Genomic DNA, 144,179 nt, shown 5'->3' on the forward strand with positions numbered 1-144,179 from the left:
GTTTTTTTGTTAAAAAAAAATCTCTGCCTCCTTAGCGACAGTTGTAGCAGTAACAAATTTATAGTTTTAGTGGCACAAAGGAATTTCTCAGGTAACAGAGGCTGTATTATTTTCAAGGCCCCCCCCCTTAGAAAATGGCAGAGCTATCAATGCCATTACAGTTCGATAAGTGCTGTAGAGAGAACTTCCCAACAGTATGAACACTGCAGTTTCTTAATCTGTGTCACTTTTGTGATTGATTTTAAAGACTGATTAGTTACAAACCATTAACACCCGTAGCTATATAACAGTAATGCCTTACATAAAAATCCTACATGCTGCAAGTTTATTTAATCTCTCTTATCAACAGGGGACTTTGAGCTGATATTGAAAATGACCACAGAGACAATGGGCTTTATATGCTAAAATGTCTTGTAGAAAATCCTAAGTGGGAATTTGAGTTCAGGTTAAGAGCTCTTTTAAGTACCGTGGTGAACTATATTTGAGAATGATGCTTACTTGGCAGTTATATCTAGGGCGCACTTCCACGCATTTTCATTGTAAATTAAAGGAGTATAATACTCAGTTCTGGTTTAACTGAGGAAATGAACCAATGGCAGGAGGGAAAGTACACATCTCAGTTGCCCTCAGTAGCCCTGATCTTGTGTTGTAGTGAGCACACATAGAATCTGTGTGCAGTGCAAGTTTCTTAAATATTATATTTCTCCTTGTACTGTTCTCCCCTTTCATTTGTAAACTGAATGCATGTTGGCTCTTTCTTACAAACAAATATATGTGTGTTCACTGTAACATGTGACATAGGCTACTGTGAAATGACTTACCCCCTTTCATTACTTTTGAACATTTATGGCAATATACTATGGTGGACACTGGACAGAAGTAGTTCTACAAATCCATGCTCGTTGCACTGGCCTTATACTTAGAAAAGAGTTGCAAGCATTGAATTCACAGGCTTCTGCACAAGACACACATGAACAAACATGAAGCTGCTTTATAATGAGTCTGACCATAGATTTATCAAGATCAGAACTGATAGTCTACTCTGAGTGGCAGCAGCTCTCCTGGGTGTCAGGTAGAGACACCTTTCACACCACCTATTGCCTAATCCTTTTTAGTTGAACATACCAGTGACTGATCCTGGGACCTTCTGGCAAAACAGATACTCCCCCACCGAGCCATGCTTTTTGGGTGGGGGAGTCACCAAATCCTTGCAAGCCTCCAAATAATGATGACCTACAACAACACGAGACACCTCCAGATAATCTATAACCTACTAGATTATAAATATAGCATAGATTCTAGAAGAAAAGCCAAATGTTTGGCATTTGGCATGCAAAACTTGGGTCCACCCAACATGCATCATAGCGAAAGGGCATGGTTCCAACTATGTCTAAATGGAGGAGCAAGAGAGCCAGGGCTGAAATTGTTGGAATAAATATCCAATTCATTCATTTATCTTGAAACAGTTGGCCTACTTCACTATTATAATGCCCCTGCCATTCACTGGGCATGTTTCCCTCCCCCACTTTCTTCATGGCAATTGCCATGTTTTGGCAAGTTCTCTGTAGGAGATTACAGACTGTTCTTCTATGCATGTTGGTCAAGCCAGCAAAAACCCACCAGACTCTGACAGGAAATTACAACAAATGTGGGAATCGTAGCTCAGAACACATGATTTGCATGAAGAAGAACCCAGTTTCAATCCTGTGTACTTCAAATTAAGAGAACGTGAGCAAGCTTGGAAAGACCTCTGGCAGTCCAAGTAGCTTAGATGGACCACTGATCTGACTCCAGCTGACATCACAGATTGCTAAGTACGTATACATCAACCTGTTAAGAGCCTGCCACTGCAAAGCAGTATGCCATGTGAAGCCTTACATTACCAAAATTACATAGATAATTTCTCTCATTAAACAGGAAGTGGTCGCTGCTCTGGCAGTTTGCTGGCTGGCTGGCAGCTTTTGCTACAAAGCAGTGCTGCATAGGCTGGAGGGTGACCCAATTACTTTATTGTAGACCATCAGGAAACCTGAGGCTGCTGCTTCCAATCCAATGCAGCTACTGAGTAGTAGCAGGTTTTGGTGAAAGCTGGTTGCCCATCCCAGATGGCTATGTAAGCTGGCCCTGGAGCAAGAAAGCCAGGCTCTGCAGGCAGAAGTCCTCCACCAAATTCAAGGAAGTATTTCTTCACACAACACATAGCTAAATTGTGGAACTCTCTGCCCCAGGATGTGGTGATGGCTTCCAATTTGAAAGGCTTTAAGAGGGGAGTGGACATGTTCATGGAGGAGAGGGCTATTCATGACTATTAGTAAAAATGGATACTAGTTATGATGTATACCTGTTCTCCCCAGGATCAGATGGGCATACCTATTATATCAGGTGCTCTGGAACATAGGCAGGACAATGCTGCTGCAGTTGTCTTGTTTGTGGGCTTCCTAGAGACACCTGGTTGGCCACTGCATGAACAGACTGCTGGACTTGATGGACCTTGGTCTGATCCAGCATGGCCTTTCTTATGTTCACTCATGGAAATATACCATTGTATCCCAACCAATGCTCAATTATTAGAAGTTTTGGTGTGGTTCATACAAGTCTTATTTTTCTGGGTTTTTTATAAAAATAAAAGTTGTATCCATACTACACCTTGGTATTTCATAAGAGCTTTAAAGAGAGCCATTGGTTTGTTTAAGGCTCATCTTTGTAGCTGTATTGATTCTGTTTAACTCCATTATGTTTCCTGCATTTTTTCCTACCTGGCACAAAAGGTTTCATACAAAGATGAGAACAGTGTCTTCCAGTACCATTTCCAGCATTTTAGCCGAGTTAATTACAGACCATTCTTTTTGTAAATATTTGGTTGCATTTTGCACAGTAACGCACAATGCCAGTTTAAAGTTGAGATACGAATATTATTTCAATGGATGTAACCTAGTCCTAACGCTGAAATCTACTCCAGTTACAAGGGCCCGCCTCATCGCAGTACTGGGTGGAGTGTTCACTGTTATCAAAGGATCGTAATAGTGGCTCCTCTCTGTCTTGTGTTAATACATCAACCGTAGCCTCCATGTCTCTGTGCCATAATCAATCCATTCAATAACTGGGCCATTTTTTTTCAGCTCGCACTTTCCCTTGGAAGGGCATTTGAGGCAGCTAGTTATGCAAACCATAAAATATTCTGGGATTGTTGCCTTAAGTGCCAGCAGCGGACATGTTGTTCTACTTAATTTTTCAGCAAGGGATGCTTCGGTAACAGGAACAGGAACAGAGTGGCGTCTCTGGAAGAGGCATCCAAAGCAGAGCTGGGAGAACAATTGCCTAGAGGTGCTGTACAGTTATTCTGGCCCTGGGAGAACTGCGGATGGTATCTATAATATATCTCAGGCCCAGGTGTCCAGTGAACTGTGTAGGGAGACCTTTGAAACTTGCTTTGTATTCACACAGCCATGCCTGTATTGCCTGTGGTCAATTTTACCTTTAATGATTCTGCTCAAATGACCAATAGGTCTTAAGCAAGACCGCACTTAAAGCACAACGACCAAAATATTTAGTATTTAATATATTCCCCTTATCCAGAGAGAGCCAGCGTGGTGTAGTGGTTAAGAGTGGTTGTGTGGAGAGGTGGACTCTGATTTGCAGAACCGGGTTTGATTCCCCACTCCTCCACATGAGCGGTGGAGGCTGATCTGGTGAACTGGGTTGGTTTTCCCACTCCTACACATGAAGCCAGCTGGGTGACCTTGGGCAAGTCACAGTTCTATTAAGACCTCTCGGCCCCACCTACCTCACAGTGTATCTGCTGTGCTGAGGGGGAGGTGATTGTAAGCTGGTTTGAATCTTCCTTAAGTGGTAGAGAAAGTCAGCATATAAAAACCAACTCTTCTTCTTTGTCATCATCCTTTAAAATAGGTAGCCAATATATATATACATTTTGCAATATTTACCATCTCCGATTTGTTTGTTATTAAAAAAATGTCAGGAAGGGTGAGTGCTTTCTTTCCATTATCAAATGACTCAACCAGTCTCTGCCTATCAACCTCAAATAACAGAATGAAAAAAACAAAACAAATGCCTTATTGTACCTATACTGTCAGACTCACAGATCTTATGGGAAAATGGAACTTTACTAAATCTGTCCTTCAACTCAGGTGAAGGCAGAGAGAAAGTTGGCATATAAAAAACAACTCTTCTTCTTCTATATTGCCAAAGAAGAAGAAGAGGAGTTGGTTTTTATATGCCGACTTTCTCTACCACTTAAGAAAGAATCAAACCAGTTTACAATCACCTTCCCTTCCCCTCAACAGACACCCTGTGAGGTAGATGGGGCTGAGAGAGCTGTGAGTAGCCCAAGGTCACCCAGCTGACTTCAGTGTAGGAGTGGGAAACAAGTCATGTGGAGGAGTGGGTAATCAAACCCGGTTCTCCAGATCAGAGTCCACCGCTCCAAACCACCACTCTTAACTACTACACCAGGGGAAAAAAAATCTAATGTGTCTTTAGTACCTGAGAGGCTGAAGTCGGAGAGATAAAAGTGGAAGGCCTAAAAAGATTGCGTATTTATCAGATTCGGGGTTTTGTTGGGTCCTTTTCCAGTGTGGTGTAGTGGTTAAGAGTGGTGGTTTGGAGCGGTGAGCTCTGACCTGGAGAACCGGGTTTGATTCCCCACTCCAGATGAGCGGTGGATGCTAATCTGGTGAACCAGGTTGGTTTCTCCACTCCTCCACACGAAGCCTGCTGCGTGACCTTGGGCTAGTCACACCTGTCTTAGAGCTCTCTCAGCCCCCACTTACCATATAGGGTGTCTGTTGTGGGGAGGGGAAGGTGATTGTAAGCCAGTTTGATTCTTCCTTAAGTGGCAGAGAAAGTCAGCATATAAAAACCAACTCTTCTTCTTCCTCCTCTTCTTCCTCCTCCTCCTCTACAGAATCAGCAAAAGCTGGGCAATTCTTTAACCCTTATACAGAAGTTGACCGTGATAATACATACATACATAAGTGTGAAAATTTATTAGGAATATATTCCTAGCCCCAAACCAAATGCCAGTAGGTCTTATGGTAGTAGAATGCCCCCAAGCAAAATCTAGGTTTGAGCTGTCAGAAGTCAATGCTACAAACTGCAAAAGGAGGCTTTTTTAACCACATCTGGCAGCAGTACCATCTTTCTCTCCCCTCCCTCCCCTTTAGTATCTACCATAAAGAAGAGTTCTGGTTAACCTGAAAGCTTGTTCACTGCTTTGTTGACACATTGCATGATATTACCCCCTGTTATCTTTGGGGGAGGGAAGGCAGCATGGTATAGCCCAAAGCTGAGCAGGGTCAGTACTTCAGAGACCACCAAAGAAGACTCTGCAGAGAAAGGCAATGGCAAACTACCTCTGCTTCTCGCTTGCCTTGAAAGCCCTCACTGGAGTCACCATAAGTCAGCTGTGACTTGACAGTATTTTACACACACACATTGCCTTTGGATTTTTTTCCCTAACAGACCAACATGGCTACTTTGAAGTTTTGTTTTTGTGTGTGTGTGCGCTAAGTTAGGGTAACCACAAAAGTACACAGCTGATGTAGCTGAGTTATACTTATATGAAGGCATTATGAAATATTCCACATTTTCATTGACCTATCCATAACCCCAAGATTTTTTTCTGGGTTAGTCTCAGGGAATTCAGACTCCATCACGGTATATATGAAATGTGTGTGTGGGGTGGGGGAGAGAATTTGAACTAATGTGGATTACTTTATACCTATTTATAGAAAGTCACTTTTACGGTTTATTGCCCTTTCATGAAGTATGGAGATATTCTGTGGAGTTTAAGAGTCTGTTTGGCCTTTCACTATCCTGAATTTTTTAATGGCAGCCATAAATTTGATTAATTCACTGCTCACTGATTATTTATGAATGTTAAATAGCAACATCCCTACAGAGATCTTGGTGGAAAGATATTACTTACTTCGTTTACTTACTTCCGTATGTTTACCCAGGAGCCCTTCGGTAGGGACCTGCCATTTTTAGAAGTCCAGGAATAGGGTCTGCTGGATTAGCCCTATTTGCAGGCTTATTGAGACCGTGAAAGAATTCTAAATGGTGAGGCAGGCCTTTCATTTGCAAAAGCCACAAGGCTTATTCTTCTGAATGTTTAATAACTCTAGCTCTGTAAATATTTTGCAGTAGTTTATCTGAAATTGGGCGAATGGACCTGTAATTTCTCAGATCACTTTTAAAAATTTGGTGTTATCTTATTGGCTGCCTTTTCCTATCCACCATTAAGGAGGCTGATTTCAACAACACTGCTTATTTTTAATAATCTGATTTCATATTTAAGCTCTTTAAGAATTTTCAGGTGTATGTCCTCTAAACATTGCAGCTTGTTTATTTTTCCTTTGGCACTTAGCCCTCAACCATATGTGCAGCCATAATCGAGTGCAGTCACAAAAATGTTATGGGAGGTAAGCTTCAATGAATAAACTTGAGTAGGATTCTGCTTAGGATGGCACGATTCATCTCTTATCATTCTTACTTGACTCAGTTCTTCAAACACCATCCTTAAAAGAAGTGGGGGTTTCAGGTACAGGTTCATTCATCTGCCTTCACAGTGAAGACTGATATAAATAATTAATATCGCTTCTCTGCAGTCTCCCTATCCTCCTTTAGTATTCCTTTACCTAACATTCCAACCATTTCCTAGGCTGGTTTCTTTTTGTCTGTATTTTATTTTTGTTAATGTGCTCCACATTGTTTGTTTTGCCATATTGTTACTTTAAATTTGTTTTGTCAGAGTTTGTGCTGCATTTGATTCTCTTCCTTTGGGGAAGACTTCAACTTTTTAAAGGAAATACTCTTATCCTGTATAGATTCCTTGACTCTGCTTGTTAACCTTGCTAGTGTCATCTGGGACTTGATGGGCCCTTCCTTTCCAAATTTGTAGCATTGTTATGGCTAAGTTCTTTTCCTGAAATTCACTTTTTACAAATATAGCCATTGATTCCTCTTATTCTCTCTTAAAAGAGGGATTTCTCTTTCCTTTCTCTTTGAAGAGAAGTCAGTGCACCCTTTTGTAACTTCAGCCCTTGGAGTTGTTTTATGTTACACATCACAGGGTGGTGCTCTAGCAGAGGAGGATAGGAAGGTTTGGGAACACACTGCCTGCCTCTGAGCATCTATAGAGTGAAATTTTGCAGAACCTCTCTGCCTGCTCTCCTCTGTTCAATTTTTTCTTTGAACAAAATGGATTTGATTTGAAACAAACTCCAAATCCCTAAAAAGAGGAAATGAAATTGATTCTTGTAATTCTTCTTTACCTGGTTTCTCCATGAAATTGGGTAAAGAATTAAGAGAATTTCTCCTAACAACACTTCTGATTTGCATTCTCTTGGACTCTCTAGCATAACCTTCATGCATCCTGAAGATATTTGAGAGTTCTGGTTCTCCCTTTCAATTTTAAAGATGTATCCTCTTTTGAAATTAACTGTGACTGTTTTGGACTTCCTAGGCAACTTTCTACTTAGATATATATTGAATTTGATATCACTGAGGTCAAGTCTCATTTTTGATCCTGGGCCTCTCTAAGGATTATGTGAAGGGTTATTTGGCCTTTAGTAAGTTCCTTAACTAACTTGACTAAGGCACAGTCATTTTGTTGCACTTAGAAATTTAGTCTCATCAGTACAATCTGAACATACATCAAATGTTGGGTCTTCCTCTTTTCCTGCTGCCTTCAATGTTTCCTAGTATTATTATTTTCTTATAATGTGATCAAAGTATAAAAGCCTCAGTTTGGTTACTTTAGCTTCTAGGAGAAATTCAGGCTTGATTTGAACCAGAACACATTTATTTGTCTTTTTGGCAGTACATTGTATTTATAAAACTCTCCTCCAACACCACATTCCAAGGGAATCAACTTTCTTCTTGTCAGTTTCCATAATTGTTTAACTTTTACATCTCTACATAGTAATGGAGAATACTATGGTATGAACTATCTTGATCTTGGTTGCCAGCAACACATCTTTAAACTTACAGATCTTTTCTAGCTCCTTCATAGCTGCCCTTTCCAGTCCCAATCTCCTTTGGATTGCTTGGTTGCAATCTCCCTTTTGGTTGATAATTGAGCCAAGGAACAGCATATCTTTAAAAATTTCAATTTCTTAATTGTCAACCTTGAAGTTGGGTAATTCCTCAGTAGTTATTACTTTTGTCTTCTTGTTCAGCTGTAATCCTGCATTGGCACTTTCTGCCTAACCTTAATCAGTAGTTGTTTCAAGTCTTCACTATTTTCTGCTAGTAATCTGCTGTCCTCTACATATCTCAAATTGTCAATGTTCCTTCCACCAATTTTTTTTTCACTCCACCTTCATCTAGATCTGGTCCAGCTTTCCTTATGATGTGTTCGGCATATAGATTGAACAGATAGGGAGATAAAATACATTGTCTGATACCTTTGCCAATGGGAAACCATTCTGTTTCTCCATATTCTGTCCTAACAGTAGCCTCTTGACCCCAGAGTACAGGTTGCACGTCAAAACAATCAGACGTTGTGGCATACCCATTTCCTGTAAAACCAACCACAGCTTTTCATGATCCACACAATCAAAAGCTTAGCTGTAATCTATGCAGCACAAGCTGATTTTCTTCTGAAATTCTTTTGTACGCTCTTGTATATGTGTGTGTGTATATATATGTGTGTGTGTGTGTGTGTGTGTGTGTGTGAAGTACTGTCACATCACAGCTGACCTATGGCAATTCCAGCAAGGAGCTTTCAAGGCAAGTGCCATTGCCTTCTTCTGCAGAGTCTTCCTTGAAGGTCTCCTGTCTAAGTGCTGACCCTGCTTAGCTTCCGAAATCTGACAACAAGACTGAGCTACACCCACACCGCCTTTCCTCCCTGCTCTTGTAACCAATGCAAATTTGCAATATGATCTCTAGTGCTTCTTCCTTTTCTAAATCCATCTTGAACATCTGGCATCTCTTGTTCCATAAATGGTAACAGTTTGTTGTAAGATTTTGCACATAAAATACATACATAGGCATGAAGCCAACAGTTAAAACACTGGACAGGAAGGGCCTGTTCCTTCAAGGGAAGTGCCACCCCATCCAGAACGGATGGCACCTTAAATCAGCTGTACAAAATCTGAAGAGGTTTACTTAGAAGTAAACTTCCTGCTGAATTAAATGTGTTTTAAGAGACTGCAGCCTGAATCCAAACAGTTGTCACTGAAAGGTTCATAAAAATATATTCAGAATGTAAGAAAAGAGAATTCATATATAGGAAACAATTATCTTTTATTTATTTACTTCGTTTACACTCCACCTTTATCTCCAATGGGGGCCCAAAGCAGCTTCTGTTCTTCTCCCCGCCCCCACCTTCCATTTTATCCTTTCAGCAACCCCCTGAAGTAGTTTAGGCTGAGAGAGAACAACTGGCACAAGGTCACCCCGTGAGTTTCCATGGCAGAATGAGGATTTGAATTTGGAGATCTAAATTTGCCAGTGTCTAATATAATTTATATCAGGATGACTATCCTTACATAAATGCTTCCCCCCCTCCCAAAGGAGCCCTGGTTTGTAGCGACCAGAAAGTTTCACTTCTGTTAATCTCTGCGAAGGCCAGGGGAGAGCTTAGGGAAGAGGCAAGCGGTCCTTTCCACATCAGGACAGCCCCTCCCTCCTTTTCAAAGTAAAAACACCTTGGGAGTCCACAGTCTGTTGGCATTCCATGCTCAAGCGCACCATATGCGTCGCTGCCAGCAAGCCCCAGTTAGAACATAAGAAAGGCCACGCTGGATCAGACGAAAGCCCATCAAGTCCAGCAGTCTGTTCACACAGTGACCAACCGGGTGCCTCTAGGAAGCCCACAAACAAGACAACTGCAGCAGCATTGTCCTGCCTGTGTTCCAAAGCACCTAGTATAGTAGACATGCTCCTCTGATCGTGGAGAGAATAGGTATCCATTTTAACTAGTAGCCATGGATGGCCCTCTCCTCTCCTCCATGAACATATCCACTCCCCTCTTAAAGCCTTCCAATTTGGCAGCCACCTCCAGCTTCAGCAGATGACCCTGTGTTAGCTGCGGCAGCAGCTCTTCAGGGTCGCAGGCAGGGGTCTTTCGCATCACCTACCTGCCTGGTCCCTTTAACTGGAGATACCGGGGATTGAACTTGGGACCTTCTGCATGAACACATGAAGCTGCCTTATGCTGAACCAGACCATTGGTCCATCAAAGTCAGTATTGTCTACTCAGCAGAGGGAGATGCTGGGGATTGAACCAGAGACCTTCTGCATGCCAAGCAGAAGCTCTACCGCTGAGCCACGGCCCCTCCCCATAGTGCTCCCTGGTTCAGGCAGAGGTCTTTCCCATACACTGCTTGCCTGGTCCCTTTAACTGGAGATACTGGGGACGGAACCTGGGACCTTCTGGGACCACATGAAGCTGCCTTATGCTGAACCAGACCCTTGGTCCATCAAAGTCAGTATTGTCTACTCAGACCAGCAGCGGCTCTCCAGGGTCTCAGGTAGAGGACCAGCAGCGGCTCTCCCGCAGAGGGAGATGCTGGGGATTGAACCGGGGACCTTCTGCATGGCAAGCAGAAGCTCTACCGCTGAGCCACGGCCCCTCCTCATAGCGCTCCAGGGTCTCAGGCAGAGGTCTTTCCCATCACCTGCTTGCCTGGTCCGTTTAACTGGAGATGCCGGGGATTGAGCCGGGGGCCTTCTCAGGCATGCCAAGCCGAGGCTCTGCCCCTGAGCCCCGGCCCCTCCACCACGAGCGAAACGGCTCGATGAAGCACCGGCTCCCACCGCCCCCTCGGCCTCAACCCCCCGCTTCTTCCTTCGGCTCTCCAGCAGCTGGCCCCGAGGAGGCGGCGGTGGCGCCACTGCCGCGGGCGCGGAAAGCCACGAGCCGCCCTCCCCGCCCGGGCAAACTTCTCGGGAGCCCACCTGGTGGTGGTGGTGGTGGTGGTGGGCGTCTCCCCCCCCCCCCAGATTGCTTCCCGGTTGCTAAGGCAGCCCTCCCCGGGCGCTAGGACCCGCCGGAGCCGAGCTGACCCCGGCCCTGCCCGCCCCTCCCTCCTCCTCCCCGGAACCCCTGGGGCGCGTGCCAGCTGCAGCTGCCGCCTGCGCGCGCGCGTGTGTGCGCGCGCGCGTTCTGACACACATCGGCATACCCAGGGAACGGACTGCCCGCCGCCCGGCTACCCCCGCCTCGCGCTGCTGCTCGCCGGCTTGCGCGCGCGCGCAGGCGCACGCACAGACACACACACACACCACCACCACTCTGGACCAGCTTCGGTTCGCAGGGCTGCTGTTACCGCAGTCGCCTTTAAGCTCCCCCCCACAGCCCCCCCCCGGGTCCTGGTGCTTCCTTCGCTATCCCGAGATTCGCGAGGGGAGACTTCCTTCCTCACCCAGTCTTAATTTTTTTACATCCATTTATTTATTCTGCTGCTGCTGCTGCTGCTCCTTCGAGCGCCTCCTGGTGCTCCCAAGGTAGGCACCCCAGTTATCCCACCTCTGTCTCCTCCTCACGTGTGAGCGGCTTGCCCTGGGGTGTCAGACCCAGGAGGATGGTGTGGCGGGCTCGTCTGCGTGCGGGGGCGTCGAGGGGGACATCTTTGCTTGGCCCCCGTCAGCAGCCTGCTTTTTGCCTTGAAAGAAACACAATTCTGCAACTTTGCACGGCACCTCCGCTGTTATCTTGTTGTGGCTGGGACTGTGTGGCGGTCCTTGTGCCTATAAACCGCCAAGCATGCTCAGCAGTTGGGGGGAAAACCACCCTCCCTTCCAAAACTGAATTTTTGAGGATAGAGCAAACAAAGCAAGGAATAATCAACAAATGGGGGTGTTTTTTATTTTTTAAGGGTGGGGAGGTCTTGGGTTTTGTAATATTACAGTGGGAAGGAGGGAAAGGAAACATTTGATGCATCTGCTCATATGTCACTTTTGATTATGCATTGCATGTAGAGCCCAAGGTGGGGAGGGGGGATGGAGACCTAATAAGTTGCTGGTTGGAGGAAAAGTGCTTCAGGAACCCATGGATTTAAAATAATTCAAGTAGCATTTTTCGTTGGGTTACATTGAAAGCGTAGCTTGGTGGAAAACGACTCACTGAATGATGTTCTTTTTTTTCATCTCTTGCATCACTAGGTTTCGCAAGGAAGCAGCTATGAAGAGGAAACCGATGCTCAACATGATGCAGTTGGTTCTTGTTTTCTTGGGGTGCTTGCCTGCAAGGTGAGAGAAGGTGCTGCCTTTTTTGATCAACACCACCAGAGATTGAATCTTGTTTGCTGGTAGTTAGTTTCTGCAATAGGCTTATATGCATTCTGTATATTCCCTGTTCTTTAAATATTGCGGTGCTCAGAACAAGCAAAGTAAAGGAAGAAGCCTTGAGGTTGGTGAAATGTTCATAATTTATCCTAAACAACTCTTTCCCAAACAGGATCATGCTTACCCCTAAAAGAGGGGGGAAAGTATTTTAATTCTTTCTGCATAATCATGGAACTGTAACTATTTTGTTGTTGTTGTTGTTCGGGGTGAATGACATCTTTGCCTATTCACATTGTGCTGTTCACTTGGAGAATAAGAAATAGGTACTTCTGAACTCCAGAAGCAAGGCAAAACAATGGGATATTTTGCATTTGGGCTTCCGTGTTGGGCTGGGGGAGGGAGTATTTTCGGCCAACATCATAGAACCTTGATACACTTAATCTTTAAACCTCTAGGTGGAGATAGTATACAATTCCAGAATGCTGTAAAATAAAACAATAACCTGATTTATTAATCAACTTTTTAATGTTGTTTGAAGGATTGGGTTTATAAAATGACAACATCATAGAAAGTAACTGAAGATGTATAATTGGATTGTGTTACCTGGTCTCTGTCTTTCTGCATCCAATTAATGGTGATCTGTAACATCATTTCACTGGTAGCCCAGCGGTTTGGGCCCCGTGGATAACATCTTCCAGTATCTTCTTTCACTCAAAATGATCTGAGTCCCAAGACTAAACCATAAAAAAGAAAGCAACTGAATTTTGGGACCAGGTAACTGGCTATATACTGTGGAATGGCCAGAGTTAAATACTGAATACGGAATGTATATTCAGTTTTATCTAACCCTGCAAATACTGCAGTAGTAGTTGAGTCACTGTGGGCCTGGTCTGTTACTCTTACTTAAGTGAGTAACAATGCAATCCTAAAACTGCTTTCCTGAGAATAAGCTCCACTGACTAGATCTGAGTAGGATTCTGCTTAGTATTGCTCTCAGAAAGCAATCCAAAGCAAATCTACTCTGAGGTATGTCAATTTTTTCAGTGGTTCTTACTCAGAGGAAAGTGCTCTTAGGATGGCAGCCTTCCTGTTATCAAGAAGATGAGTTATGTAACTAAATACTATTTCTATTAATACGATTTTTGTGATGAGACTCAAAGTGATTGGATCATCAACATTAGGCTTTGACTATCATTTTGGGCAAATAATATTTTTGGCTTTCTTTAATATTTGTGTAAATATCTTCTGTTGTGTATCATGCAAGTATTGAAAAATACTCTTTGAAACCTGAGTGACAAGTTGCCTGTGAAATTCCCAATAAAATGATTATAGATTGTGGAAGAACTATCTTCAGAACCACAGACTGCAATAATTTACATTTAAATGCGTTGTCCATACCGCTGAGACAGAAGCAACATTTTGGTTTTGTTAATTGCTTGAGGCTTTTTTGCCTACATAAAAACATTATCTTACACAATGATTTGTTTTGGGTTAGTTCAAACTGTGCCCACGTTACAATAATTAATCTCTCAAAAGGACAGCATTAATTGTTCATTCAGAGCGCAGATCAAAAATGTTATAAATATCTGCAGATTGTTTGAGAAAAGCAACATTCAGAGCAATATGCTTTTATTGTAATGTTTGTATAAAAGGTGTTTACTGTCATAACCATCATATGGATTTCTGCACAAAATTTGGTTGCACATGCTAGGTAAGATGAGAAAGGTTTGTGCAGCAGAAGTAATTCCCCAAAGAAATACCTGAAGACCTTGCTTGGATTTCTGTAGCTAGGTGTAATAGCTATTCAGCACCATCTGTAGCTGGACAGCAGCAAGCTGATGCTTTCTGTCAAAAGGGTGGAGGGGTGGAGTATGGTTAAGTTACTTTTTTCCCTCAGACCTCTTCTGAACTAAATTTTAGATGTCTACAGTGTCATTCCCGTCTTAATAAATGTCTACCCCAACCTATCTTGATATCATATTTCTTATTCTGGGAAATGTGTTGAAACAGTTGCTTGCATGACTGTTATCGTTGCAAGATATTTAAGAGAATTGCTAGATATTTAAGTCTGTGAGTTTTTGAACAAATAAAGAGTTAAGAGTGACCATGACACTCTGAAAGTCTACTTCTCGCCTGCCTTGTTTTACCCAGCAGACTGTTTACAGATATGTTGATGGTAACAGTTTTCCTTTGTGGCTTGTAAGCCACAATGTCCATGTAGAAGAAGGTGGCCCAGGATGACAGTGTTGAAAATTTTATTTCCTGATACTCTTCTCCACGCAGAAGTTAATTTCTAAAGCAATGATTACCCATGTTGTATATCATAATAATGATGACCACCAGAATTTGACTGTGCTTTCAGAATTTCAGTATTTTGTACACAGCCTGAAAATCCTCTGCAAATCCCGCTCCTGGTTACCCAGACAAGTGAAATATACTGTATGCCCAAATATCATTGCAATTTTGTCTTATGACAGGGCATATATTTGTCACCAGCTGTGTAAATAGGTAAATTTAATAGCACATCCCATTTATGCAAGGCTATTATCTAAATGGCAGGTCACTGGTTTAGGTGAGTCTGTAATTCATAAAACTAATGGTGGGCAACTTTCCTCTAGCTCGTCTTGTAATTAGCTTATTTGAGCTTTCATACAGAACTCTTGGAAAAATTCAGGTTCTTGCTGGGAGTTATCCTAGAGAGCTTGGATTATTGGCAACCCTGCAGAGGTCCCTGCCAAACCCTTTCTGCTCATCCTCCCTTTCCCAAACAAACATAACCTTGTGAAAAGGAGAGAGACCTAACAGCCAAAAAGATGGCTGGTATCAAAACCTTGGGAACACCTGTTGCTGCTGGGATACTTGAGAATTGTAGTTTCTTGTACCTCCCAATCCAGTTCATTGAACCACTGGAAACTATATGCAGCTTCCATACATCCTTACAGCAATGGATGTGTCTGCTAGTCAGTTCTTCCTGCTATTTATTCCTTCCCCCCATCACAAGGATGTTTCTTTTGGAAAGCAGGGGGAGGGGGACTAACACAGAGTGCAGGCTTGTAATGAGCCCATTCTGAACTGAGTCTGAATTTTGATGAGGCTGTAGGCTCCACTTATGATGGGTTTGGAAGGCAGAGGGAAACCGCCATTATGAACCCTCTCTTTACAAACTTCAGATGCAGCACTGCAAAAACTGAATAAAACTCTGGTTTCCTTCATTTGTTTTCAGTGAGTGAATTGCAGTCTGGGCAAGATGAAGAGAATTTCAGCGGTGCTCCTGCCACCATTCTTTTTCAATTTTTTTTTTTTTAAAGAACTTAAGAATTGACTTGCTATTCTGTCTGCTCTAGTATTTTTTCTCCAGCAGTAGCAATCCACATTATTTCCTTCTGATTGCCATACAGGATCCATGGGTGGAAAGGAAAATAAAAGTGTGCACAGGTGGAACATGGGATCTAAAATAGCTGTTTGCAGAGGCCTTGTTTAGCAACATCTGGTGAGAATCTCTTAGCTAGGCAGGAAGCAGCAGAAATTCAGAGCGGAAAATAAATGGGGAAAAATTAATGCATAAAGGTGAAGTTAAGAGGTAGGTCCCAATCTGAAAAGCTGAACACAGTTTATTCAGTAAAGGTGACATCTTTTGGTAGTGTGTTCATATTGCCATCCAAAGAAGGTCTACTTGGAATCCTACTCACATCTATTCAATGGGGCTCACTCTCAGGAAAGCAGCCTTAGTATCACTCTGTAAATGTTTACAGAATACTCAAGGGTAAGAAATAGTATTAACTGCTTATTAAAAATATACACAACATAGTTTTCTGATTTTTTAAAACTGTTTAGATCAGTATTGGCTGACCCCAGTGAAGATGAAGCGAAAAATATCACCATCTTTACAAGAATTTTAGACAGACTTCTGGATGGTTACGACAATCGTCTGAGACCTGGATTAGGAGGTAATGAATCAAATATAATTGTGTAAAGAAAGAAAACTCCAGAATGTTTGAATCTCAGATAATTACAGATTGATAACTCTGTGGGCCTTTCCTCAACTCAACTCTGTACAGGAATGTTGCTTAAAATTTTGTTCCTAGGTCTAGGAAATGTGATTCCATGATCTCAAATGTTGAAGTATTTTCCTCGTCCTGATAATGTGAACTTAATTTTGTTTTTTTATTCTCATTTTGTTCATAGTCTGCATTATTTTGATTGGTTCATTTGGAATGGGTTCAATGGTACGTGTGAGGCAATCAAAGCTGAGTCATCCTATAAAAATAGTGAGTTCGTGTATTCACTGGAAGTGTCAGCATCGTTTATTTTATAGCTAGCATTTGCAGGGTCAAATATAGCACCACTTCCATGAATTACCTTTTCTGGACCCCAGGACTTGGAGATAAACACACAAAAGCTTCACCCAGGCCTTCCAAGATGGCAATTTTTGCTTGTTTGTTTTTGCTTATGTTAAACTTGCATTATTGCTGATCTATCTCTGGTTTTGCAATAACCTGCCCCATGGAAAATAATGGGCTGAAGTAGCCATGCTGCTAGGTCGGGAAACATAAAAATTATCTTTTTAGCTGCATTTTATGGGGTAGCTGTCCTTCCTGTGGAGACCCGGATTTCCCAGAAACAAAGTAAATACAATTGGAAGCGCACATGTACACATACAGAGGGAGAAACAATATGGCATGGCATTATGGCTGGAAGTTTCCACTGTGGTTTTGCTGTTGTATTAAGGACTATATGACTATGTAAGGACTTTGTTAAGTGCTTCAGCAAAGAAGTGGTCAGCTGCTAAAAAGTTTAAAACATTAAATGATATAACTAAGAAAAAAATCGCAAAGTGTTTTGACATCACTGGCAACCAGTCCTCACAGTCTTCGTCTAGTGGGTGCCCGTGACTCTCATGCTGTCACGTTCCACGAGGTGCTCCCTAGTGTAATAACTCAGTAAGTCAGGAGACGTGGGAGAAGCCACAGTGTTGTAGTGTTAGCCAAGTTCGGGGTGAATGGGAGAAGAATTCCTTTAAAAAAAATTTTTTTTTTACAAGAACAGAATATAGCATTTGAGCCTCTGGAAAATGTCCGACCATCTGGGGAGGGACCTTGGCTCAGTGACAGAGCATCCGCTTTGCATGCAGAAGGTTGTAAATTCAATCTCTGGCATTTACAGTAAGAATCAGGCTATAAGTGATGCGAAAGAGCTCAGCCTGAGACCCTGGTCAGCCTCTGCCAATATTGTCTGAACAGACAGTATTGATGGTGATAGACCAATGGTTTGCATCTTCATGTGTTCATGTGAGAAGAAAAAGAAGAGTTGGGTTTTATACCTTGCTTTTTCTCTACTTTTAGGGAGTCTCAAAGCAGTTGACAATCACATCCCCTTCCCCTCCCCACAACAGATGCCTTGTGAGATAGGTGGGGCTGAGACAGTTCTGAGAGAACTGTGACTGGCCCAAGGTCACCCAGCCGGCTTCATGTGGAAGAGAGGGGAAACAAACCTGGTTCACCAGATTAGAGTCTGCTGCTCCTGTGGAGGAGGGGGGAATCAATCAAACCCGGTTCTCCATATAAATAACAACTATACAATTATCTTTGGTGGGGGGAGGAGAATGATGGTACAGAAAGTACTTGTTTATATCTGGCACGCTCCTAAACTTCTTAATTTATGCCAGAAATAGACAAAATATTAATCTTCTTTGCTAAAAGTCTTCACTGTATCCCAAAATACTTCTGAAATGTGAAGGTAAGGGATAGTGAAAGCTTGTCTGCTCATGTGTAACTGCTGGCGTAGGAGGACAGTATGGACCCTTGAAAAAACACCAGATGTGGGGGCAATTCCATGACTAGGAAAAAGAAAAAGAATGGGATAGAGACTTGTGGAGCCCAGATTGCCATCTCTTCCTGTGGAGGCCTTACAGGCATTCACTTCTTACCAGCTTTCTCTACTGTTTCTACATGTTGGGGGAGGGGCTGTGGCTCAGTGGTAGAGCATCTGCTTGGCATGCAGAAGGTCCCAGGTTCAATCCCCAGCATCTCCAGTCAGGAACTAGGCAAGTAGATGATGTGAAAGACCCCTGCCTGAGACCCTGGAGAGCCGTTGCCTGTCTGAGTATACAATACTGACTTTGATGGACCAAGGGTCTGATTCAGTATAAGGCAGCTTCATGTGTGTATTTCCAAGCAATTCAAACAAACAAACAAAAAACCACTGTGTGTCTTTGTTACATGTTCATGATAGGAGTTTGGCATTTGGTTTGTTTCAAGTTTCCGGAGCCATGTTTGCTGGAGGTTGGGTTTCTTGGTTTGAGCAATTAGCACTGCAAATTCATTGCACATGAACATGTGAAGAGAGAGTTCCTTTGTAAACTGCTTAATATGCTATTTAGACTTTCACCGATTTGTTGATGATTTTAAGAAACAAATTTTCATCAAGTCTCCTTTCTTCACTGCAAAAAATATGGAGAACAATAGAAAATGTCACTTATGGTCAACACCCCACAACTCCAAGGGGCATTTTCTGTTTTACAGAGAAGCAGGATGGTCTTCCACTTCTCTTTTTTTGCCTGCTTGCCAGAAATGTATGACCTTGTCTGTAAGATTGGCTTATGGTTACTGATGTTTTGGCCCAACAGATTTTTAAAAGACTGTTTAATTTCTCATTGTTTGGAATTATATATATTGTTTAACATATTTTGGGGGGCAATGTAAAATTAATATAGTAGGAGAGCTTGAGATACCATTTAGTATACCCAGTGCATGGAATCGTCTAATGCAGAATGTGGGGGATGAAAATGTTCCATGCGTATACCCAAATAATGATTCATAACACGTAACGGTCTTTAGGAATGCTGCATTAGGGGAAGAGCTTTTCCCTTCAAATTATATTTTTGACTTCTTGGTTTTTACTTATGCATAGCTTAATAAAAAAAAAAAACCTCTCTTTTAACATGACATTGAATTGCATAGTATAAATGTCTGTAGTTCCTATATGGTTGGCTCCAGAGAGTGGCCAGGCCTGGCATTTTCAAAGGCTCCACTGCCCAACACTGCTGAGGTTCTGCTTTTCTTAGGGAAGATTATTAGAACACTAGATACAGTATAGGAGAATTTTGGGTTTATTCATCTGCCTCTTTCAGATCAAGGGATTCTCTGAGGGTGCCTTGCCCAAGATCCTCCAAAATCCAGCTGAATTTTTAGCAGATGAATGATATATATCTTTATGGATATATGTACTGATGAATATTATGAGTAATGCTTCTAAGTAATGCATTTAGGGATACTGTATAAATGTATATTCTAGCACATGGCTTGTAGGAGGGGCTGTGGCTCAGTGGTAGAGCCTCTGCTTTGCATGCAGAAAATCCCAGGTTCAATCCCTAGCATCTCCAGTTAAAGGACTAGGCAAGTAGGTGATGTGAAAGAACCTCTGCCTGAGACCCTGGAGAGCCACTGCTGGTCTGAGTAGACAATACTGACTTTGATGGACCAAGGGTGTGATTCAATATAAGGCAGCTTCATGTGTTCATGTGTAGAGAACAAAGTTGATTTAGGGCAACCTTGAATTCTAATTCCTTCATTGCACACAACATTCCAGGCAGCTCAGTACTTTTTCATCTTCATATCCCTAGTTTTCAGAGAACCCTTGAGTTCCTTAGAAGCTTATCAGGAGCATCTAAGAAAAGCTGTAATGGTGTACAAGCTTCCTTGAAAGACAACATCCTCCAATACTGATACTGCCAGAAGGGTAGCATTGGCCTATTTGGGTGTGTTATGGGATGTATCTCAGTTCTCAAGAAGCAGCAGTTAGGCAACAAGGTATTTGGCCAGCGCTCCCACTGAGCAGAATGTGAGTATGCTCCTGACCCCCACAATCCTAATCCTCTGTGATATTCAAGGTCGATGTGCATATGTTCCTTAACGAGCAAAGTGAATTGGAAACTATTCCCTCAAAACTGAAAGTTAGGAAATTATGCATATTTTAACAGCACAAGCAGCTGCAAAGCAGAATAGGACAATTGTTGCCTCTAAAATTAGGGGGGTGCATCAATATGGATTTTGGGTTCCTTTAATTTTTGTACATGTCTGGGAAGATTATTCTGCTCCTACCTATCTTCTTTGGCAAATTCCCCATTTTCATTTGTTTTTTTTAAATAGTTTTTAATGCATTTTGTTTACATTATTCACCATTTATGTCATTTTGGATTATATCCCATTTTGTGCCATTAATATGCAAGTGATGCCTCCCCAAAAAGGCCATAAGTTTCAACAGTAATATTTGTATCAAATTCTGTGAATATTATAGGTGGTTGTCCTGAGGATGGAGAAGCCAGAAAGAAAACTTGGACATCTTAATCAGTCTGTGTGAACAGACTGCTGGGCTTGATGGACTTTGGTCTGATCCAGCATGGCCTTTCTTATGTTCTTTATCAAGGTTGTTACAAAATTTTGTAACATTCGTATTTAAAAACAAAGCAAAATCCCTCTTGTACAATTATCAATCAACACAAATTAAGTTGGCATGAGGGGCTGTAGGCTCTCATTGCAGGATGAGATCATGTAAGGAGGCTGTTGAGTAATCCTCCTCCTTTCCCCTTTCCCCATGCAAAGGCTTCGTGATGTTCTTGAAACAGAAGGCAGTACTAGGAAGCAACAAGGCTCGTTTTCCTTATGATGCATTCCTTTTCCTCGAACCTCACAAACAGAGAAGATGATATGAACAAAACAGGAGATTAACAGACAGTACAATAATTTCATCTCTGGTTTAGTAGGCAGTTTGAACCTTTTAAAAGATATAGATAACTGTTCCATTAATACCTTTTATATGTTTTTTTTTAAAAGCAGTCTCTCTGTGATATTTAGCAGTGAATAGAGCTTACCACCTTTCTTCTGCAGGTGTCTTTCTCTTGTCTGCTGTTCTGTTTTGTTGCTTATACAGCTGCATTTCTGCACAGAACCAAACCACACTGGAAGAAATGCTAGTTCATCCAATAAAAGACGTTAGGCTTTGGAAGTTTAAATTAACAGTGAATTTACATAAATTTACAGGTAGAGAGAGGTAATTGAAGGCTTTGTGTTGTGAAGAAGGACCAAATCATTACCCTAGAGAAATACTGCTTTACTGTAGGGAGGCAGTCCAGTTCCTTACCGGTGTTCCAGGATTCCCAGATAATCTCATTTAATACAGGAATAGAAATGTGATGTGATGCAACACCACACAGAGACAGACTCCAGTCGACAAAGGGTAAACTGCTCTTAGCGTAAACCCCTGCTGCTGCATCTGCTGCAAGAAGCTGGTGAGGGGTGGGGGCAGCTGAGTTGGATGTAGAATAACTTTACAGTTCTGAGCCAGGACTCTTGTCACACAGATGAGTAAGTGGGAATTGGACAGAAAAGAGGAATCAGAGGATGTGGGTGATCATGGAGTGTTGGGGCTACATACATACAGGGGTGCCTTTGGGGCCATGTGGCAGTTGTTTCCTCTTTTTTAAAATTTCATTAAAAAAATTCATTTTTTGTATTCCCTTATATAAAAAATAAAAATTATATTTAAAACATTTCATTTACTGCGCTTATAATCTGCCTTTCTTACCGAGATTAAAAGTGCATTACAAAATTAGAAAAACAATGGAATAAAGAAAACCATTTAAGATATGTCATTAACAATGCGGCAGCAACAGGGTTATAAAAATTAGAAAACAACATAATGTATTCAGCAAAGAGTGCTGTAAAACTGCACTCTATACAGGATATGAAATGCCCCGCTGTCCAATTCCGTTTACTATAACCCTCTTGTTTTTCTTGAAACTGTGTGAATGTTTTTCAGGCGCACCTTTGTTTCTGGCCATGTTGCTTTTTTCTGTTGAGTGAATATGAACCAGGAATATATGCCAAAGGCAAAAACCCTTTGTTTTTAAAAACGTTGGTGATTTGTCTGTGTTGATGAAAAAGTTGAAGTTGTTTTGAACTACCCAACAGTAATCAATATAAAAGTTCTTTAAAATACTTTTAAAATTTGCAGATATGTTGTCGCTGAGAGCTTTGCCTTGCTGTTCCCTTGAAGTCTGAAATGTTCTAGTTGTGCACTGGTGTTTCACCAAATGCTGGATGAAGTGTAACACGCTTAAAAAAAGAACCACAAAGCTCACTGGGCGATCTTGGCCAGACACTTCCTCTAGCCTCTATCATACAGCCAGGATATACTGTGAGGATGTATTTATTTATTTACGTCATTTTTACCCCACTTTTCTTCCAGTGGGGATGCAAAATGGCTTACATCATTCAGCTCTCGTCAATTTTATCCTCACAACAACCCTGTGAGGTAGGTTAGGCCAAGAGTGCATGACAAGCCCAAGGGCACCCAGCAATCTTTCATCCCAGGGTTGGGATTCAAACCAGATCCTAGTCCGACACTCTATACACTGTGCTCAGTTTCTTTCAGGACAGGGAGTGTAATAAACTGCCAGAAAATAAAATAAGATCACTGGTTAGAATGAAATAACAGAAGGAATCTCTTATAATGTGAAGGTCCGGAGGTTTGTTCAACCTGCCTCAGATTAATAGAACATGGACTTGTTTTAGAGAAAAATGCTAGATGTTTGGTGGCCCATCGTTTGGAAGACCAGTTAATCTGCCTCCCTTGATAAGGGAAAACATTTACAACTAAGCTCATAAAGAAGCAAACCCATTTGGTTTCCTGCCAAAAGCAAGTCCCCCTTCAGATCTCAGTCCTGGCTCCAAAGTCAGCTCATAGTTATTCCTATGACTTCTCCAATTTGCTGGGTTATTACCGTATATACCCATGTATAAGCCGACCCGCGTATAAGCCGAGGTGCCTAATTTCTCCCCAAAAATGGGAAAAAATTAGGCACCCGAGTATAAGCCGAGGGTCGGCTTATAACCCCTCCCCCCCCGCAGGCTTACCTGACAGGGCTCTCCAGCGGCGAGGGTCCGGCGGCGGCGCGGCCCGGGGGGGGCCTGGGCAGCCTTCCTGCGGCTGCAGGAGGCTGCCCCAGGCCGCTCCCGGCGGGAGGAAGCAGCGGCGAGGCCCAGGGGGACCTGGAGCAGCCTTCCTGCGGCTGCAGGAGGCTGCCCAAGGCCCCTCCCGCCCGGGAAAAATGGCAGCGGGGGCGGGGGGGCCTTGGGCAGCCATCCTGCGGCTGCAGGAGGCTTCCCATGGCCCCTCCTGCCCGGGAAAAATGGCGGCGGGGGCCGGGGGGGCCGGGGCAGCCTTCCTGCGGCTGCAGGAGGCTGCCCCAGGCCGCTCCCGGCGGCAGGAAGCGGCACGGGCCCGGCGGCGGCGGCGACGGCGGTAAGTTTCCCCCCTCCCTCCTCCCTACCTCCCCCCGTATTGACCCGCGTATAAGCCGAGGCCGGCTTTTTCAGCCCATTTTTGGGGCTGAAAAACTCGGCTTATATGCGAGTATATACGGTAGATGATTTTTTTGGTAATGGGCCATTCCTTGCACTTCCCGAGAAATAAGCTATTATAATATTTCATTCTAACCAGATTAAAGAATAAAATCACTTATTCTGTACCAACACATAAAATAAATTCATTCTGCATACAGGTGATTTCTATCCCAGTAACATTTAACACTCATTTGGAATTGTCCGCAAAGTTTGTTAGTGCATATGAACTTTAATCTATTTTGAAATATTGTAGGGGGGAAAGCCTTGCTGTAAATCCTCAACAGAAAAAGGTGGTCTTTTTTAACCCTTAATGAAATAAGCAGCTGTAGAACAATTCACCTACATTCATTCTCTGATGCAGTTGTGGAGAACCTTTGAAACCAACAAGTGGTTGACTTATGCTGAGGAGGGAAGCCTGTTAACCGATATTAGAAATACATTGTGCTTCTAGCCCAGAAGGGAAATAAAGTAGACATGTAGGTGTACATTGTAAAAATGGTTGATTGTTTTATTGTTAGATGGTGTAACAAAATTGGAGTCCACTGGCATCTTAGAGGCTAACCTTAGACTAACCGTCGAATGAGAGAGCGAGCGAGAGAAAGAGAGAAAGAGAGGAAAATGTATACATTGGGGTTTAAAAACTCCTGCAAATGATAAACGGCATGCCTGATGCTTTAAGCAATGAATTCCCTCAGTGGCTGTTGCTAGGCAACCACAGATACCAAGCTTGGTTCTGGCAGTAAAAGGCAGGAAGAGGGGGCCCTTTAAGGCCTATTTTCCAGGCCTTTGAGGGAGGACTCATTGGGGCCATGCCTGGCTAGGGTTGCCAGCTCCAAGTTGGGAAATTCCTGTAGATTTTGTGGTGGAGTCTGAGGAGGGCAGTGGCCTCAGCTGGATATAATGCCATAGAGTCCTCCAGAGAAGCTGTTTTCTCCAGGGGGACTGATCTCTGTGTCTGGAGTTCAGTTGTAATTCTGGCAAACCTAGGCCTGGCAGCAACCTCTGGGTGGCTCAATAGCACCCAATTTGCATGATGCAACTAGGCTTGGCTGCTTGCTACTGTTCAACAGCAGCCATCTTATGAAAGCCATTGTGGTATAGCGAATAGAGCTTCTGAGTAGGGTCTGGGAGATCCAAGTTCAAATCAGCATCTTGCTGTGGAAGCTCACTGGGTGATTTTGGACCAATCACATATTTTCAGGCTAACCTATCTCACAGGGTTGTTATGAAGAGAAAAAGGAGAGGAGAATAATGTAAGCTGCTGTGGAGGGGTGTGTGTGTGTGTGTGTAAAGTACTGTCAAGTCGCAGCCGACTTATGGCGACCCCTTTTTGGGGTTTTCATGGCAAGAGACTAACAGAGGTGGTTTGATAGTGCCTTCCTCTGCACAGCAACCCTGGTACTCCTTGGTGTTCTCCCATCCAAATACCAGGGCTGACCCTGCTTAGCTTCGGAGATCTGACGAGATCAGGCTAGCCTGGGCCATCCAGGTCAGGGCCACTATGGAGATAGGTGGGGTATAAATGGAGTAAATAATAAATATAGCTGAAGATGGAAGGCAGATAAAAGGTAGGTTGATGACTGGCTGAGAAGAAGAGAAGGAGGCAGAGGAAGGGGGAGGATATGGGGTTTGCCAGAGAGAGGGAAAGGTGAAATAGTGTGGGGAGGGGGATAGAGGGGAAAGTGTGGTGCCTTCCCACAAGTTCTTGAGGATTCTCTACCATGCAAGTGGGCCTGGCTAGGTGGCCAGCACCTCAAAACTGGGCCACAATTTTCCTATGTAGTGGCTTCCGGGTAGGGGTGGGATGGAAAGCTTAAGATAGAGGGGCAGATAAAGGTGTGTTGGATGGGAAGGAGATAGGGTGGCCAACTCCAGGTTAGGAAATGCCTGGAGATTTGGGGGTGGAGCCTAGAGAAGGTGGGGTTTGAGGAGGGGAGGAACTTCAGAAGGGTTTTACACCAAAGACGCCACCCTCCAAAGCAGCCATTTCCTCCATGGGTAATAGGGTAGCCAACCTCCAGGTGGGGGCTGGAGATTACCTGGAATTACAGATGACAGAGATCAGTTCCCCAGGAGAAAATGGCTGGTTTGGAGGGTGGACTCTGTGGCATTATACCCTGCTGAAGTCCCTTGTGGGTCCTTGAGCAAGACACTGTCATCAGTGCCCCCCTTTAGGTTGATGTTGCCCCTTATTCTTTTTACACCACAGACAGTGCAGTCCTATGCAAAGTTACTCTATTCTAAGATCACTGATTCCAGTGGATTTAGATTAATGAATAGGACTGCACAGTGACTTGCATTATCTCAGTAAGCAGTGTAGAAAAGCATTTAAAGGTAGTTAATATTTTCATATTGCGAGTAAGAAATTGAGACAAAGAGTAATTGACCTGAGGCTGTTCAGTAAATTCATAGCCAAGATACTCTGTGAACCAATAACTTTACAGATCACGTTCTTAGGCTGTAATCCTATGCACACTTACTGCTCGGTGCAAACTGAGGGGCATTTAAATCCATTCCCTTTGGTGGATTTAAGCATGCCCATCTTTGAATAAGATCAGGCTGCTCCTTGGGACAAAGCCCCATTGAACTGGAAGGGGCTTCTGAGTATATATAGAATTGAGCTGTTAGGCAGCTACTACATGACACCAGCTCCGCATAATCTTCCAAATGGCACAGCGAGGGAAAAATATAAAACCACAACACTATTCTCTACCACCACCATCGCCAGCACCATGTCAGTTTGTTCTGAGGCTAGAAAGGAAGGGTTTTGTAGATGAAGCCCCTGCAAAGGCACCAGATTTGAGTAGCAGCAGTTACTGCTTCACGCAGACCTTAGGGGATGAAAGGGAGTGAAATGAGAACAGTGCTTTGCATGGATAGTATTGTAGATTTTCGAAAAGATAGCTGATATGTCATCAGATAAACAATTCATATGATATTGACCAAGTCTGTGATATGCCAGACCTCATACCAGTGGAATAACTTATGTGTTGCGATACTTGCATTTTTCTTCCCTTGGGTTGTCACTATGGGCATTTAAAGCAGAGAGGCAGGTTTGATGTTGTCTGATTAGCTCCTAGCCAGTATATGGGAAATAAATGCTGGCTTCAAAAAAACAGTGATATAGAAAATACATGAAAATTGGTTTCATAAGAAGTATGTGTGGAGAGTTACTGAAAATGGGAAGGTATCGTGGTGGGGAGAAGAAATGAGTGGCTGATATGAAGCTTTACGAGGCCACATTTTCAGAATTACAAACAACCTAATAGGGCTTGATAATAGTAGCATTTGCCCAGGTACTACTAAAAATGTATCACTAATATTTTCAGTAGCTTTGATATTTTCCAAATAATAAAAAATATGGTCCTATTAAAGGGCTGATGAGTTTTAATATCAGTGTATCTAGAAATGCACACATTGGATCTTCATGTGGGAGGTAAATATTTTTAACTTTTCCACTGAGGAACATGTTCCGAGAACAGAAATGCACACTTCTTAGCACAAATGATTAATTCCTGCTCGTTTAGAGGTTGAACATTTTAACAGATTTGAGCTCTTCCTACCTTTTCGGGATATATAAAGATACTTGCTTATTTATGTATAGCTATTACACGATCACTGTTATTTTATACAGTTATAGATATTTACGGATTGCAATCAACATACATGGTGTGTTACAAAGTAACACAAATAAAAAGGCTGTCTTGAGCCATTTAAAATTCAATAGTAGAGAAGATGGAAAAGAAAAGAGAGGAACAGGGGAGGCAAGACACAAATGGATTAATATGGGCAAATGCAGTTTAATTAATGTATTTAGACTTTTGTTTTGGTAGGGAATGAAGACTAAAGGGTTGGACTGGGTGGGACCATGGCTCAGTGGTAGAGCATCTGCTTTGCGTGCAGAAGGTCACAGGTTCAATCCCTATCATTTCCAGATAAAAATCATAAGGTGATGTGAGAGATCCTGGAGAGCCACTGCCAGTCAGAGTAGACAATACTGACCTTGATAGTCCAATGGTCTAACTTAGTATAAGGCTTGTGTTCATGTGGCCACAGTCTTCATGGAAAAGGTAGGCTTTGAGGACAGACTGGAACAGAAGAGAAAAAGAGATGGCACTTGTGAAATTGCCTTATGGGGAGTTAAACCATTGGTCTATCAAGATCAGAATTGTCTGACTGGCAATGGCTTTCCAGGTTCTATCTCAGGGTCTTTCACATTATCTTCTACCTGACCCTTTTATTTAGAGATGCTAGGGATTGCACTTGGGATGTTCTACATACAAAGCAGATCATGAACACATGAAGATGCCTTTACTGAATCAGACCCTTGGTCCATCGAAGTCAGTATTGTCTACTCAGACTGGCAGCGGCTCTCCAGGGTCTCAGGCAGAGGACTTTCACCTCACCTACTTGCCTAGTCCCCTTAACTGGAGATGCTGGGTATTCAACCTGGGACCTTCTGCATGCGAAGCAGATGCTCTACCACTGAGCCCCAGCCCCTCCTACCAATGAGTCATGACACAACACAGGTAACCTAGGCAGCAGATGGAAATATGTGTTAGCATGTGCTTTACATTAATCTAGCTTGTCTTAAATAAAAGCAGCATATTAATCTGCTTTGATAGTTAATTATCTTGCCCTGAGACCTTTGACGTCAGTGAGAGCCCTTCAGATAGCTATTATTGTATTTGTGTATCACCCTAATGTATAATTTAGCAAGCACATAGACAGGCTCTACTTCTTTTAGTACTGAATAACAGTTTTAGTACCCAGTTCACCCCATTTCAGCACAGTTTGTGTGATTCAGGGATTGGCAAAAATAAGGGAAGCGTCTGGCTGGGTTTTTTAAAATGTAAATTGTAACTTGTGACAAACATAAGCATAAGGAACTTGACAGCATCAAGCCTTTGGCAGTAACCACTAATGAAGTCTGTGGCTTCAATCCCCCCAAATCTGTTTCCACGGAAATCAACTGAACTAGAACAAACACTTCAAGATCAGTCAATTTACATTAAAATGCAACTACATAATGGAGAACAAATCAGGGAAGTGGTGGTGAGATAAGATGACATTTTGTGGGTGAGTGAGGTTATTTAACTATTATTATTTTAAGTAATTATATCCCACATTCCTCAGTCAGACTCAAGGTTGTCGAGGTGGCTTAGCTGGAGCAAATTAATGCCCCCTCCTATTTTTAATTAATGTTACATAGGTACCTGTATTGTTATTTTATGCTGGCCAATGGCTGTAACAATAAATTACAAATTACAATGCTAAGTAATTTTTACACTGGTAGACTTGCAGTGCAATCCTGTGCAGAGTTACTCCCATCTAAGCCCATTGAAATGAATGGTCTTAGACTGGAGTAGCTCTCCTTAGGATTGCACTGTTATTCACACATTGCTTTTTGCGTGTCTGTTCTTCCAAACTCTATACTCGGTATTGCGTGAACCATGTTGATTCATTATCACAAAGTAACAGAAATTTTTTGAAGGAAGATGAATGCTATCACATGAACACATGAAGCTGCCTTTTACTGAATCAGACCCTTGGTCCATCAAAGTCAGTATTGTCTACTCAGACCGGCAGCAGCTCTCCAGGGTTTCAGGCAGGGGTCTTTCACATCATCTACTTGCCTGGTCCCTTTAACTGGAGATGCCAGGGATTGAACCTGGGACCTTCTGCACGGCCAAGCAGATACTTTACCATTGAGCCACTGCCCCTCCCGAAGACAAGTTACACACCCATTGTATACTTAATAGCAACAACAAAAAGGAGCCTTACGGACCTTTAAAGACTAGCTGCAGCCATGTTCTGTGGACTAGGGGGCACTCCATCAGATGTGTGAAACTTACCCTTTATTAGCAGACATATTAGAGACACACAGCAACAGAATAAAGCATACAGGCATGCATCTGCATGCTTGTACGTGTAACTTATTCAGTATTTATACTTTATATTACACTGCTATTTTGTGCAGTCTATATTCTTCCAAAGTAGTGCTCTAAGCATGAAAAGTGGCTAGTGAAATTTTGTCAAGAGAAATACTTTTGCTGAAACTATGGCATTTGAGTATAGAGAACATTTAAGGGAGTCCCCCCCCCATTTAAACTGGGTTGTCCTAAAACTAAGACACTTCCCATAGATATCGTACAGTCAGCTGTCTTTCTGATGGGACTTCAGGAAAAATATGTATGCAATCTGCCTATTGAATAGAAATAATTTAAATTTCTTTTGATCAGACCCCTGACTAGTCATCTGATTCTACTGACTCTTACTTTAGGCTGACAGCTTAATTTCACATTGAGTATAGAAAACATTCTGACTTCTGTGGGCTGGATCTACTAACATGGGAGTGGAAAAGAAAATATACTTGGTGCTGTTGCACTAAGGCAAGCATAATGAGTGCCTAATATAGTTCAGGGATTCCCAGCTTTGTTGAGCCTGTGGGCACTTTTGTGGTTTGAAAGCAAGCAGAGGGTACCACCACTGCCGTGGGGCCAATCACAGAGTGTTCTGAGGTTCCAAGCCAAATGTTCTCTCATAATGGAGTAACTGTTTCTGAATGGGTGCTCCCTGCTGACATAACTGATTCCTTCTGGAGTCTTCTGAAGCCCATCCTGTTCCAATGAGATGGAAGAAAGTCAGGATTAGCTGTTTGGTTGGGAAAACAGATGCTTTGGGGAAGAAGGAAGATGGCACCAGGAAATACACTTGTGGGTGCAGTGGTGCCTGTAGTTCCCACATTGGCACTCACTGATCTACTGCAATCCATAGTGCTTTGTTGTTACATTGATTCGATCAAAAAATGCCTTGTGCTACATCTTGCATTTATGGAAATCAGAGTTTGGAACCAGTCATTTTAACTTAGCATGAGCAGCCTGCAAGGTTTATTTTTAGTGCTTCCACTTGCAACAAGGCTGTTGAACATGTACAAATGCTCTATGGGATCTAACCCTATTCCAGTAATGTAGAAGTACTCTGTCTGTTGTACTAAATGTATACTTGAGATGGCACGATGAGGAAGGGTTTTGTTGGCTTTTTAAAGTTCTTCCTATGTTCCTGTGATTTTGGAAGAATTGTGCTTTTTGTGTTGTGGTATATACAACTGACTTTGCCCGTAGTCACTAGAAGGTGGAAGTTGGTGTGTGAGATGGCTCCTAATTGTAATGCTTCTTGTTAACTTAATGCTTATGGCCTATATTTAAATAATTGTGCCAAGGAAAAATCACTTCTTTTTATGGTACTTTCGTGAGTAGATATTGAAGGGGCACTTCTTAAAGGAGGCAATCACCATCTTGAATTTGTTTTTTATCCAGTCTTAATGCTTCAGAAGAAAAGCTCAATGTCTTCTCTTCTGTAGATGGCTAATAATTATCAGTCGCTCTTTATATCTGTACATTGCTCCTGTTCTTTGCCTGTAGTTGGCTACATAAATAATTTTGTCTTCAGCAGATGGCACATGATCACGCTTCAAAGTGAGCAGCTGAAAATGTCAAATTGGAGCAGTTTAAAGAATCTGTATCATAATTACTGAATATAAATTTATTTAGATGTTTTTACTATTAACTATTTTTGCTGAAGACTCATAAGTCCCTAAGCAGTTGGGTAAAATACATATTGACCTATCCTCTGGTTTGTTCAACAACTCATTGACTTGGCATTTTGGAATAAAACTACTAAATATATTATTTGTGATGATAGGAATTCTTTATAATGCTGGACTCTTGGTGTGGTCCAGGGTGGTTATTTGTTATATGTTCCCCAAACCCTGGCAAGCAGTAGCCAGTTGTGCACATGGCACTGTGCATGAGGATTTACTTGTTCAACATGTAGTTGGTGTTTCCAGTTCCAACAGGGATAGTTGCTTGCAAGAGGAATTGGATGTCTAAATTCAGAACTTGTAATTCCCAAACAATTTACCAAGTCTTGATCCAGGATCAGGCAGTTCATATACGGTAGCAGGTGTTGGAGGTAATAAAACAAAAAACCAACCCTGCAGCTTGGATCCACCAGAGAATCTTCTTGTGTAAGGGGGGACTGTTTCTGCCCCCCCCCCATGGCAGATCTCTCCCTCCCCCCATCATGTTCCTGGGAGTCCCTGTCCAGCAGCAGCATGGAGGAGGGGGAACATTTTGGGTTGCAGCAGCAGGAGGAGATGGGGAAGTTGCACTCAGTGGGTAGAAATCTCTTCCATATGTGGAAATCTTATGATGGATCCAAGCCTGGATCTAGCAACCTTTTCATACATATGAATCACACCTCAGCATTCCATCAGCACTAAACACAGTACTGGTGGGTTTTTTGTTTTTGTTTTTTGGCGTTGACACAAAAGCCCTCACTTTCTTTTATTGGTTTCTGCAGAGAGAGGGGTGTAGTGTTCTTAATAAAGCATACCATAAAAGACGGTCTCCCCCTTCTAACTGGTGAGATTTACGAAGGTTCTTTGCCAATATTCCCAGCTGCCTTTGGGCTGTTAAATGCATTCTACCTTGAACTTGCATAATGCAGTTCGGGGACCGTTATTATTTAGAGAAAGACTATAATGGCCAGATCATTACAATGGATGAGCTGTGTGTTAGTACTTATTACAGCTGGTTGCTCCTACAGTTTTCTCAGTACATGCCTCACTTCTAGCAAGCCAGTTGTCTCTCATATCTATTCCTGTGTTCTAGCATACCTGTTTTCTCTGAGATGGTAGGTTCTTCAGACTACTGGTGCATTTGACTGAGAGCGTGGATGAAGAAATCCAGCCATTTCCATCACCTCTAACATGTAAGCAATGAGAAATAAAGTGGAATTAAAAATAAAATAAAAACAAGCATACATTTATCTTTCAGACAGCAGGAAGCATTCCAAGGGAAACTCTTCTGTGACCACCTAGTGTTCTTGGCAGCCTGTGTAGGTAACCTTTCAGTGTTCCAGAGAAGGATAGAATGTGGAACAAAATAATATAACCACATTTTTTAAAAGAAAAAAAATCCTGAGATGACTGGTATTGTTGCAGGGGGTGGGTGTAGCATGGTGGAGCCAATCGCTTTTAAATTTTACTTTGAAAAACTAGATGGATTATCACATTGCCATTCCAAAGAGATGCAGTTGTTTGAAGTAAGAGCTCTCTATAACAAGGCTCAGTTATCGGGACCATTTCTACTTAAACCTCAAATGCAAAAAGTGTAGCTTTTCCCAACTGAATGTTTGTTTTGCCATTAAGAAGAAGAGTTGGTTTTTACATGGTGACTTTCTCTGCCACTTAAGGAAGAATCAAACTGGCTTATGATCGCCTTCCCTTCCCCTCTTCACAATAGACACCCTGTAAAGTAAATGGGGCTGAGAGAGTGTGACTAGCCCAAGGTCACCCAGCTGGCTTCATGTGTAGGAGTGGGGAAATAAATCCAGTTCTCAAGATCAGAGTCCACCGTTCCAAACCACTGCTCTTAACCACTACACCATGCTGGGTTTGAAAAAATCAAGTTTTGGAATATTTATTTATAAAATATATATGTATTCAACCTTTTCCTTTCTCTCCTTAGCCATTATTCTTTTAAATAGTCCAGGGTTTTTCTGCCTTCACTCTTCAGATGCCACTTCGTAAATGGTCTTTACTTACCTCAGTTGTTTTCCCCCCAGTGGCATGACATAACAATCATACGCTTCTAGCCTGGGCTCTCCGCAGAAAATCCGTAGTCCAAATAAAAGGCTTGGTGCCATACAGCGATGAAAATAAAACCCCAGAAGTTGCTGAGTTGGATCCAGCCAGCTTTTCTACTGGTGAAATATATAAATGAAAAGTGCTAATAATAATAGATGCCAAAAATAAGAGGTTGGCTCTTCTTTTACATTGTTTTGTCCTTACATTTAAAATATAACTGTTAGGCACAGAATGTTAATCTTTATTACAAACACTTTCAAGTGGATTAACAAGTCATTTTAGTAAGGACAGCTGCAAATATTTTGTGTTCTCCGTCTTTTGCTAAAATGCTGTACATGTCATTTTTTCCCTGGTATTGCCAGTATTCTAACAAAAATGAAGCTAGCTATAAAGGCAAATGTGTAAAAGAGCTATCAAAATATCCTTGCATAATGATAATATTAAGTACTGTGTTTAAAACATTGACCTACAGCTAGGCATCTCTCTCTGAGTTTTGATACACTGATAAGTACAGCATCCATTTTCAATATGTACCAATTAAAATTCAAGAGGACCTGTATTATCCCCCCCACAAATCACTGGGGCTACTTTCTTCAAGTAGGACTTTTCATCTTACCTCTGTCATCGGCTTTGCAAGCCTTTCTAAATATGGTTTTATGGCTGGAAGGGCTGTGCAAAGTGATGTAATGCTGTGCTGACCTCTAGTGACAGAAACCCCTACACATGAATAGTTATGACAAGGCAGTGTGGGGTTATTGTAACTAGCCTGGACCCAAAATGGCACATTGTATAAGCTAGGGGTCCACTAACAGCTACTAGATGGCATTTGTCATTAGCCCCGTGAAAGTCCATTGCTGAATCGGGCACCTTGTAATCACTGGTTGGTTGGTATATTGCTTCCAAACTAGACTTGATGCTTTTGGAAAAAGTCTGGTCTGGGTTCCCTATACATTGCTCACTTTCTCCAAAGCTACACAGCAGCTATGGAGAATGTCATTTTAAAATCTGCAGGAGAGGGCTGTGGCTCTATGGAAACAGCTCTCCTTTGCATGCAAAAGGTCCTAGGCTCAATCCCCAGCATCTCCAGTTAAAAGGACCAGGCAGTGGGTGATAAGAAAGACCTCCGCCTGAGATCCTGGAGAGCCACTGCCAGTCTGAGTAGACAGTACTGACCCTGATGGACCATTGGTCTAAGGCAGCTTCAGGTGTGCGGGAGCCTATTTCTTCTCAGAACAGCAGCATAGGGTGGAAGAGGGGCCTCTACTTTCCCCCTACAATGTCATTTCCCTGATCTAGTACTGTGTGAGGGGAATTATTTCTCCCCTTTTGTAGATGCACTTTTCAGTATAAAAACATGAGACTGACAGCCCATTCCTGACCTCAAAGGACAAAACTCTTTTGAGGGCCAAAAAGGGGCTGCGCCGGCATAACTGGGCTGGCCGCCTTTGGCCATCCCACTTACGGCATCCAGGTAGGCTCGGACGCCGGTGGGGGGACCTGGACACCAGTCTCCCGGCCCAGGGACACCAGCTAGGCCTTCCATTGGCGTCCCACTGGCACAATTCCCCCTCGTCAGTGTATTGGGGGCATGCTGGGGTGGAGCTATCAGTAGGCAGCTTCCTGTCCCCTTTTGGCCCGGTACACCGACAGGGAGAACAGCATTGCTGCAGCAGCTTTTTTGCTGGTGCTGCCTCGCTGTTCTCAGTGGGGCAAAATGCCCCATTAAAAAAATAAAAAGCCTCCAAAAGGCTTTTTAATGCCTTTTGGTGGCCAGGAAATGGCTTTGGAGACGGCGTGGCGGTGCCTCTGCCATGCTGTCCCCAGCCGCCGAAGGGTCAGGAATGGGCTGTTAGTTTGCCCAGCTGAACCAGATCTATTTAGTCCTTGTTCCTAGCCTTGCATGCTTAGCTTCATAATATGACCTTCAGTGTACATTAAGACCAATAACTAGAGGCCCCATGACCACATCTGGTCCCTTGGAATACTGGCTGCTCCTCACAGCTGTCAAATTCAGGTGAGAGAGATATGCAGAAGGAGTGTGGCAGCAGACATGCTGACAGTTTTCTTTGAGGGGTGGACATAATTTAGTACAATAGCTTTATACGAGGGTGGGACACACAAGGACTTGTGGGGGTAGGTAAATATGTAAATAAATTATTTGTGGCTAGTATGCCAGATAAAACAGGTAAAACAGAAACTGATCATACAGAGTAGATGTTTACAACCAAGGCCAACAAAATTAGGAATCACCCAATTTTACAATTCCACAGATTAAGGATGTACATTAAGGCGATGTAACTTCATTGCTACTACACAATATTTTGCAATCTGGGTAGTAATTGGTGAGCTGTCTCCTAGCAGAAACCTTTTGGTCCATTCACCCTCCTCACCAGAGCCCATTTCCCTAATCAAAGGGTCAATAATATTGAAGTAGGCTGACTTGTAGAGGGGACATCTAAAAATACATGCTCAATGGTTTCCAGCTCCCCTGTGTTACACGGGGATAGGGATATCCTATTCTCCCTTCTAGGTCTGAGTTCCTTCTTCCATGTTCCCCCCTTCTCTTTTCTTCCCCTTGCTACCCACCGTGTACCCAGATATAAACATTTGTGGATTTTTTTTACCACCAAACTGAAGTGTTTTTAAACTCACATTTTTCTCCAGATCTGGGGTTTCTAGGTCAGAGATGTTGCTGGCCCCTGTCCTACCAGTACAGGAGCCAGCCATGGCAGTTAGGTATAAGGATGCTGCTTGCCAGCCGTTTAAATTTGCGGGGTGGTATGTAAAATTATTACTCTGTAACTGGAATTCCTAGAAAACGGATTTCTTTGGGTGGTTTTATTTGTTGAAGCAAGCACATAAAACCATCGCTGAAGACTTTCAGACTGTGGACCAAAAAATCTGGTCATCCAAGAATATCTTTTGATCTTAGCGCTTTCACATTTACATCTGTAACCTAAGAGATGGTCCTTGACTAAAACACCCCCGTTAAGCTCCTTTGAAGCATCCCTGTTATTTCTGGCCATTTATGCAGGGCTGTTTCCCTCGAGGTCACCCCACCTGCTTCGGGGCTTCCTTTTGATTGTGCATGCCTTTCCTGACTGTCAGAGGTCGCCTCACTCACACATTTCCTCGAGTTTTTGACCATGTTTTCTGGATGCTGTTATAGCCAGAATCCAGAAAACATGGGCAAAACGTGCAGAAATATGCGGGGTAGTGTGAGGTGACCTCTGACAGTTGGGAAAGGCATGCATAATCAAAAGGAAGCCCCGAAGCAGCCAGAGGGGGGTGACTGCAGGGAAACAGCCCTGCATAATGGCCTCTGAAATTCCAGTGTGTCAAAATGCTGCACATTGAGCCCTAGACAAATATGCTTTCAATCAGATCACTGCATCTTAGATCAGCTGAAGTTCTGATTTCCAAGTCAAATCTGACAAAGGCGACATCAGGAATGATAAACATTTAGTATATGTCTAGCCACCCAGGTACTTTCCAAGAGCAAACACATTCCCATATAATTTGTTTGCAGGTCTGAAGTTCCATTTAAGAAGGATGGTGACATTCTTCATCTTGCCAACAAAGTAGAGACACTGATTTACAAATGTCATGTTTGGTGGAACTTTGATTTATTTCAGATTTGCACCACAATCTTAAATGCATTTACTGGAGTTTAAGAGGATGTTGTCAAAGGCTTTTAATGGTTCCTTAAGGGCGACAGGTTGGTCAAAGAAAAAACCACAAAGTGCTGAGGTGTGAAGCCTCATAACCCCAGGGTAACACTAACACCAGTCCCCTTAACTAACCCACCAGGGAGAGACCAAGGGACAAAGTCTCTAGCCCTCCCAGGTCTAAGATCAAGAAGTCAGCCCTGCAAGGTAGGACACTTTCAAGTTGATTGCCAGAAAACAGTTGTTCTGGTAGCTATAGCTGATAAGGGCTAAAGTACTGGATTCAGATTGAAGCCCCAAACCCATGAGAATCAAAAACCCCTCACCTCTACAGGAGTATATCGTATACCTTGCAGTTGTGGACAAGTTTACATCGGGACCACACAACGCAGCATACAAACAAGGATAAAAGAACATGAAAGATCCTGCAGACTTGGCCAACCTGAGAAATCAGCAGTGGCTGAACATGGACTGACACAAACAGGACACAGGGTCTTATTCCAAGACACCGAAATACTGGACAATTCTACCAACTATTTTGTCAGATTGCACAGAGAAGCCATTGAAATTCATAAACATCAGCACAACTTTAACAGAAAAGAAGAGAGTTTAAGAATGAATAAGGCTTGGCTTCCTGTCCTGAAAACCTCCAGACTAACAAAGACAATAGCTATGCAGATTAGCCTTGGATTCCACATGTTAACAGATCACTTCAGGATACAATGGTTCCACATTAACATACCACACCCTCATTAGCACATTATCTTGATTCTTACAGGACAATGATTTGTACATTACCTTTAATACCTTGCAGGACAATGACTCAGCTCAAACCCAACCACCTTCTGACTATATATTACTCTTCCTACACACTTGACACTGAGAGACACTGTCCTTCAGTGTTACTCCTCTGAAGATGCCTGCCACAGCTGCTGGCAAAATGTCAGGAAAGAAAATACCAAGACCACGGTTACACAGCCCGGATAACCTACAAGAACCAATGAACTCTGACCGTGAAAGCCTTCGACAATATTTTTACAATTAATAATGTTTATTAAAAGAATGTGCAGGAATATACAATATATGTACAGTGAGGTTAAAATAATTAAGCTAAATATTTAACCTAAGCACATTTACAAGCATTGGTTCTCTAGATCCAGATGTTACCTGACAAGATTGTATCCAACAAAGTTTCATAGTCCAAAACAGGGGTCCTGGCCAGCTTGGCCCACCCAGAATCAGGAGGTGTCCCAAAGACAGATGTAATCCAGACAAAGAGCAAAACTAGAATGAAAGTTCTTTCCTTATCCACATTGGTATGATTCTAGTTGGCAAATCAAATGTATAGCAGATTACGTAACTTGACCAATCAGTTGTGTTGCTAACTAGGTGGCCCAGCCAGTCAGGTCAGTTGCCATAATGAGGGCATATGCTCTGCAATCATACAGGGCCTAATGAATCAAGCACCTTCTCCCATCCTTTGTTCCTTGCACTAACAAGGTAGAATGCATAGGCCAAACTCCCCGTTCGTTGGCCTTGAAACCTCTTGGCCTAATGGTCTGACCAGCAGCTATGTCAGCCAGCCCTCTTCCTCATCCCATTCTTTGAAGCCACAGTTTGCTTGACCTTGGGTTCTCAGAGAGAGAAGCTTCCGTGTTTTTTTTTATTAGGACTCAGCCTGAACCAGCGTCTCTGAATAGACAAGAGAGTGTAGGCAAGCCAGTCTCTTGACAGTTGTGTCTGAGCAAATACACTTATTTATTTAAAATATGTACAACCTGCCTTCTTACTTTCAGGAGGGTAGCTGTGTTGGTCTGCAGAAGAAGAGCAGGATTCAAGTCCAGTTGCACTTTAGAGACCAACAAGATTTTTTTTGGGTGGGTATAAGGTTTTGAGAGCCAAAGCTCCCTTCATCAGATACAACTGACAGAGTTTTGAATCTCAAAATCTTATACCCCCCAAAACCTTGTTGGTCTGTAAAGTGGTGCTGGACTTGAATCTAGCTCTACCTTCTTTCTTGTTCAGCTTTGCAGTACAACTGAACATCACTTTAAGAATAATGTTTAAAAAATCCACAAAGAACAGCACAAAGAACAAAAATTGGGGTGGGGGGAATAGTCACAGCAACCAGCAAAGAACCACTAACTCGCAGAAGAGAAGACACAACCACACAAAGCTCTGCAGTGAGGACTCTGTGTAATTAGTTATGTTTGTAGCATTAAACTTATTTCTGGGGTATGAACAGGTTTAGGTTATGTACAATATAGCATTATGCTACCCTAAACACTTTTCAAGAAAATACTTCAGCAGGGGAAGACCATGTTCATGACCATACTATTAACGTTTTTGTTCATATAAAACGGGTGGGGAACCCTTTTTCCACCAAGGGCCATTTGGATATTTATAACATCATTTGCGGGCCATACAAAATTATCAACTTAAAAATTAGCCGACCAAGCGCCAATCAGGCAGCTGCCCCAGATGACAGCCCCCCCCCCCCGGTGCAGGCAAGCAGGCAGGCATCCAACCGGTGGCACACTTGCCCACCTGGTGGCACAGGATGGTCTGTTACACCAGCCGGGCGTAGCCGTCCAGCCTCACGCTGGAGTTGCTCCTGCTCAACATGGTCGGGGCCGGATTCTACAGCCAGCTCCTGTTACCTCCACCTGAAGGGATGGGAAAGGGTTAACACAGTTTCTTGGGCAGTCCTAACAGCTCCATAGCTAATGACTCTTCTGCAATGGGGAAAAAGGGTTCCTTTTCTTGGCAAAACGAACTCACATCTGCCTTAAATAGAGGCTATTCCTGTCCGCGGAAGGGGGCGGATCACCAGCCTTAGATCCTTCTGAGCTAGAGATCTGCCAGGACCCAGGAAGGGCCAGACCAAATGATTTCATGGGCCTTAAACAGCCCCCGGGCCTGACGTTCCCCACCCCTGATATAAAACTCCACATACTGGTTCTTCTCTAATCTCATATTAAAAGATCTCATTGTATAGGTGTAATTTGAGATTTATCCTGGTATTCCTTGATTCTTGACCTCTGCCATGCCATGTTTCTTTAACTGGCTGCATTCACAAGTTGACCAGATCAGAGAATTGTATAGTAATGTGGGAATAGGGTTTGGGGCTTTTTTTTGGATGGATTAAGTTCACAGCAATTTACCTGTGCTGTTTCAGTATCATATTTTGAGCAACAATTTTCATTGCCTTTGGACAACCTTGTGAAGTGGGTCTCTGGAGATCATCTGACAATGCCAGAATAGTGTCACAGCAGCTTAAATAATTTAGTTTTTTTTTTTTTAAATAGATAATTAAAATGGCATGAAAGTTGGCAGTTTCTACAAAAGCTTGGAAGTTATTTGTTCAGGTTCCTCCAGCAGTCATGTTTTTCAGAATTCTTGTTCTGGAAAAAAAAGAATTAATACTGCTGTGAGCTTTAGGAGGCCTTTTACCAAGTTGTAGTTCAGAATTCTATCAAAATAGTGTACATTACGGAAGGGGCCAAAAATATGTAGTCTATAATCTGAAGTCCCGGGGAGGGAAGGCAGCATGGTATAGCCCGATCTTGTCAGATCTCGGAAGGTAAGCAGGGTCAGCCCTGGTTAGTACTTAGATGGGAGACCACCAAGGAATACCAGGGTTGCTATGCAGAGGAAGGCACTGGCAAACCACCTCTGTTAGTCTCTTGCCTTGAAAATCCCATAAGGGGTTGCAGAACCGGAAGTGCCGTGCGCACGGTGTGCGCGCACATATGCACATTTGCCTGCCGAACCTCAGGTGGTCGGCGGGCAGAGGGGCAAATTGCCAAGGGTTTGCCCGCCACCACCGGGCACCTGGCAACCCTACCCCCCAGCTGCCCTTTTGCTATCAATGAGTTGTCTTCCTGTCCCTCAGCTCTGCCAGTATTTGCTTGCCATTTTGGTTTCCTGCTGCAATGCAAAATGCTGCCAATCTCTGGCCTCTTTTTTAGCATGACATCTGCATTATTATTATTATTATTATTGCCATCAAGTTGCAGTAACCCCGTAGGGTTTTCAAGGCAAGAGATGTTCAGAGGTGGTTTGCCACTGCCTGCCTCTGAGTAGTGACCCTGGTATTCCTTGGTGGTCTCCCATCCAAATACTGACCAGGGTGCTGCCAAACTCTGATGTCTTTTTTTAGCATGACATCTGCTCATACATAGATGCAATCATCAACCTTTGGGGGCCTCCATTTAAGTATTTTTTAAAAGTAATATTTTTCTGCAAACCCTGTGCGAACTGCCAGTTTTGCAAAACCCTAAATCATAACATGGGTTGACTTTTTTAAGAAAATGTTTTTATGGTCTGTTTCTAGTCTGGAACTGTTCTATGAGACTCATTTGGGGATACTTAAATGTTTTATGCTGTTTTTATGCTCTGACAGGGCTTTTAATTATTTGATAATTTTAAAAAACAATTGTATGCTGTTTTATGTATGATTTTATGTGTTTTGACTTCATAAGCTACCTTGAGTAGTTTCTTTGATGAGGCACTATATATAATTCATAGATAGATAAACAGACAGACAGACAGACAGATAGATAGAGCTGGCCCTGTGCAGACCTGTCTGTCTCTCTGTATATCAGTCAGTATTGGGGTCAGCCCTTGGCTATTTGCTGAGTGATTTTTGTATAATATATGGTTAAATTTGCAAATTCCTCTGGTTCCATCTTCCTGCTGAAGACCCCCCCCCCCTAAACTAAAACTAAATTGGAAAATTTAGTCTGGATCCATCCCTATGTCTCTTGTAAGGATGCAAGAATATGCAATTTATTTTGCTTCTTTTCATTTTCATACCCCCCTGATGAACATTTTCATCCCACCTATTTTTTTATTTTTTTTGCTAGCTTTCACATTATGGTCATAACTTTTACACTATTTTTATATTATATACTTTTTTTTAACAATATCTGTAGACAAAAAAGAGCTGATTTTAACACCTGCTGAGTATGTTATTTTTGGTCAAGAATAAGATGCCTATTTATTTGTCCTGACTGTTGAGAAACTATAAAAGAAATTCCAACTTTCAAATTCAAAGTAATGAGTTTTGGTAACATCCCTTACTCTGGTAGAATAAGCAGATGCCTGGTGCAGGAATCACCAATATAAGATATAATTTATATCTATGTGGACAAGCAATGCCAATGACATTTTGTGCAGAAGATCTAGAACTGGGCTGTTTATATGGAAAGTTGTGAGTTGTCCTTGAGTTGTGAGTTGTCCTTGGGGGTACAGCTTCAGCTGAAATATGAACACTTTTACTTTATCATTAACTGTTTGTCCTAATCTTTATTCTTGCAATTTGTGTCAACAATCACAGGAGGAGAAAAAGGGCTGCAGGAGCCATTTGGAACAAACTGAGTGGGCTAGGAAATGCTAAGCAATTCCCCAACTTCTCTACAACAACCTGCTCCTGTCTAGAGTGGCCTTTCCTGAAAATAATGGGTCATTCCAGTCTGTTCTTTAACCATTCATGTGTAACAGCTACATAAGACTTCAAATGCCAGAGAGGTTCTCCAACCTCCTGCCAGCATAGACCTGCAATCAGATCAAATTAGCTAATCTGTTTTGTATGTCTTTTTGAGCAGGTTTTCATTCGGTTGTTATGGCACACAGCAATGCCTTCAGCTATGGAGAAGTTTTATGTATGCTATACTAGGATACGTTCTGTTCAGGAGAGAGCCTAGCAGGATAAAACCCTCTAAGAGGAAAATCCAGCAAATCTACTTGATATAGACGTCATACAACTGGAACCATTGGCCATACCAAACAAGATCATCCCAACTGGCGTTTATGTGCACAGTGTTTTGACCTTCTGGCAATCACTGTGCCATCTCACTGCCTTTTTAGTCTAAACACACATCCGCTTTGCATGATTTGTTTCATTCTCTAGGATACTATGCTTTCTTTGTACATATTGCAGGACAATCTAGGGGGAGGGGAGAGGGAGAAGCTAAAGCTTTCTTCCCTACAAGAGGTGAGTATTTTACCTGACCTGCAGAAGACAGAGATACATACCAGTAGGCAGGTAAGCATGGGGGAGTGGGTACAGGCAGAGGCCCAGACCTTGCTTTCTCCCAGCAGTAGGGGATGTATACTCAACAGCCTGAGGGAAGAATTGAGACAGAGTCTTAAGGCTTCCTTCACGCAACAGTAAAGAGCAAATGCACACAGACAGTTACAACGTGTATGATAGAACAGTGGTGACAAAAAATTAGATCATCTCAGTATGCAACACAGAACTGCATAAATCTTTATTTTGCAAAGCAGCCAAGACTCACAAGTTCATATGTTTACATGTAAAACCGGGGAGAAAGAGGTCCTATTTTAGAACAGGACTGGAGCACATGGGCCTGGGGAACTTATTCTGCTGCTTTTGTCTTATCTTGCTGTGCTCTGTTCTTTTAAGCATATTTTTTTACTCAGCCAAGCTTTGATACTAAAAAGTCAGTTGATCTGGGAAATAGATGCAGAAATCAGTGAAGCATGGTGGTGGTTGTAGGGCTTCATTTTACCTGAGTGCTCTAGTATTTTGTAAAAATAAAAATAAAAAAGCCCCCACTGAATCCCATCCCCCTAGGATCCCAGGAAGGGAGGAGAAAATTTCATCTCACATGCTCATTAATACCTCCCACTGGCCTTTCTACAGGTGATACCCAAATTGGTGTTCAGGGTAGTCTGCGTGGTGCTGTTTTGAGACCAATTACAGCACACACTTATTGAAAGGAAAATGAACACATGAAGCTGCCTTATACTGAATCAGACCCTTGGTCCATCCAAGTCAGTATTGTCTACTCAGACTGTCAGTGGCTCTCCGGGGTCTCAGACAGGGGTCTTTCACATCACCTACCTGCCTAGTCCCTTTAACTAGAGATGCCAAGGGTTGAACCTGGGACCTTCTGCATGCCAAGCAGAGGCTGTACCACTGAGCCACAGCCTCTCCCCTAGTAAAGTTTATTCATGGCCACGAACACTGTTGCAAGGGAGTCATCTCCGAAGATTGCATAAGCAGACAATAGATGTGCATTATATTTTATACCTTGATCGGTTTGCCATTTCACGACAATACGCAACGTAACATGTTACATCTCATTTCCAACGCACCTCTTAATCCATAGTTGGTCGTTTCATTTATTTATCTGGTCCCCAACACCTGTATCTTTTCAACTTTGTTATCTGCCTATCTGACACATTCCCTTTGAAGTACCCATTACAGTAACTGGTACACATTTCTTCCTGGCCTCTCTCTCACCTTACCTCATCCTACTCCTTTCCTTTCTGTTCACACAAAGATTCTTCTTTCCTAGCCTGAATATAGTTCTTGGCAATCACTAACCAATTCTAACATATATTGATAAAGCATAACATATATGCATACAGTATTGATGTTTATAATACTTCTTTCCATCTTACTACATAATGCATATTTGCATATTTTCTCATACTATCACAGGCAACGTGAATAATTTTTATTGTCTATAGGACAGATGCTGCCTGTCTCTTGTTTGCTTGAAGTTTGAAAGGGAGAATCCCTTTGATGAGGAATAGAACCCCTGATAATTTCATCACTACTTGGAGGCGTGGGGGGAAGTTATATCAGAACAGAAAACAGAACCTTTATTGGCATTTACAGTAACAAAACGGGAAGTTATATCCAGAAATGTTCTCCCATGCTGCTTTCCACACCAAGGTGATTTTCCATGATAGTCTGGTTTCTGATGTGATTCTGTGTGAAGTTGCCCTTGCAACAGAGATTCCAAACAGACCAGGATAATTCATTTTCTCACAATTTTTAGCAGTAATTTACCTTTCACATTGGATGTGCATTGATTCTCCACCCACCCTATTTTACGTTTTTCAGGAGCATGGGTAGTGCAGTGATGCATAGAAAGAATGCCATACCTTTAAAAACTTAAAAAAAAAAAAAAAAACCTCCATGTATTTGTAGACACATCTGATGATCCCCTCCCCCTCTCTAAAAGGCTGGATTGATGTAACTCCTTTGCTTTAAAAAAACCTCCTGGTATTTGCCAACCTCTGATGATCTCTTCCCCTTTGTCTAAAAGGCGGGTAATTCTCTAGTGTTATGCTAACTTCTGTTGTGCTAATCCCTTGTAGTCATCAACAAATGAAAAGAGTAACTGACAAGTAGTTTGCAGAAGTCCTGCAATTATGCTGTTTCCCCTTCAGACACAAGAAACTATTCCAGCTGATAGCATTCTGCCCAGGAAATACCTTCTTTTTTAAACAGATTTTAAATGAAGCACATTTGTGTGTGTGTGGAAAGAATGGGCTGTTAACAGTCTGTGCACAAATAGAGGACAACGTCATATGAAAACGTGAAAAAAGCCTGCACCGGTTGGGTGGCTGAAACATGGGAAATCTTTGGCATGGAAGCAGTTCTAGCTGAAACAATGGAAACTGCTGTTGGGTTGATTTCCTAGCACAACTAGCTTTATTTCCAGTATTAAAGAATCCAGCTCAAGTGATTCAAATGACAGAACCACCACAGCTGAATATTACTTTTGCACATCCTAGAAAGGACTTCGGTGGTATGAAATCCGATAAGAGGATACTTTTCAAAAGAAGGAGCGGTAATAAATCCAAGAAGATCACATTCCTAGCTTCTGTCTTTTGAGAGCTTTTACAGATATTACCGAGGGCCCAAACATCTGACAGGGACATCTACTCCACTCCTCCAACTGGGATGTTAAGAGAACTACTTCCTAAGCCAGGAAGTAGTTTCCATGCCTCAAAGTCTGACTCTCCAATGGCTCTCCCACATCTGGTCCTCTGCCCAACAATATGTGGTCATTGTGTTAGCTTTCCTCCTTCAACGTCCGATAGTGCCTCTCACACAGGGTGCACAGAGTAAGTGTGGGTACAGCCCTGGGGACCATCAAACTGCAACGTTGTCTAAGGTCCATCTGCAGCACTTATTTGGTGATACTATTTACCTCCATACGGTGCAAGCTTCAGTTGCCCATTTCCACACATTAAGCCTCTATTAAAGGGACAGGACATTTTTCTCCAGGTGTCTCGCCCTTCAATGAAAGGAGTGGCTAGGAAATGGATAATAAGTTTGCTGGGATAGTAAACAAAGGGAGTGCTCCTAAACAGCTCTCCTCAGAAGTAAGTGTCCTGTTGTCCATTGGGGTTTATTCCCAAGGAAATACTTTTACAATTGCAACCAAAGTCACACAGTGAACCTAGGTGTGGGTATTGGAATCTGGTTCTTCTAAGTCCTGGGCCAATGCTTCAGTCAAAGCATTTCCTAGTATCATGACAAAATGTTCACAGTGGTGTTTATTCATAGGGCAACAATTTTCCTTCAGAGTGGAAGGTTGAGGGCTGAGCTAGATATGCTGGCATATTTGCAGTGGCCATAAGAATGGTGCTGTCATTAAAAGTCATTTAAAAGTGCCACAAGGGCCCAATCAGGATGAGGTACTGCAGTAAGGTGCTCACCTTCCTCCCCCCTGCACTTTTTAAAGTGCTGAAACAACCCGGGGGGGGGGGGTTGCAGCCCTTTTGGCACTTGAAAAGGCATGGGGGGAGGGAACAAGAGCACCTCAGTCCACTGCACTGTCACCCCAGTCAGGATTAGTCCCTTGCAGCATTTTAAAATAATTTTAAAATGGTGGCATCCTTGAAGCAGCCATCATGTCAAGTTTGGCCTTGAGAGTTGTAAGAATACGAATGAATGAATATCTCAGTGGGAGAAATTCCAGGAACAAATGTTGTACAGTACCTTCTGTTACAAGAGTCAAAGGTATACTCAAGATATAATTACAAAAACAAAATATGCACATATTGCCTCTATAAAATTATAAATCATGGAAATTATAATTCATCTCAGCAATGGTATCAACAATCCCTTTTGTAAGCAAAGGGATTTGTGCATCTGGCATAATTGGAATTGGGCATCTGGCATAAATATGTGTAGTTGTTTCTGATAATATTCACACAATGTGCAGAACCTTTTTGAGAAATAATTACTGTACATAGGACTGAAATCAAAATTGGGGCTGTTATAGCAATGTTTTAGGCAGAGGACAGGCCAAGATCTGTGTGGAGTTTTCAGTTGGTCCACAAACTCCACTATATTGAGCTGAGTGAAGCACATAATTGTGCATATCAATATACCCGAACTGAAAATAAATGCAAAATTAGCCATTTCGGCAATATTCGGGTTTGGGTCAACCGAATATCAAAACCTTGGAATCTGCCTGAAGCCGAATAGGTGATTCCTGAAAAAGCTAAATCAGCTTTTTCGGGTTTTGGCTATTTGCCTTTGGCTATTTGCTCTGTGTTTTCTCCCATTTTTCTATCTTTGACTGGTTTTGAGGTAAGGGTCGTGTAATCAGAACCAACTTAGTCTGGCCAAACTAGTCTGGTCATTTTAAAAGACAGGGCTCACCCAGTCCTGTCCCAAGGGATATGTCCTCCAATTAAAAAACGGCTGCTTCTACAGCTACTTATTGGGCTTTTGAAGAAGATGCCGCACCCATTTAGATGAGTGATCTCTTTCACAAGAGTCGCCTTGGTCATAACTTTGGCTGACTCCGATATCACCCCCCCCAAAAAAAAACTGCTCTCAAACTGCAGGTCATCCTGAGTAGAGGCTTAGTTTCCCCACACCGTGACCATCCCTTGAAATCAGATTTTTGTTGAGTATAATAAAGGACTGTCCACAGGATGCCATTTTCCACCAAAAGAATTTTTTTCTGTGCCTTATTTTTCTTGCATTTAAGCTGTTGTCCTCAGTTTGGAAGCTAATTTGCATGGACATCATGCTATGCGCCCCAGATATGAAGGGAGCCCCCAGACTTTGAAGTGCCAGCCTGCCAACCGACTCTTTCTGCCAGTCCTTAGCAATGCTGAACTTCTGAACTTGAAAACCAATAGACAGCTTGGTTTACAAATGCGTAGAGGATGGGGGTGATCCCTTTGCGGGCCCATAAAATTGGACCCCCTGTCCCAATATTCATCAAACTTCGGTGCCAATCTAAGGAGAGTCCCTTGCAGCTACACTGCAAATTTGTTTACTATTAGCATAATAGGGCTTCAGCCATTCCCCCCAAATACTACTCATCCCACACACGCTGCAGTGAAAGTGAAATGAAAGTTGTTCTCACTCTGCAAGTTGTTTTTATGCTACCAGTACAATATTGAATCTCTTCTGTAGGAGTGAAAGTGTTCTATGCCTCCTTTGCTTTAAGTAACTCCTACATCTGAGGCCAGTATCTAGAAGCAGCCTTGGTTTCAATGTGAAACACATTTCTGGCCCCCCAGTCTGCCCTCCTACTGATCCCCTGCTTCCAGTATTCATGGATTTCTCCATTCATGGTGATTCCAAGAACTGACCTCCTGAGAATGGCAAGGGGCTACTGTATTTCTTTCTTTTCTGCCTATCTTGGGTAGAATTCATAGAGATGAAGAAAAGGGATTCATTGGTAATTAAAACAAATTCTAGAAAGCTACTTATTCCATTAGCAAGAAGTGTGGAACGTTTCTATCTTATGGGGATTCTCATGTGACAGAAGCAAACATTTGGCACTCTACGAAGGAGGAAGTGTTTCTAATTGGGCTGAGGAAAGAATTGACTGCTTCCTTGCAGAGTGATGCATTTGACTGCCCCAAGAAGTCAAGCAATGTTTCAGAGTATCCAAATTCTTTGGCTCTCCCTTGCATTTGGCTCCCCTGTCAACCAAGCAGAATGATAAGAGGCAGATATGTTGCTTGAGCCCTTAGGAAGTCAGGCAGCAGGGCAAACAGGAGCTATACTTAGCACCCCTAGTAAGAGAAGCAGGAGGGCAAGGGCTGGCATCTCTCGGAAGACAGGCATCAGTACAGAGAAGGCTTCCTCATACTTTGAATTGACTTTTTAATACTACCAGATAGTCAAATAGGAATGGAAGTATGATAACTTGGTGATATCATCTGCCCGGCTACACAATCTCTCATCATATCTCCAGGAAAACGAAGATCCTATTTAAAACTAGCGTGCTGAAGGAGCTGCTAGTCAGGCAGGGAACAGCACATGAATCATTACAAAACAGAGGAGTAGGGTGGCAGTTGGAGAAGGGTGTTTGTCTCCCTTGAAAACACGTCTTTGGCACAGAAAGTATTCTCTTGCAAGCATGTGGTACAACCCTACTGACTCACTAGCAGTTCTGTCTTTATCTCGAGAACCAAACTGGGATAAAAACCTGTACAGCTAGATGGGTTCTTAGTATCTTCCATCCCTAACCTCCCTCCAGAGTTTCTGATTTTATCATGGCACTTTTGTGTTATTAGTCATTTGTGGTGTGTGTGTGTGTGTAAAGTGCCTTCAAGTTGCCGCCGACTTATGGCGACCTCTTTTGGGGTTTTCATGGCAAGAGACTAATAGAGGTGGTTTGCCAGTGCCTTCGTATAATACCATACACACACACATACATGCCCATAGCTGCACCTTTTAAAGCAGTTAATGCCAATTTAGTCTTTTGTAGCATATGTGAGGTTGGGAGAAGGAAGGAGAATGATTGAAGTGTAAATTTTGTCAAACAAATTTGTGGCTCTGCTCTTACTGTTCCAAGATGGATGCATTCCTCTAAACCAGAGGAGAATGAGGTTAGCAGAGCATCTATACTTGGTTGGGTGGTGTATGTATTTTTGTGACTGCTCTGTGGGTGCTCTGGGTTTGCTCTGTGGATGCATCTGTGTACACAAGTAATTTTGTGCAAATATATTCCACTTACTGCCTCAGGGTGTATACTTCAGTGTTCAAATGAGGAAATTCTAGGTATATTCAAACAGTTCATTTGACTGTAGTTTTACTTTGACTGTGAAGTAGATCTATGTTTTCAGAAATGTTCATTGGGAAAAAAATGTTTTGTGTACATCCAAAATCAAACTTTAATTTATCAAGGCAAACAAAGGAAACCTGTATTTTTCCCTTAATGATTATAAGCAAGCTGAAAATGTTTTAACTCTACTGTCATTATGTAGGATTGTTTTATTTTAATTTTATTGTTTTATTTTTATTTATTTTATAATCTGCTTTTGGGGTCCTAAGGGCAGGGGAGAGAGTGAAGGCAAAGGAAGGGGGAGACAAATGGAGCTGAAACATGACTGGAATGAAACAGGCCACAGCTTTATTGATTAGAACTGTTGTAGCCCTAATGTTAGTGGCCCTAATGTCAACTGATGGGCCAAACCCTTCCCCAGCCTGCCTGCTGGGGAGCAATGTGGAATGGCAAGCCAGTGTGTGGTTCCCCTGCCACTTGAGAGTGGAACCAGCTGATAGCCTCTGAGCTGGGCACACCACTGAACAGCTCCACCCCCCCAGACCACTTAATAGTGGGAGACAGGCACATAAGCTCAGTAACTGATTAGTGACCAATGGAGTGTCTGCAGACAGGGTGTGACATATATGTTCTTTGTGTGTGTGTTAAGTGCCACCAAGTCGCTTCCGACTCATGGTGACCCTATGAATCAAAGTCCTCCAAAATGTCCTATCTTTGACAGCCTTGCTCAGATCTTGCAAATTGAGGGCTGTGGCTTCCTTTATTGAGGCAATCCATCTCTTGTTGGGTCTTTCTCTTTTCCTGCTGCCCTCAACATTTCCTAGGATGACGGTCTTTTCCAGTGACTCTTGTCTTCTCATAATGTGACCAAAATATGATAGGCTCAGTTTATTCATTTTAGCTTCTAAGGTCAGTTCAGGCTTGATTTGATCTATAACCCACTGATTTGTTTTTTTGGCAGTCCACGGTATCCGTAACACTCTCCTCCAACACCACATTTCAAAGGAATCTACTTTCTTCCTATCAGCTTTCTTCATTGTCCAGCTTTCATACCCATACATAGTAATAGGGAATACAATGGCATGAATTAACTTAATCTTGGTGCCCAGTGACGCTAGAATATCCATTTGCTTTGTTTGAACATGCTGTGAGTATTTTTTGCTCAATTTGTTTCTTTTAAGCCCACTGACCATTGGGTGAATCCCAGCCATATAATTGTAGGATGTATGTGTTAAAATTTTGTAATGCATATGAACTGAGCATGGATTAGTCATTCTATCCATTGGAAAGTCAGAAGAACAATGTATTGTATCGTGCAGTCCTTTTCAGATGTGACATTTGGGGGTATCCAGCCATGCCTACTGGGAGTGCATGCTGCCCAAGATCTTTCTTATATGCACAGTCACTATTTCATCTGAGAAGGGTACCACTGTGACCAAGTGTACACATGTAATCAAATAATTTTAAATAATGTAATCATAAAATCATTACAGGGTATTATAAGGACAAGTAATCTGGTTTCAGTGATCTTGTCTACTTGCCCTTGAAATTAAGAAGGAAAGGCACATACCTGACATTGTGGTTATAAAACTGATTGTGTTTATGGAAAAGTAATAGTTCAGTTTTATTTGTCTAAGCCATAAGCTATAACAAAAATATAAAAATGAAACCCTTATTATAACATCAAAGACAGTCAAAAGGAGAATAACAAGGCAAGCCCAATAAACTATCAACAATAAAACACGAGTTACCCAGTTTATAGTCTATTACATGGGCCGGCCATTTTCTGTGCTAGCAAGTATTTGAATGTTTGCTAGCCAATGTATATACCCCACAACATTCACTTGCCCCATTAATAAGCAGTCTATTTGCCCAGCAGGTTTTTTTTTGGGGGGGGGGGTGTTATGGCTCTTCCTCAAGAAATGTGGCCACAGTGATGCATGCCCAAGTGTAATGTGCTCTATATGGGGCTGCCTTTGGAAACTGTCCAGGAACTTCAGCCGGTCCACAATGTGGAACCTAGGCCATTGTTGGTGGGGGAGGGGAGGATGTACAGGGATCGTATCAGTCCTAAACAGAACGGTCTGCACTGGCTGCCCATTTGTTTCCAGGCCCAATTCCAATTATTGTTTTTTATCTTTAAAGCTCTGCATTAAACAGCTTGGATCCGGGGGGAAGGGGGGTTCAACGACCTGCCTCCTCTTTTACAGCCCAGCCTGCCAGTCATCATCTTCCTTACAAGCCTTGCTCTCTTTGCCCCTGTTTGCATCAGAGGTGAGATGGGTGGCCACAAGAGACAGGGGTTTTGCACTGGTGGCCCCTTGCCTGTAGAAAGCCCTTTCCCTAGAAGTTTGCCTGTTTTTTAGGTTCCGTGTTTAAACATATCTTTTTACCCAGCCTGTTTATGAACAGGTTGATCTTTTAAACTCATTTTAGCAGACCTCTTCTAGCCTGAGAATGGTTGGTATGAAACTCATTTTGAGGTGATGTGCGTTTGGATGCTCTTGCTCTGTTTTTAATAATTTTGTCCAGAGGCGGTGCCTCCACACCCTCACTTACCCAGTCAGAGGTGGCTTGGGGCCAGCGGCAGCAAGAAGAGCCCTGCAGGAGCTCGCAACCAGGCCCAATAGATCCCAGGTGTGGGGCAACAACAGAGGAGGTCCAGTGGGGCTCTGCCCCATGTGAAGGAGGCCCAGACAAGGATACCAGATACAGGGGAGAGCACCTGGTGGGGTGGAAAAGGGGGAGAGGCAGTCCCAGCCTCACCATGCCTGAGTGGACTGAAGTCAAGTTCCTTTAGAGGAGGTGAAGGGGGGCAAGACCCAGGGAGAAGCCCCATTGGCCCTGGCTCATGCACTAGCGCCTGCACTAGAGGGAGAGGAAGAAGCTGGGTATGTCCCTCTAGGAAACCCTTCAAAAGGTGGGGCCAGGAAGGGCCAGCAAGGAGAGGCTTACATGCACCCTATACTGCAAAGGGAGAGGACATGAGCAGGCCAGAAAGAGAAAGGACTGTGTGGAAGCAACCCCACCCCCTCTAGGCCCATCTGAGATAGGGTTGCCAGGTTCCCCCTGATGAATGTTGGGGGGTGGGGGGTAGGGTTCAGATATAGGTTGAGAAACTCCTGGAGATTTGGGGACTGAACCTGGGTAGGACAGGGACTTTAGAGGGGTGCAATGCTATAGAGTCGACCCTCCAAAACATCAATTTTCTCCCTGGGGAACTGATTTCTGTAGTCTGGAGATGAGCAGAAATTATGAGGGATTCCCCAGGTCCCACTTGGTGGCTGGCATCCCTAGGCCCTCCTAAGACCCTGCCAGGGAAGAGGAGAACCTTGAAGTGTGCTGTACCACCACCCTCTGCCCCTGCACCAGAAAAATTGTACAACTTTATTAACTGCTATAACTTTTTATGGTGTTTATGTTCTTAGTATATTTCATCTTGTCAGCTGCCTTGAGGGCTTCTAAAGTAATAATGTATAAAATTGGTAGGTCTTTTTGTCCATCAAAAATATGTTCATGGGCGAGGGGATGGCTGGAGAGGACATGCTGCTGCTGCTACTCTGCTGTATCTTGAACAGGTTTGGATCAACCCTGCTAACAGAGAGCCAGTGTGGTGTAGTGGTTAAGAGCGGTGGTTTGGAACGGTGGAGTCTGATCTGGAAAACCAGGTTTGATTCCCCACTCCTCCTCCACATGAGTGTTGGAGGCTAATCTGGTTTTGTTTCCCCACTGGATTTGTTTCCCCACTCCTACACATGAAGTGACCTTTGGCAAGTCATGCTCTCTCAGCCTCACCTACCTCACAGGGTGTCTGTTGTGGGGAGGGGAAGGTGATTGTAAGCCGGTTTGATTCTGCCTTAAGTGGTAGAGAAAGTCGGCATATAAAAACCAACTCTTCTTCTTCCTCTTCCTCTTCCTCTCTCATCCTTCCTTGGTATGTTCCACTAGCTGAAGTTTATATTCTCCCAGCTGGCTCTGAGACTGGCACTCAGATGGCCTGGGAGAAAAAATGGTGACAGAGTGTAAAACATTGGTCCAGTGTGCTTTTAGTTAACCCTTCCTTTGGATATGCACTTTTATATACCATATACTTATCCATTTTTAAAAAACAAACAAACCTGCCTGTCACCCCGTTTGGGGCCCAAGGTGGTATAAACAAACAGTAAAATGCTAACAATCTGATCCTAAGCAGGGTTTCACCCTTCAGTTCATTCATTTCAGTAGACTTAGAAAAATGTAATTTAGGACTTCATTATTAAAAAACAAACAACTAATAACCACCAGACAGCTCCAGTAGGTCAACCCCTAAAGACAATCATAACCCTTCAAAAGCTTCTCTAAAGAACTCTGGTTTACAACCTTTACAGAAAGGTAGGAGGGAAGGCAGCATGGTATAGCCCGATCTCATCAGATCTCGGAAGCTAAGCAAGGTCAGCTCTGGTTAGTATTTGGATGGGAGACCACCAAGGAATACCAGGGTTGCTGTGCAGAGGAAGGCACTGGCAAGCCACCTCCGTTCGTCTCTTGCCTTGAAAACCCCATAAAGCGGTCGCCATAAGTCGGTTGCGACTTGACGGCACTTCACACACACACACAGGGGCATCAGTGCCTTTCTTGTGCCTCCTGGAATGCAGTAGCAGAGATTGAGGGCTGCTACTGAAAAATCCCAGGAGTGCACAGTTCTTAATATTGTCGAAGGCTTTCACGGTCAGAGTTCATTGGTTCTTGTAGGGTGGAGCCTGGGGAGGGTGGGGTTTGGAGACGGGGGTATAATGCCATAGAATCTACTGTCCAAAGCAGCCATTTTTTTCCTGGGGTAACTGATCTCTGTAATCTAGAGATCAGTTGTAATTCGGGAGATTACCAGCCCCACTTGAAGGCTGGCAACTGTAATCCATGATGCTTGTGTTTGTTGCAGTTTTAGATTAGTTCTATCTAGAACTTGTAAGGAATTGAGCATCCATTACAGAGCAGGACACATCGTTGTTCTAACTGAAAAGCAAATCCTTGAAGATCATTGATCCTCTTTTAGCTCATTAGATTGGCTGTGGTTGGCATGGTTATTGTAACGTATAATTAGTCTTTCTATTTAGAATGAGGGAGCAAAAATATAAGCTGGATGCCTTTTATCCTCTTTTTTATTGTATCATAAAATACTTGGAGCTTCTATCATGAAGCTTCTTTACTAGGCCACATTTAGATTTTATTTTATATTGCAGTGACGTGAATTATTCCATACTGATTTACGATTTATGGTCTTTCTTTCTTTCTTTCTTTCTTTCTTTCTTTCTTTCTTTCTTTCTTTCTTTCTTTCTTTCTTTCTTTCTTTCTTTCTTTCTTTCTTTCTTTCTTTCTTTCTTTCTCGTGCCACCCTGATTCAAGAACAAATCAGCTGTACTCACTTTACTGCTGGCAACTCAACTTCTTTCTAGCTGGTCATTGACTGTATTAATCAATTTGAATTTTTTTAAAAAAACTCAACCTCTTTATTACTGAACAGAACACAGTGATAATAGAAACAAAAAGGATGAGTGGGGAGTCCAAGTCCAGAGTCTAGATCCAGCCCAGAATCAAGTTTTCTTTAGTGTTCATGTTACTACATTTTGGTTAGAATAAGAAGAGGTTTTAAAAAAAAAAAAAAATCCTGGTTGCTTTATTTTCACGTCTTTGAATGTAATTATTAAGCAATATTGTGAGTTCGTCCTAAAAATGTAAGGCAAGTTTCATAGTCCTGTGTGTTTTGTAGTCTGCTCCCTCTTTGCCGGTTGTGACATTTCTTGGCTCTTTCTGCCAAGTACCTATTGTTCTGTTCTCACACAGATGAGATAATATCTCTATACCCCCAGTATGTATTTGTGGCCTCCATATGATATGTACCAATAATAGAAACTTTAAAATTTCCTGGAAATAATTTATACTCCTATTAATGCACCAACGTTTCTAGGTGGTGAGGCATTCTTTACGGGAAAGCTTTGGAAAGTGTGTGTCCTCAGGCTTATTTTTATCTCCCTGTAGGAGGGGATTGTTCTAGAATTGTTCTCAGAGAGCAACAGCACCTCAGACCGTATCAGGCTGTTTAAGGACTCATCACTGAAATCTTTCTGCTTACTTGTACTTCTGATTACCGCCATCTCAAAAATGATGTTGTAGAATTGAGAATGGGACAGAAAAAAAAACTGGGATTTGCATTTTTCCTGACAAAGAAAATGATTTGGGATGTTTAGTTTGGGAAGAGAAAAAAGAGATGAGCAAAGGGAGGAAATGTAAAATGATGAATACTGTAGATACAGAGAATGTTTATTTTCTCTAGTTGCAGTTTTTAACAAGGTACAAATCTTAGGAAGCATGTAGCATTTTGAGGGGCAAATGGGGGATATCTGGGATGTCCAGGAGCCTTCTGTCCCTATTTGCAATAGTTTTTATATTACTCACTCAAACCCCACCCCACCCCACCACTGTGGATAAAATCCAAGATTTTACATTTCTCCTTTTTACATTAAAAAAATGGCACACAGCCAACAGAAGTCATACCAAATGTTGAGGAGATGGCATCAGGCACAGGGGCCTCATGGATAGGGTTGCCAACTTCCAGGTAATAGATGGAGATCTGCTATTACAACTGATATCCAGTCAATAGATATCAGTTCCCCTGGAGAAAATGGCAGCTTGGCAATTGGTCTCTTTGGGATTGAAGTCCCTCCCCTCCCCAAACCCCACCCTCCTCTGCCCCAAAAACCTCCCACTGGTGGCGAAGAGGTACTTGGTAACCCTACTCATGGAATGTGTGCTTGAGAATGTGTACCATACTGCCTATTTCATAAATATACCTATAGAAATAAAGTTGTCTTGTTTGGAATGCTGTTTTTTATGTCCTAATTTTTTACGTGAGTCTGGGGAGACATTTGATAATGCTTATTTGGTGGGCTGTAGTGAATAAAAACGTTTAAAACCACTGCAGTACCGCTAGGTAGCTGAATTGGCTACCGTAAGATTCAGTGTAAGCTCAGGGGAAATTCTTCAATCAGAGAATACAACTGATAAAATCAAGTGGTATGAAACAGTGGGGTAACCACACATTTGGGCAGCTTTTTAAAAGGATAAGGAAAATTAATGGAGTATATAGTTATTGGTCTATCAATTATTAGAAAAAGGATTCTTGGTGTTCATGGCCAGTATTTCTCTGATTGACAGGCACTGGGAAATGGCATTGGCTTTGTTTGTGAACTTCTTACAGGCATCTGATAGGCTAATGATTGAGGCAGAATGCTGGGACTAGAATGGACCTTTGGCTTGCCCTAGGAAAGCTGCTGTTATGTTCTCTAAGGTTTCACATCACCCTGTAGAGGGCAGTGGCACACACACATATATATATTGCTATATTCTTTCCAGCACTATGTAAAGAACGTGTTGTAAGACCATCTTTGCAACAACAAAACAACATTTATATTACGGTAGGGCTGTCAAAAAAAAAAAATTCGGTACAGTTCGGATTCGGCCGAATTTGGCCCTTGTGGGTTCGGTACGTGCCGAAGTCCGAACTCCCCCACTTCGGATCCGTTCAATTCGGCGGGAATTCAAAGTTCGGGGAAAAAATTCGGCCGAATAAAGACATTAAAAACACAACCGCGCCTTTCCGCGGCTCTGGGGGGGGGCATTTTTGGGCTTAGAGGTCCCAAACTTTCAGCAGAGCTTCAAAGGACGTATATTGAAAGACTCCCCAAGTTTTGTAAAGATTGGGTCAGGGGGAGCTGAGATATGGGCCCTGAAAGGGGTCCCCCCCACCCTTAATGTGGATCTCTCCGCAGAGCTTGCCGCCCACGCACAAAGCTCCCGGCCCGACAAACAGCTGATGAGAGCAAGGGCGGGGCAGGTGCTAAGAACTTTGCAAAGCAACACAACTGCAGAGCAACCCCTTTGCAAATATGCAAAGGGCGGGGCAGGTGTGAAGAATTTTGCAAAACAATACAACTGCAAAGCAACACAAGCACGCAATGCAAAACCTTTGCAACAGTGCATAGCAACACCTGACACCTGGAAGTTTGCATACCATGGAAAGGGACAGAGGCAGCTAGCTATGCATAATGAGCAGGAGGGGGTGGAATGTCTCCTTTTGCATTGGACTTGGGACCAGGCAGATGCATTCTTTAAGTCACCATTTGAAAACCAGTTTTGAGCAAGCATCAATAACCTAACTGATCTTATGAATGAGGAAAAACCTGAAGAATAAAAATGAAGCCCCCCCTCAAACCAGGGAGAGAGAGACTGGAGGGGGAACACACACCCCAGGCAGAACCGGCAAAAGCCCCCTTTGGCTTCCCCCCCCCACCCACAGAAACTGCTCCCTCCCCACACACACACACAGACTCTGCTTTCCCCCCCACACACACACAGAAAAGAAAAAATATAGATTAAAGCCCCCAAAGGGGTCTTACTGTGGCTGTCTTCTGTTCCAGCAGGAGGGGCTGGGAGGCTGGGTAATCCAATATGATTCCATTTGTATCCAATATAAGATCCATATGTATGCATCTCTCGAGGGTGATCCATTCATCCCAATAGGGGAAAGGGGAAAGCCCATATCTCGGGGGGCCCTGACCCAATGTTTACAAAACTTGGGTGGTCTCTTAAAAAGCCTTGACTGAAGCTCCGCCGAAAGTCTGGGATCGGCACACCCAAAAATGCGCCCCCTGCAGCCATGGAAAGAGAAAAGGGGGGGAGCCAATATTTCAGCCCCCACTGAACCCATCTTTACAAAACTTGGGTGGTCTCTTAAGAGGGATTCTCTGGAGCTATGACAAAAGTTTGGGGGCTGAACCCCCAAAAAAGCGCCCCCTGCAGCCACGAAAATGGAAAAGGGGGGAGAGGAAAAAGGGGTGGAGCCCATATCTCAGGGGGCCCTGACCCAATGTTTACAAAACTTGGGGGGTATCTTAAGAAGCCTAGTCTGATGCTCCGCTGAAAGTTTGGGGTCGGCACACCCAAAAATGCGCCCTCTGCAGCCATGGAAAGAAAAAAGGGGGGGAGCCCATATCTCGGGACCCCCTGACCCAATGTTTACAAAACTTGGGTGGTCTCTTAAAAAAACCTGTCTGAATATCCCCTGAAAGTTTGGGGTCGGTACCCCAAAAAATGCGCCCCCTGCAGCCACGGAAAGTAGCGAATGTGCATAAGCACCCCCTCACACACACATGAGGATTTCCCTCTCTCTCTCTCTTTCCCCGGCCGGCCGCACATCAGCTGATTCCTCCAGCACTCAATCCTGACTGATTGGCCAGAAAAAGACCCAGCTTGGCCACCGATTGGCCGGGGGAGGAGAATGCTGCTTACTGACGGTTATGCTGCTTACTGACGGCCGAATTGGCCGAATTTATTCGCCGAACTCCCGAACTCGCTGAATTCGGCCCCCCCCCGGTTGCCCGCCAGTTTTGAGTTCGGATCCGTCCGAACTAAAAACCGCCGAATCAAGGGAAATTCGGCTGATTTTCAGTTCGGGCCGAACCGAATTGACAGCCCTATATTACGGTCTTTTTGTCTAATGTAAATATTACAGTAAATGGTTTCTGTAGCAGGAATAAGCAAAGGAAATAAAGTCAAATCTTGCCAATCAACACATTTCCTGAACTGTAACCGTGTCCAAGAATTAAAAATGGACATTTAGAAAGATCAGATACCATACTGCAGAGAGCAGAAATGAGTAAGGAAAGAGTATTCTTTGACTACTGAAATTAGTTAAATTTGGTAATAAGACAACATTTCTGTTGCCTTACTGTACAAAGAAGATATAGATTTCTTTATTGGGAGCTTGTCCTTATCAGAACATAAATGTTCAGTGTTCAACCAACTGAATTTCATATCTTTTTTTCCTGTGACACTACTTTACTTCAGCCACATTCTGAAACATCCATAATGTTACTTTTCTTCATATAATTGTCTCCCTGAATATATATCCATGGATCTTTGCAAACATCAGATGAGGAACATATCCTGCAGTTCCCTTGCCACAAATAGGCCGCACAGTGCTTGCAGGCGTTAGAATGTCTTCAACTGAGAGATGTTTTCTGGGGCAGTTGAAATCACATGTCTAGAGGGACTATCTGGACCTTAAACTTCCTTATGTTGCTGTAATTATGGGGGAAATGTTAGTTTGTCACTTTAGTTTGTAATTGTTTGACATTAGTTTTAAGAATACAATTGCTGTTTTTATCTCTTTCTTAAATAATACTAAAGGAATCTCAGACAGTTGAAAAGACACACATACACTCGCACAACCCTGACATTTTGGTTTTGAATCAGTGGTTTCTTCTGGAAATGGTACTTTAATTTGTACACAAAGATTCCCCTCAGCCAAAAAGAAAGGTGGAAATAGAGCTCTCCCCCCGCCCAAGCTAATGGGAAAGTCCATTGCTGCCAGAGCTACCTGTGTAAATGAGATCCAGATGAGGAAGCGCAGTATGTAAAGTTTTGAGAACTCCTGGGTTAGAAAAGAATATTCTTATTTGTAACCTGATGTGAGTATTGTAGAGACTATCATATGTAGGGCTGTTGAATAAAAAATTTTTTTGGTATAGTTCGGATTCGGCTGAATTCGGCCCGTTTAGATTCAGGATATGCCGAAGTCCGAACTCCCCTGCTTCGGGTCCGTGCAATTCGGCGGGAATTCAAAGTTCGGGAAAAAGATTCGGCCGAATAAAGCCATTAAAAACACAACCGCGCCTTTCCGCGGCTCTGGGGGGGCATTTTTGGGGGTAGAGGTCCCAAACTTTCAGAGGAGCTTCAAAGGACCCTTCTTGCCAGACCCCCCAAGTTTTGTAAAGATTGGGTCAGGGGGGGCTGAGATATGGGCCCCGAAAGGGGTCCCACAAAAACCTTAATGTGCATCTCTGGGCAGAGCTTGCCGCCCATGCACAAAGCTCCCAGCCCCGACAAACAGCTGATGAGAGCAAGGGCGGGGCAGGTGCTAAGAACTTTGCAAAGCAATACAACTGCAAAGCAACACCTTTGCAAACATGCAAAGGGCGGGGCAGGTGTGAAGAATTTTGCAAAACAATACAACTGCAAAGCAACACAAGCATGCAATGCAACAGTGCAAAGCAACACAATACAACTGCAAAGCAACACAAGCACGCAATGCAACAGTGCAAAGCAACACAAGCACCTTTGCAACAGTGCAAAGCAACACCTGACACCTGGGAGTTTGCAAACCATGGAAAGGGACAGAGGCAGCTAGCTATGCATAATGAGCAGGAGGGGGTGGAATTTCTCCTTTTGCATTGGACTTGGGACCAGGCAGATGCATTCTTTAAGTCACCATTTGAAAACCAGTTTTGAGCAAGCATCAAAATAACCTAACTGATCTTATGAATGAGGGAAAACCTGAAGACATAAAAATGAAGCCCCCCCCCCTCAAACCAGGGAGAGAGAGACTGGAGGGGGAACACACACCCCAGGCAGAACCAGCAAAAGCCCCCTTTGGCTTCCCCTCCACCCACAGAAACTGCTCCCTCCCCACACACACACAGACTCTGCTTTCCCACACACACACACACACACAGAGAGAAAAGAAAAATTACAGATTAAAGCCCCCAAAGGGGTCTTACTGTGGCTGTCTTCTGTTCCATCAGGAGCTGCTGGGAGGCTGGGTAATCCAATATGATTCCATTTGTATCCAATATGAGATCCATATGTATGCATCTCTCGAGGGTGATCCATTCATCCCAATAGGGAAAAGGGGAAAGCCCATATCTCGGGGGGCCCTGACCCAATGTTTACAAAACTTGGGTGGTCTCTTGTGAAGCCTTGTCTGAAGCTCTGCTGAAAGTTTGGGATCGGCACACCCAAAAATGCGCCCCCTGCAGCCACGGAAAGAGAAAAGGGGGGAGCCGATATTTCTGCCCCCACTGAACCCATCTTTACAAAACTTGGGTGGTCTCTTAAGAAGGATTGTCTGAAGCTATGATAAAAGTTTGGGGGCTGCACCCCCAAAAAAGCGCCCCCTGCAGCCACGGAAATGGAAAAGGGGGGAGAGGAAAAAGGGGTGGAGCCCATATCTCGGGACCCCCTGACCCAATGTTTACAAAACTTGGGGGGGTCTCTTAAGAAGCCTTGTCTGATGCTCCGCTGAAAGTTTGGGGTCGGCACACCCAAAAATGCGCCCCCTGCAGCCATGGAAAGAAAAAGGGGGGGAGCCCATATCTCGGGACCCCCTGACCCAATGTTTACAAAACTTGGGTGGTCTCTTAAGAAGGCTTGTCTGAATATCCCCTGAAAGTTTGGGGTTTGTACCCCAAAAAATGCACCCCCTGCAGCCACGGAAAGGAGCTAATGTGCACAAGCACCCCCGCACACACACACGAAGATTTCCCTCTCTCTCTCACTGGCTGGGCCGCACATCAGCTGATTCCTCCAGTACTCAATCCTGACTGATTGGCTAGAAGAAGACCCAGCTTGGCCACCGATTGGCCGGGGGAGGAGAATGCTGCTTACTGAAGGTTATGCTGCTTACTGACGGCTGAATTTGCCGGATTTATTCGTGAACTCCCGAACTCGCTGAATTCAGCCCCCCCGGTTGCCCACCATTTTAGAGTTTGGTTCGTCCCGAACTAAAAACCACCGAATCAAGGGAAATTCGGCTGATTTTCAGTTCGGGCCGAACCGAATCAACAGCCCTAATCATATGCGTTGTTTTTGGGTTGTTGGTTTTTTGTTTTTTGTTTTGCTTGAATCGAATCAATTGATGGTAACAATGGAAGAATAGATCTATTACAAAAGTATTTTGTTTTTAGAATGGTAGTGTGCCTAGCAGGCTTTGAAGTTATTTTGGTGTTTGTTGAATGGAAAAGATGAGAATGACGGAGAGGGAGATAAACACTGTAATTTTGCTCTTGTAATCTGAAGTGTAGGATGTTTATGGCTTGCAGGACTCCACGTGTCTACCTAACTCTGTGTGTCTATCCTACAGATGGAATAAATGCATATGTATTGGGCATATGTATTGTATGTATTTGTCTTGATGCTTGTTTGCAGTTTATTGCCTGCTTTCAGGATGAGTCTTTATTAAGGTGACACTACCATTGTCTGCCAGACTCTCCCACAGTGCTGTCCACTCATACAGAACAGTGACCTCATTTTAATCTGTGACATGTTGGAAGGCATATTGCCCTACATTTCATTCTTGGAGTAAAAGACTTAGTATAGCCATATCCATCTGGATTCAGATTTTGCATTTACCATGCTTGTACAAAATGATATTGCTGCTATGTTGTCTGCAGCATGAATGACAAGGATTTTAACTGAGTCCCCATTAATGATGTCTTTCTAAAGTGGTCATCCATGCTTAACAAGTTGCCTATATTGTGGAAACAACAACAATTGTTCATGTTATACTTAGTGAGAAAATACATTTCAGAACCTCTGTCTACACAAAAGGGAGGAAAAGCAAGTCCTCATACTTTGTTTCTTTTCTTTTCTTATGGCAGACAGTACAACTGAAGTCTTCACAAACATCTATGTGACCAGTTTTGGGCCAGTTTCAGATACAGACATGGTGAGTTTCACAAGTAAAACACTGTGTTTATTATTGCCAGTACATCCTGCTAGGAAAAGTTGAAGGCTGGAGGAAAAGAGGAAGAGCCAACATGAGATGGATTAACTCTATAAAGGAAGCCATGCCCCTTGTTTGCAAGACCTGAGCAAGGCTGTTAAAGATAGGATGTTTTGGAGGACATTGATTCATGGGGGCGCCATGAGTCGGAAGCGGCTTGATGGCCCTTAAAATACACACATATGTCCTTCAGTTCCTCCATCATGGACCTCCAGCTGGCATAGACAGGTTCCCAGGACATCTCCCATTCAGCTTTGTACCTGCATACCCTTAGCAAGAGTTTGCTCCATCAAGTGCCTTTCAATCATACCCTAGGACCAAGATAATATTTTACATGTCGCTGGAGACCCACAGTCAATGTTTATTTTGATTCTCCATCCAACTGCTGTACTAAAATGTGTCACATATAGTAGTAGTAGTACATTCATTGCGGCATGGCACCAATAAAGATTAAGAACATAACAGCAATGTTACCACGGGTACATTGATATAATTTAAAAGTTATGTCGTATTGAATTGAAAGAGTATATATAATTAAAATAATTTACAGTTAGGTAAAAAATATTTTGACACATTTTTAAAAAAAATCCCTCTCCCTTCTTTGTTTTCCATAATTTCTTTGGATTTTATCATAAAAGACTTTGACGAAGTTTATAGATTGCTGCACAGAATTTGGCAACCTCACTAATTTGGTGGGGGTTTTCCTCCGAGAGGAGCTTCCTAACCTGAAATTTATCAGAATATCCTGAAATTTTCTCAGACATGGATCGAGTCAGCTTAGAACGGGCAACCTTATAGAATGGGCATCTAAGAAACATGTGATCCAGTGTTTCAACTTCCCCAAAATTGCATGGACAAAATCTCTCTGAGCTTGGGATCTTATTATATCTTCCCTGTAAGACCACAGAAGGTAGGGCTGAACACCTGGCTAGAGAGAATGCCCTTCTATGGGTGTGGATTTCCAAAATGGAAAGGTAGGCAGTTGGGGCCGGAATGTATCTGGTCATAGGGGCGGACATAAATCCGGGTGCCCTCAGCAAGTCAGTCTGCCTTTCAATATAATTAACTCTCTGGGTTATAATTTTCTTTGCTTGGCCTCTATCCATCTTCAGCAAAGCCTGGGGATGTGTCACATATATCTTTAGTAACTGCAAGGAAACTATTTATTAAATAGTTTCTATTGGTTTCTAGGGGTTTAGTTAGGAGTAATGCAGGAAATCCATAATCTGTATCTCTTTAAAATAAATAAAACAAACATAGAAATAAATACTGGTTAAGAGTGGTGGTTTGGAGTGGTGGACTCTGATCTGGTGAACCGGATTTGATTCCCCACTCCTGCACATGAAGCCAGCTGGGTGACCTTGGGCTAGTCACAGCTCTTAGAGCTCTCTCAGATTCACCTACCTCACAGGGGAGGTTGTGGGGAGGGGGAGGTGATTGTAAGCTGGTTTGATTCTCCCTTAAGTGGTAGAGAAAGTTGGCAAATAAAAACCAACTCTTCTTTTTCTACGTTTCCATACAAGTGTTGGGGATGAGCAACATTCCATTCAAGTAAAGTATTCTGTCCAGTATACATAGAGCTTTGTCACTGGTTACTAGATAAACATGGGTGAAAGCTGCTGAGGGGGTTGAGCCTCTGAGAGTGCAGTATAGGAAAATTAACCAACTCTGGCTGCTCTAGGTCCAGACACTGGTGTATGGCCAGAGAACACACATGGTTATTGAGCTGTCATAATAAAGTTAGCATCACCTAATCTGCAATGGGAGCTCAAAAATATGGAATGCATGCCTTCAAATGATGCTAAGCCATTGACTCTGGGGCAGAGGTAACTGTAATTTCTTATGGATACTCTCAGGGAGCTTGAAGCAGAAGACAAGAGGTACCACTTCAGTCATTTTCTTACCAGTACCCACTACCAGTTTGTATCAGTTTACTTTCACCCATTGGTGGAGCCCCTCAACAGACAGACGGAAGAAAAAAAAGAGGAAGAGTTGGGTTTTATATGCCGACTTTCTCTACCACTTAGGAAGAATCAAATCGGCTTACAATCTCCTTCCCTTCCCCTTCCCACAACAGACACCCTGTGAGGTAGGTGGGGCTGAGAGAGTTCAGAGAGAACAGTGACTAGCCCAAGGTCACCCAGCTGGCTTCATCTGTAGGAATGGGGAAACCAACCCGGTTCCCCAGATTAGCGTCCGCTGCTCATGTGGAGGAGTGGAGAATCAAACCCAGATCTCCAGGTTAGAGTCCACTGCTCCAAACCACCGCTCTTAACCACTACGCCATGCTGGCACGGGTCCTTAGCATTTTTGGAAAGTGTGTTTGATGGCAATGTGGTAACATTTCTTTGAAATACACATAGAGGTATTGTTTCTTCATTTCCCTACAAATGGTGAGCGTTCTCTTATTGCACCAAGAGTCACTGGCTATCAGTCCAGGGTATGGCAGGAGTCTAAGATACCAGAGTAACACTTATAGATTTGTTTCCAGGAGTAATTACTCTTTCAACCTTGGAGAGCAAAATTCAAGCTTGACCCAGTGTCAGACTAACAGAATCCAATTATAGCAGCATGGTCCGTCAGGCACAGCTGAAGACAGAAGACCCTGCAGGCAGCTTAGGATGTACCTTTTAAGTAAACTGCGACCTGGCCATTTGAGGAAGTTGCTATTAGTGGGTCCTTAAGACGTGGGGCCAGTTATACCCCTCTTCTCAAGGGGATCACGTGGGGAAGCTAAAGTTTCTGTCCTACTGGTTTAAAGGTTTAATTGAACATGCTGATAGACAAAAGCCATCACCATATGGTATGCAGGAACATTTACTGGCAATAAGAACTTATTTAAAGTTGTTAATGAACATCCTGGGGTGGGGCTTTCTAACATAAGGACAGAAGCCTTCTATTAGTTAACCAATGGGTAGACTAAGTGTATGAATTTTACAAAGAAAGGGTAATGGGTTGATAACAACTGGGTATGAGTGGATTTTGTCTCTGCAGTGTTTTGGAAGTCTGATGTGTCCTGAGTTGTTTGTCTCTTTAACTTCAACATAAGTAGGGATTGACTTCCGGTGGTGTCGCTGGGGAGCTCCTGGGTGAAATCCAAGTTTGCGTTAACTTTGGGGAGTTTTATACACCCCAACCCGACCCTTGCAAGTGGGTTGGAAAGCAGGAATTCCCTGCAGCCCTTTTTTGCAGTTTGACCTCCTAAATACTCCGAGGGAGCTTCCATAAGTCCCCCGGAGTTTTGGATGCCGGTCCTGCCTGGGCACTGAGGGAAAGAAATCGCCAAAACGCAACTTCGGCATAAGACTCTACCCTCCACCACCTTATAACCAACATAAGGACTACATTAAGATAAGAACCTCACCTCTAGATGCCCAAGTGAGTACACAAGAATTCCTCGTTTCTTACTGGCGTTACCAAATAACCTGGGGGGGGGGGTAAATGAAGATATTCCCAGTACCCTTACTCCTCCCTTAATTGAATTGGATAAGTTTGACTTACAAAATCCACCAAGACTTATCAAGTTGATCAGCTTAAATCAAAACAAAGAGTTAGAAGGACGCTTATGAGACGGACTAAAATCTTTACCAATGAGAAGCAACCTAGAGGGAAGGGGAGGGAGAATTACTCTCTGAGTTCCCGGTGAAAAAGGACTTCCTGCCACGTTTGCATAGCAAGGGATTCCTTGGACCGGAAGACCCTCTATACCACCCTCTCTATCATCTGATCCACAACAACAGGAAGTAAGTCGTAGGGCCGGATACACGTCGCACTCGAGCAACATAGAAATAATTCCTGAAGGAAACAACCATCGAGAAGAGGCGGTAGAAGGTCCACGGCGAAATCAACTTCCGGAATACTTCCTGGTTTGATCCGACCTAGAGCGTCCGGCGAAACTCGATGGTATTCCAAATCTTTAACAAGCTGTTTTAAAGTGAAACTTGGATCTTTTCAATTCGGAAAAATTGTTAAGCTGATCATTGAACCATTCTTTATCAACTACAAGTCAGAGGGCCCTGTCTGATGACATGTATTTTACCAGCCTTATTTCAATGTAAATGTCTGGATCTCGCCCCCGTTCTGGTTCATTGCATAGCCCTGCCTACACAAAATTGAAAGACACCGCTCAAACCTTAACTATGGATAAGAAATTACAAGACATGTTAGCCAAACAAACAGAAGCAACAACTAAGCAGTTTGAACAGATGTCAACACAGATGGCACAGCTGACTTCTATGATGACAAATCTTGGACAAGCATCTCAAGCCATCAACCAGAAACTGGATGTGGTTACAGAAGACCTCAAAGAGGTAAAGACTCAAATGAATACTATGAAGATGGATATGCAAACAATGGACTTATCAATTAAGAAAGTGATGGAAGAACACAAGGATACAAAGAAAAAAATAGTAAGCCAAGAAAAACAGATTGAAACAATACAAACTAATCAGACAGCAGCCAAAGACCAGATAGCCATGATGGAGATGAGAGTAAGAGAGACCAACCTTCATCTGCGCAATTTACCAGATATGATGGGAGATAACAAAGAAACTGTAGTTCCAAATCTGGCTTACTTATTTCAAATAGAAGAACAAGTGTTGAGCCAAGCCATTAACAGAGTTTATAGAATACCATTACCTGCCAGAATGAAAAGATCTAAACCAAGAGATCTCATGATTGTTTTTTTTTGATACAAGGATTAAGGATAGGATCATGAAGATCCATTATGACAACCCGGTTTCTGCAGGAGATACTCCTCTAATACTTCTAAAGGACATACCAAGACATTTACTCTCACAGAGGAACAATTACAAAGAATTTGTGTCTGTTTTGAAAGCTAATGGTATTAAATATCGTTGGATTATGCCACAAGGCTTGGCCTTCACTTACAAAGAAATGAAAATGACAATCTTATCACCAACGGATGTGGGAAAATTTTTGAGGAAATATAAGACAGAACTTAAAGGATTAACCTTGGAACAAAAGGAAGAGGAAGCAGAAGAAGAAGAGGAATCACAGGGAGCAGAGGGAGGTGCTGAGTTATAGACTGAATATTTTGCTTCAATAATTATTACACCATGGCAAAAGTAATTTCTTGGAATGTAAATGGGTTGAATGAAAAAACTAAACGGGCTAGAATTTTTAAATATTTACAGAAATACAAATACTCCCTAATTTGTTTGCAAGAGACTCATATGGCAACAAAGCATAAAAGATACCTGGATAGACAAGCGCTTGGACAAGCATTTGTCGCATCGGCCAAAACAAAAACAAAGGGAGTAGTGATATATGCTCATTCTAGCCTTAGTCCTGAATTACTGTACAAAGACGATGAAGGGAGAATTGTAATTATTAAAACTAAAATATTGGGGCAAAAGACGATTGTGGTAAGAATATATGCACCCAATGAAGGAAAAGCAAAATTTTATGGACAACTACACGAACTGATTTCCCAATATGCAAATGATCCGATTCTTTTGATGGGCGACTTCAATGGTGTTATCCTCTCAACTTTGGATAAAAAATCAAAAGCAAAAGACGAAAATGAAGGATGTTTGCCTAAAACCTTCTTCACCATGGCTTCGGAATTGGAAATACAAGACATCTGGAGAACAATGAATACAACAGCTAAAGAATATACTTATTATTCAGCAAGACATGATGCACACTCAAGGATAGATATGATATGGGCTAGTAAATCTATTTTTACGCAACTACGTAAAATTCAAATTGTACCAAGAACTTTTTCTGCTCACAATCCAATTACATTTGAATGGAACAATAAACAAGCATTTAGATGGCGATTAAATGATAAACTTTTAAAGGATAACAAGATTTAAAAAGAATTACAGGACCTAATTAAAGATTTTTTTGAAATCAATCTTAATGGGGAAACTTTGCTAAATACAGTTTGGGATGCATTCAAAGCTGTTCTAAGAGGATTCATGATACAGAAACACACGGCGTGGAAGAAAACCCAACTACAACTTACCAATAATATACTCTGGGATTTACAAAATTTGGAGCAAAAACTGGTTATGGCTCTATATGAAGAAGAGAAAAATGACATACAAATGAAGATCTCTGTATCTAAACACCAACTAAATTTGATAATAATGGAGGAAATGAACAAAAATTTAATATCTGCTAAACAAAAATACTTTGAACATGCTAATAAACCTGGAAATTTTTTAGCAACCCAACTGAAAGATTCATTTCAAAAGAAGATTATAACAAAAATTCAATCCGCTAAAGGACCAGTTTATACAACTACGGATATACAAAAAGTATTTGTTTCATTCTATACTAAGTTATATCAGAAAGAAAATATCTCAAAAAATAAAATAGACAAGTTTTTAAATTCAATACAGATGAATGTCCTTTCAAAGCCCCAACAAGAATGGATAGATGCTCCAATTACAAAGAAGGAATTACAAGAAGCAATAATGAAACAAAAAACGGATAAGACACCAGGACCAGATGGAATTACTGCACTATTTTATAAAACATTCAGTGACAATTTAGTGAATTTTTTTGTATTACTTTGTAATACAATTTTGGATAAGGGAGCATCCCCAGAGACTTGGTCACATGCATTTATATCATTGATACCTAAGGAAGGAAGAGATCCAGAAAAAACTTCAAACTATAGACCTATCTCGTTGTTAAATGTGGATTATAAGATCTATGCTTCGGTCTTATCGAATAGGATAAAGCATTTTATTAAGGACCTTATACATGAAGACCAAGCAGGTTTTGTTCCAGGAAGGCAAATTAAAGATAATATAAGAGTTTTATTAGACTCATTGGAATATTATGACCAGAATATTCAACAAACGGCGGCCTTTGTATTTTTGGATGCAGAGAAAGCTTTTGATATGGTCTCCTGGGATTTTATGAAAAAGATATTGGAAAAATTAAATTTTGGAGACCGCTTTTTGACAGGTATATCGGCCATATACACATCCCAACAGGCAAAAATTTTGGTGAATGAATCGATGTCTGATAATTGTTCAATCAAGAAAGGAACTAGACAGGGATGTCCCCTGTCTCCATTACTATTTTTGTTGGTGTTGAAATCACTATGTTGTAAACTAAGGAGTATGGAGGACATTCGCGGATTAAGAATTAAAAAACATGAATTTAAATTGAGAGCTTTCGCGGATGACCTTCTGTTAATTTTGGAGAACCCAACACAATCAATGAAGATATTGCTGGAAACTTTGGACGACTTTGGAAGTGTATCGGGGTTTAAAGTTAACCAAGAAAAAACAAAGACAATATTTAAGAATTTACCAGAAATGGAACAGCAGTAATTTATATCATATACAGGTTGGGACAAGGCTAAGATGGTCAAATATTTGGGAATCTGGATCTCTGCGAAGAACAAAGAATTGATAACTAATAACTATCTTAAATTATGGGATAAAATAAAAACTGACATGATCATTTGGTCAAATAAAAAGCTGTCACTTTTGGGACGTATATCAACAGTCCAAATGAATATTTTACCAAGGATGCTTTTCTTATTCCAAAATCTGCCCATAATATCACATGTTAAATATTTTGATACTTGGAGGAAAGTCATATTAAATTTCATCTGGCAAGGGAAAAAGTCGAGGATTGCTTACAAACATTTGGTGGACTCTAAAGTTAGAGGAGGTTTACCATTACCTAATTTTCAACTTTATGCTGAAGCGGCCGCTTTAGTATGGCTAAAGGACTGGATGAACTTATCTAACTTGCGTTTGTTAGATCTTGAAGGTTTTAACAATATAAGTGGATGGCATGGCTATTTGTGGTATGGTAAAATTAAGATACAAGCATCATTTCGTAACCATATAATCAGGTCCTCCTTATTTCATACTTGGATGAGATATAAACATATTCTTGAACCAGTAACACCGATGTGGATATCACCTCAAGAAATGTTGACATTACGCCCACTTAGATTGGACAAATTTATCACCTACCAAGAGTTAATTAACTGGGAAGGGGAAAAAAGCTCACTAAAAGACTTTCAGTTACTTAAAGATGATTTACAATGGCTTCAATATTATCAAATTAAATCAGTATTTACACAAGATATGAAGAATGGATTCTCTAAAGAGAAATCGCCTTTTCACAGGATGTTATTAGATAATAACACTCAACTGATTTCTAAAATGTATAATCTTCTTTTAACAATTTATTGTGAGCAGGAAATAATTAAACCAACAATGATTAACTGGGCTCAAACTGTGGGACATGATATTGCTTTAAATAAATGGGAAAGATTATGGGTGAAAGACCTGAAAGGAATAAATGCGCAGTCAATTCGAGAAAATATATATAAAATGATGTATAGATGGCATTTAACACCTAAGAAGATTGCAAGGATTTATAAAGTGACATCCCCTAAATGTTGGAAATGTAATAAAGAAGTTGGTTCTTTTTATCATATGTGGTGGACTTGTGACAAAGGTAAGGATTTTTGGGATATGATTTATAATGAATTAAGACTAATAGTACAAAAAAAGTATACCCAAAACACCAGAAATGATGCTATTAAGCATGATACCTGATGACTTGTTAATACAAAGGACTTTTTTGATCTATGCGACAACAGCTGCAAGATTGCTCTATGCAGCAAAATGGAAAGGGGCAGACACTCCTGGGAAAGAAGACTGGATTATGAAAATGTTTGAACTGGTGGAAATGGCAAAACTTACAGCTACTTTAAACCAAAAGGACAATGTTCAATTTATGGGGGAATGGGAGGCTTGGATGAAATATTGTGAATATGAACTAGGACTGGGAAAAATGGAAGAGTACCTTTTAATCTGATCTAGATGACATTGCTAATATAAAGAAGTGTAATTAATTATATTAACAGAATATTGTGATTGAAATTTAACTGAGATATAAGAGTAATTAAGATCAGACCATATCACGATGGGATAGAATATTTTATTAAGAGGCGGACGGAGGTGATGGGGAAGTCAACAAATTTTCCTTTTTTTTATTAAGTACTTAAATAACTATAACAACATTACTTACGACTTAATTTTCTATATTACTTTTATTGTTGTTTGTTAACATGGAAAATTTATATTATAAAAACCAATAAAATTTTCAAAAAAAAAAAACTTCAACATAAGTAGGAGAATTTAACCTCAGATGAGCAAATGTTAATGTGATCATACATCCAGAGTCTTTTCAAGCTGGATTTTACAGATGTGCACTTCTTAAACCACAAAAAAATGAATTTTGATAAAAGTGTGCCGTACAGGTCACAACAGGATTGTTTGTTCTTTTGCAGCAGTTTAATATAGTGTACATACTTATTGGTAACCTAGAGGAGTTATATAAAGGCACAGATTTCAGGAACATCCTTAAAAATAATTTTCCATGAACAGGACAAAAAGACAGGTTAAATGGGCAATTAGCCTGCTGGCAGGAAACATATTAATTGGTTGACCAAAGAGCTTCAAACTATAAACAAAGTGAAATCAGGAAATCGACACTTTCATCATCTATTTTAGGGTAATGCTATTTAAGAGACTATGATGTACAAGAGACATGATCAAGAGCATGCTTATTTGTAAACGAGGATGAAATGTCCAGGTCTTTGTGTTTATATTAACTCCATTTCCACCTTAGTTGCTCTTCATTGAACATCTTGCAGATAAACAATACTCTAGGCATCAATAGTGTTACCAGTTTACATGAGAAGCACGTTTTACCGCTTTTCTTGCTGTTCCTCCTTACTGTTCCTCTTTATTTCCTATCCCCTCTGTTTTATTTCCTCTATCCTCTTTTTACTGGCCCCATCTTGTTTTATATTATCTTAATGTAGGTTTGTTTTTAGAAAATATGCTCTCTCTCTCTCTCTCTTTTTTTTTTGCTGGCAAGTCACAGCTGACTGATGCAACCTCGTAGGGATTTCAAGGCCAGAGATATTCCTCTGCGTCATGCCCCTGTTATTCCTTGGAGGTCTCCCATCCAAATACTTGCCAGAGTCGAGGCTGAGAGTGTGTGGCTGGCCCAAGGTCACCCAGCAAGTTTCCATGGCAGAGGGGGGATTCGAACCTGGGTTCGCTAGATTCTAGTCTGAAACCTGTTATTATGCTATTAGTAAAATAAATAGTAATGGTAAGCAATATTTGAGATTAACAGTTTCTATAACACAGGTATCAGACTATCTGTAGTCATATCAAGAAGATCACTGTAATTATTGGTTACATTGGTTAGAAAAAAACACACAAACATAGCAACCAGTGTCATATCTGACAGCCAAATGACACATGACATGGATTTGTGATTATATCCTCCAGTGTGTAATTTAACCTTAATCGTTGGAGAGGTCCTATGGATTGGTATTGTAACACTGGGGAGGATTTCTTTTAATTCTCATATATACACACACTGTGTTATTTCCATGGAAACTACTCCTGTGATGGTTTTAGCTCCATACTTTGTGAGCTTTTTCTTTAATGGGACTAAAAGTAGGGATTCTTTGATATTTGCAAAAGATGTGTTTGATTTTCAAAGAATGTTCTCAAAATGCCCAGTTTCTCTCATGTCGAACACTATGCTAGATTACATGAATGAGTTGTTCACAGTTTAAAATCAACTGTATTGCAAGACGCTTTGTAGGGTTGGTGGCACTGAACATGATGGCTTGTTACGCCAAGCACAGAGGGTCTCCTTTATTTGGGGAAATTAGCTGGAGACTTAGATAGAGCTAGGCAAGAGGCTGGTGTGGGGATTTTGTTAACCAGTTATGCGCCAATTGAGCAAACCAGTGGAAAATACCCAATAAAGAGGAAGCTTTTATGAATTTTAAGGATTTTATTAAAGATAATAAAATTATTCCATGCACACACACAAAAAATTCCCAACACATACAGAGCTAAGAAAGGAAAGGGTTGAGGGGTGGTCACAAGGATAAAAGGGTTCCAGGGGGAAATTATATTACCTTCCTGAAGAACAAGGTCCAGAATGGAAACAGCTGCAAAGAAAAGCTAGCAGTGACCTGCACCACTGGCAAAGGAACGGTACATGCAAGAACCGTGGCTAACACTTCGGATCCAGGGAAAAGTGACAGCAACTTGCTGGACTGATTGGGTCATATTTATACCACATTTCTACCCTGAGGCAGGGTGAGTTATTGAGAGTGGACAAAGGTTTAATTGCTTGAGATTGGATTAGGAAGGTGTAGTGAATAAGGTCATCAGAGATGATGGCTGAACATTTAAGAATTCAATGTTTGAGTCTTGAGTAACAGAATTGGAAATTGAGGTGGGGTCTGGAAGGAGGAAGTCAGAGAGGGCTTGCCTGGGTTTGGGATGAGATTAGGAGTTAGTTACAATAGAATTGATGAGATTTGGCAGGGTGCTTGCCATCTATTGCTGGAAAAGTATAGAAATGCTAAATGCTTATCCATTATCTGTTTGTCTTCTTCGGAGAGCTGCAACATTCCTTTCCTGGGAGGGCATGGCTCACCTTTTGCTGTTTTGAACCCCTGTCAGCTTGCTTCAGCCTTGCACAAACAAGATGGATTCCATGAGACCCCTTTTGTCTCTGGCTACACAGCAGAGTTTCCATCCTTTGCGCAACAGCTTGTCCTGTACACTTGTGGGGTGTCCCAGGGTAGCTGCGGGCCTATGAGGGTGCCATAACAGGCTGGCTATTGATGCATGCTCACAGTTTGCTGGCATGCTTCGATTATGTATATCCCAGGATCATTGTGGGCAGTCATGGATTATTCAGTATCAACTGTATTAGAAAGAGTGTGTGTTTCTTGCTTTTATGCCCGTGCAATCAGTGATATTTATTTGTTTGTGGCATTTATAATATTGGCTCATGCTTAGAACTGCAGATCCATAAAGATCTTGTCCCCCGTCCACCCACACTTTGGCAGCACCATTTTTGTAAGTCATTAAAAGCCATACGAATTTGGCATGCATTGGGATGGGGGAGAACTATGGGGCAAGCAGTGTAAAAACATGTATCCACAAAACATCTTGTTACAATTTAGAACAATTTTGAGTGTGTGGGGGAAATGCTAACCTCCCCTCCCCTCCCCCAGTATTTGAGGGCGCTGTTTGCAATTCACAGTGGGTCTGAAACCCAAAGAAAGAGGTGATCACTCATCTCTAGCTAAAGGCAGCCTAGTAGGGGTCACTTTCAATTGTGGAAATGGTGAGAGAATAGAGAGCCAGCATGATATAGTGGTTAAGAGCAGCGGAGTCTAATCTGGAGAACTGGGTTTTATTCCCCACTCCTCCACATGCAGCTTGCTGGGTGACCTTGGGCTAGTCACAGTTTTCTCAGAACTATCTCAGCCCTACCTACCTCACAAGGTGTTTGTTGTGAGGAGGAGGAAGGGAAGGTGATTGCAAGCCGCTTTGAGACTCCTTAAAGGTAGAGAAAACCAGGGTTTAAAAACCAACTCTCCTCCTCCTCCTCTGTTAACTATTTCGCTTCCTAGCACTATGGCTCTAATCCATAGCAGACTCTCCCTGGTGCTCACCTTATCTGAAGTGCACATCAAGGGGTCCACAACACCAGTTGTCCCTAATACAACTCTGCACTTAGCCTAATTACTAAGTTGGCAACATGTAGTTTTTGTTACAAAATGGCCTGTTCTCTTTAAGTGTACAGAAATGCATATAATTATTAACAGGATAAGTTCCTTTTCATCACAGAAGTGCGCCTGTTTTCACCTGACAAGCATTAAATGAGATGCCATTTCAGTTTGTCCAGGGCTGTTCTTGTTGGAAGGTTTACTTTTTTAAATTTCCCAGTCCCTGTTGAAATAGCGCATATTGAACTTCACAAGGCATTGCAAGTAGAATGCTGGCCATAGAGCATATGTAAAGTTTAGCCTAAGCAAAATGATTAAAGACAGCAAATTACTCCAGTGAATAACAGGATTTTCCCCATGTGACAACTCATTGCAGTTTATTTGAATAGACTCATTGACTGGGAACAGTTGGCCCAATTTTTGCAATACATGTAGGTGTGAAACCTTTTTTTTTTCAATTTAGAGCACTGGGTAGAGAATGCATTTGGCAGCATTTCACACATGCTTTGCTTGAGTGTAAATGGGACCCTAAGAGAATGGAATCCTGTTTAGCATTTACAGAAATGATCGCTCTCAAGAGGGCCCTTGTGAAAATGAAAATCTGTGACTCAAAATGCCAGCCAGAGCCATTAGCCGCAGAACTGTTTGCAGATAAGTAGTCAGCTACATAAAAGTGGTTTACGTGCTTACCAGTGTTAGGAATTCACATTAGCCCTAGCACACAAACAAGCTATTTTTTATAATATTAAAAATGATGCACACTGGTAATGCAGAATAGCCAATTTCTAAAGCAATAGGGGAAATTTTTTAAATGGTATATCACTTTTTTTTTTCAGAGATCTTCTGAATTCATAGATGGGATTGCACCCAAATTTGAAAAAATGGGATATGAATAGCTTCAAATAGTTCCTTTTCTAAATAAATTCATGTTCTGTTTGAAAGCAGTGGGGAAAACAAATAGTTTCTCCAGTGAGGGGATCCTGTATCATTTTCTAGGCAACTCAATTTTTGTCCTTTACATTTTTTAAATAGGAAGTTGTGTGTTTTTTGAAAGCAAGGGGTTGTTATTTGGTGGTGTAGCTTTATTGATTGTTCATAGCTACCATTTAGACATTTGGTGATAGGAAATTAATATTCAAACGTATGGTCACATGCAAAGCTACACGGGTAGCCTTGGGCAAGTTACTTTCTGTCAGCCAAACCTACCTCATGTAGTGCTGAAAATCTAAAACATTACTCCATGGAAGGTGGGTGTTCTACATATTACCCAAATAAAGGAGAATATTGTATGGCAAGTGGAAGTTGAACCTTACATAAACAATGCTGTTTCATCCCCTCTCCCATTTGAATTGCTGCTACAGTTGTTCAGTATAGGTCTCAAAAAAATAAAACGCCTGTCATTGTGACAGGTAGGGTTGCCAACTTCCAGTTAATAGCTGGAGATCTCCTTCTATTACAACTGATCTCCAGCCAATAGAGGTCAGTTCCCCTGCAGAAAATGGCCACTTTGGCAATTGGACTCTATGGCATTGAAGTCCCTCACCTCCCCAAACCCTGCCCTCATCAGGCTCCTCCCCAAAAACCTCCCACCGGTGGCAAAGAGGGACCTGGCAACCCTAGTAACAGGAGACAAGAAGGGGGGGAGGATTCATATATGACAAGGTAAAACTCCTTCCTCAACTGCAGAAAAAGCCATTTTTGACCTTATTAATTCTGCTTTGCAACCCACACTGAAAACAAGGTCAGCAATTTCCCAAACCCTGCCCTTTCGTCTGCATTGCTCTAGCTCTAGGTTTCAGTCTCTTGACCACAGAGCAATGTGACAAAGATGAATAAGAATCCAGAAACTGGATTTAGTATCAGCTAAAAGTAGTGTTCACAGCACCTTATAAGTGCTTGTTCACTTGAATGGGTGGACTGATTTGGCAATTTCCACTGATTCCCTCTTCTTACTGCTTACCCCCCCTTCCCTGCTCATGTTGGTCCACAGGGCCCTCTGTTCTGCCAGGAAAAGCAATTTGTGGAGCTCAGGGGGCTGTCATGGAAGAGGGGTGGCAGTAAAGTTCCATACTGCTGATAGAAAATTAATTTTATATCCAATCCATTGGATTCCAGTGCTTCTGGCCTGGCCCTGAATTGGATTTTGCTAATCTGTGGTGTTGTTTTTTCCTACTCATACAGATTGTGCAGGAATATACACCATTTGTGTTTCTTCACATTCACCTTGTGTACGCAGTGGGGTTGCCAAACTCCACGTGGCACCTAAAGATCTCCCACTATTACAATTGATTTCCAGATGACCAAGATCAGTTCCCCTAGAGAAAGTGCGACTCTAGGGCATTATACCCTGCTGAGGTTCCTCCCCTCCCAAAACCTTGCCCTCCCCAGACTCCACCCCCAAAATCTCCAGGTATTACCCAACCCAGAGCTTCCAACCCTAGCACACAGGTAGATTATGGGTACAACATTTTTTTCAGGTAGGGTTGCCAGGCCTCATCCACTGGCAATCCTCAGGAGCATTTTGGTGGCAAAGCCTGGGGAAGAGGAATGTCACAGGCCCCGTGATGCCACATCCAGGTGATCACCTGGAAGTGACGTCACAGCATCTGCGATACTCTAGGATTTCACCCAGTCTCAATTATCTTTACCAAATGCTTTCTGGAATGTGATGTCACAGTGTTCACACATCATTTCCCCTCTTTTTTCTCCTCCCACTGCTCCATAGATCTAGCACATGGGATGGAGCATGAGAGAGAGGTTGCCCGCTGTGACCCGCAACCTGGTAAGCCTGTCTTCTGAAATAGTGTACTTTAATTATATCCAAATAATATAGTGAGGGCCCAAATAAGCCCTCACACAGACATTCCAAAAGGAATTTAACATTTTAAATGGGATAAGGATGAGGCTGAATTGTGTGTGTGTGTGTGTGTGTTAAGTGCCGTTAAGTCATTTCCGACTCATGGCGACCCTATGAATCAGTGTCCTCCAAAGTGTCCTATCCTTAACAGCTTTGCTCAGATCTTGCAAATTGAGGGCCGTGGCTTCCTTTATAGAGTCAATCTCTTGTTGGGTCTTCCTCTTTTCCTGCTGCCTTCAACTTTTCCTAGCATGATTGTCTTTTTCAGTGACTCTTGTCTTCTCATAATATGTCCAAAGTACGACAGCCTCAGTTTAGTCATTTTAGCTTCTAGGCTGAATTTTAGCAAACATTTTATGCTTATAGGGAGATTGCTTCAGTAATCCAATAGCCAGTTGCACCAAAGAGCTACTCAAAATGGACGTATACTGAAACCCCCCCTCCTCTGAAAAGTCCCAGTTTCCCTAACTTCTCTCTTTTCTTGTCTTCTAGAACCCCCCAAGGAAACAAGTAGTTTTGGGTTGCCTGGGGGTAAGGAAAAACAGACAGGTGGAGTTGCAGTTAAGCCCTCTCTTCCTCCTCTGCTGAAAGAGCCCCTGTTAAGGGCATTCTGCAAAAAATAAATGGCTGTTGCAACTTCATTACGCACGGCCGCAGGGTAATGTCTAGTTTACCTTTCAGACAGTGCTGAAAACCCCAGTTATCTCTTTTTGTTTCCCAATCCAGACTTCCTTTTAATAGCTGGATTGCAAGTTTAGAGAAGTGCATTAGCAATAATGCATTGTGTCAAAGGTGTAAGTTGGAAGAGATATAGTGGAGATGATTTTCAACTTCATTATGTAGAATAATGGGCACTAACAAAAGGAAGCCAAAGTGCAAGGATAAAGCAGATTGCACCTTTGGAGATTCAGCTGTCTCATAGCTGTTTTTATGAAATGTGTAAGCTCGGTGTTGTGATGAAAAGCCCTAAAGAATTACAAAGAGGCCAGTGATGTAAATGCATTGTGACATTAGCCGGAGAGGAAAAGCTGTGTTCGCTAAAAAAAAAAGAAAAGAAGAAGACTCCTCCCTCCCCCAAATGCAAAACAACTGAAAAACAAGACCAAAACTCTGAATTGTTTAATCACATAATTGTAAGCAAAAACATGTAACGTCAGTTGATAATGGCAGTATCTTTTATTCAGTTAGAAAAATATATAGCATTTTTTAAAATGTGGGTAAAGGGCTAGTTCATGCCATCGTATTCCCTATTACTATGTATGGGTGTGAAAGCTGGACAATGAAGAAAGCTGACAGGAAGAAAGTAGACTCCTTGGAAATGTGGTGTTGGAGGAGAGTGTTACGGATACCATGGACTGCCAAAAAAATACATCTGTGGGTTAGAGATCAAATCAAGCCTGAACTTGCCCTAGAAGCTAAAATGACTAAACTGAGGCTATCCTATTTTGGTCACATTATGAGAAGGCAAGAGTCAGTAGAAAAGAAAGTCATGCTAGGAAAAGTTGAGGGCAGCAGGAAAAGAAGAAGACCCAACAAGAGATGGACTGACTCAATAAAGGAAGTCACGGCCCTCAATTTGCAAGATCTGAGCAAGGCTGTCAAAGATAGGACATTTTGAAGGACATTGAATCATAGGGTCACCATGAGTCGGAAGCGACTTGACGGCACTTAACACACACACAAAGGGATAGGGGTGTGTGTGAACAGTCTCTTCCCCCCCCCCACTATTCTCTATTAAGGTTGGCCGTTAATGGGAATTCAGTGTCATTGGATTACTATCAGCTGTTAAATTCATCACGAAATCACCCTTTTCTTTTCAGTCCCATGGTGACTACTAATAACCACACAGATGGGTAGAATGTTAAAGACTGGGGAAAAGTTCTGCTCCCACTAGAGTCTGAACCAGAGAACCATGGCTTTCGGCAGGCAGAAACACTGTTGGAGTGAACCCAAGAACCATTGCTGCCCTGTGGTTTCCAGACCACTTAAAAATAAATAGAGGACTGCAATACAAGGAATGGCAAAGTATTCTTTCCCCCTCTTGTTTCCACTCCTTGGGCATGTGAAATGGAGGGTAGAGCATAAGTTGGAGCCACCTCTGGAATGTGTCAGGCCACCACCTAGGGTTGCCAACCTCCAGGTACTAATCAAAAAACGGCTTGCAAGTGCTAAGTAGGGAGTGTGGAAATCAAGAAAGTAGCACAAGACAATTCTTTCTATAATAAGAAGACCAAACTATAGCAATTAGTGCTATTAAGAATATGTATTGGAAACATACAAAAAACAAAATTCTGGAGCAAAAAGTATCACATAGGTAATTAAGACCCCAACATTCAATAAGGGCTTTACAATACAAATATGAGCCCAAATTCTCAATCCTTATTCAGTCTGCATAAATAATTTCATAAAGTGCATGAGTGAACCACGGGAACAATACTCAGTCCTTATAGAGTCCACATGAAATTTCATAAAGTGCATCAGTAGGTCGCAAAAGCAAGATGAAGGGCAATGGAAATCCGGTATAATTCCATTTCGTACAGTCTTTTTCAAGCCTTCAATCTTTTTGTGCACTATTCTGCAAAAAATACACATGGTTCTACAATATGCCATTCATTATAAAATGTTCATAAATAGATAGAATAGATAGATAGACGGCAAATCCACGAAAGCAGTTTTATTGGGTAGAATCGACAGGTTACAGAAGCTTTATTCAGAAGGATTCTAGTAAGGTTCAGAGGCAAGATACGCAGCATATATGGAAGAACGAAAGTAGATAACGGGTTGCCTAGGCAACCCCCCTCCAAGACAGGAGGGGGTACTTGGCATTTCCCATACTATGGACTCCTTGAAGTCTAAACACGGGGCATGGCCCGACCTCGGGCAAAATCACACATCAGCACCTGCAAGCAGCACAATCGCATACCATCCTCATGACCTGCTCCTGACATCCTATTACAACTGATCTCCAGCTGACAGAGATCAGTTCACCTGGAGAAAACAGCCACTTTGGCAATTGGACTCTATGGCATTGAAGTCCCTCCCCAAACCTCACCCTCAGGCATCATCCAAAAAACTTCCCACTGGTGGCAACTAGGGCTGTCGATTCGGTTCCATTCGAACTGAAAAACAGCCGAATTTCCCCCGATTTGGCGGTTTCTAGTTCAGATAGAACCAAAGTCAAAAAAGGCGGGAAAATGATGAGCCGAACTCGGTGAGTTCGGGCGGACGCCGGATAAATTTGTACAAATTTGGCGACCCCGAATCAGCATTCTCCCGCAGCCAATAGGTGGCAAAGCTGGGTCTTCTTCTGGCCAACCAGTCGCGGATGAGTGCATGAGCCTGGCCACTGCGCGGCCCAGGGAGAGAAAGAGAGAGTGTCTGTGTGTGTGTGAGAGAGATGCCCATGGGGGGTGCGTGTGCGTTTTCCCAGGTTGCTGTGCAGCCCAGGGGGGGAGAGAGAGTGTGTGTGTGAGAGAGAGATCCCCGTGTGTGTGGGGGGGGTGCGTGTGCGTGGTCCTGGGTTGCTGTGCGGCCCGGGGTGTGTGGAGAGAGGCCATTTATGCATGTGAGGTTTTGCTTTGGATTTGCCACTCTCTAGATGCACATTTTCCCCATCCAAATTCTCAAAACTCAACAATAAGCTCCCATGCAGTTTTGAGAATCTGGATGGGGAAAATGTGCATTTAGAGAGTGGCAAATCCAAGGCAAAACCTCCCGTACATAAATGGCCAGAGTGTCTGTGTGTGAGAGTCTGTATTCCTTCCATTGCTGCTGCTCCTGTGCTGATCGTGAGAAATCCTGAGCTGAACTGACCTGCTGCTGCTTGCTGGAATCAGATTGGATTACTCCTCCTGACCCCTGCTTCTGCTGGAGGAGAAGACATCCACAGTTTGACCCATTTTGGGGCTTTTCTCTATAACTTTTTTCCTGTGTGTGTGTACGTGGGGGGGGGAGAGGGAGATTCTGTGGGGGGGAAGCCAAAGGGGGGGCTGTTCTGCTGGGGGGGTTGATTGCCTCTGTGCTAGTGTGTTTATTGCTGTTTTCACTGGTTGCCACTTTCGCCTGGAGGTCAGTGTGGGTCGGTGAGTCTCTCTCTCTGGCTGCCCCGTTGTTTTCCTTCGTTTGGAATTTGCATCTTCTTGTCATGGGGGGCTGTTCTGCTTGCAGGTGGTTGATTGTCTCTGTGGGCCGTGCCCGTAGAGTCCGAGCTTTTGCCTTTTTTTGCACGATGGGGGGAGGGAACGGCGTGCAGCGGGTGTGCATGTGTGTATGCGCAAGTGGTGTCGTGTGCCATACAATGCAGCATCCTGCTTATTCCCCCCGGCCCCCTCCCGTGGGTGTCCCTGCTCAGGATTTCTCCTTTCCCCTGACAGTGACAGCTCAGCCACGTTGTCTCCTCCCTCAACTCCCCCCCCTCTTCGTTGGTTTTGGGTGCCCCCAGGGCTGAGGAAGCGGTGACAGGAGGAAGCAAAATGTTGAGGAAAGGGCGGGCAGTCCTGATCCTCCGGCCTGCTTACTCGGAAGTAAAAGCCGTGGTGGGGCTTTGCTCCCAAGGTAAAGCAGAGCGAATTGTAAACAATGCCACCTTTTATCAGTCTGCAACAATGGGAGGTTTTGCCTTGGATTTGCCGCTCTCTAGATGCACATTTCCCCCATCCAAATTTCCAAATCTCAACAACAAGCCCCCCTGCAGAGTTTTGAGAATTCAGATGGGGGGAAATGTGCATCTAGAGAGCAGCAAATCCAAAGCAAAACATCCCATGCATAAATAGCCAAAGAGAAACAATGGGAGGTTTTGCCTTGGAGTTGCCGCTCTCTAGATGCACATTAAGGATTGCCTGCTCCCATTCATTCAATGGGCGGATGGGGGACCCCTTCCAGACCCCATAACTCGGGACCCCCTGACCCAATCTTCACCAAACTTGGGTGTTCTTGCAAGTAGGGTCCCTCCAAGCTTCCCTGAAAGTTTGGGACCTCTACCTCCAAAAATGCCCCCCCCCCGGAGTTGCGGAAATCTGCGAATGTGCTTTAAATGGCTTTATTCGGCCGAATTTATTTGGGAAACCTGAATTTCATGCCGAATTCCACGAATCCAAAAAGGGGGAGTTCAGAGTTTGACATTTTCCGAATAAAAACTGGCCAAATTTTGCCGAATCCAAATTTTACCGATTTTTTTTTTCAACAGCCCTAGTGGCAACCCTACTACCACCCTCCTTGGACATTAGAAGCTACAAGCCCGGGATGCAGTAACTGGGCATCCTTAGGCTTGCAGAGTCTTCTGTACAGAAAAAGGGTGGTAAAAACCCTGCCCTTTCACTGTATCCAAGGTCCATAAGGATCAAAATGTAAGGCACAGCATAGCCTGGAGATCGTGCCTTCTACCTGCCTTGCATGCCAATAAAGTGAGGATCAGATTTTTTTTACCAGTCCCTTGTTTTATTGAAGAGCTTTGAGACGCACAGCCTTGGACCCTCAAGGCATCTCTGCACAGGGCTGGTTCAATTATTGGGCAGTCACCTCAGGCAATTGAGTGGGGTAGCTAGTCCCCCACTCCACTCACCTGTCTGGCATGATAATGCAATTGTAGCTACAATTTTATAAAACAGCTCTTATTTATAAAACTTGCAAGCTCAAAGAAAACACTGCAAATAAACTAATGTTGGGAGGAGGACTTTAAATTTTACTAACAACCAGGGTTGCCAAATCTGAGTTTGGAAATTCCTGAAGAATTGGGGGTGGCACCTGGAAAGCATGGGGTTTAGATAGGAGAAGAACTTCAGTGGGTATAAAGCCATACAGTCCACCCTGCAAAGCAGCCATTTCCTTTAGGGCATCTGATCTCTGTAGTGTGGAGATCGGTTATAATTCTTGGAGGAGATCTCCAGGCCCCACCTGGAGGTTGGCAACCCCAGTAGCAATACAGCAGAATATGATTAATAACAACTAATAACTAATGCCCTTGGAAATCTAGGTGCTGAAAAAATCACTAATATGTTGGTTAGTATTTTTGGTATTTCTGTCAAAAGGGATAGTAAAAAAACAATTATGTATATTTCAGACTGAGGTTGATGATCTTGAGAAGTATTTTCAGGGGTGTTCTTAAGGGTAGGTGGAGAGCATAGATCCTGTGTAGTTCTGCAGGAACATTTCCCACTGTTTTTAGATGAAGCTGTCCAGACAGAGAATGTAACTTTAGGTTTCCTCCAGGATTAAAGGCAATGATTGAAGAATTGCCTACTCCATGATAGTCACCTTTTAAGATTAGACAGGTGGCAACCCTGGAGCGGGTCTTCTTGGTTGTGGTACCAAATCTCTGGAATTCGTTCCGCAGAGAGATTCATCTGTCCCCTTCTGTTGCAATCTTTCAACAGTGGATGAAGACTTTTTTTGTTTGGTTTGATGTTCCCTCAGTGATTCTCCTTCTTGACCAGTGTTTTGATTATTGTTTTTATGTCATTGTATGTACGGGTTCTTGGGGTTCGGTTTAAAAGGTTTTAAAATTTGATTTTATTGTGTATGTTTTAATTTGTTGGCCCTTGTGAGGGCAGAAAGTCAGGATATATGTTTTGTAAAATACATAAAAATAAAATAAATATACAATACCCTTGAGATAATTTGCTGAAGACTAACATTTGAATGTTCTCATTTGGTGTGTTCTTATAGCATTACCTATTGCAGAATTTTACAGGTAGGATGGAAGGTAAAGAATAGAAAGGATATGAAATCTTACCCTACCCATCCTTCCTCATGGTTTCCTTTTACTGCTCTTTATTGCAGCCTGCACCTTTCTCCTGGTGGCCAGCCATCTTTTGTTTCTGTTCCTTCAAAGGAGAGATGTAGATCCAGGTTCTCTTGGGGGCTTGCTTAGCTTTTGCTTTCCAAACATCCATCTCATCAGTGGTTATGTACTTTGGATTGTGTTTGGTTTGGCTGTCTGGTGATTGGAATGCTCTGTCACATTCCACACAGTCTTCATAGATACGCAGATACATTTTTCTTCTTCTTCTTGACTCATGGAAAATATGCTTAAAATATTAACAAGCAATGTGAAAGGCTGTCAAGTAAAGGAGCATCATGACATTATAATGCTTCAAGTAATTCACAACCCTGATGCGACCCTTATATCATTGAATTCAACATGGTTTAGTGAAAAATATTTCAATTATTTATGTAGAATGTTTATATCTTGACTTCCTCCCCAAAAAAGGCCCAAGTATCCATCAGCATATAAAACTCTAATGCTGCTGTAACAATAATTGTAAAAAAATTGACACCCACTATTTGTCTTACGAAAAATATAAACCATGCCATCCATGCATCAGTAAAGATGTAAATATAATATAATATGTAATAAATATAAACACTGCCATCTTTAGATCATCCAGTCGACACCTAGTTCAACAGAAATTCCTCTGAATCAAGACAAATGTCCTCTAAAAGATGGTAGAAATTATTTTAGCAACTGGTTCTATATTTGAGAATCAAGATTCCATACTTAGGTCCAAAAAGGAAGCAATTGTTGATTTTAAAAAAGGCTGTAGGTCAATAGTAAATGTACTTTGGGATCACATTTGGTCCCAATTGGCATCAAGCTCAATATCTGAACATTTTCTTTCTACCCTTGACCAATTTTGAATAAAGGAATTAATTCAACAGGAAAACAACAGTGTACTGTACAAAGTTCTTCTGTCCACCATTGTATCCTCACAATGACCATGTTGAGATAGGTTAGGCTGAGAGTGTGTAACTGGCCCAAGGTCACTCACAGTGCTATCCTAATTGTTTCTTATTTCAACTTTCATATAGAAGTAAGGGACAAAGAGGACAGCGAGGAGGAATTTGCCAATGAATTGAACTGAAGGATTCACACTACCTTTTCTTACTGTGCCTCAATAGTATATTGTAATAGCAAGACCTGTGTGTTCCAAAGACTCAGATAACAGTCAGAAAAGTCTGCTTTGAATAATTGCTTTTTTAAAAAAAATGTCTTTTACATTAAACAACTCCTTTGGCTTCATCATGGACATGTTTTTTGACTTAGCTAAATAGTAATATTATGAATAGCTTTTAAACCAAAGCGAGGTTCAGCTAAATTAGAAAGCATTATCACTAAATTGCCTTATGCCCAAGGTCAGGTAGATATAAAAATAACATGCAAAGCAACTGTACTTTTGAAAACACCAAGTCAAGAAACCACTGTTTTGTAAGTAAATATATATAAAGTTTCCATGATCACTGAAGGTTTAATCCAAAGGTCACTAATGTCGATTTGCGACCTCCATGATCTTACTCATTTGCATATATGCAGAGCCATCTGTTGCTTGTCTAAATTGACAAACATCTGGATTGTCCTTTCTGGTTTATTAACCATTAGGGAAGGGAAGAAAATATTGTACCAAAATGTACCAAAGTACTTTACCAAAATATATGCAGAGTCATCTGTTGCTTGTCTAAATTGACATACATCCAGATTGTCCTTTCTGGTTTATTAACCATTAGGGAAGGGAAGAAAGTACTTTACCAAAATGTTCATGCAGGTAAATTGAATAGGTTCACATTGCTTTTCTGATGGGCCAATATATAGATGCACCAAATACAAATTAGAAGACAAGTAAAAAAGTTGGTAATGGGCTACTTTGAATGGTATTTGATATTTTATTTGTTTGTTGTTTGTTTGCTTGCTTATACCCCACCTTTCTGCCCTCATCAGGGCCACCAAGGTGGCTAACAGATTAAAAACATACATAAAAACGTGTCTTTAAAACCATTAAAACCAAACTAAAACACATAATTGAAACTATTTAAACCAAACTAAAATTCACATATAAAAACATAAAATTATTTCAGGGTTTTTGAATATGTTTGTCCAAAGCTACTTTCCTGTTTTGGACCAATGATTTCATATCTTGAATTTGGGATATATTTCATCAGTGTCAAGATAGAGGGCAACATATAGGAAGAGGTGACACGCATGCCTTCCACCTCTTGTTTTGTCCTAGAACCTGCTCTGGCTGCGTCCAAAATGGGCTGTAGACAACTTCTGCAGCCTGTGTTGATGCCAGGGCCACCAAAAGAGGTGGGAACCTCCATTGCACTGGTAACAGGAGTTAGTAACCCCTACCACTGCTGAGGTCCAGGAGGACACTCGTTGGAGCTGGAGGGGGATGGAACCGGAGGATGCTGATTGGGGTGGCAAAGTTTGTCGAGCTGGTCCTAATTTATGTAGAAGAAAAAGAAGAGTTGGTTTTTATATGCTGACTTTCTTTGCTTTTAAAAAACACACAATTAAACTATATAATACAAATTAAACATACAATACATAACACTATCACATGCACAACACAACACATCACAACACCATACAATATAATTCAATATATCAACACATATTTTGCCAGGATGAACTTAATAGATATGATTTCATTATAAGTTCTATCATATAATATAAAAGACTAATATATTGTTTTTGCTGACTACCTTTAATGATAACAATCCAATCATGATGTCTCACATATTATTATATCTAAACATTTTCATCACCAATATAATCCATACAAGATTTATACCCAATAACTAACTTTAGTAATACTAAAATCTTAAAACTAACGACTTTTCTTACAATTTGTGCAAACCTTACATCAAATGTAAATAATACAGTTCCCATTTTTTAAAACTCTTTGCTGAATCTTTTATTTACTAGATTTGTCAACTTTGCCATCACTTTGTATTCTTTCTCTGCCTTTTAAGGAGAATCAAACCGGCTTACAATCTCCTTCCCTTCTTCTCCCCACAGCAGACACTTTGTGATGTAGGTGAGGCTGAGAGAGTTCAGAGAACTGTGACTAGCCCAAGGTCACCCAGCTGGCTTCATGTGTAGAAGTGGGGAAACTAACCCAGTTCACCAGATTAGAGTCCGCCGCTCATGTGGAGGAGTGGGGAATCAAACCCGGTTCTCCAGATCAGAGTCCATTGCTTTTAACCACTACACCACATGGAAGAAAACCTTGCACTTCACAGTCGTACTTACTCAGCACAAACTTGTTGAGTTTGAGGAGAGACATCATTTATAGTGAAGGAAAAGAATGAGAGGGATATTTTTCCCTACTCCTGACTGAGGCACTCTTATTCTGAAAATGTTTCCCTTCATTCCAGACAGCTGGAATTGAAGTTCACAGTTACATAACTAGAAGTAGTACAATGGGAATATATACATGCAGTGCTTTTATGCATGTGCTCATATTAAAAGATAATGTTTATGCATTGCAAATTAAAAAGAACCCCCCATTCCCTCACTTTTTGCAATTAGTCTTCTATTTACTAGAAAGACAGTCATTGCCCTAGCAACCAGCAAGGAAATTGAACTGTAGGTAACTTTAGAATACAGAGAAACCATTGGAGAAGAAACACATCAGCCAGTGAAATGTGGTTATGTAAGTTTATCACTGTGTGCAGATTTTTAATGAGGGAAATAAATAAAGCAACAGCAAGTTTTCACACAGTTTAAAAGATTTAATTTTTTTTGGTAATTATTGTGAAGGATATTGTATTAAAAGGCCTAAATCAAGCCTTTGAAATAAAAATAATTTTTTAAAATTATTACAGTTGAACATTTTTTTAGAGTAAATTAACTGTGGCAGAAGCCAGATATATTAATGTGTTTATATGGATATGAGCAACATGAATATATATACTCATATATATTGCTCTAGCAACTAGCGTATATATAAATTGTGTTATATCCTCTTTAAATGCAAGCAGCAGTGTTAAGACTGGAAGAGTTGTGTGTGTATGTGTGTATCTCTGTCTCATGGAGAATGTAACGAGAACCGAGGAGCAGGATCGTGTCCTATTTTAGCAGCTTTTATTATTTTCAATTTTTAGATATTACTTTAGCTGTTGTTCTGTTCTGAAATGCAAGCAAAACCATATTTATACATAATTCTACATGCAAAGGAATTGCATTAAGATTGACTGTTATAAAGGTGGGGTGGGGTTTGTGGAGGGGAGGGACTTCAATATCGTAGAGTCCAATCGCCAGAGTGGCCATTTTCTCCAGGTGAACTGGTCTCTATCGGCTGGAGATCAGTTGTAATAGCAGGAGATCTCCAGCTAGTACCTAGAAGGATCCACGCACCCACCACGGATTTATCTTTTGGAACGTTTTGACAAGTTTGGTTTATACATAGTTAGAATTTCATAAGGGACATTGTTCTACTGAATAAGATGAATTATATGAACAGTGATATATTTGTGTATGTATATTTCCCTGTATAAATAATACAACAGCTTTCTAACATATTGTATAAAAAGTGCATATGATGGTTTATCTTGTAGAATAAGTATATAATTGAATACTTGAAGGTTTTTCCTCTCAAAAGTAAAAGAAATAAGTGTGAAAAAAGTAAAAGAAATAAGTGTGTTGGTGGCTGCGTACTGAATAATTCCTTAGCCGGTTGCCAAGAACCTAGAAGTTGGCAACCCTAGCAAGGGCCCCCACCCAGTCCCCTGCCAATTGTCAGCCTCATGCTGCCAACCCTAATACCCAGAAGTAAACCCCCTTCAGCAAAGGCCCTGGTTATCCGTATGATTTTACTTTTGGTTCATTGTGGTCAGCCTAATTAATTACCTCCTGTTCTCTACCGGCTGGCACTAATTCTCCAGTGGAAGTCATGAATAAACGATTAATTTTTCAATTCTTGGCACTTTGGGAAGGAAACAAGGGGCTTAATACTGCTTTCTACTTGGTTAGCCAGCCAAAATCATCGCTTGTATTTTAATGATATTGTTTATTTTTATTACAACAGTTACAAAATAACCCACTAAAACGGCAGTGGGTTTGTTTGTGCAAAGTGCAAAACAGTACGTAAGCCTCCCCTTCCCCAAAAACAAGAGCTGATAATTTACAGTAAATTCATGAATGACCTGATAGAGCTCCAGGTAGGAACAGGAAATAATATGGAAGGAGAAAGAAAGACAACATTTTAAGGGAACAGTCGCCCTGGAAAATCGAAATGGCACTTGGACTGTCCACATGGAATATCATTGTGCTGAAATTGTGATTCAAGTTTTTGTTTTTTAAAAAATCACTACAAATCAAGCCTGAAGAAGATGGGGAAAAAATCATTGGAATGCAATATGTTGCCTATGATGTCATCAACATTGTCCATACAATCTGAGTGAAAGAGTCACAGTCTGTTGTGGAACCAAACTGGACTAACGATAATTGTTCTGAAGACATTTTAATTTTTTTCATCACAGGAATATACAATAGACGTTTTCTTTCGCCAAAAGTGGAAAGACGAGAGGTTAAAGTTTAAGGGTCCAATGAACATTCTTCGACTAAACAACTTAATGGCCAGTAAAATCTGGACTCCAGATACATTCTTCCACAATGGAAAGAAGTCAGTGGCCCATAACATGACAATGCCAAACAAGCTACTACGAATTCAAGATGACGGGACGCTTTTGTATACCATGAGGTAGACCCCTTCATCTTTTCCTGTTCATTTTCCCGGCAGGCTGCTTACGTATTAGTGTCAACTCGTTACCCTTTTGCTCAGCCTTTCAATTCATCCATATGACATTTATCTTTTATGTTAAGGAGGTGCCCATGATGACAAAGCAAATTGTCTTTTCCACATAAGCATTTGATAAAGAGAAACATTCCACCAACCCACCCCCAAGGCTCTTACCAGTATAAGGCACACACATACACCACCCATTGTGATAGCTTAGATTTTGTAAGTGCACAGTGAAATCTTCAACACTGGAAAGAAAGTGAGCGTAGAACTTCGTACATATTCTGTGTCACTACTAATGGAGTGGGTAGCTTGAGGTAATGATGGTGCTTTTTATGACATCAACCTTAAGATTTGTGTCTGCTTTTGTTCACTTATTTGTGGGTATTGTTTGATTGGTCAAAACAACCACAACAAAGTTGTCAATTTGTGTTTTCTGAAGGCAGGCACATTCTACACTGGAGTAGCAGCTCTGCATTCCTATAAAGTTTATACCTGACAATTTAGAACTACATAATTATTTCATTCAAATGGCTTCTTCTAAGGTTTGATGTGATAAGGCAGTATCCCGTGAAAGGCAGTATAATATACAAAGGATGAAGGAAGGATGATTTAAATTTTAATTAGTTTACCATAATGACAGTTTCATCTCAGAGGCCAGCATGAACTGTGCTAGTTTTTTGTTGAATTGTTTTTCTTGACCTCTCAGTTGCAGACTGAAGTTCATATTTTGCCTTCCAGGCTCACGGTCCAGGCTGAATGTCCAATGCACTTAGAAGACTTCCCTATGGATGCCCATTCATGCCCATTGAAATTTGGCAGCTGTAAGTAACATAGTTAAATATGTGGCCTCTAGCTAGTAAATACCTTATGTAGTTCAACATTGCATTATTTCACTTCGCCGTGCTCAGATTTATGTACGCTTCAGCAATGTCATACCACATTATATATATTCGGAGGGTGTTATTTCTTACTCTTTTATCATACCGCTAACTCCCTGGGTTCTTGGTTTTTCAGGAACCTAATTAGCCTAATTCATCACAACCTTTTTTGCAATGTATTAACCAGGCTTGATAGTATAGGAGCTATATAGCTAAGAAATCTAGCACTGACATATATACAGTTCAATACCTGATATAGTGTGGACATAGATTGGGAAAAACCAGACACCTTCCTTGAGGCCAGTGGCTAGAAATTTAATGGGAGGGCATGACTACACTGAAGAGACTATGGTTGCCAGGTCCCATCCTAATCTCTGAGACCCATTGTGTGTGGCCTGATGATGTCATGCATGGGTTCCAGTGATGTCATGGGGGTTGGGCCTAGTGACATCACAGTGGATAGTTTTTATTCAAATGTGTACATACAACTAGGTATGTTTTCAGCTATTACAGTTGTCCTTCCACACACCAACAGATGTGTACAACATACCTGTGTGTAGTTCCAGTCAAATAACATTCTAATTAGCTATGTGCTAAATGAAAAATGTAGTTTATTTTGTTTATTTACTTTTGATTTTATATCCTACTCTGTCCTAGCCATGCCCAGGCTCAGAGTGGCTCCCATAATTAAATCATATACATACATTGGTATATAAAAATAATTTATGATTAAAACCATAGGTCATAATTCTGATATCCAACTGGTGCCTAGTTCATAGCACACAGGGGAGCAGCCAGCCCGGGGGAATGGTCAGGAGCTTTTAGTGCCAATAATTGTCTGCCATCTCCAGCTTCCATGTGCAGTAGTTATCATAAGCAGGAATGCCTAGAACATTAGAAGAAGCCATATATCTACAGGGTAGCTCACCATCAGCTGTCTATGGAAAACTGATTTGCTTATGATCATACTACAAGAGCTTTGTTGATTTCATTAGTGCCCCTGCAGTCTTCTCTCAAAGAGATGTTGTTGGACATAAGAATGTGGGGTGAGATTCAAAACTAGTGTGAAAATTGGATGGGTGGGAGAGATAACAATTAACCATTCCCTTAATTACTGGGAGATTTCTAGATTACACCTGTCTACAAATCACTTTGAGGAAAGGCAGCATGGTATAGCCCGATCTCGTCCAATCTCAGAAGTTAAGCTGGATCAATGTTTGGATGGGAGACCACAAAGGAAGGCTCTGCAGAGGAAGACAATGGCAAACCACCTCTGCTTCTCACTTGCCTTGAATGGTAGAGTTGTCATAAGTCAGTTGTGACTTGACAGCATTTATGTATGTACATACAAATCACTTCTTTCAATCTAGAAATTATACCCTAATACCAGGTAGGTAGGTTATGTATGTGTGGGGTCTGTGAAGAACATTTGTAATCTCAGCATTCACAGACATTTTCATTATTTTTCATTATTTATTATATCCTGCTTTCCCCCCCAGTAGGAATCCAAAGGGGCTAACAACACACACATATAAAAAAATAGAAATGAACAGGAGGGAAGGAAAGGCTTCTGAGTGCAGAGCAGGTCTTCTTCTCTTTCTCTCTCTGCCAGATCTTTCTCCCGGTTCTAGGCTGAATGCTGCTGAACCTTATTTATTTAATATCTCGGCTCATTAAAAAAAGTTCCAAAGCCATTTGCAGTCTGCTGTAAAGTATATTAGAACAAACAGAAGCAGCAAAGCAATTAAAATTAAAACCAGCAGCATTCAAATTGCAACTGTCAATAACAGTAGCAAAAGTCAGCAGCAGCAGTAGCAGAAAATGGGCATCAGAATCACAAAAAATAATTATTGTCTTAACCTGAAATCTGAAACTCAAAACAATAGGCACCAGAGCACCAGACATATGAATGTATGGATAGAATTCTGTAAGCAAAGCAATACAATAGAACTCCCCCTCCCATCTAATTTCTGAGGATGGGAGAAGATGGAATAGGGCTTCTGACAATGATCTCAACAATTGGGCAGGTTTGTACAGCAGATGGTTAAGATATCCAAGTCCCAGACATTTAAATGATTTCAAAGTAAGAACCAGCACTTTGGATTGTGCCCACAAATTGGCAGCCAGTAACATTTGTTCAATACTAGTGATGCATTTTCCCAGTAACTTTTACCAGTCAGCGCTCTGGCAGCTGCAGTCTGAACCAACTCATGTTTGCAAACAGTCTTCAGAGACAGACCAACAGTGATCTAAGCCAGCTGTAATCTAAACGATGTAATCAGAGCCAGATCTGTGGCCAGATCTGGCTTTTCCTGGAAAGGGACACAACAGGTTCAGCACCTTTACCAACTTCAGCTGGTACATGTCTATCCCATTTTTATGCTAACCTTTCTCCAAGGTGGTCAGGGTAGCTTACATAGTTTACCCCTCCCAGTTTATCTCCACAACTCCATAAATCTGCAAGATAGTGTCTGGCTCAAAGTCATCTAACAAGTTTCATGGCAGAGTGGAGATTTGAACCTGAGTCTCCACAGTTATAGTCTAACACTCTAATCACTAAACCATGCTGGCTGTGGTACATTCCACATGCCACAGTTAATAGATGAACTGCAGGAAATGGATCTAATAGCACCCCCCCCCAAGCTGACAACTTACTCATTTCGTGAAGTGCAACCCCATCTAGAACATTCTAGCCCCTCATTCTGTGGTTAGACATTGAATGAATAACTAATCAGTTAACCAACATCCCCCCCATAAAATCATAGAGTTGGAAGGGACCATCAGGGTCATCTAGTCCAACCCCCAGCTCAATTCAGGAAATTCACAACTACCTCCCACACCCAGTGACCCCTACTCCATGCCCAGAAGGTGGCCAAGGTGCCCTCCCTCTCATGAACTGCCTAAGGTCATAAATCAGCATTGCTGACAGATGGCCATCTAGCCTCTGCTTAAAAACCTCCAAGGAAGGAGCACTTGCCAGTCTTGTTCAGACTGATCTTAAGTTTCCTGGTCCTCATTCAGCTTATTACTGAATCCAAACATGTATTCAGGCCACCCTCTGACTCATCTGACACTTCTAAAGAGGAGAAGCAGAGTAGAATGTCATCAGCATATTGATTATACTTGTCCCCAGATTCCTGGACAACCTGTCCCAGTGGTTTCGTGTATATGCTAAGTTGTAACCCAGTGTGATGCCACATTACAAATACCAAGGGGTCAAGAGGTAATCTGCCAACACCACCTCTGGGTACTAGACTGCTATACAGGAACAGAAACACCAGGGCTTGTTATCACTGAGACCTACTTTCAGAAGGATACCATCCATCCAGAAGGATACCATGTTTGAAGATTTTGGAAGTCACTGACATGTAGGAGAGTCAAGGGGGTTGCGTTCCTCCTATTTCTCTCCTAGTGACAGCTGTCAATTCGGGTCATCCAAGGCACTTTCATTTCCAAAACCAGGTTGAAAACTGCATTGAAATGAATCCAGATATTCTGTTTCAGTGTGGAATTATACAGTCACCATCCTTTCAGGCACCTTGCCCCCAAATGGGATACACATGACCAGCCAATAGCTGTTAACTTCACTAGTGTCCTTGGAGGGTTTAATATGTAGTGAGGATAATGTAATAATATTGTGTCCCTTAAGACCATTCCCTGGCTGAAATTCTGCCTATCTGTTACTGACATGCTCATCATTCTTATATTTCTTTTATACTGTCTTTATGCTAACTTCAGTTCTTTGGTTGTTGTTTTTATCTTAAACTTGCTGCCTTGTTACCCATCAGTTTCAATGGGTAACTTTGTATTTTTAGAGGGATTTTTTTCTCATGTTTTGTCTGCATTGCTGATGGCTTTATAAACTTCTGTCATGTCCTCATCCTCTTCATGCTAAGATTAATAAAACACAGCAAGTTAAAGCTTATTTGATTTTTTTAAAGGAAGAAATTTCATTCTTAGAGCATCGTGACTGCCCTGTTTTACAACTTACCACAGGGGTACCCAATCTTGTCGATCCTGTGGGCACCACCACAAAATGAGGCCCAAGGCCAACCATAAAATGGCTACCATACTGGACTAGAACTAGTCACTAAATGTTTGGCACATTAAAGACTAACAGAGCAGCGAATGCCCTTTGGAACCGGCGTGACACCTGTGCCAACATTAGTGCCACTTGAGCCAGCTAAACTGGCACTAACGCCAGCACAGGGCCACTTACACCAGTGCCAGGGAGCAGCATAGCAGCACCATGCTAGGCCACTGAAGCGGCCGTGACAGTAACATATCTCTGCTGCAAGGGGCTTGCCAGCACCAAAGGGGGCATTTCGGGGTCTTTCCCATCACATATGATAGAAAGTACCATCCACCTCTTTACATTTCCAACATTTCCCTTATCCATCTTCTTAGTATCCTTTGGAGTAATATACCACCAGTAAAACATCTCATACCAATTTTCTCTTAATGAATGACTTGCTGTAAATTTTATATCTTTTGTCCATAAAGATTCCCATTGTTGGAAAGGTATTTCTTCCTTGAAATTTTGCATCCATCTAACCATATGTGTCTTAACTTGTTCTGTTTCTGTGTCAAACTGAAGTAATAGCTTATACATTCGTCCTAATAAATGATCTTTTGTCTGTGTTATCACCCTTTCAAATTCAGTCAATTCCTTTATTACGCCGCTTCCTGTATGAATATCCTTTTAAAACTAGTAGTAATGTCCTTTTGAAACAAGTTGAAAATATAGTAGCCATTCTATATTTTTGCCTTTGTCCATCTTTTGCCAAGACTTGATTTCCCCTTAAGAATTTGTCACATCTCCATAGGTTATAAAATCATTATTTTCCCTCACACATTTATCATAATATGCCTCTATAGGGGACATTAATGGGGATATTGGAGGACTAAATCTTCTTTGGATAGATTCCCAAATTTTAATTAGTCCATCTCTAATTAAATGACTCTTAATTTTGCATTATTTTTAATAAATTTTTAATCCATAGGTAATAATGTAAACCTTTTTCCAAGTCTGCTGTTTACAAGTATAGAACTTGTATTTTTCACTGTCAGCACACTGATTTGACAGTTTCTACTGAAAATCTCTGTCTTTGCATAGCTATAGCCAACTAATCTGAAAACAATCAAAGTATATGTAGGATTATTTTTTCCAAGGTCATTATCTAATCTCATATATCATATGACGTAGCATCATTTCATAAAACAAAGTTCTATATGGATTGACTGGAGCTTTTAGCCCATATTCAATATTCCTCATGTGCTGCAAAGATATGGTAGCAATAACTACGCTACTTTATGCAGGTTCTGTAAAAATGCAAGTAGATAGACAACGGAGCAAAAAAAAAATGTGTTTGACTATACATAAGAACTTTTTTCACCTGCATTCACAATAGCTTCCATGGATTATGATTCATATTTTTTATGTAGGTGTTGTGTTAAACTGTATATTATATTTTTCAAGTTGTAAAAGCTGCATTATTTTGTTGGTTAATGTGAAAATGTAAGTATTGTTATAGACTTTCAACTAATAGTGATTTTTTTATAATGCAACTCAGAAGAATTGTAAATATGGTTGTACCAGACCCACTGCATATCAATGGTTTATCTGTTTCTTCTCTCTCTCTCTCTCTCTCTCTGTTTTACTAGTTTGCATTTTTGTAATGGCCTACAGCAGTTCAATTATTTTGAACTAAACTAGTGGTCTAACAACAAGTAATAGTTAAGATTAGTATGATAGAGCAATACTCGGCACTACAGATAAAACATATATTCATCTGCTGTAAATTTTTAGTTTACAGTTGGCTTGATAACACTAGAAATTTCAGAGCCAAAGCTAATTAGGTTGCATTGTTCTTAGGGCATTCCAGTATATTCACGTAAAAAAAAAAATAGCGTCACCATATGTCCTGTTATGAAGGTAAGGAAAATATCTCTAAGAACTAAAAACATAGATAATCATTTTTCACACTTTAAATGTATTTAGATAGTTATACCTCACTTTTCTTCCCAATGATGACCCCCCCCCAAAGTGGCTTTCATCTTTCTACTTTCCTCTTTTTCCCTCACAACAAAACCCTGTGAGGTAGGTTAGGCTAAGAGAGTGACTGGCCTAAAGGTACCCACCAAGCTCTCTTAGCAGAGTGGGGATACAATCTTTGATCCTAAGTAGATAGTCTCACCATTACACCATGCTGGCTCTCAAAAGAAGTCTCCAAAGAAGATAATTATGTCTCAAACTCTGTTAAAGTTGGCCTTACTTATCTTTTAATTTATTTTGTGGACTTATATGGCCTTTCCACCCATATAGGTCCTCAAGGCAGCTAGCACATCGGAAGTTAATGGATGCATCCCGTAGCTGGATCCATCACAAAATTTCCATTTGCACTAGAACTGTTGTGAAAATTCTTATGCAACCATTTCTGGGCACTATAATATTTAAGGAGGAATGTGCTAGATGTTGCACAAGATCTTTCACAAACAGAACTGCACTAAGTCCATTTATGTTTCAATTTATGGATCTAACCCATGGAGAGGAGATTTCACCCTTCCTGGGTGATCTCACACAGCCAAGTTAATTTGAAATGTCAAAAGGTTAGGGAGCATGTCTAATCCAGAGGCTTTGCTAATTATCCTGGGAAGCTCATACAAAATATGTATCTGTCTTTGGTTGTGACAAAGCATCATCTTATTTTTTTTCTCCTGCAGATGCATATACAATTTCAGAAGTAACTTACAAGTGGACTTACAATGCATCTAATTCAGTAGAGGTAGCCCCAGATGGTTCCAGACTGAATCAGTATGATCTTTTAGGTCAAACAGTTGGACAGGAAACAAGTAAATCAAGTACAGGTTAGTAAAATGAACGAGAGACCAAGAGTGGTAAAAATAATTGTTGTTTAATTATGTAACAACAGTGTCAGGTTGTGCATGGGATCTAATGTTTGGATATTATCTCTGATATTTGCATATATTTTTATTAGGTTTTATTTTGTCTTTATTTTTTATGGTGGGCATGCTACTTAATATGGATTTGTAATTTGATTGGTTCATGAAAAGCTATGGTTGGTTTTAAAAGAAATGGTGTGCTGCAACATCTAATTGTTTTGATGTGCAACCTGTACTCTGGACAAGAGGCTACTGTTAGGACCAAATATGGAGAACAGAATGGTTTTCAATTGGCAAAGGTGTCAGACAAGGATTTATTTTATCTCCCTATCTGTTCTATCTATATGCAGAATATATCATAAGGAAAGCTGGATTAGATTTAGATGAAGGTGGAGTGAAAATTGGTGGAAGGAACATTAACAATTTGAAATATGCAGATGACCCCACATTACTGGCAGAAAACAGTGAATACCTGAAACTACTCCTGATGAAGGTTACAACAGAAAGTGCCAAAGCAGGTTTACAGCTGAACATCAAGAAGATAAAAGTAATGACTACTGGGGAAATACAGAACTTTAAGGTTGATGATGAAAAAGTTGAAATAGTTAACATCTTGAGAACATCCATACTTTATAGACAGCTATCTTCTTTCCCCTGACTCTTCCAGCATATTTTACCAGTTTGAGGAATTGCAAGTACAGAAAGGCCTTCTCCAGGGCACGCTTAGATATTTTAGTGCTTGGAGTCTTGGAGGGCCATTTTAATGGGATCCCATATAGGAAAAGAGACTGCTCCTGTGATCAAAAGTCTGTTGAGGATTTATTTCACATCACATTCCAGTGTCCAAGATATGAGGTTGAACAGTTAGATTTTTGCGGACTATAATATCCCAATTCCCAGGAAGATCAGATCAGGAGAAATTAGTTATATTACTGAAAAATACAGACAAATGCATCACTTTCCAAATGGCAAGATTTGCTGCCACCTTAATGAAGGATAAAAAAATGAGTGGAGCATGCTGACCGTAGTATGTTTGACCCATGACTGCTCCACTATGGGTCACTTGTCTTTAGACTGTATGGTCTTTCTTTCCTATTCTTTCCAATAGGGACTGTGGCTAAGTGGGAGAGCATCTGCTTGGTATGCAGAAGGTCCCAGGTTCAATCCCTGGTATCTCCAGTTAAAGGACCAGGCAGAAGGTGATGTGAAAGACCTTCCTCTGCCTGAGACCCTGGAGAGTTGCTGCTTGTCAGAGTAAGGTAAAGGTAAAGGTCCCCTGTGCAAGCACTGGGTCATTCCTGACCCATGGGGTGACATCACATCCCAACGTTTCCAAGGCAGACTTTGTTTGCGGGGTGGTTTGCCAGTGCCTTCCCCAGTCATCTTCCCTTTACTCCCAGGAAGCTGGGTACTCATTTTACCGACCTCGGAAGGATGGAAGGCTGAGTCAACCTTGAGCCGGCTACCTGAAACCAACTTTCGTTGGGATCGAACTCAGGTCGTGAGCAGAGCTTTTGACTGCAATACTGCAACTTAACACTCTGCCCCACGGGGCTCCGTGCTTGTCAGAGTAGACAATACAAAATTTGATGGACCAAGGGTCTGATTCAGTATATGGCAGCTTCATGTGTTCAACATGTATATTACGAGATATAGATGCATAATTTTAATGATGTATTTGTATTTTAATACTCTCTGGAAAATGTTTAATTCTTTAAATTATTTTACTATTTTTAAATTTTATTTGGGTGGAATTTCCACCTTATTCTGTATTGTTGCTATGGCTTTTTTTTTGCTAATGCAATAAAGACTGGATGATGATAATACTTGTTAAAGAATTTCTAATCTTTGGCTCCATCATCAACCAAAACGAAGAAGTCAGAAGGAGACTGAGACTGGGAAGAGCAGCAATGAAGGAGCTAGAAAACATTACTAAGTGTAAGGATGTGTTGCTGGCAACCAAGATCAAGATAATTCATACTATAGTATTCCCCATTACTAAGTATGGGTGTAAAAATTGGACAATGACAAAAGCTGACAGGAAGAAAGTTGAACTGTTGTATTGGAGGAGAGTTTTATGGATACTGTAAATGGGTTCTAAATCAAATCAAACCTGAACTCTCCCTAGAAGCCACAATGGCTAAACTGAGGCTGGTTGTACTTTGGTCATATTATAAAAATACCAGAATCACTGGAAAAGACAAAAATGCTAGGCAGTAGGAAAAGAGGAAGACCCAACACAAGTTGGACTGACTCAATCAGGGAAGCCATGGCCCTCAGTCTGCAAGACCTGAGCAAGGTTGGTTCTTGTAGGTTATCCGGGCTGGTAACCGTGGTCTTGATATTTTCTTTCCTGAGACACTGTCCTTCAGTGTTACTCCTCTGAAGATGCCTGCCACAGCTGCTGGCGAAACGTCAGGAAAGAAAATACCAAGACTACGGTTACACAGCCCAGATAACCTACAAAAACCAATAAGGCTTGGCTTCTTGTCCTGAAAACCTCCAGACTAACAAAGACTACAGTCCACAATAGCCATGCAGATTAGCTTTGGATTTCACACATTAACAGATCACTTCAGGATACAATGGTTCCATATTAACATACCACACCCTCATTAGCACATTATCTTGATACTTACAGGAATGATTAGCACATTACCATTGATACTTTTTGCAGGACAATGATTCAGCTCAACCCAACCCCTTTCTGACTATATATTAGTCTTCCTACACACTTGACACTGAGAGACACTGTCCTTCAGTGTTACTCCTCTGAAGATGCCTGCCACAGCTGCTGGCGAAACGTCAGGAAAGAAAATACCAAGATCATGGTCACACAGCCCGGATAACCTACAAGAACCAATGAACTCTGACCGTGAAAGCCTTTGACAATATTCTGAGCAAGGTTGTTAATAATATGTTTTGGAGGTCATTCATTCATAGGGTCACCATAAGTCAGAAGCTACTAGATGCTTGGCACTTAACACACACAATTCAATTATTGAGGAAAGAAACTGATAGTACATTAAATTTATTATAGCAACATGCCAAATCATAATCTGTTATACCATGCAATAATCTGACAGTGCAATAACCAACAAATGTTCAAAATCAAGGTAAATGCTGAGGCCAGATTCAAAAGAACCTCACAATTGATTTTGTGCTTCCAATGAGAGTTTATGCTAGTGTTTCTCAACCGCATCTGACCAGCTACACTATTCTGAGAGGCAAATGGGTTTTGCGACTGATGGGGGTATCAGAAGTGCGGAGCTCATATGGCACATAGCTCTTACTGTTCAAAGGTTAAAAAAGTAAAAGATCAATCCAGCTGGTGGTCACACAAGCCTATGAGCATGAATTAAGAAGCATTTTTTGGATTTTGAATTTGTTTTGGATATCCCAGTTTACAGAGTTGTTGGTTTTTAAATTTACATGGCTTTTGTTTTGCCAAGTTAAACTATATGTCTTTAAATTACAGTTTTATTTTTTTAAAACAAACAAACAAATGTTTAATTGTAGAGGTGTTCACAATGATTTATAGTGTTATTCATTTGTTATATTTTATTTCTCCAGGTGAATACAAAGTAATGACAGCACATTTTCACTTGAAGAGGAAGATTGGCTATTTTGTGATTCAGACCTACCTCCCCTGCATCATGACAGTAATCCTATCCCAGGTGTCATTCTGGCTGAACAGAGAATCTGTCCCTGCAAGAACAGTCTTTGGTGTGTATTATGATGGACACTTGGCTTTTGTGTTAGCACAAACGCAGCTCTGTTTTTTGTGTGCCAGCAGCAGCACACCAACAGCACAATCCTGACCGGAATACCTGCGCCGGGCTTAGGAGGCAATGCAGCGGCGCTGCCTTCTAAGGAGGTTTCGGCTGGGCCTGGCGCAAAAAACCCAAGCAACCCTCATAGGGGGCATTCCCAAGCCGTAACAACTCAGGAGGCCACGTAACGGCAGGCCCGCCCCCTGGCCGGCGCCATGACACCCCGGGAATGCCTCCCGGGCTGCCATCGTGGCCTTTGCCGGTGTCCAGAAGCCTGCGGCAGGCTCCATTGGCGTTCGGACCCAGCGCTGCCATGGCAGTGGCTGGAGACCAGCATCTGGCCCTGCATTCTGGCGCTAGGGCCACAAACGCTGGCGTGCGCCGCCCAGATGCCGACGCTGTGGGCCCTTGTGCCGGCGTAGGCCTTTGCCAGCCTCCAAAGGCCTTTGGGCATGGCCGCCAGCGCATGTCAGGAATGCACTGCAAGTTTATCTCTCTTGGTTCTCTTTTAAGGAACTTGTGTGTGATGGAAGTTCATTGTGCAAGAATCTTGTTATTTCTCACTAATAATGCTCCAGGTATAGCCTATAGCATTCCAGGGAGAAGAACAGAGGATTAATATATAAAAGACAAGCTTGCAGATTCAATATTCTGCAGAAATTTGGAGGAGGAAGAGAAAAATATGACTTAATTTTTTTATGGAAGTTATAATTGTGAATAGTTTTGAGTTCAGCTTTTCATTATGAACACTAGTCCATTCTTCTTATATATCTGTAATATTAAAAGTAAATGTTCTTCTGGTATATACAAACACACACACACATGCATTCTTTCATAAATATATCTTCAGATGTTCATGTGGTATTGCTGTTTACGGACTGAAATCCTCCATAGTGCAAAACCTCAAAATCCTGTACACAACTGTGACCATTTCTTAGTGTTAAGATACCACCCGAAGGATTCCATCCCTTTTCCACCTTCCTGAATGCACTGGGAAATCTCAGTGGGAATAAAGGTTCAAGGAGAGAGAAATTCTGGATTGGGTGTAAAAACCCCTACACACACCACTAACTGAGGTATGAGGTAAACTGAGACAAGATGGTTTTCTTTATAAAGCTGAACAAGTATATGAATGATACAAACTGAGATAAGTGGACATAGCGAAGGGAAGGGTAGTTTTTAAATAGTGCGTGTGTGTGTGTGTGGAGGGGGGGGGAGATCTTGCCAGACTCTTCATTATGTTATACTTGTTAAATGTTAATATTACACAATACTTAGATGTAATTCTGGCATCCTCTTAGTTCCAAGATGCTGTTCTTAGCCCACTCTCCTTTCCCCTAACCCTTCCACCAAATGCACTTTCCTCACTAGCAGTCCAAGATTCAATTGTCAAAACTTAAGTGTCAAAATCCTAACTGACTTCTGCTCCCTAGACCTCAGTTCCTGTTGGCTTGTGGAGCCCTATCCTCATTTGTGCCTCATGGGTTGCTCAGTGGTATTTCCTTCTCTCTGTGTCACAACATTATCTCATATTCTGTGTTACTGAGGGACAAGCTAGATAAGATGTAGTGAGATCTATGATCAAATCTCCCAGTGGGCTAATGTTTAATAGCGGTATATTTTTATCCATGGAGCAAATAGCAGTTCTGTAGTGTATGTGATTAAGAACAGGAAAAGGGTACCATTGTCCTGATCCAGTTCAGGAAACCTGTGGCTAGTTTTGATTTTTTTTTTTTAAACACCTCACAGGAAGATCCAGTCACAGATGTCCCTGCATCTTGTGTAGTTTCTTTCTTAGGGATGTGCATCTCCTCAGAAGATGTCTTGCTTGTCTAATCAAAATTATTTAGATTTTCCTTGAAATGTCTTAGGAGCTATACCTGAGCAGAATCCTGTGTGAAACTCCCTTTCAGAAAATGTTGCCAGCCATAACCAAACTCTTTTTGCTTGCTTTCCTCAAATATTTTGCATTAGGAGAAACCTCCAGGTTCCTCTTTTTAACTCTGGGTGGATTACAGTGGCAATTCTTGTTACAATACACGTCTCATTGTACAGGTGTATGCATCTAAGGAAGTCCTGGCAGCTTTCCCAGGGCTAGCAAGTGGGTCAGAAATGGATCCCAGTGCCATTGCTAGGAGAACAGTAGTACAAGGTATATTCAAACCCGTAAGGGACTCTATGGAATCAGATAAGGGCCAAATGTGAACTGTTCTGTGCACATTTTCATACTGATCACCTACATTATGTGCATGAATAAATTCACCGTTTATGTTAGAACATATCTAGCGTCAGACTTAAAAAATGTTCTAGGATATAGTATAAGTCTCCTCTCAGATCTGTTCTCTTTCCTTTCTCCCTGTTTTATTCCGCTCACATAATGTACTTTTAAGCGGTTACATTTTAAGGTTACATTTACGAACTTGAGGCAATGAGACTGTTTTAATAATCAGGCTCTTCAGTTCCTTTCGTTTATGACATCTGCTTAATGTGGCTGACCTAAAGTGTCCATGGTGAGTTACAACTGAGCGATTTGTTGTCTTTGCCTTGCTTCAAATTATCCCATGCAGAAAGTTGCAGTGTTGCTAATTAAACAAATCTTGAATATAGTCTTCCTAGAAGATGCATTTGAAAAGTGTTTGAAGCTTTAAGGACTAAGCATGGAACTGGCACAAAATTTGTTTGGCTTAAGATTCCATTTTTAAAAGAGTATATACTATTTGGGCATTGTCAGCAATGTAAGTAAATGATGTTGTACAATGAATTAAACGCCAGCTTTTTATGTTTGTAAAATACAGACACATTACCCATGTCAAACAGGACCAAACACGGAGAGCACTTTGGTGACTACTTTGTGGTGATGATAGTGATCACACAAGTGTATTTCTCCATCACTGATGCAGTTGCTGAAAGCTGTCCAGTAGAGCTGTTCTGAGTTGTGAGAAGACTCTTTACCTCCAGCAGATAATGAAGAAACTTTAGATTAGTTTTCAGCTTGCTCTGACCTGTTTGCTAGGCATTTCATGCATAAAGTCACTCATATCCCTCAGGACTTGGATTCCACTCATTTGGCATCTTAGTAAGCAGAACACAGTGTAGTCAGATCACGATGGGTAGCCATGTTTGTCTGTAGCAGTAGAAAAGAACAAGAGTCCAGTAGCACCTTAAAGACTAACAAAATTTCTGGCAGGGTATGAGCTTTCCGAAGAAGTGAGCTGTGGCTCACGAAAGCTCATACCCTGCCAGAAATTTTGTTAGTCTTTAAGGTGCTACTGGACTCTTGCTCTTTTCTACTGCTACTGTGTAGTCAGATTGCTTTGGAAATTTCCAATTGTTATGACCTGAAAGCCCTGACCTGGATGTCCTAGGCTACTCGGATCTCTTTAGATCTCGGAAGCTAAGCAGGGTCAGCCCTGGTTAGTATTTGGATGGGGGACCACCAAGGAAATCCAGAGTCGCTACACAGAGGCAGTCAGTGGCAAACCACCTCTGAATGTCTCTTGCCTTGAAAATCCTACGGGGTCGCCAGAAGTCAGGTGTGTCTTGATGCCATTTTCCACCGCTACATGACCTGAGAATAAAGACAACTTGATTGGAGAAATTTGGCCTAACACATATATGCTTGACGTTTGCCTATCTTGGGTAATTTCATATAACTGGACAGGCTGACTTAGTTAGGACCAGGGAATAGCTAACATTTCCTTAAGAGAAAACGTAAGGATTGTTATCCCAACCTTTTGGAAAGAGACTCCCTCTGGAAGAAGCCCTTAATGAACTCAAATTATTTAACTATTGGCGTGTAGGAAAGTTGGACTTGAGTGATCGTTGTGCAACTCCATCACTTTCACCTCCAGGCTCTGCCAAAGTAGCCCAGCTGGCTACCTCCCACTGAACTGCCCAGAGATCTGATGACACTAGTTCAGTGAAAACTCACTCTAGTCCCTGAAAAGCAGATCCTGACACTGTGGTAGCATCTTGTGGCAAATGCATAATCTGATTTGGTCACTAGATCTACAGTGCTCCTCCACAAATTATTCCCTGTTGTTACCTGCAACAGCATAAGCATAGAACTGGGATGCCTAACAATTAACAGTCATAGTATGGGTATGTTAGGCATATATTTGAGTGGGAAACTGAAAATTATCTGAGCAGACCCTGTGGACTTTTAATCCTTCTATAAAAAGCAGATTTCTCACCTATCATATTACAAACTGCTTTTGGAAGTTATTTCAGGCTTTAAAATACTCCCATGCAAACTAATGCTCTGAGTTCACTTCCAAGAGAATCAAAAATGAAACTGACAAGGGCTTTCAATAGCTAAAAAAAGGTTTGGTCAGCTTCATTTTTGAACGTTCTGAGAGAGCACTCAACGTATTAGCTTGAAAAAATAGAATATAACATTTGATAGACTGCTGACTGGAAGTCTCATAGATCTGTTGAGAAATCAAAAAGGAGGAATGCCTGATTCAATGACAAAATCTGATTACACTGGATTTCAAGATCATGACCTGCGTCGGTCACATGTAGTCTACAGCCAAACAGGATTAAACCATTGGTAAGGTAGCCTATACCTACACCCATGTGTGATTATGCTTTTTGATCATTTGATCTTTTGTTTTTTGTGGACTTTGGTATTTATGAAAAAAATCTGTTTTTTCATAAATACCAAAAAGTAAAAAGTACAGTAAAAGCTTTGTTATCCAGCACTAATTACCCAGAAGGCTCAGTTAACCAGCATTGCCTAACTAGCAAGCTCCTCTCCCTCAGCTATCATAGCTCTGCAACTTTGGGTGCATATGTGCCCCATTCCTGCTTCTTCAGGCAGCCAGCTTTATGTTTCCAGCTGTTGCTAGGCTTCTGACAGCCATTGCTGCCAACTGATGTCATCCTTGGGTTCATCGTCCTAACTTGATCTGGGCTGTCAGGGGCCAGTTCTGCTGGAGGGCTCCATGGCAGCTAGCCTGTTTTCCTCCCTGCCATGTAGGAAGGCTCCATGGCTCAGGTGGAAGGGGAAAGCATACTACCAGGCATGGGGGCTGTTCCAGAGGGTGCTTTCCAGAGGGGGTGGTTCTGCAACTGTGGATTCTTCTGAGTAGGGGGAGGGGCACAGCAATAAGCTTGAGTATCCAGCTCATTTGATTAACAAGCGACCCCCATTCTGAATGAGCTGCAGATACCAAAGCTTTTACTATAATAGCCTACATAATAAATGAGACTTGATTGTAATTTTGAGCCAAGCATCATGAGTTTCATTGATGTGTTTGGACGGTACTTATGTAGTATTCCTAGAGGGCTATAAAATTATGCATGGTTTGGAGAGAGTGGACAGGGAGAATCATTTCTCCCTCTCTCATAATACTAGAACGCGGGGTCATCTGCTGAAGCTGGAGGGTGAGAGATTCAAAACAGATAAAAGGAAATATTTCTTCACACCAATGCACAGTTAAATTGTGGAACTCCCTGCTCCAGGATGTGGTGATGGCTGCCAACTTGGAAGGCTTTAAGAGGGGAGTGGACATGTTCATGGAGGAAAGGGGTATTCATGGCTACTAGTTAAAATGGATACTAGTCATGGTGCATGCCTATTACATTAGATGCTGTGGAACACAGGTAGGATGGTGCTGCTGCAGTCATCTTGTTTGGGGGCTTCCTAGAGGCATGGACCTTGGTCTGATCCAGCATGGCCTTTCTTATGTTCTTATGGGTAGTTTCTATGATACGTCTATCATTGGTTGCCCTCTGCTCTTTCCATTGGAGCCCAGATCAAACTCACTATACTAATCCAGTGATTTCTTTAGTATCACTATACTAATTCAGTAATTTTTAATCGTGTTTTGAGCTCCCTGTGATAAGCATCCTTTTTCTAAAGTCTTCTGAATTAACCTGGCCAATGTTTTTCCCCCTCCCATTTTTCCTCCCTGCAGGAGTAACTACTGTACTGACAATGACAACGTTAAGCATCAGTGCTCGAAATTCCCTGCCCAAAGTCGCCTATGCCACCGCCATGGACTGGTTCATCGCCGTTTGTTATGCATTTGTATTCTCTGCCTTGATAGAGTTTGCCACTGTAAATTACTTCACAAAAAGAGGATGGGCCTGGGATGGGAAAAGTGTAGTCAATGATAAGGTGAGTGATCATGAAACGTGTTTAGAGTTCCTTCCAATTCTGCGAAATCAATTTAGCGGCATCTACTTTTGATAGCTTTCTATTACTGGAAAATAATTGAAGCCTTAAACCAATATAAAGACAGAGTAGATTAAAGCAAGAAGAGTGGATAGGAAGAGAAGTTGACAGTTTGGGCACACGCTTCAGGAGAAATTAAATTGTACATATGGAGTCTTTCTCCATCTGTCTCCTTGAGGAAACAAATATTGTTCCAGGGCTTTCTACAAATTAAACAACAGCCCATCTATACCTGTTAAACATCCAAAATAATATTAGACAGTATTTCATTATCCTCAGCAGGTCTTTGTGTGAAAATGAATAAAACTAAAGCCAAACTTCCCAGTGAAGAATCGTTTATCAGGCTTATGAAACCCAATATCTCATAAGAACATAAGAAAAGCCCTGCTGGATCAGACCAAGGCCCATCAAGTCCAGCAGTCTGCTCATGCAGTGGCCAACCAGGTGCCTCTAGGAAGCCCACGAACAAGACGACTGCAGCAGCCCCATCCTGCCTGTGTTCCACAGCACCCATATTACACTCCTCCATTACACTGGTATTGATAGCTTAATATATCATTAAATCCCATGCCTGATTTTAGTAGCCAGGACAAATGTCAGGCAGCTAGGTGAATAGTAGGAAGAAAATCACCTTATTCTTTCCTTACAAAGCAGCTGTGAAGCTGTTCTGAATTTCATTTCAGAGTCCAGCTCCAGCTTTTCTTCTGGAGCTTTGCACTTGAAACATATCTGTTCATTAGAAGAACAAAAAGTGCTTCTTTTTGGGTGCATGAACAATTATATGGTTACTGTAAAAATTTTATCCTTCCCTTCCTCCAAGGAATTAGAGCAATGTACATGGAATGATCCAGTTTTCTCATAACAAACCAGTGGCTAGCAGCTGGCCCAAGCTACTTAGAAAACTTCGTGATTCTGAACAAAAACCATTCTTGCTTTCATTTTATATGATATATGAATCACTGCAGAGATCTTCTCAGGAGAGGCATTCACCCCAGTATGAAAGGGGAGGAGGAATGCCTTTACTAAGAAGGAATCTGTTTGCTATATTTTTAATAGTAGAAAAGAGCAAGAGTCCAGTAGCACCTTAAAGACTAACAAAATTTCTGGCAGGGTAGGAGCTTTCGTGAGCCACAGCTCACTTCTAAAGAACATTTTTCACTTTCCCAAAGCAGTCCTCTGAGATGCCTGAAAAAAGCATTTCCAAAGTTTGCTGGACACCCGCACACTGTGTGTGTAAAAAGTGCCATCAAGTCATGGCCGACTTATGGTGCCCCAGAAGGATTTTCAAGGCAAGAGATTTACAGAGGCGGTTTGCCATTGCCTGCCTCTGCATAGCAACCCTGGTATTCCTTGGTGGTCTCCCATCCAAGTACTAACCAGGGCTGATCTTGCTTAACTTCTGAGATCTAATGAGATCAGGTTAGCCTGGAACTATCCAGGTCAGGGCTACTCCTCACTACCAGGTGTCTGTTGTGGGGAGGAGAAGGAAGGCGACTGTAAGCTGCTTTGAGACTCCTTAAAGGTAGAGAAAAGCCGGGTATAAAAACCAACTCTTCTTCTTCCTCTTTTATGTATTTATTTAGAAAATGTATATGCTGCCTCTCCAGAGACCTGCTGGAAGTGGTTCACAAGTAAACTGTACAATAATATCAGAAAACAGCTGCACATGAAAGCAAGCCACAAACAAGGCATGTTTATATTTGGGGAAGGGCCATGGCTCAGTGGTAGAGCATCTACTTGGCATGCAGAAGGTCCCAGGTTCAATCCCCGGCATCTCCAGTTAAAGGGACTAGGCAAATAGGTGATGTGAAAGGCCTCTGCCTGAGACCCTGGAGAGCCGCTGCCGGTCTGAGCAGACAATACTGACTTTGATGGACCAAGAGTCTGATTCAGTATAAGGAAGCTTCATGTGTGTTCAAGGCATGGGAGACTGCAGTGACGAGAAGAACCTGAGTGAAATCACTCTGCCATTCTTCCACTAATGGAAAATGTGTGGGAGAAAACACAGCTAAAACTCTATGGACCCAAGAGGAGGAGGAGGAGGAGGAGAAGACTTGGTTTTTATATGCTGACTTTCTCTACCACTTAAGGAAGAGTCATACCAGCTTAAAATCACCTTCCCTCCCCCTCCCCACAACAAACACCCTGTGAGATAGGTGGGGCTGAGAGAGCTCTAAGAGAGCTGTGACTAGCCCAAGGTCACCCAGCAGGCTTCCTGTGGAGGAGTGGGGAAACCAACCCGGTGGGAGAGCAAGGTGGGACAGTTTCATCCAATTCCCTCTCTGCGGGCCTTGCAACCTGCCCCCCAGTGGCTTTTTGTCCATGAGTCCTACAACCACTGGCAATGTTTTTTGAGGGATAAATGCTGATGGCTGCTAGTAACCAGACAACCAGGAATACTACTGTATTTTGTAAGTTGGCAGGTATGCATAAAGTGAAACAGAATGAATGCAGATTCTGAATCAGTCACCCAAATCCCAATATACTAGTATACTAGTAGTGGTGAAAATAGCCCAAGAGAAAAATTGATTGCAAGCACATTCAATTCCCATGGATTACAAATGGTGGAAACAGATAGTGTAGATGGGCATTTGGAAAGGCATGCCCATTTACTGCTCTGAGGTTGATAGTAGGAAGCTATTAGTTAATTTTCCAATTAATACTATTGATACACTTCCTCTGCTAGACGTTGCCTTCCTACCTGGGCCTTCCCCTTTCAGAATAAACAACCAGTTCGCCCTAGTCTTTCAGGGAAAGGTCCTGAAATGCTCAAAGGAAGCCTGGGCAAGGCGTGATGACTGTGCAGCCAGATTCATGACAACATCTGTTCCCTCCAGATGCTACATGCGGTTCCAGGCAGTGAAGCCCTCCGGGGTGATCCATTCAGCAAAGTCTATCCAAACTAAAATAGTTCCAAGAAGATAGACAGGATCAGGATCAGCATGGCTCTGGTGGCTTTGGAACACAACCCCTCTCTGTTCCGTAAGATATCCTCAAAAGCTAAGAAGAAAATCAAAGTCTCACAGGTTCCTCAAAGACCCAGGGCATCCTAAAAGCATGCCTAGGGTTTTTTTGGGGAGTGTTTTTTAATTAATATATATTTCCTTGGCCTTACTAGCCATCTACCAGTAAGCCCATGGGTTGCCCATTCTTCCCTTAAGTGGATGTTTGGTTGCTGCTAAAGAGTTTGGCGCCATTGCTTCTCTTAATGATTTCACTGTTTTCTCCAAATAGCTTTTGTATTTTACACAATGCGCCAAAGTTGCATGAAGTAATGTTAATATTTGATTAAAGTGAGGAAGCTTTTCATTGATCAGACCTTCCTGGAATAAGAAATAACTAGACCTCTAAGGCCAATGCTGTGAAGTTTTGAAGCATTCTGCATCTATCTGCTGCTTCATATTGTTTTCTGTTTAAAAAATGTGGGGCTCTTTTGAAAAGCTCAATAAATTCTTTCATATACACAGGAAACTCTGAAGGCAAAAGTGCTCCAGTGCAGAACTCAATGTTACACCTTTAGATATAGGTAAAATGTAACATTTAGGTAAGATATAAACATTGTGATCCAGTAATGGACTTCAGCTGCAGTTGCTGTCAAAGGCAGTTCATACGGCATACACACAGTTAAGTGGGCTTAAGTGGTTTGTAGCGAGCCAGTGTGGTGTAGTGGTGGACTCTGATCTGGAAAACTGGGTTTGATTCCCCACTCCTCCACATGAAGCCTGTTGGGTGACCTTGGGCCAGTCAGAGTTCTCTCAGAACTCTCTCAGCCCACGTGGAGGCAGGCAGTGGCCAACCGCTTCTGAATGTCTCTTGCCTTGAAAACCCTATGGGTTGCCATAAGTCAGCTGACTTGACGGCACGCACACACGCACATGGCTTATGGATAGGGCTATCAAAGAGAGAAGGAGAGGGAAATAGTTCTTATCCATTAATCCTTAGAATGTGCAAAGTTGTGATTCTGCAGAAAATGGCTTGTGCTTACTTTGCTGTGTAAGGCAATCCGGTTCAGGTTCATTAATTTGAACATGATGACCTGAATATCTATGGGCTCCAGTGATGACCTGTCCATCCACAGGATGGCTTGTTAATCAGGCATCCCCAGGCATCTACATATCCTAGTTTTGCCATGCTGCATTTCAAGCAACCTCTCAGCCAGGTAAAGGCTTTGTACAGCATCAATAAGCTTTATTACATGGTGATGTTGGTAGGTACAATATCACCCATTCATGATAGTTACATCACAACTGTTCCTCCTTACTGATAGTTAGTGCTTCATGAGGATGAAAAGATTAAATACATTTTAGAAAAATTATTATTACTTTAGGGTTGCAGCTTTAGATAGATAATTTATTTACAGCCCTTAGCCAGATAAAACAAGATAAAACAGAAAACATGGGCTAATAAATTCTTACAAACAAAGAATTACAGTCCGAGTCTTATAATACTTAAAAAGAAAATTACAGCTGGGACACATCTGTCAATTGCGCTAAGAGATTGTTCTATGGCGTCGAATTTTCATTGCTGCCATGCAAAATTTCGCAACCTGAAGAGTGATTGATGGATTATCCCCTTGTAGGAGCATCTCAATCCTTTCTCCTGCCCTGTCAGGTCCCATTGTCGATAAGAGGGGCTCAATAAACTTTGAACGGGGTAATGTATAAAAATTGCAGTTCAGGAGGGCGTGCTCAACAGTTTCTAAGTCCCCTGATTTGCAAGGGCAGAATCTCTCCCCCCAGGGTGTCTTCTTAAATTTCCCTTCTAGCATAGCAGAAGGTAAGGCTGAACATCTGGCCAGGGTAAAGGCCCTTCTATAATTATTTATCTCTAAATAGTGGAGATAGGCTGCTGGTGCTAGGATGTATTTAGAATGGAGGGGTGCCATGAATAGAGGCACCCTTGCTAAATCTGCTTGTCTCTCAATGTCTTTAATCCTTTGGAATGCAAGTTCTAGCTTTGCTTGCTGTTGCACTGCCATGTTTTCCATAGCTGTTCCTCCATTTCTCCTTTCTGAAATTGTCACATGACAAGTCAAACCCAGTGATCTTGTAGGCAGTGTGATAATGTAATGCTGATTATGAAATTAGGACACTGCCAGACTTCAGTTATTAATTTACAACCAATCATATTTGCCTATGTCAATGTAGGGGAAAAGAGACTGAGGACAAATGAAGATAAGATCAACAAATATAAAAAACATTTTTGCAAGGAGTCCCAGAAGGCAGAGGTGCATTTTTTGGTGTTGCCACCAATGATCACGGATACCAGCAAGTTATTTCAGTTTGGTCTTATTGTACTTATGTTTGTTTAGATTTATTTTATTTTATGTATTTATTTGTTTCATTTAAAAGATGTTTATCCCAACTTTCAACCCAATCAGGGCCACCGAGGCAGCTAACTAAAAACAGAGCAGTAGAACTATATATGTTGTTATAATGATCTGTTTTTAGTTAGTTGCCTTATATATTTATAAAGTAATTATAAAATATTGTCACTATCTTTGGACAGCATGCATATACTGCATAGGCAGTCAATAAAGGGTTAAATTGAAAATCCAAAAAAACTCTGTAAAGATGCAAAGACAAAAAAAATAATTTATGATGTATGCCAGTTATACTGAAGTCTGGAATTTTAAATTGCATATAGGGAGAAAGGCTATTTGTATGCACTTGTTTTATGTAGGCTTGCATATATTCATACCAGACCAGCCATATAGACAACCGTGCAATGTACTGTCCTGAGAATTCACCTTCAAGTTGTGTGGGTGCATGTATTAAAATTTGTACTCTCCTGATACCAGGTTTTTCATTTGTTTATGGAACATGTATTGTTCTCATTTCACTGAAGTCAGAAGCTGTAGACCCCTTGACTGCTGTGTCATCCACTCCTGCAGTCCACATGGCTATTGCTAACCTTCCACATTCTTTCTCCCTCTATCTCTTCACTATGCCATGGAACAAAAATAACATGTATCTGCGTAATCTGTTAATAAGATCACCCAGGCATGCTATTTTTTTCCATTTCTAGGCACTATTGAATTCTGAAACGCAGCAAAGCAAAAATGTAATATGTATTCTGTCCAGTCTGGTATTTTCTTACAAGCAATCCAGTTGCAACATTTGCTTGCACTTTTCATTGGATCATAAATGAAAATATACTTGAATTAAGAGATGTTTCACATGTGACTAGATAAACAGCCCATTCCTGAGCTGACAGCATACGCTTATGCTGTGAAACCAAAAAAAAGCCGTCTCATGGCTTTTTTTGTTTGTTTAAACGGGGCCTTTTGCCCCATAGAGAACGCTGTTCCCGGCGCCGGTGTTCTGGCACGAATGGGGACAGGAAGCCGCCTAACTGGCAGCTCCTCCCCCCGCTCCGCCCCAGGAACGCCCCCCCCCCCCGTGCCGGTGCTGCCATTGTATGCCATGGCCTCTGCGGTTCAGCTCCGCGGCACTTGGGCACCGGCAGAACTGCCCTCCTCGAAAGTGTAAGTACGTGTAATCATGTGATTACACACACTTACGCTGGCAGGGAGGTCACACCGCCTCCTAAAGAGATTCGTGCCGAATCTCAGGAATGGGCTGTAAGACTGTACAAGTGGAAACCCGCAAGGGTCATATGGGATAGCAGTTGTATTCAGTAGGGGGGTTGGGCAGTAGGGGTGAGCATATCGATATGCCAAATTTTACCACCACCACCCCCAAAAATACCTTTTTGGTATTTTGGGGGGAGGAGGTGTTACCGGCAAAAAATTGGCGACAATAAATGGGAGCTGAAAAAGCAGACCCAAATAAAGCTGAATTTATTCGGCATTATTCAAGCCACTTTGGCCCCACCGCCATTTCCCCTCTCCCTTACTTACCTTCTGGCTTCCTCACATCCAAGTCACCCGCCTTCTCCCGTGTCCTGAGAAGGGTAGCGACATGAATCTGAGCCAAATCTGCACTGCTCGACCAGGCAAGCAGTGTGGATAGGAAGGCAAGGGCATTCGTATCCCCGCTGCCTCCAGGAGTGCGCTGGCAGCAGGGATCGGAACGCCCCTTCTTTTCCATCCATGCTACTTGCCGGGTCAGACCTCTTTCAAATCCACGCCACTTGCCTTCTCAGGACTACAGAGAAGGGAAGGGGCTTGGATTTCTTTCAGATCCATGCCCCCAGCCTTCTCTGGGATCTGGAGAAAGGGGTGGCACAGATCTGAACGATCCCATTTTTCGGATCTGGTATTATTCAGGTTTGGGTTTATTAACCTAAAATTTCCCCCCCAAATTGGGTTTTCCAGATTTTTCTAAAATTTCCAGGTTTGATAAACCCGAACCCCAAAAATACCCAAAAAAATTCTTGCACACCCCTATTGGGCAACATTGAATGAAAATGCTGGCTGGGTCCAGTCCATTATTGTAAATTAAATTGAAGGTTGTATGAAAAACACATTAGTTCGATGGTATACACGCAGTTCTTTTGTCGCTATTCAATCAACCATGGGCAAGTAATGGGTTGGATCCCATGGATCTGTTCTGCAGACAGTTGCGGCTTCCTTTTACTCCAAAGCAAGGTGCCTTCCCCTGATGCAAGAGGCTCTTCTGCTAGCCTTTTGCACTAGGAGAAGGCATCCTGCAGCAGAGAAAAGTATGTGCCACCTTAGGGGAACACAGCCATGGAATCCAATCCAATGTTTCTATCACACCTCTTTCAACTGGTCGGGAAAGGGTGGCATAAAAATCTAATAAATAATAATAATAACAACTCTCTTGAAAAAATTATCCTCTCTCATTTGACAAATTCACTCAGTGGCACCTGAAGTGCTTTTGAACTATGTCACTTATTGAACCAATCGTACTACTTTGGTGTAGTAATCCTAGTTCATTACACACGTCTTATTTGTCAAAGATATCCTGATATGTACATAAAGCTGATTTCTTTTAACCTCTTACCATCTTTTAACAGAAAAAAGAAAAAGCATCTGTCCTTAAGAAAAACAATGCCTATGCAGTTGCAGTGGCCAATTATGCACCAAATATCACCAAGGACTCGGTTCTCCCGACAATTTCCAAAAGTGCTACCACTTCGGAGCCAAACAAGGCAAAGCCAGAAGCCAAGCCGCAGGAAGCAAAGAAAACCTTCAACAGCGTTAGTAAAATCGACAGGATGTCAAGAATAGTCTTTCCAGTTTTATTTGGTAGTTTCAACTTAGTGTACTGGGCTACATATCTCAACAGGGAGCCTGTCTTACACGGGTTTGAACCAGCGCAATAAGACCTTAATTTTCTGCCGAGGGTGTATAGCATCATTATAATCAGATTTGTTTTCCTTTGTATAGCACGACTAATAACTGCTAATCAGTGAACCAATATGTACAGATTGTATATAGGTACTATGTCCGTGTATCTCCCAAACGAGGTACGCAGAGTTTATTCCTGGGATCTGTAAACAGATAGTACCCATGGCAAATATAGTCTGCTCTCCTGTCCATGTGAGTTCTCCTCCTAAAGTGGGATTAGAGTATGCTGAATTATATCCATACAACCATATATGGTCCTACATGACTATTTAATAACACTATTTTTTTAATTTAAAGTTTAAGATATTTTTCTATAAAATGACTGATTCTACTTTAATGCAAAGAAGCTATCATTTAAAAGAGAGGGATTTTTTTAACAAAATAATCTTAATAATTTCTTACGGTAGCAGTGCCCATGTAAATATTATAGATGTGTGGTGAACGCAAGTATTCTCTTATTCGCAATCATTACGAGTGCTAGTTACATTTAAGAGCTTTTGGAATGTCACAGGTTAGCTTTTTCCTTACTTTTGAGTTGAGCTTTGCCAATCAGTAGAGTGGCCGGTGCTTGCGGGTCCTCCTGCCACAACAAGAAAACTTACGTCAATGTTAGTCCAGTTGCCAGTGCAGCGGAGCCACCAACTGTTGCTCTACTAAGAGCCTTCTTCTTTGGTTCATTGTACGAGTGTCATGCAAAGTACTTGCACAATGCTGGCGGGTGTGGGAGATGAAGGAAGCCAGGCATTGTCTGAATGAAGGCTGCCATACTGCAGTGACAATCAACACTGTCTGTACAAAATAGCTGTGCTGCACCAAAGTAAACAGCACACAACCGCTACCACTCTTGATTGCTGATATTGATTCCCAAAAAATTCCAACTCCCCCTCCCCATCATTATTCTACCTATATAAAATCCCTGATTTGGATTTGCCAAAAATAATTACAAATTATTTGAAGAGAAGCTGGGTTGATCAATAACAACGATATTGTATCTCATTTACTCGGTGTTTTCCACTGACAGCCTAGTGCAAAACCTCCCATGTGGCATTCTACGGGCTGTTTGTTCAGACAGGTGCAAGCAGACAGTGGTGTTTGTCTGAGAAGTAGGACAGAGGTCTAGGTAGGAGGTCTCATGGCAATGGCATAAAATCAGAATTTACGTCCAGATGGCCGTTCAGGATCAGGGATGTAAACAGCAAGAGCAAAGTCAGTGTCTTTAATTCGTTGATATGCCGTAAGAATACCCTCCTCTTCAAGTATTATAAATTTTGAATTTTTCAAGTACGCCATCTCAGGACTGGCTTATGCATGCATGTACATCTCTATACTTGATTACTGTGCACTGGATAACTTGCAGCGGAATCTGCTAACTGATCCACTGAAAAGTATTGCTTTTTGAGGCGATGAGAGGAACTTTCATTCTGTGCTATTATACTCGTGATGGGTCATTCATACATGCAGGTCATTCAAAGGATGAATAAGTTCACTAGAACTGATTAAGAAAATGTAACTTTCCGATCTGGGGTGATGTTGTATTAAATGCTATGTTGTAATGAATGGCTCATGTGGACAATTTGCTTCTCAGAGTCCTACAGAGAGCCGCATTCCAGATGCTTGATTGTGTGGTTATGGGCTAATCTCAAAACAAATGACACCATTCATAAGCCAGTTTTCAATATATACCCATTTTGTAAACCCTTTTAACAAGGAAGTGTTGGAACAAACATTCAGATATTATTCAGAATTCAGTATATTGGAAATATAAGAATTCCTAATTCACGTTTTCCAATTTACAGTTTCAGAGAAATCTGCCTTAAATTTAAAGAAAAGGCTTCCTTCACACCATGTATATGTCCATAGAGGCCACTGGAAACAGTGTTTTTTTTATTTTACTTTCATGAGGGTATCCTCATGCATTGAATTATTATTGCTGCTTTTGTAAATTGCAATTTTACATTTTGCTGGCATAAATTTACAACAACTTTATATATTAGAAATGATTTTTGCTAAGAGGCGAAGGTTATTTTTTAAAAACTAAACTTCAGTGCATCATCGGTACTTAAAACAAATGGAAACAAAAAAATGGAGCTGCTCTTTGAAATTTTTTTGTATGACATTTAATACTGATTGATTAACTGTCTCTCCTGGAACCTTTGCAAATGTTCCTTATGCCCCTAAAGGCCCTGTAAATCATATCACCAACATTGTATACTGTATTTTAATAATGTACTTGGCCAATCAAAAGTATTTTGATTCACATACATATTAGCAGTTATTAGTTGACCTTTTTAAAAACAACAGATAACACCTTTACAATGGTGTTTTTATAGTAGAAACCGATGTAGTCGTATAGTGTCATTTATTGCAGTTTTGTACAGTACTTGAGTATAGTGCATAAACTAGATATTGCAAAAGTTTAACAACACTGTATAAATATTTCTAAAACAAATTTTAAAATTACTTTAAGACATGGAAACAAAACGCCATGCACAACAACCAAACAATATTTTTCATTTGCTGTTTTAATTTTTGTGTATTCCCTTCGTTTTTATCCAGTGTGATTTCTGGGTTTTGCTTTGCATGAGAAATATTGACAGCAAGGTCACAAATTATTGATTAGGAGACAGCCCTTCTGATATTAAACCAAATAGGGTATTTCCTACAATGGGAAAAGGTTGAAAGGATTTGATCCATTACTATTCCCCTTGGTGTATTCCTTTGACCCCCACCCCTCAAATAAATTCCACCCATTTTCATCAAGGATAATTGAAAAATGAGCACTTTATTTGAAACATAAGTACAGAAAATCCTTATTTTCATACCTATTTATATATAAATGTAGATCTTCTGTGTAATACAGAAATGTGTGCAATAGTGTGATAAAGCTGTATAAAGATGGAAGGTGAGCAATAAAAAGAGAATAGATAAACACATCTAAAATGTTTTACTTGTAAATTAAAAATTTACCCTTTAATGCTACACTGTCCAGGTACAAATAAATACTATAAATATGTACATTTGTAAAGCATTTGTAAATACTGATAATGTAGAAAGTTTTCTTCAGTCTTATCTTTCCTTTTTTGACAAAGGGCTCTGACCAAAAGTAATTTTTACACAGGGCCCATATCACTGGCAGGGTTTTATCCTTTTTAAGTGTTACATTCTCAACCTGGTATTAGTCTTGGATGAAGGGGCACCCCAGCCGCTCCTTATAGCAAGAAAACTGAATTAACTAGGGATGTAGCACATTTGGGGATGACACAGTTTCTCCCTAGGTAAACTTTTTAAAGACCGTCACACTATCCCAAGACGTATCAGGTGGTTAGGGAGATATGTGCAAATAATGTGATAATAGGCTAGTTCATAATAGGCCTGAGAGTCAGAGACAAACAGTGGACTAAGAGATCTCCTGGGAATGTAACACTTAAATACTACTTGGAGCGGGCTGCGGGCTGCTAAGCTGGAGCGTATGGCTCTTTAGCACAGACTGCTGTGCAAAAGTTCCATGGGAGCTGACAGCTCTTAGCTCTGCAAAATATTAAATAAAGAGGAGGACAGTATTTTATATTGTCGGGCTTAGATCATCCAACCAGTAGCAGAAGGCCCTGTCAGGAGAGGGGAAAGTGGCCATTTGGCCCCATTCTCCCTCCTCACAGTTGTTTGCCTATACAGATTCTGTTGCTCTAGGAATAATATTTCAGGAGTCTAATGGAACTGCTAGGGGAAGGGGAATGTGGGAAAAATCTGCATCCATCAGTGCCTTCCACTGAGTTGGCTGCATCCTAGTCTGACAGCCCATTCCTGAGGCTGGGGGTCAAATTGCTTTAGGAGGCGACGTGACCCATATGCTGGCATCCATGCCACTTGTGCCGTGAAAACTGGCATGGACGCCGGTATGGGACCACTTAACACCCTGGGAATGCCTCCTGGGATGCCGGTGCGGGGACTTGCACCGGGAAAACGCCAGCGAGAGGCCGCACCAGCGTCCAAGGGCCTCTGCAGCCAACCCCGCGGGACTGTGGCTACAGTGTGGCCCTCAGATGCCAGTGCGCCCCCCCACAGGTGTTTTCCCAGAGCAGGTCCCCGCACCAGCATCCCAGGAGGCGTTCCCAGGGTGTTCTCAGCTTTTAGACAGCTTCCAAATCTCGTTCACCCCGGGAACAACTTTCAGGACACCGATGGTCCTGCACCACCTTTTTTTTGGTGGCGCAGGCCTGCTTTCCCCTGCTTTTCTCCTCCGCAGTGGCTGGGAAGCCTCTGAGAAGGCTTCTCAGCTGCACTGTCTGGCCGCCGCGGTTCCCCCCTCCCCCAGGAATGGGCTGTGTTTCCTCAGAGCTTTTATGTGATCTAGGCAGACAGTTGCTACCATTCTCCTTGAACCAACATAAATCAGAATTTTGTTTCTAGAAATGGGCATGGAAGATGAGGTGTCGTGAGAACTGTAACTATATTTGGTTATGCAGTATAGGACACATGATCTTGCGGACACTGTCCTGATAAAGAAGAGATAACTTGCACCAATCAAGCTTCTGTTGTTCCTTTGGATTAGTGTAATGTCATAATGTAATTCCTGCATGTGGATCGCAGTGTTTTGTAAACTCTTCTTGCACAAAGGATCTAATCCTGGCCCAACAGAAATGATCAGGAGCTTTGGGAACAAACACAAGCCAAAGTCATTACTTACAAATAACCAAGTATTACACTTACACTTGTGTAACACTTAAATGACAATCTGATGCAGGGTTATCTAGTAGTTATACCCTTTTGATCACAGGGAACTTAGTAATCATGGATAGAGCAGGGTGCACATGTACATCACGCGCACTTACATCACAAATGCTACTGTTTACGTGTACAATAGTAAACCTTTCTATCAGTACATTCATGGGGAAAGGATGTATCCTGCCTTTCATTATAGTCACTCCATTCCTAAATAAACAAATGTGTGGTGATTGTTTTTGGAAAAAGCATACCTCAAAGAAAAATACTTGCCTCAAAGCTATATAATAATACCCTGATCCTAAAGACATGGGTAGCTGCAACAAGATAAGGGTGGCTTTACCTTCCAAGCTATAGCTGTGCCCCACACGATGTAAGAAATCCATTCTGGGCTGCTGCCCATGAACCTCAATTGTGTTATAATGGATTATTATTATTTTATTAGATTTATAACCCACTCTTTCCTGGCTTCATATTACTCTTAGCAGATGGTTGCACTGATATTGTTGGCAGTTGTATAGCATATTGTGGATACAAAATATATATTAAATGGTAGTTTTAGGGGGTGTATGGATATGGCCAAGCTGAATTTATGATGGTCCATAGCTGATTTGTTTTCCTTGTGCTTCTCCTTTGACACTCATTACTGTGTGACAAAAGCTGCAGGCAGAAAATAGGAGAGATCTAAGGAGGTTGGTGATGATGTGATGTCACTTCTGGATGATGCTCTAGAAATTTCCACAGATTCTATTGTAAATACCATGGAGACATGGGGAAATTCCTAGAGCATCAATATGGAGGCCATTTTTTTCTCTCTCTCCCACTCCTCAGTTTCTCAAGGGCAGAGGTTTAGCTGCTGTGGGCAGGCAAATGGCAAACATACCTCCACAGGAGAAAAAAAAACCCACTTATCCAGTTTCAGCCCGAGTTCAGCTGCCCACTCTACTATGGAAGCTCACTGGATGACCTCAAGTCAGTCTCTCTCTGCTTAACCTACCTCGCAGGGCTCTTATGAGGATAAAATTGAGGAGAGAAGAACGATGTAAGCTGCTTTGGATCCCCAATGGGGAGAAAGGCAGAGTGTAAATCAAGTTAAGTAGTTGACTGGAGGAAAATGAATAGCCACTGGAAAGAAGGTATCATATCAGAGCAGCGCTAAAAGAGTTATGGGCCATACCCTTTGTATATTACACAAAAATCATGTTTGGATTAAGGCCATTAGGCATCCCAGAAAGGCATTAAGAATACCTTTCTGGTTGTGTGTTGCATGCTATAGTGGGAAATGTGGCATCCTAAGCAGAGTTACACCCTTCTAAGCCCATTGAAGTCAATGGACTTAGAAAGCTGTAACTCCGCTTAGGGTGGCATTGTCAGAGCCTGCAGGTAATAGGTTTATTAGCCATCCAATATTGTGATTTTCAATATTCAGTGGATACTTGGACCAGGTGCTGAGTAAAGATTTTTTCTTTTCATGCAATACTGCTTTGCATGTTTAAGACCACATCCCAAGGGACATACCAAATGTGGATGCTTGCTTCTGCACATGTAATGCCCTTGCTGGAAATAAGCGTAAGTGAACATAGGATCAGAGCATGAAGGGAGAAGGGGAAATGTGGGACTGAATAAAGAGTAAAATCAGGGAACATCAGGGGGAAGAATTACTGCCCAATCCTAAGGGTGGTGGTGGTTAAGAAGGCGCAGTTGTGCTGCCTTCTGAGCGGCTTGCTGACAAGCACAGCAAGCCGAAAATGCCTTTTTCAAGAAAACCCCATGAAACTCTCCGTTGAGTTCCACGGGCTTGGCCCCTGCAAAAAGGAGTGTTCCGAGGAATGCCCCTTTTGATGCCAGCATGAGGCCTCAGGCCGGGAAAATGCTGCTGCCGAGGCTGCGCTGGTGCCTGGGAAAGGCTGTGGCTCAGTGGTAGAACATCTGCTTGGCATGCAGAAGGTCCCAGGTTCAATCCCCAGCATCTCCAGTTAAAGGGACTAGGTGAGTAGGTGATGTTGAAAGACCACTACCTGAGACCCTGGAGAGCCGCTGCCGGTCTGAGTAGACAATACTGACTTTGATGGACCTTGATGGTCTGATTCAGTATAAGGCAGCTTCATGTGTTCATGTGCGCTGCTTCCCAGAGCCACCGTTAGTGGCCCTGAGCCAGTTTAGTGCCAATTTAGCCGGCACAAGTGGCACTAATGCCAGCGCAGGGGTCACACCTGCTCCTGTCCCCTTTGGGAGCCCCATTAGGATTGCTCTGCCTGAGGGGAACCAAAATCCAGGTGGATTACTGAAAGTCTGCTTGAGATGTTCAGTAGATTTTATATCATAGCACAGAATGACAATTCTTATTTATATACATATGGAATGAGTTTTTGAAAATCTAATTATTTAAGATGAGAAGAAAGTGTGCATTTTGTTAATTAAGGATATATTACCGTTGAGGATTCTTAATGGCACATTATTTATTTTCCTAATGTCATATATGGTGCAGATGACAATAGTTCATTTTTACTGACAAAAATCGGAATCGGATATTGCTTCCACTGGTAACTGAAAAAGTAAAAGTGAAAATGTCCTAGCTGCCGCAAATTTGGCTTATTTTCTGTTAAGCATTTTCTGCTTAACCTGCTCCACATTTTCCCCAAACTGGATACTTAGCTGAAATGTTAGGAAAAGACATTTCAGATTTGGCAAGAATGCTTTTAACTTCCCTCAGGTCGCCTGATATGTCCAGAGAGCCCCACAGTGTAAACATTACTTTATTTAAAGCTACTCAGTGGATTTGTGATGCTGTTATGCACATGGGAGAGCGTAGCACTTTCTATGACGATAGAATGGCAATTGCACTTTATAAAGTTTGCTTGTGATGAACTGTGACTTTTGGGAATAGTATTGCTGCATCATGTAAGTCAAGGGGAGCTTTGAATGGATTTCATTAACTGTAGTTGTATAGTATAGCAGCTACTGGAAAGGGCCATGACTCAGTACTACAATGTATGCTTTGTATGTGGAAGATCCCAGGTTCAGTCTACGGTTGCCAGGTCCCTCTTCGACACTGGGGGGGGGCAGTTTTTGAGTTGGAACCTGAGGAGGGCGGGGTTTGGGGAGGGGAGAGACTTAAATTGCCAAAGCGGTCATTTTCTCCAGGTGAACTGATCTCTATCGGCTGGAAATCAATTGTAATAGCAGGAGGTCTCCAGCTAGTACCGGGAGGTTGGCAACCCTAGTTCAGTCCCAGGTATCTCCAGTTGAAGGATCTCAGGGAACATGGAGAATGTTGGGAAAGGCTTTCCATCCAAAGTAGACAGTGCTGAGCTGGATAGTCTGACTTGGCACAAGTCAGCATCAAGCACTTGTGAATAATTGTATGGAATGCAGTTTTGTTATATATATGCAACTGAAATTGCAGTCAGTGCAAACTTTAATCAACATGATCAGTTCCTGATCCAAAGGGGATGCCTGCTTCTTAAATAGCCGTATGGCAGGGAAATGTTTGAAAGGTACAGTTTCTGATGCAAAGGCTGCAGAAGTTACAACTAATTTTGAAGAAAAAAAAACCCAGTCAAACAGTCTCAGGGCCTCTTTGTGCATTACATTTTTTAAGGCGTTCACCTAATATTTTACGTGTACACCTAAAAATGTAAATAGGAAACATTTAGGAGTCAGGACTGGTTGCAGTGCCTTGTTGAGTGTACACTTGGTAGTTCCAGGTTTGTTACTGTGTAATGTGTGAATTGGCCTATCATCAGGACACTGTCTGTAAAAGACAACTCTGCATGAAGCAGAGTAGTTCAGAGTTATACTCTTTAAAGCACTGAAGATGGAAATACCTTATTGACATAATTCTGAACTGGGAGAATTAAGGAATGTGGCTTGTGTAAGGAGGTTGAGGATGCTTTTTAAACCTGAATTTGAATGCAAAATTACAGATTTTACAACAGCTCCCAGAAGTACGTAGTGCTTTACAAGTAGGAGACCTTCTGAATACATAAGTTAGTCTTGCAAAAGGTAAAATGAGATGCCAGAAGTTTACTTAAGAATGTATTCGAGAGAAGCTGCTATTAACTGGACTTCTTAAATAAAGGAAGCAGGTTACTGGGGAAAAATTACAGAGAACTCTCTCAGAAGCCTTATAATAGCTGCAAACCATAACACATTTACTTCAGAGTAATCCTGTTAAAATAAATGGAATTTCACCACTGTAGGTGTGGATATGGCCAGCATGTCTTCCATTGGGACACTTATTAATTTGCAGTTAATAATGTTCCAGGTTGCTTTAAATATCATTTCTGTCCCTTTGTCCTATTTTTCCTTATGTCTGATTATTGACTCTGAAGCCTAAGAAAATGATCTTATATTAGATTTTTAAGAACCCCATTCTAATTCTTTTCATTGTGGTTTTAGATAATGCACACTGACAGGATTTTATTTGGGTTGACAGAGTTAGAAATCCCTATACCACATGGGAAACTACTATTGAAAATGGTAAATAGGTTGCAATTTAGACACTCTTGTGTTAGGGATTGTCGTGGGTGGTAGCATGTATGTATGAATGCTAAAATCATATTTTCTTTAAAAAGAAATCTTTAAAAAGAACTACATGGGATATTTCTTTTAAAAATTCCAGCACTCGGCACTCGGCAGGGGTGTCCACAAGGAAACGTCCCTGCATAAAAGGCCCTAGATACAATTATTGTTGATTTCGCTGAAACCCAGAGCACGCCTCTATGTATGGATCTCTTTGCACTTGCTGATTCGTAGAAGTGCCCTTTAAAGACTACATGAACTCTGTGGAGGACACTTCTCCATGGGTTTATCACATGGCCCTGTAAAGTTCACGGGTGTGTGAATCTTTCCTCTGGCATCAGCATCCTAATGGACAAGATTCCCCAATCATGGTCCCGTAATATATAAAAGGCACTTGGGAAAAGCATGACGTTTGACATGACAATTGCTGATATGAAAATTTAGCTTGGAGAGTCAACTCTGCAATGGCTCATTTAAACATAACAAGCCATCAATTGATGATGCGTAAACAGATGTCTGTGCATCCACGAAACACCCCAGAGGTTCATCTTCCTTGGGACTACAACCACTGTTTTAGGAACTGGACGTACTAAATGTGTTTAAAGCTTGGTATGGTTTGCTTTTAGAGTCTGAACGTTCATATGCCTTGAGTTTGCATTACCAGCTACTCAACCTGAGACCCGTAATATTGGTGTTCGCAGCTGGTGGCACAGTTGGTGTTTGCCCTTAAGATCCTGTTCCAGTGGGGTCCACTGTCCTACCGCTTGTATGAACTTTGTCTCTGGATCCTCCACATACCCCTTTCATTCTCATTCTTAATGACAGCCAAGTGTATTAACTCTTTCTCTTTGACTTCTAGCCAATCGTGATTGACGGAAGCAGTATTGTGCCATAATAAAATGTAATGTGGCAAAAAGTTTTTAGATGAGTACAAGAAAGTTGATGGGGATTTTCCTGCTGATTACAGTCATGCCCAGTTTCATGGCTTAGACCTTTTATGCATGGGTGTTTCCCTCATGGTCACCCCTCCAATGAAAGTAGAGTAGAGGGGCCTTGCTCTCTCCTTGCATTTTCAAATTCAAGATAAAACAGGTCCCTGGAAATGCGAGCAAAATGTGCGGAAACACAGGAGGAGAGTGAGGCAACCTCTGATGGTTGGAAACGGCATGCATAATCAAAATAAAGACCCAAAGTAATCAGAGGGGTAACCACAAGGGAAACAGCTATGCATAAAAGGCCTTAGGTTCTTGAAACAAAAGGAATATGCTCCAAGATGGTCCTTAATGGTGTATGTTTCTCTCTGTGTCTTTAATTTTATTGCAGCAAGTGGAAGTTTAGGGATACTAAGGAATTACCATTCATTTGGCTTAATATATTTCTGGAAAATGATTATGAACATGTATTTTTTTTAAAAAAATATGCAAGATGGTTTGTATCTTTGTCCTGGTATGCAGATATAAGACATTTATTCATGGTTTCAGCTCAGAATTTTGCTTATCATTCACGTTCAAATGTTAATTGCTCAGCGTTGCAGACCTTTGAAGCTTCCAACTGGCCTGCACTCATGTAACATGTTCAAGGTGCTCAGGACTGTGCTCAGTTTTGTTAGTTATGTCAAAAAAAAAAGAGATGCGCTTCCATGACCTATGCGGCCAAAAGGTCCTCTGGTGCATTGGGGTCCTTTCCCACTGCCCCCCTCCCATTCACACAAGAAATTGACCAAGGAATTGCTTTGATCCCTTGCCTTTGGGAAATTATCTTTTAGATGATCGTGTTAGTTGCATTTTACTTATGTTTACATCATATTAACTTTTAGCACTGTATGCAACAGCGCTTTATATGTTTTCATCCAAATATGTATGTAAAATGTGCACACATTGGAAAGGGTAAAGAACGGCTAAAGAAAATGTAGGATTGGATTCACCAGAAGTTTCTGCTGACTACCCCCCTCCCACAGCAGATCTCCAACTCCTCCCTCATTCCATTCCTTGAGGCCCCCTATCCCCCGAGATCAGCCTTTGGGGGGCATCCCATTCCACTGCAGACCTCTATCCTGCAAAAGCCACATTTGGGGAGGCCTTTGGGTTTGCAGGAGGAGGAGGGCGTCCCATTCCATGGAGGGAAATCCTTTCTTCACCAGAGATTTCCCCATAAGTTCCAGTCAATAGTCACTTTATGGAAAATAGTTTGATGGCACTCATGTTCAACACAGGGGATTGCACTGGATATTAATTCACTTTCGTATAAAACAAGACAGTGTTTAATATAAAGAAATAATTGCTAGGCATTGCTTGCTTTCTTCAAGCCCACCATAAAACACATTTCAACTGTTCAGGCTGGCCGGCACACCTTGTCATTCAAATGCAGCTCTCTGCTCTTTTTATTAAGGCCTGCCAGGAGCTTGGGGAGAAGAAATCCCCCAAGTTTTTTGCAGCCCCAAGCAAGCTGAATCCCTGGTGTGGTGGTTAAGAGCGGCAGACTCTAATCTGGAGAACCGGGTTAGTATCCCCTGAAGCCTGCTGGGTGACCTTGGGCCAGTCACAGTTCTTTCTAAACTCTCTCAGTCCCACCTACCTCACAAGGTGTCTGTTGTGGGAAGAGGAAGGTGATTGTAAGCGGCTTTGAGACTCCTTAAAGGCAGAGAAAAAGTGGGGTATAAAAACCAACTCTTCTTCTGGTAAGATGAACTGCGTGGCTGTCCGGCTGTATTTGAGTGACAACTTGGAGATGGCTAGTTTAGAGCCAAGCTTCGTTTTTGAGTCAGTGACCTGGCTTTGCAAACAGATAAACCCTGAGTAGGGTTGCTCGCTTTCAGGTGGTAGCTGGAGATCTCCTGTTATTACAACTGATCTCCAGGCGACAGAGAGCAGTTCCCCCGAAGAAAATGGCCGCTTTGGCAATTGGACTCTATGGCACTGGAGTCCCTCCCCTCTCCAAACCCTGCCCTCCTCAGGCTCCACCCCCAAAATCTCCAGGTACTTCCCAGCCTGGAGCTGGCAACCCTAGCCCTGATCCACATAGCCATGTTCCCAGCTGCAGGCTGGATGCAAGGACCTTTGCTCATGCATGCTTTAAGAGAATCGATAGCACTGTCAGGTATGACTTGGCTGCTGATTTGGTGGGGAAGGATTAGGGTGTTCTGATTTTCCTGAACAAAAGTCTGAACGGATTGCACCTACCATCCCTTGGGGCATGCATTTCAGAGTCGGTTGAGAATGCATTCCTGGAATGGGGTGCAGGGGTATTTTTACAATATTGGTTTAGCTCTCTTTGGGGAGTGTTGAAAGCATCTCTGAGGTACTCCTCCTGTGACTCCTCTGGCTACATTCGGATGGATGAAATTAGAAAAGGATCAAAACAAGAAGACAGAACACAGCCTCTATTTTGTCTTTGGCCAAGTATCAAGGAATACCAGGAGGTGAATTGTTTGGTTTTCTAAAGAGAGTTAAACACTTGCACAGTACAAAAAAAACAAAAACAAAAAAAACATCTGCATGATAAATGTAGTCTATGTAATTTTGAACATAAGTGTCATTGAAACCTCTGGGTGACAGTTCACTTTTTAGTGTTCCATAATTATAGAGCAAACAACAAGACAAAAAGGGGGTGATAATATTTGTGACCTTGTTTTAGCTTGGGGGGGCAGGGGTTCTTGCTTTCATGAAAGTGTAAAAAGAAATAATGCGACCAATGTTGGAATGTGTTACTTTGCTTGCTGTTAAAGAATATTTATTAAACCCCACACAAAATATTGCTTAACTTCTCTCTCTCTCTCTCTCTCTCTCTCTCTCTCTCTCTCTCTCTTTCTCTTTTTGTACCAATTAAAAATTAAATATATGACATTTGCTTTTTTTTTTTTGCTTTGATGGTATACCTGCTTATCGTCTCTGAATGTTGTTTAAGATAGACAGAATGAAACCAGGGTAATGGAAGGTGTTCCTATAAAACCATCAGTTGGACAGAAGGACAGTTCTGTGTTTTCTAGTGCTGTTCACTTTGTCCCTTAGGTCTTGGTACTCCTAAATTTAATCTAAACCTACATCTAATCTAAATGAGTTCCTGGACTCATTAAATGACTAGTTTTACTAAGTGAGAAAATAAGCCAGTAGGGGCAGGACAGAGTACTGGTAAGAAAGATTTCTCCTCTTCTGCTTCAAGATGCCCAATGTAAGTTAATTTCACCCCTGGATTTACTTAAAGCTATACACTGAGCTGAAATAGACAAGATGCTGAGAAATCTATGAGAAGATCTTCCTGGTGTTTTTAAGTTAAATGTAGACTGGGCTCATGTGGGAAGGGAAGAGAGGTGATTAACTCTTCCACTCCCACCGACTTTTGCTGAGAAAACTGGGCAGGGTTTGAAGGGTTAAATCCCCCTTGTAGCTCAAGCCATGGAGCTGATATTTGCTTTCAACAAGCAAGCAAGCTGGTCACTGCTTTCCCATTGTCATGACCAGTTAAGCTCCTAATTTGGGTTATGTCCCTTTCTGTTCCAGACAGGCCTGAACCTTTTCTAACCACCCTCTTGAGATATGGCAGATGGGCAGCTATTTTAGCCCTTTAAGGTAAGCCAAAACACCTGCTGGTGAACTCCAAGCAAAGATGTTTCCCTCGAGGTTACATGACAACCACCGATTGTCAGAATTATGCCCAGAAGTACTCAGTGCAATGCTATATATTTTCACCTACAGGAGATGGGTGGGCCAATATTGGATGCTCTTTTTAGCATGACCCTCTGGGGTACTGCATCACTTCCTACAGGTGCCTTCTGTGGAGGGTAGAAGCAGGGGGAGGATATGCCTGATCTCTAGTCATTCTTTTTCTTCTAGCAAGAAAAATTAACAAGATACAGGGGGTTGGAGCCCATGACAGAACATTTTGGCATCCACAACAATTCTTACACAGGCAGGAGCATGAAAATCCTGGCTCTCTCCTTGTGCTAAGTGAAAGCAATTGTACCCCCCACTATAATTTCCATTTGCGCAAGGCATAGCACAAGGTACTTATTCTGATACAATCTCAAAAGCAAATTAAATAAAAATCATGCAGGAATCTTGTACATTCCATAGCTCTGAATGGATATTGTTCAAAAGTATTCTGGCGTGCTGTGTGTTGCTACAGCCCATGTTCATGCAAGTGGACCTGGGCTAAGTACAGTTTCCTTTTTGCTCACGTATCACTGAATCCAAGCCTCAGATCCTCTGCAAACATTTTGGGGGGGCTTTATTGGGTGGGGGCAGGAGGAAATAAACTGAGTAAAAACTCTGGAAGGTCAAGCGCAATGCTGACGCTTCCTCAAGTGACAGCACTCTTTTCCAATTAGTTCATGGTGGTGGAAAGTGCTTCGAAGTCGCAACTGAGTTATGGTGACCCAGCGTTTTCAAGGCAAGAAATGATCAGAGGTGGTTTGCCATTGGCTGCCTCTGTGTAGCAACCCTGGACTCCCTTGGTGGTCTCCCATCAAAGTACTAACCAGGGCTGATTCTGCTTAGCTTCCAAGATCTGATGGGATCAGGCTAGCCTGGGCCATCCAGGTCAAGGCAGTATATACACAAGTTCCATCAAGTCATAATCAACTATGACGACCCCAGCAACGGGCTTTCTAGGCAAGTGAGAATCAGCGGTGGTTTGCCAGCTTCTTCCTCTGCAGAGCAATAAAGATAAGGACCCTACACAGCCCAAATACAAAAATGATCTTAGACATACCTGAATGATTTTAAAAATACAATATGAATGCATTAGAATTTAAATATTAATAAAAACTTACCAGTGCAATAAATATCATCACCGAATAAACATTATCAAAAAGACCCAGACGGGTTCCTATGTGATTCTCCAAAGCGTTAAAATCCTAAAGGGACCTTGGAATATGTGAAGGAAGCACAGGTGCTTTGTTAAAGAGACAAATCCCAATTCAAATGTTGCTGTCATAAATAGCATGAAAAATCCAGTTCGGTGTTCAAGCCACCTGGAGCTAACGTACGGAAAATAAAAATAAACTTAGCCTCTTGTTGAAGGAGGCAACGTTGAATATCACATTGATTGTAGGTCATCCCCCTTCCAAGTCCAACCCTGCTTAGATTCTGAGATCTGACACAACCGCGCTATATCATGCTACCTTCCCTTTCTATTTCCCAGTAATAGTGGGGAAATACATGCTTGTGTTTGAACACTTGCACATAACGATCTGCCTCAATCTGTACTATCATACTATATGCATGTGTGCTCATGCCACACATGGTTCTTTCCAAGAAGCACCATGCATGAGATTGTGGCCATCAGTTTGGGAGGCGTACACTTGCCCCCCCCCCCACACCCAAGACTTGGATCCCCATCACATGCAATTGACGATGATGTGCAGGAAGTGGCATTTATCAAAAGGAGCACCAGAGTATATTTTTTGGTATATAATTAGCAAGGAAATCTTGTTCAGACACAGGATGTGAGTTCCAGGGACGGCTGATAAATTTGCTGTGTCTCAGCTTTGGATTCTACAGGCAAGAAATTTTGACTCTGCAGTTCCCATCACAAAATAGGGAGAAGGGGTTGGCTTCATGAAGCTGCCTTATACTGAATCAGACCCTGGTACAATCAAAGTCAGCATTGTCTACTCAGACCAGCAGCAGCTCTCCAAGGTCTCAGGCAGGGGCCTTTCACATCACCTACCTGCCTAGTCCCTTTAACTGGAAATGCCGTGGATTGAACCTGGGACCTTGTACATGCTAAGCAGATGCTCTACCACTGAGCCACAGCCCTTCAATCATTGTTATCATTGTTAAAAATATAATACACATGAGGGGGGCAGTCAATCTGGAAATTTAACCTCCCCATTACACCTCCAGTGTTCTACAAGTCTTCAGGGCCTCGATCAAGCCAATTTCCCCTGCCTGTCTAAGTATTGTCTGCTTAGACCTACTCAAAGTCAGAATTGTCTACGTAGACTGGCAGCAGCTGTCCAGGGTCTCAGATAGAGGCCTTTCACATCACCTACTTGCCTAGTCCCTTTAACTGGAGATGCTGGGGATTGAACCTGGGACCTAATGCATGCAAAGCCCATGCTCTACCACTGAGCCATAGCCCCTCCTCATGGAAGGATATTTAACTCCCCCACTGATATTCTTTGGCTTCCTATGTCAGGACCTATGCTGTGCAACAGAAAAAGTTTTCAAAGTTTCAACCTGGGTGACACATTTACCATCAAACTGAGGTTGTTTTTTTTTTAAAACCCTTTCAAGAAGTGTATGAAATACATTGTGTTCAGCTTCAGGCTAAGTGAATTTCCAGCTTGGCTGTTATTACTAGGCTGTTGATGTCAGGTTTCAAAATCAAGTATAATAATTAATTCATGTAACATGCTATGGCTGGTGCCAAGAAAACAACCCTGCTGCAGTGAATGTGTATAAAAATAAATATATCCCCCAAGTCTGTATACTTCCACTTCAGTAGGGTAACACTGGATTCTGTGCTTTTGATTTCCTGTGTTCCAATAGCTTTTGGCTATATGGAATTTTTAGCACAACACTTTGTGCCTGGAGTGATGTGTACGCTAGAGCCGACCCCTGGAGATAATTGTGTTCCGCTGCTCCATGTCATGACGAGTTGCAGCCAAATTCCACCTAAAGGCAAAATTTCAAGGCAGTTTGGAGGTTTATGCTCAGGCAAAACTCTAAGGAATTTTGAGCAGGGCATATAATTGATAAACGAGCCCATTTTCTCAGAAGGTTTTTGCACATCCTTAAAATGAGCAGCACATGACAATCCCCACACGATTTAAACTGTCAGTCAACCCACAGTTCAAGCACTCCCATATAGCTTATATTTTCAAGGGGGAAGAGACCACACTCAGAACTTACCTGTTAGAGCTGAGCTGAAAAGGAAGACTGAAAACTATTTTCGAAATAGTTGTGGTGCCATTGAAAAGTAGCCCCTAGACTACCCTTTTGGAAAATTTTCAAGGACTGCATCAGAAGAAGAAGGGTTGGTTTTTATATGCCGACTTTCTCTGCCACTTAAGGGAGAATCAAACCAGCTTACAATCACCTTCCCTTCCCCTCCCCACAACAGACACCCTGTAGGTAGGTGGGGCTGAGAGAGTGTGACTAGCCCAAGGTCACCCAGCTGGCTTCATGTGGAGGAGTGGGGAATCAAACCCAGTTCTCCGGTTGAGAGTCCACCACTCCAAACCACCGCTTGTAACTGCTGTACCACGGTGGCTCTTGCCAGAAGAGGAGAGAAGCATTTGTGCATATAAGCCATGTTGAATCGTTATGGTTTGGGCAATCCAACCAGAAATAAAAGGGCCACACCAGCAACAGAAGATAAAAAATAAGGCAGAGGCCAATGGTGCAAAATAGGTTTTAAAAAATATTTTTTTGCTACTCAGAATAGAAACTCCCTACGGGTTTTGCCCGAGGGGCTTCTTCAGGGGAATCTGTAGTTATTGCAGAAGTCCTTCAAATGAGCATAACTTCTGTAAGTTATGCTCATTTGAAGGACTACTGCAATAACTACAGATCCCCCTGAAGAAGCCCCTTGGCGAAACGCGTAGTGAATTTCTACTCTGAATAATAATTTTTTAAACCTATTTTGCAGCATTGGCCTTGGCCTTATTTTATCTCCTTCTGGCAATCCAACTACATGTAAGGAGAGATCATGCTAAGCACAGTACTCTTGATACATGCAGTTGCCATTTGTGTGAATAGGGCAATGTGTGTGTTTCCCCAATTTAGTATTTATTTATTTTATCGCATTTCTAGCCTGCCCACCCACCCCGGGCCAAGGCCAGGCTCAGGGCGGCTTACAAACCAAATGAACACACAATACATTAAAATAAGATAAAACCATCTTAAAACCATCATTGAAATAGCCCTCTAAAATCATTAAAGAAAGGACAAAGGTGTCCGATGGCGCCCTTAAATCATAGCATCTGAACTACAGCCGGGCAGACAGATGGATAACTCCCCAAAAGCATAGTAAAGAAGGTGAGGCAGCAGTGGAAAATTAAGCAGCAGCAGCAGCAGAAGAGTTGGTTTTTATATGCTGACTTTCTCTACCACTTAAGGGAGAATCAAACCAGCTTACAATCACCTTCCCTTCCCTTCCCCACAACAGACATCCTGTGAGATAGGTGAGGCTGAGAGAGTGTGACTAGCCCAAGGCCACCCAGCTGGCTTCGTGTGTAGGAGTGGGGAAACCAACCTGGTTCACCAGATTAGCCTCCGCCGCTCATGTGGAGGAGTGAGGAATCAAACCTGGTTCTCCAGATCAGACTCCACCGCTGCAAACCACCGCTCGTAACCACTACACCACGCTGGCAGTGGAATGTTAGCAGTGGAAGTTTACTTTGGTACACATTATCTGAAAACTCAGATTTTGGGGGTAAGTGTTTCCCATTTCTTTAAGGAGGGTGAGTGGTACTAAATTAAGCCCATCAGCAGTTTTGAGGGGTAGTTAGTTTATGGAAAGAAAATCCAAGATTCTCATTCTCTCCTATGACTACCTGTGCCAGGTTTCATCTTCCTAGCTTGTGTGCAAGACAATTAGAAATTTAGTATATTATCTCACATGGTTATATTTAAGAAGTTGATATTTTTATGATACCCAAACAGCCACTTTTAAACTTCCTTAATGTAAGAAATGTTATGCTTGGAAAGCAGTTGGACTTGTTCAGGGTATATTAACTACAGAACATTAGGAAAATGACGGTAGCTTGCTGCGATGAAATCAAAGCGCTGCTTTGGATATAATGGCTATTTTGCCTGATACCTACCGCTTCGACCAATGGGGTTTCTGTACTGTTTACAAAGTGTCATGGGCTTGCTGCCTAAGGTACAGCCAGGAAAGGTAGTGTTGGATAGTGGGCAAAGTACAGATTGCGCTTTTCAATGAAATGAGCCTTTGGAGGTGTGCGTGCAGCAGAGAGGTTGCTGAAGCTTCTCCCTCTCCCATAATACTAGAACACGGGGTCATCTGCTGAAGCTGGAGGGTGAGAGATTCAAAACAGATAAAAGGAAGTATTTCTTCACACAACGCATAGCTAAATTGTGGAACTCCCTCCCCCAGGATGTGGTGATGGCTGCCAACTTGGACGGCTTTAAGAGGGGAGTGGACATGTTCATGGAGAAATGGGCTATTCATGGCTACTAGTCAAAATGGATACTTGTCATGATGCATACCTATCCTCTTCCGGATCAGAGGAGCATGCCTATTACGTATCTTAGGTGCTGTGGAACACAGGTAGGATGGTGCTGCTGCAGTTGTCTTGTTTGGGGGCTTCCTAGAGGCACCTGGTTGGCCACTGTGTGAACAGACTGCTGGACTTGATGGGCCTTGGTCTGATCCACCATGGCCTTTCTTATGTTCTTAAGGTACAGTTTCAGGTGCTGTAGCTTTCACTGAGATGGAACAAAATCCCTCTGCAAAGTGTCTGAGATGCCATCCCTACCCTAATAGCCCCCTCTCTCTTTTTCTATCCACAAGCCAAAACTGAACATAACACAGGGGAGAGGAGAGATGAAGGAGGGGCAAACTGAAACAGCACCCCTGAGAGCATCAGAGAAACCGAAATCCTCCCTGCCATCCAGATCCATCGACAGGACAATTAACGCACGCTTGCCTAACTGAACAAAAACGAATGCTGGCATGTAGCATAGACCAGCACGACTGGGGGCCCCCAAAGCCTTAAACTGCAGAGATCCCCCAGGAGCTCAGTCCTATTGTGCTGCCTGCCTTATTCTGAGTTGTGTATGTGTAGGGGGAGGCATCTATCAAATGATGAAAGAATTCCCACAGTTCCATTTTTTTTGTCCTGGAATTTTTCTCTGCTCAGGTTTCACTCCATTTAATTCCAGTTTAGGAAGGAACTCGGGGCAGCATACATCAGTCTTCTTTCCTCCATTTTATCCTCTCAGCAGCCCTTTGAGGTAGGTTAAGCAGCAGGGTTGCCAGCCTCCAGGTACTAGCTGGAGATCTCCTGCTATTACAACTGATCTCCAGACAACAGAGATCAGTGCGCCTGGAGAAAACGGCCGCTTTGGCAATTGGTTTCTACGGCATTGAAGTCCCTCCCTTCCGCTCCCCAAACCCCACCCTCCTCCTGGCAGGGTTTGCCTTACACATCAGTGTTATGATACATACACACAGAACTCCAAGCCAGGCTAACATTTGTATCAGTTCTCCTGCAATCTGGGTCAATCTTCGTCAACCTAATCAACTTTGGGATGGGGCCGGCCCAAAGTTTTCCTCCAAGCCTGGCCTCGTCCAGTCACCTCAAAATAGGGTTGCCAGCGCTGGGTTGGCAAATTCTGGGAGATTTGGGGGTGCAGCCTGGAGAGGGCAGGGTTTGGTGAGGAGAGGAAGCTCAGTGGGGTACAATGCCATAGAGTCCACCCTATGGTGGACTCTATGGCATTGTACCCCACATTTTCCAACATTTTCTCCCAGGGAACTGACTTCTGTGGTTTGGAGACAGTTGTTGTAACTCCAGGAGATCTCCAGGCCCCACCAACCCTATCTCAAAAGTCTGCATAAGAATTTGAGTTCCACATTGGGTTGCCAGCTCCGGGTTAGGAAATATCTGGAGATTTTTGGGGCAGAGCCATAGGAGGGTGGGGTTTGGGGAGGGGAGGGACTTCAATGTCATAGAGTCCAATTGCCAAAACAGCCATTTTCTCCAGGTGAACTGATCTCGGTCGGCTGGAGATCAGTTGTGATAGCAGGAGATCTCCAGCTAGTACCTGGAGGTTGGCAACTCTAGTTCCCAGCAGAAAATTAACTATTATTCACCCTGGCTTTTCTGACAGTTTGAACGAATGGCAAAGTGAGGTTTCAATTTCCTTTAGTGAGCCCACAGCTGTCCATAAAACTGCCATCCCCTTCCTGGGATGTGACATATGGACTTCTATTGCCCATCTCTGCAGATCTGAGAGTGTTTCGAGGCTCTTGTCACTACAGCGGGACCCTTTAAAGACTGGCAGTTCATACTGATACACTAACCTCATAGCTGATTGTCCCATAAGTAGAGTTGCTAAGCTCCAGGTGGGGCTTGGATAGGGTTGCCAGCTCCAGGTTGGGAAATAGCTGGAGATTTTGGGAGCGGAACCTGAGGACGGCAGGATTTGGAAAGGGGAGGGACTTCAGTGGGGTATAAAGCCATACAGTCCAAAGCAACAATTTCCTCCAAGTGAACTGAGCTCCATTGGCTGGAGATCAGTTGTAATCCCAGGAGATCTCCAGGTACTACCTGGAGGTTGGCAACACTAGGCCTGGACATCTCCGGAAATTAAAACTGATCTCCAGACAACAGAGAAAGTGGCGACTCTGAAGTGTGGACATTATGGTATTATAGCCCACTGAGGTTCCTTCTCCTTCCCAGGCTCTACCCCCAAATCTCCAGGAATTTCCCAACCCAGAGTTGGCAACACTACTCATAACTGATTACAGGAATGACATCCATAGATGGAAGGTTTGCCCTGCTCTGCTTTTAATGCCCAGGAAGCTCTAGTGTGCATAGGGTTGCCAAACTCCAGGTACTAGCTGGAGATCTCCTGCTGTTACAACTGATCTCTGGCCAATAGAGATCAGTTCCCCTGGAGAAAATGGCCGCTTTGGCAATTGGACTCTATGACAGTGAAATCCCTCCCCACCACAAACCCCACTCTCAGGCTCCACCCCAAAAACCTCCTGCCAGTTGTGAAGAGGGACCTGGCAACCCTAAGTGTTCAGGTAGCATGTTCAGATTCCAATCACAGTATATTGGGATGGAAGCTGAATGTTTATATTTGCAGTTAATTAGCAGCAATAAATGTTCGGTCTTTGTCAAGCCCAACTCCCAAGTGCTTCTTAAATATTGAATGGCATCAGAAATTATGGGGAGTTAAAGAGGGAGTAATTATCTTCTAAATCCATCAGATTTGCAGAAACCTTCTTGGCCAAAAGGCATTTTTGCTTGTTTAAAGCAGCAGGTTAAATTGTTGCACAGAAATGGTCAAAGAAGCTGCACAAGGGAAAAAAAGCTTCTTCTCTGCTTTCTTGAAGCTCTTCTCTTAAAATATTTGTTATCAGGGAGTGCTTGCAATCTGGCTCTTATACAACAGAAAAATTGTACCATCTGATGCAAGCACACTGAGTCTACCCCAATCCCATACCAGTAGGGTTGCCAACCTACAGGTAATAGCCAACAGAGATCAGTTCACCTGGAGAAAACAGCCACTTTGGCAATTGGACTCTATGACATTGAAGTCCCTCCCGTCCCCAAACCCCACCCTCCTCAGGCTCCACACCAAAAACCTCCTGCTGGTGGCAAAGAGGGACCTGGCAACCTATGTGGTCAATTGGGGTGGACTGGCCCATTCACTTCCTGGGGAAATTCCTAATGGGCCACTGTTCTGGAGAGAGCCATGGGTGACCGAGAGCAAGCTGGACCAAGTTACGTAGTTTTGTTTGCAATTTTCATTTCATCATTGCAATATCTGTTATTCAATTGCCTTTTCAATAGGTCGTCAAATCGCAACCAACTCATGGTGACCGCATGAAGTTCCATCACATGGGCTTTTCAAGGAAAGAGATGAGTAGAGGTGGTTTTCCATTTCCTTCCTCCACATAGCAATCCTGGTCTTTCCTTGTGGTTTTGCATCCAAGTACTTACCATGGCGGGCTGTGCTTACCTTCTGAGCTCTGACGAGATTGGGCTTAATCTGGGCAAAACACTCGTTGGGCACATTCTTGGGATTGCTTCATTCAGGTCTCCATCATGGCTACTAACATCACAACAAAGATGATAACTTTAAAAGGTACTGTTTACAAGCCTCATCCCCCAAAATTGGCTTTAATTAAATATTTTAAAAAATATGTCTCCAAAAATTTTTTTGTATCACATTATCTATATTGGCTTTAGTTCAAAAAAACCCTAAAAAGAAGTCATAACAATGGAGGTTTGTTTGTCTGTAACTTACGAATCCCTGAGGAATGTTGAACTTGCCGATGTAACACTGCAGGAATGGCTGGGAAGCTGAAGCCAGCACAGAACTATTAAGATGAATGTGCTAATGCGGAAGTGCAGTTGCTTAAATAATTAAATTTGCTGAATCAATTTGGATCTAGTCTGGAACTTAGTTACTTGTTCAATTTTACTTTTCTGCAGCTGTGTCTTTGACTTGCAGATATTGCTCTTTAATGACCCCTCTTCTGTCTTCCTGAAAGGTTTTGACTTGGCTATGTACTACTACCTTCTAGAAGAGTAGGAAGGTTACTAAATACTCACTTACAAGGAAATGAAGGAAACTAGCTCAGCATGGCCTCAGTATAGCCAATTGATCTTAACTAACAATGAGATATTCATATTGTAAGATGCCGGTTCATATGGAAGAATCCCGGGAATCATATGCCTTTGACTCTGAGCCAGCAGACTGGGTCAAGAAATTGTACCATAGGGCTGTGCAAAAAAAATCATTTCTGGTAAATTTCAGGTTCGGGTTGCTTGGACCCTATTTTGGGGAGGAAACCCGAAATTAGCCGGTAAATGGGTACCGTATTTTGGCTTTATTTCTGGGTTTCTCGAAAAAATTCAGGTCCGTTATAGTATATATGGATTATTATTTTTTAGGAGCTCAGGGGGGTGTTATTCGAGTCAGAGTCACCAAATTTTAGCACAGCTGGAAGGGACTCTCCTTGCATGAACCTTGAAGAATGGCGGTGACCCCTTTGGGGCCCCAAAAAATTGGACCCCCAGTCCCAAACTTTACCAGACCACGGGGGTTCATGAAAAGTTGGTGACTTAAAAAATGCCCCCCCCCCCCCGAGCTCATTTTTAAAAAATCCCATAGGGAAAAGTATGGGGAAAGCCGAAGCTGAAAAAAGCCGAATACTTATTCGGTTTTTTAGCAATTGGCGATCCAGCTTATGCTTGAATCCCAGTTTTGATATTTGGCTGAAATTAAACCTGAAAGAAGCCAAAAAGACCTTTTTGGGTTTATTTTTGGTTTGGTAAACCCGATATGCACAGCCCTATTGTTCCACTCTGTCAGTAGCAGGACACACTGTTGACTGATCTGGGCTCGAGGCATGCTGAAGCACCAATATAAACTATTGTTTGAGATCAAGTGCCCTCCTACCTCAATACAGAGGCCGTGATCAGATCTCTGTTACTTACTTTGCTTCCTCACTCACCTGCCTGTCTGTCCCCCTTGTTCTCCTCAGCCAGACATGGAAGCACATAGCAGTAACATCATATGTAGAGTTACTCTAGTCTAAGCCCACTGAAAGCTGATGGGAAGAAAGTATATTCCTTTGAAATGTGGTGTTGCAGAAGAGTGTTATGAATACCGTGGATTGCCAAAAAACAAACAAACAAACAAACAAATCAGTGGGTTATAGATCAAATCAGGCCTGAACTTACCCTAGAAGCTAAAATGACTAAACTGAGGCTGTCGTACTTTGGTCACATTATGAGAAGACAAGAGTCCCTGGAAAAGACAATCATTCTAGGAAAAGTTGAAGGCAGCAGGAAAAGAGAAAGACACAACAAGAGATGGATTGACTCTATAAAGGAAGCTACAGCTCTCAATTTGCAAGTCCTGAGCAATCAAAGATAGGATGCTTTGGAGGACATTGATACATAGGGTCGCCATGAGTAGGAAGCAACTTGACAGTACTTAACACACACACACACACACACACACAAGCCTATCCGAAGTACATAAGACTTAGCCAGAATGACTCTAGGATTGCACTTTATGTTACTGGGCTGAATATAAAAGTTCCTGACATATTTTTATTGCAGCTAGCAATAAATCTCTAAGCTTGATTCTGAAGTGAACTGTGTAAACAACAGCCTATTTTCCTGAAAAATCGCCTCTTTTTTGCCCTGATTGATTTTTTAAAAACGTGGAAACCCCAAAGCTCTAGTGAAGGACCATAGCAGGGCTTCACAAACCACTTTAAGACATAGAGCAGAACATGGTGTCTCCTGCTGGATTTTTCTTATGCTTTTATGCCAGGGTGATTTTAATATGGATGCCTTGATAAATAATGGAAGTATCTTGAAAAGGAAAGATAAAGAATCTGGGGAGCAAACTTCAAGGGTGGGAGAAAATAGTAGCATACATATCAGGTAAACATTTCAGGGAAAATTTGTTGCAATTCAGAAAGCATTGGTGCCATGCAATAACCACCAAGGACTTGAGTTTGAACGATGAACAAGAGGAGCCATAAAGTGAGTCGAGTGAGCAATGTGCAGCTTCGATGGATTCTTGACAGTGAATACATAAAAACAATGGAGCTTCCCTGCTTTTTTTCCTCAGCATTGACATGGCATTCTATGAATCCCTTCGTACATGAACACATGAAGCTGCCTTATACTGAATCAGACCCTTGGTCCATCAAAGTCAGTATTGTCTACTCAGATCGGCAGCAGCTCTCCAGGGTCTCAGGCAAGAGTCTTTCACATCACTTACTTCCCTAGTCCCTTTAACTGGAGATGCCGGGGATTCTGCATGCCAAGCAGATGCTCTACCACTGAGCCACAGCCCCTCCCCGGCATGCAAGAATGTCATGACACCTGCAGCAACGAGTGGAAATGTAAATGTCAAACTACCCACGCCTAAATGACCAAAGACAGCCCTGATTGTAAGAGTATGCAAATCAGTCCTGACCATAACTAGAGAGAATTTTCTTGTTACCTTGAATACAAAACTTTTCCAGAGAATCTGACTCCGATCAGGTCAGAGTAAATACATGAAGTCCTACTAGTGCTGTGAAATACAAAGGAAGACTAGTCCTCCCCAAGAGTTCCATCAAGGAAAATAAAGGGTGACTTAAAATTACATACACGTTACAGTCATGTACGATGATACACTTTTTTTTTTTAGCATACCCTTCATTTAGGGCATCCTCTTACAATCTTTGGCCATTTATGCATGGGTACTTTGACTCACATTCTCCGCAGGACTGACTCAGTTCTTCGTTGGAGTGATGCATGATTTTTCTGTTCCTCAGAGTTCACCTCGCTCCCACCTGCACTTTCCCTGTGTCTTCCTGATGCTGTTTTATCACAAATTTAAAGTCTGCTCTCTGAGCTCAACTCCATTCAAATTGATGCCATTTGTGTGCATACAGCAAATGGCAAGTCTCTCAACTCATGCCCCCATATGCCCCCTTCTCATTTTCCCCTCCCACTCCTCCAGCCAGACTTCCACCAACCCCTCGAAGACCTGGAAGCCATCTTTTGTTGCTGGGGTTTTAAGTTTAGTTTTCCCACCATTCAATTCCATGTGTCCTTCTCCCCCCCCCCACCCCTTTCCCCTTTTTAAATTGATATAATCTAATTATCATTAAAGGAAGGGAGGGGCTGTGGATCATTGGTAGAGTAGCTGCTTTGTATGCAGAAGGTCCCAGGTTCAATCCCTGTCATCTCCAATTAAAGGGACTAGGCAGGTAAGTGATGTGAAAGACCCCTACTTGAGCCCCTGGAGAGCCGCTGCCCGTCTGAGCAGGCAAAACTGACATTGATGGACCAAGGGTCTGATTCAGTATAAGGCAGTTTCATGTGATCATGTGAAAATAAAGCAACAGAATGGTGTGTCCCATTC

General features: G+C 42.1%; 1 protein-coding gene across 1 annotated transcript; it reads left to right on the forward strand.

Moving 5' to 3' along the window:
• Positions 1-11,446: 11,446 nt before the first annotated feature.
• GABRA2 (gamma-aminobutyric acid type A receptor subunit alpha2) lies at positions 11,447-117,943 on the forward strand. The gene is made up of 10 exons (XM_056855156.1): positions 11,447-11,478; positions 12,136-12,222; positions 16,093-16,205; positions 63,265-63,332; positions 91,076-91,296; positions 92,077-92,159; positions 98,940-99,083; positions 102,693-102,845; positions 108,814-109,016; positions 117,018-117,943. The coding sequence occupies exons 2-10, from the start codon at positions 12,155-12,157 to the stop codon at positions 117,324-117,326; spliced, it is 1,362 nt and encodes a 453-aa protein (XP_056711134.1). The 5' UTR covers positions 11,447-11,478; positions 12,136-12,154; the 3' UTR covers positions 117,327-117,943.
• The last annotated feature ends 26,236 nt before the right edge of the window (positions 117,944-144,179 follow it).

The sequence above is a fragment of the Euleptes europaea genome, chromosome 9 (assembly GCF_029931775.1).
Source record: "Euleptes europaea isolate rEulEur1 chromosome 9, rEulEur1.hap1, whole genome shotgun sequence".
NCBI classification, from domain to species: Eukaryota; Metazoa; Chordata; class Lepidosauria; order Squamata; family Sphaerodactylidae; genus Euleptes; species Euleptes europaea.

Coding starts and splice junctions, on each gene's coding strand:
- GABRA2 (XM_056855156.1), top strand. CDS start 12,155: ATGAAGAGGAAACCGATGCTCAACATGATGCAGTTGGTTCTTGTTTTC. Junction 16,206..63,264: donor TCTGAGACCTGGATTAGGAG/GTAATGAATCAA, acceptor TTCTTATGGCAG/ACAGTACAACTGAAGTCTTC. Junction 91,297..92,076: donor ACGCTTTTGTATACCATGAG/GTAGACCCCTTC, acceptor TTTGCCTTCCAG/GCTCACGGTCCAGGCTGAAT.